The following is a 118,572-nucleotide window of genomic DNA, read 5'->3' as shown; positions in this document are numbered from 1 at the left end:
GCATTTAAAGCTTCTGTGGTTTTTCAAATATTTCATATTTTCTGTTAAATGCCTTCTTGATTTAAAGAGGAAATCTCAGATATCCTCAACGAAACATGCCACAGTTTAATTAGCGCTTCTAATATGTAGAAGACATAATATTTTGTCAATCATCACAGATGAAACACATGCAGAATTAAAGGGATAGTTCGCCTCTTGACGTGAAGCTGTATGACATCCCATATTAGCAATATCGTGCAGACCGCGCAGCTAACACCGTGAAACACCAAAAGTTAAAAGGATGCTGGGAGGGGTTTACAATAAATAATAGGATATAAGATACCAAAAACATGTAAAATACTCTACTCTGGGAATTTAACACGAGACATAATACAAAGAGAGGATGAGTATCTTGTTAAAGTGCTGCTATCGGCCAGTAAAACAAACGATTACAAGATTGTGGTACAAAGTAGACCCATCGACAGAGGAGCAGTGGATGTGCACTGTGGAAGAAATGTTTGTAATGGAGAAAATCACACAAACAGAGACTACAAGAGGCACAATTTGAGGATAAATGTGAAAAATGGACTTATTATAGATAGATAGATATATAGATAAATACTTTATTAATCCCAATTTGGACGAGAAGAGGACACCACCATTTCCACTGTGTATGTACAATGTGCCCTGACACTGTAATTGTTGAAAGAAAAATTAATAAAAAATAACTTTTTTATCAGGCGGCAGCAGGCAGTGATACGAAGGGAGAGAAAATAGGGCCAACAGATTGTGAGGTCTGACTTTTTCCTGGAGAACCATTATGTGAAGCAAATGTATTACTCTGTTGAACGCATATTGTTCTGAGAAGCAAAACGCTTTATTTTTTAAACCCCAGCCAACTAGCCGGACTACCTTCATCAACGCCAAAACGAGGCTGGAACTCTGCTCACAGGACGCAGCAGGGGGTAAGAAGATGTTCAGAAATGATGCTGCTGATATGGGATGTCATACAGCTTCATGTCAAAAGAGGCGAACTGCCCCTTTAATTCACTGGTCGTGTCGTCCTTCTCTGATTGTTTTAAAGATAAAAACTCCCAGAGATTCAGGTGCTTCCAGGCACAGAGAGCAGCAGATTTAAAGCTCCCTTTTCCCATTTCACCACAAGCTTTGGCAGCAAAGACGATAAACTCGTGGAAGCTGAGAACATTCAGTTTGAGACGCCAGAATGTGTTGCCACCTTTAACTCTTAGAACTTCTGCCTGAAGTTCCAGCTGAGTCACTTCTTTGTCTTTCCATCTCAGTTTAAAATCCAGTGATTTCTTCAGCAAGCTTTTTTACAAACTGAAGAACTGGATCGAGGTGGATTATTATTAGGGCTGGGCAACTATTAAAATTAATCTAATTAATCACATGACTTCCCATGATTAACCACGATTAATCGCATTTGTACGCAAAATCCAAAAATGAATCCAAAAGTAGCGTATAGCTTTTAGCATTTAGCTTTATTTTAAATGTGCTGCCATATGAATGAAAGTGCCATAACATTTGTTGTGCAAACACACTTTTAACATCAGCATCTTTCTGTAGTTTTTATGTAGAAGCCTCGCTCCACTGTCTGTTTCCTTGAATGACTTGCTGCTATCAGTTGTGTGTTTTGCCTTTAAGTGATATTTTAGACTGGAACTACTACGCTGAGAAGACAATTCAACTTGGCAGAGTTTACAGATGACTTTGGTTCTGTCGACTCCGCCGTCTGGAAGAACTTTAAAATGAAAATGGCCGAGTAAAAGTTCCGTACCCTTCTCCATGTTTGGTGGATCCGCCGATTACTTTCTTTTCCTGTTCCACAGCAGACAGCAACAGACTTTTACAAAATAAAAGCCTGTGAGCAGCAGACTTTTACAATAATAAAATAAATAATAAAACAGGGGTGGTCCGTGGCGTAGTGGGTTCAGCGGGCCCCAGTTTGAGTCCCATGTCAGAAGGCCCTGTGCTGCATGTTGTTCCCCCTCTCTCTGCCCCCTGCTTCCTGTCTCTCTGAACTTTCCATTAAAGGCACAAAAGCCCCCCTAAAAAAAATCAAATCAAACTTTATTTAGATATATAGCACCTTTCATACTAAAAAGCAGCACAAAGTGCTTTACATAATAAAATCAATAATCAAATCAATTCATGCATAAACTCACACATACCACCACCCCTCAACATGAGCAACATCAATATCAACAACAATCAACATTTAAATCAACATTAAAATCTGGCTGGATAAATATGTGTATAATAAGAATATAATAAAATAATTAAAAAATAAATAATGATATTAATAAATAGATATTTTAAATAATGGATGAATAGATAAAAGTAAACTAAAACAAAACAAATAAAATAATATTTATATTTATATATGTGTGTGTGTGTATATAAAATAATAAATAAATAAATTAAATAAAATTCAGCTGTAAGCTAAACTAAAAAGGTAGGTCTTGAGCCTCTTTTTAAAAACATCAACATTCTCTGCAGCCCTGAGCTTCTCTGGCAGGCTGTTCCACAGATGAGGTCCATAATAGTGGAACGACGTCTCACCATGAGTTTTTGTTCGAACTTTAGGAACAACTAAAAGGCCGGTACCAGAGGACCTCAGGGTCCGCGAGGGCTCATAATTTAAAAGCAGATCAGATAGATAAGAAGGCCCAAGACCATTAAGACATTTATAAACAACTAAAAGAACCTTAAAATCAACCCTGAAACGCACGGGGAGCCAATGCAGCGATTTTAAAACTGATGTAATGTGTTCCCGCCCTCTGGTCTTTGTCAGCACACGTGCAGCTGAGTTCTGTATTAATTGTAGGTAAAGAATACTTTTTTTGGGAAGTCCAGAAAGCAGCGCATTACAATAATCTATTCTACTAGAAATAAAAGTATGCATCAGCACCTCCGAGGTGATAGTCCTCGCTGCATGTTGTTCCCCCTCTCTCTCCCCCATACTTCCTGTCTCTCTGAACTTTTCTATCAATTAAAGGCACAAAAGCCCCCCCAAATAAAAAAAAAACAACATTTTTTGTAAAAAAAATAAAATAAAACCTACATTAATGCACGATAAAATATTTATATATAATAAATATAAATATAATATAAATAAATATATAATAAATAGTGTTTATTAGTAAATATATAATAATAATATATATATATATATATATATATAAATATAAATATATATATATATAAAATATAATATTTATATAAAATATTTATCGCGATAAAATATTTATCGCGCAATAAACAACTAACGAGTTAACTCGCCCAGCCCTAATATTAACACAATTGAATTGTGCTGTATTTAAATTGACTTTAGATGGATTTTGTTGTGTGTTGTTATGGAAAATAGATCTGAACTGAGTGAAACTCACAAAGAGGCCTATTCCATCCAGGAGCTGTACATCTGATCTGAATCTTTCGGAAAGGCGCACAGACTAACACACAATCTCCGCCACAGCTGCAGGGAGGTTTCCTTTAAGTAATCATTTTGTTCGTCGCTTTACACTGGAGGGAGCTGCAAGCTCATTTAACTTTAAAGTGGTGTTTGCAAAGCCACAAGGCAGCACGGGGTTGGATTTGTTTACAGCTTTGAGTCTGCATCCTGCAGGCTTTCATCTTAAGAGGCAGTAATTTAGGAGCTCGGTGTCATGTGGGCCACACACATATCACCCTGCTGTCTGTGTGGGTTTTGTCCTTCTCGGGCGTTAACGGCTGCGGCTCACGATTCACGGGAACAAATAAATTAACTCGGACAGCCACGCGAGCTGTAGATGTATTGTGTTGGCACGGAGGTGAAAAGGGAGCTTAAAGCATCAAAAAGCTACTTTTTCATGTGTTGGTGCAGCTGCAGAAGCTGGAAAAAAGTACGACGTAGCATCAAAGAAATGCTACATATAACTTATATTTCCACCAGCTATAATTAGGTAATCAAACTGTAACACCTCTGCAGCTGGGGACTAAGCTGTGGGCATTTGTTCAGTTTAATGCTTCATCAGTATCCCCGGGGTTTATTTTTTATCTTTGCGGTGTAAAGATCAATGGATTTGTTAACCCCGATTAAATTAATCAAGAGTAATCAGAGAGGCAGTTAGGCTGTTATTTTGCACTGGGATTATACCAAAAGACCAGACACACAAACATATATATTTATATATATATATATATATATAAGGACCCGTGGGACACCATCACAGAAACGAAGGAACACACATGTGCAGCGCTTTTAGTATTGATCCAAACTACCTGAACACCTGTTAGAACGAGTCTCCTGACAGTCTGCTGAGAAGAAATAGCATATTGTCCCCCAAGTTACTTCCCAGTGCGGCACAAGATTGATTTTAAAGTTTGTAAATCCCCTCAAAGACACGTCTCAGAACACCTGGTTATTTTTCATAGATCCCAGGGACTGAGAGTCCTCTTGTCTCATTAACTTTATATTCTTCTTTGAAAATGTTCTCTAATATTCACTCTAATTCATCCAAATATTAAGTTTTACTGCCTTGCTAAGCAGTAATTTGATATAGTTGTTTGCTCTCCTGAGCAGGAACACTTAAAAAGTCAATTATGCTAACCTATTGTTAGCATATTACCACAAAAGGATAGCAAGGTGAAAAAAAAAAACAGCATTTAGGTTTTTTTTTTCATTAATCAGCAATTCGGTGTTTATAAGTTCAATAAATAACACACTATATATAATTTTGTTCAATTTGTAGAACAAATAAAGTGTACAAATAACTACAAGTAGCCTACTTTAAGCTACATGTAGCCCAGCCTTTGTTATGCTAATGGCGTGCTAAATTATGCTAACGGTTAATAGCTTCAGCTCTCTTCTACTGTGTGCCCATTTCTAATTTAATTATCACTACAAACCACTTTACCCTTTTCTTTTTTCCATTGCTAATTGAAAAACTGACATTTAGTTTACACCGTGTTAATCAACAGATTGTGATTGTTGCTGAGGACAGCCGGGGCTCCCAGTCCTGTCTTCAGGAGCCACATATTTAGCTGTTTTTGGTTAAAAAAAAAAAACCTGGTGCATGATGCTGAGCTGCATCTCAAATTAATATTCAGGTTCCCAGCTCTCTGTTGACATATAGCATGAGACCAGGGGTCAGCAGGGGTGGATATTTCATACAGGTGCATCCAATCAAATGTCTGCTATAAAACATCCATTGGTTCTGAAATCTTTCCATACTTACAGTACTTTCCAGACTACCCTCCGAGCTCTGATATTGACTCTGTATTGGCACCTGTGCAGTCATTTAAAGATATAATATCTAACCTATATAGTGCACTTTCATCCCAAAAATCCCTGGTCCTTGACACCATTAAACATAGATGGGAGCAGGACTTAAAGGGATAGTTCACCTCTTTGACATGAAGCTGTATGACATCATTTATGAACATTTTCTTACCTCCTGTGAGCCGAGTTCCAGCCTCGTTTGAAGGTAGTTCCGGCTAGTTGGCTGGGGTTTAAAAAATAAAGCGTTTTGCTTCTCAAAACAATATGCGTTCAAAAGAGTAATACATTAGCATCACAAACTCGTTCATTCAGAAAAAGTCAGACCTCACAATCGCTTGGTGCTATTTTCTCTCCCGTCATATCACCAGTACTTGCGGAAATTTAATTTGTGGTACGTTTACGCGACTTAAATCGAGACTCGTCATACCAGGCAGCGTTTTTCCAACCTTCTATTGTCTAGTTCTGGTGAGCCTGTGTGAATTGTAGTCTAGTACTAAAGTACTTTTACTTAAGTACTTTTTTTAACACTAGTCCTTTTACTTGTATTTGAGTAAAAATTGTTAGTACTTTCTCCACCTCTGCTTCTCAGGCAGTTAATTGCAGTTGAATACATTCACCTGGCACAGCAGGTGTCAATTAGTCCCTCATGAGACAACTGGGATAATAAAAATCAGCAAAAAGCACAGGATATAAAACCACCGCTATTGAAAAAAACATGAAACGGTTATTCTCTAAAGTATGTGGGTTAGTCAATGAGTTTGAACACTTTCCAAACGTTTTCAAAATGCCCAATCGATCGAATTTCCCATTAATATGAACCATGCATTCATCTTTCAGAGATGAGGTTCCAACTGGCAGGGCAGACAAACTGAGGATAATTAGCCTTTTGTGAAGTTTCATGGTGTTTGCACCAGCAGAACATAACCTCTCGCATCATTCATCTGTGACAAATTAGCTCGAGAGACTCAGCAGTCATATTTCATTTGCTGCCTTGGTTCATCGATGTGAATATTTTCCCTTTAAACTTTTTAATTCTGAAACTTTGCAGCCATTAAAGCAGCAGTGATTTGCTTCTTGCCTTTGAGGCTAATACAATTAAAGCAATATATTTCGTTACTGTAGAAATGTGCCAAACAGACCAAGTGTGCTTTTATATTTTCATTCCAACCCATGAAGAAAAGCACAACTCAAACACAAGAAAATAACGCCATTTGGACCTTATTTGTCCTAATGGCCGAATAGCTAGTTACGACTGTTTGTCTGTCACTTAGAGCTGCATAGATACAGTAAATTATGGGCAAAAATGGCCTGAAGCTGATTTCTCTTAAGCTCTAAACTCTGTAAACTTTAGCAACATTTGAAACATTTTCAGGCGAGAAAGTAGTCGTTTAGATCCCCAACGTGTTGAAAACCTGACAAAATACCGGCTGTTTACAATTTTGTTCCCACGAATTTGGCGCTACTAAAGCTAGCCGCAGTGAGCAACGCACTTCCTGTTATTTTCACAAAATAAAATACCCGTTGCCTTTTATCATAGGGAAAGCCATTACCATACAATTGGTGCTTTTGTTTTGAAAACAGGAAGTGAACCTACCCTCGTTGTAGCTAGCTTGAAACTGCCGTTTTGACAGGAAATGGCGATCTGCGACGTCACGTTACGTTTCATCTTGGGTAGTTTGAGTATCAGTAGTAACCTCATGATGCATACCCAACATTTCGGAGAATCTAGTATGCATCTGGGAACTTCTCGCTTACTCAAACTGGTATACTAACTCAAAAAGTTAGTATGAGTAGTAGGAGTAGTATGCGGTTTTGAACACAGCCATGGTGTTCCTGAACTGTCCAAATGCAATAAAACTGACCATGACCAATGTGAACCAATCAGAGCAGGCTGGTTCTTTTGGGAAGGGGAGTCCTAATTTACCTAATTTGGTAAATGGGTGTGATGTGGGGCTTTGGGACAGAAATAAAGCTTCTGTGTGGCTTTAAACTCCAAGATAAGAATGATTAAAATCATGATTTTGATGCCAGTGATCGAGCATACGACCATTCTAATTCTGAGTAATGCATTTATGTAGTGGGTTCACTCTATAATTATATATATATATATATATATACATATATATATATATATATATATATATATATATATATATATATATATATATATATATATATATATATATATATATAATTCTCATTGTACATGCTACCACTTGGGTCAATTATAGCCAGGCACAACCTTTCACAACCTTAATATGCAGACGATTCACAAATTTATCTACCATTGAAGCCAAATAGTAACAGTGCACAATGTTCTTTGCTGATATTAAGCAGTGGTTGGCCCAAAATTTTCTTAATTTGGGGATACTGTTTGGAGACACTGTGACGGCTGGTTTTGCCACCTCATCTTCAAAGCTTAGTTCAACCGTCAGAAATCTGGGGGTGACCTTTGACCTTTGATCTGAGGTCGGACAAACAAATTAACAACGACGTCAGGACTAGTTTTTTCCAGCTGCGTCTCCCGGCCAAAGTTAAAATGTTTTTAAGTCGTCATGACCTTGAGAAAGCCATCCACGCCCTAATAAGTTCAAGGTCAGACTATTTTAATGCCCTTTACGTGGGCGTCTCCCAGTCTTCTCTCAGCCGCCTTCAGCTGGTGCAGAACGCTGCTGCCCGTCTTTAACCAACACCAACAGACGTGTGCACATCACTCCTGTTCTTAACTCCCTCCATCGGCTTCCTGTCCTTTAGAGAACTGATTTTAAACTCATAATGTGTGTTTTTAAAGCTCTTAACGGCCTCGCCCCGTCGTATTTATCTGAGCTTTGAACAGTCCTGGTAGAGCTCTGAGGTCAGCAGATCAGTTTCTGCTGGAAGTGCCCAGGTCAGAATACAAACCCTGGGGTGAGCGAGCCTTTTCCCAAAGCTGCCCCCCGGCTCTGGAATAAGCCCCCCGTCCAGCTGCGTCTTATTTCTGACCTGGGCCTCTTCAGATTCCAGGCTAAAAACCTACTTATTTAGGATGGCTTTTAATACCCAGTAGTATGATGACACTTTTATCTTATTTTATCTTATTTTATGTTCTATTTTATTGCTTTCACTGTTCTTTTATTGTTTTTATTTGTTTTTACTTATTCTTCTCTGTATTTATTCCCTGCTGTAAAGCACTTTGGTACACCGTAAGGATCGTCTGTAAAGGGCTGTAGAAACAAAGTACATTTATTTTTACATTTACATTTATAATGCTCAGTGAACACGACTGCTTCTTCAGTTTGCTGCCCAAGTGAGCAACGCTGTCACGATATAAAGCATTTAGGGAAAATAGGGAGTAATCACAGCTGCAGAAAATTAAAAAATAGGTTTGCGGTGAGATGGCCACAGCCTGGGTAAACAAAAGATTTGCATAATGCACCCAGGAACATCAACACTTTACAAAGAGGGCTGACTTTTGCTGCAAAAACACAATGTAAATGAACATTTTTCTGCATTATTTCACAGTGTTTACTGCATGAAATTAGGTCAGAAGAGATATCTTTGTAGATCGCACATGAAAGACAACCTTCGGATATGCAGAACCGGTGAAACGGAGAGTTGTGTCGGCTCTTTATGGCACCGAGACTACACAGCGTGCAATAAAATGTTGGAAAGTATATTATGTTGTCAGCAGTGGCTTTGGGAATTCTAACAGCTACAGGCGACTGTTTCCCGTACGCAGACTTTAACAATCTTATTGCTGTAGAAGCAGGGAAATCACAGCGGTCAGTCGGAGCTTTGAACCACTGGCAGGTGAAATTAACAATCCTTTCATACTCAAGGCACTATCTAAGTGCCTTGAGATGACATTTGTTGTATTTGGCGCTATATAAATAAAAATGAATTGAATTGAATTGAATTTCATACCAGCGGCACCTGTCAGCCGGTCGCATATCTAAAGGTGGCGAGTAAACGGAAGCTGATGCATTGGAAGCAGGACGAATAAAACCAAGAACAGTCTTAAGTGGTGAATCGGTCATCGGGGCCCAGAGAGGAGAGAAAGCTTAATGCAAGCCATGATTGAAATGTGTGGGAACAGAGCGTCTCTCGGTTTGCTGTGCCTGGGGCTGCATGTCCACAGATCACAGAGAGCGCTCACGCTGACCCCCGATCCACAGCCTGATTGGATGAATCCCACCTTTTCTTATCGTGTGCAACAGTTGGGAGGACAGCAGCCAGATGCATTATGGGAAGAAGGGAGGTAACGCAGCTCTTTGTCCACTCAGGATTGCTTATATAACCACTACACTCCCACAGACCAATAGTTTGGGGGTAAAACATACAGGGTTAGGGTTGGAATTAAGGTACCTGGTTAGGGTTGGCACATCTGACCCTTCACTGGCAGAAGCCCAGGGACTGGCTGCTATCTCACAGTTTTCAAGCATGATTTTTTAACAGGACTAGGGGTTAAACACAGCCGCGGCTATTCAGAGACAACACGGGAAGCCGGGCAGCCTCTCCCATTCTCTGGCGAAATTGCTACATCTTCAATGTTAAATTGACGATAAAACACAAGATATGCCCAATACTGCATTTACTTTCATAACTACAACATGTTGTCCTGTAGCTCAATGAAGTGATTTGTTCTGAAATCGCCGCCGTTCACTGAGGAAATCATGTTATGAAGCCGGCACTAACAGCCAGGCTTCCGAGCCGAGGGCTGCCCGGCTTCAGGAGGGGGCGGGAGAGTCAAGTTTTTTTCTACAATTCTGGGTCATCATTGGCTAAATCGACAAAAACTCATCACTTCCGAGGCTGCCCGGCGTCTCTGGGGGTAGATTAGACGTGGGCGTGTCAATATGAGGGGCTGTGTCGTGATGATTGGAGTTAGTGTTTGTCCATCATGAGCGATTCTGTGGCAGGCGGGGAGAAGCACGCTGGAACTTCAGTCCCAAAGCGGATACCAAAGAGACTGGCTATCTGTGAAAGTGCTGTAATACCTTTAGTTACAAATGAGTCCTTTTTTAAGAATACTTACCACCACCATAAAACTCTAAATATTCATTATGACAGGGAAAAATGCTCCACAGATTCTGATCCAGCCATTTACAGGCCTCAGATTCGATCATACTTGATTTTGGCCTCGCTGTGGGAATTTTCAAAGTCTATACCTTCTTTCTGTGTATTTGCTGGTCATACTTGTCATACTAGACACAGCTATGTTATAACTAATTCTTTTTAACTTTGCTATCTTCTGCTTTGGGATGGCACGAGCCACTACAACCCTGAACGCGTAATATGGGCTTCCCCTGTTTTAAAAGTCAGCAGCCGCCACTGGTTAGACATGTAGACAAAGGCACCTGTTACACCTTTCCTGGTGAGCCTTGCACCATGCACATTTTACACTGTTGCAAACCACTAACACATGACAAAGAGTTCAAGGTTGACTTCAATCTGTAGCGATACACTAATCTCACGATACGATTCGATTCGATACACTTACATCATTTTCTGGAAAAAAAGGGACAGTTTGATTTGACATGAATCGTCGCTGATTGGACCGGTGATCCGACCTTTGAACCGGAAGGACGACACCGCCAGACAGACAGAAACAAACGAACATGTCACAAACGTGAGAGCTGTGCACTTTATACAACATTTTGATCAACTAATTTATCACTGTTTTGTATAATGTGACCCCCTGGCGTTATATTGTATTATATTAATGTTCTATATTTTCACTAATTGTAACGTCTGACTTTTCAATAAAGTTTGCTTTAAAAAAAAAAGAAAAAAATCGATACTCGCGGCTGAAAAATCGATACTTTATCGGGAAACGAAATATCGATATATATCGCAGTTTCGATAAAATTGCTCAGCCCTAGATGTGCTAGAAGTGGGATCCATACAGACCCAAATTTGCATCGTTGAGGAGGTTTAAGGCAGTGGTCAGGACAGCTGACTTGTTTCATTCAATCAACTGAACTGGTTAAAGGGATAGTTCACCAAAATGAGGCCGAGTTCCAGCCTCGTTTTGGTGCTGATGAAGGTAGTCCGGCTAGTTGGCTGGGGTTTAAAAAATAAAGCGTTTTGCTTCTCAAAACAATATGCATTCAAAAGACTAATACATTTGCATCACAAAATCGTTCTCCAGGAAAAAGTCAGACCTCACAATCGCTTGGCCCTATTTTCTCTCCCTAACCCAAAACGAGGCTGGAACTCAGCTCACAGGACGCAGCAGGGGGTAAGAAGATGTTCAGAAATGATGTTACTGATATGGGATGTCATACAGCTTCATGTCAAAAGAGGCGAACTATCCCTTTAAGACCTTCAGTGCAGACAGTTCAGTGGATTGAATGAAACAAGTCGGCTGTGCTGCTGCAGGGTTGGAACAAGAACCTGCAGCCACACCGGCCCTTTAACGGTTCAGCACTACAGTCAGCTCCTCTGAGCAGAAACTGCACGTCCATGAAGAAGTGTCCCCGAGACTTCGGGGCCTTTTTGTTTCCCATCGATTGCCCGTGCTGGAAATATAATCAAAAACGTTACGAATGCAAACAAGCGTTCTATTCATAAACGCGCAGATAACTGCTTTAAATGCGGAGGCAGAAATCCAGCTCATCAAAGCAAACAAAAACAAATGAAGTCGCAGCTCGCTGTGCTCCAGGTGCTTCACCGCTAACTACCCGACGCCCACCTCTGAGCCACTTGTCACTTTTTCACGCCTGTTATCTCCCTGTAATTCCCAAACAAGAGCAATTTGTGCAAGACCGGATAATGGAGAGAGGACTGTGTGAAACGAAGGCGCAGAAAAAAAAACGCTTTGTTTTGGGTTTAATTGCTCCTCTCAGACGTGCACGCCACAGAATTATGCTTCAGCTGCACAGCTAAAATTACCCAGAATAATAATGAACAATAGCAGCAATTACAAACATTTGCACAATCAGAAAGTTTCTGTATCTTCCTGTAAACATCCCAGAATGATCCCACTGACCACCGCATTAATGATCTGTTTATGGCCCACACGCTGAGCTCACTGTTCCCTTTTCCTCATCCATCCGCCGTGCATTGATGCTGAAATGATTACACGGCGTTACACGTGTTGAACACCCAGTTAGCTTGTTATTGCAGGATGTTGCCGGGGTTTCTCGCTGCTCCCTCGTGACCAATTTTCCTCGCACGACCCGGCAAAAAGAAAAAAGTGGCGACTGTTTCCCTCTCAGGTGACGACGAGAAGTTACAAAGCAGCGATTAAGTGTTAAATATTCCCTCCGCCATCATTAATCAAATCAAATCAAATTTATTTGTAACACATTTCATGTACAAACAGTTCAAAGTGCTTTACATAAAATAAAATCATTGCAGCAGGGAGTGGAAGAAGCATTAAAATACATAAAAGAATATAAAGAGAAACAAATAAAATCATTTAAATGAATTTAAAAACAAGCAACAGTCAAGATAAGTTAAAAGATATTTCATGCATAGACACATGAGAATAGAAATGTCTTTAACCTGGATTCAAAAATGTCTCCATTTGGTGAAAGTTTAATCTCCACTGGCAGTTTGTTCCACTTGTTCGCAGCATAACAGCTAAATACTGCTTCTCCATGTTTAGTCTGGACTCTGATTAACACACATCCTCAGCCTGTATTGGGAGTCTTACCCTGCAAATCTTCCATCATCTACATGTACGGCACACTTTTACATTTAGTTTAATCTAAGGTGGGGAAAGAACACGATCATTTAGACACTTTATATCAGGATAAAGCTGTTGGACGTGATCTTGTGTTGATTTAGCTTATTTAAAATCATAGTTTAAATGTGTATCTGCATTAAAATGAACGTTTATTGTGCCGAACAGGGAGTCTTGGCCGTTAATTCAAATATCTAACAGCTCCAACAGAAGAGCAGAAATGCTGCATCCAGAGGACACTTTTTATTTAATCTTTTATTATTATAACTGCAAGGACCCGATTGTATCTGTAAGAGTTGTTCTTTCTTTCTTTCTTTTTCTTTGCAAAAGATGCTCGAAAACTCATGAAATTTTGCGAGCGCCACCTGCCAGTCGACGACACGAAAGAATCTAAACTTTAAATTTTTGGGAGTCGCTCATTGACTCTGTAGCGCCCCCTACGATGCTTAAAAATGGCCCCCGCATTGGGGTTAGTTTTGCGTGGGACGACGACATTCGGTACACTCATTCATCATGCCCAGACGCACAAAAAAGTCTCTTGCCGCCATGGACCCACATCCACAGGAAGGCGGCCATTTTGGATGGAATGTGCGTTTTTGTTTCATTTTTGACCGATTCCAGATTCCAGTTTTCTCTTAGAGCTTCTAAACGGGGAAGCTTTGCCCCCTTTCTTTGTTTTATTTCGGGACTGCTGGAGCTGAAAACAATCACGGCTCCCTTTGTAGACTCTGCTTGGTGAGCTGTGAACGGACCCACGTTGTGCTGATTCTTCTCTTTTTGTGATATCAAAGCAAAGCTCTGCAGCTGGAGGTTTCTCCTGCAGACGGGTGGGACGTGTTTGACATTTATTCATTTTATTACAGCAAATTATTCTGCCACACTTAACCAGGTGCTTTGACCCAGGGCTGGTTTTTTGCCGTGGACAATGTGGGCGACCGCCCAGGGTGCCCTCTATCTATCCCGGGCCACACAACACAAACTGCTGCCAGTCCAAATAAACTGTATTTCATTCCTAAAATGAACATAGACCCATAAACCTTTATGTAATTTACTGGGTTATGTGAAACATTTGAAAAAATCTGTGCAGTCATCTACGTGAATTTGTTTACGTCACGTGACTCGTAACGAAAAGCAAAAGTAATAATGTGGAGTCGTCATGGATCATCATCATGGTGAAAGACCAAAGAAGCCATCAGGTGCCCAGTTTAGAAAGAGAAGAAGAGGAGAAACGGCAGAAGATAAAGGGATGCAGATTTCTATGAGTGACGTGGGCTATAGGCTATCTGTTAGCCTCTTGCTAATATGTTGCTATTAGCCACGACTGTGTTTGATTTTTAGTTTTGCTGAACTAGAATTAGAATTGAGGCATCATGTCATGCAGCTAATTTCACCCAAAGGCAACCTGGTCCAGTTTGTGTTTGCAACCCAACTGTAAGCACTTTTAATTCCAGGTTAAAAACATTTCTCTGAGTTTATATTTTTCTTTTTCCCCTCTTCTTTGATTGATTTTAACTGGGTTTTAATTGTTATTCTATTTTTTTCTCTTTAAATTGCTGCTGTATGCTGTTCTTTTAAATGCCTTGTCTTTATGTAAAGCACATTGAGTTGCCTGTGGTATGAAATGCGCTGTATAAATAAAGATGCCTTGCCTTGCAACACAACAAGTTAATGTTAATGCAGGTTGTAAACGGGGTGAAAACAGCTGCTACAGTCTGAGCTCTGTTGTTATCATAACTGTAAAAATCTTTTTTTTATTACCCATAGAGTAGCCTTTATTTATTTTTTTAGCTTTCTTCGGTTATTTTTAGGATTTTGAGGTCATTTAAGTTTTTGTGATTGATATTTATATTCTGTATTTCATTTATTTATCGTGTTTTTTCGCAGTTATCTTTGTACCTTTTTGTATTTAAGATTATATATGATAAAATAATACAAGTAATATACGTGACGTCCCAGAAACCAGTCAAAATGTTTCATTTTCTCCAGATTTAAACCTGCTGCTGCATCCTCACTGATTACCTGACAGAGTTCACCTGAGCCTGATTACCATCGCCCTGCATATAAACCCGCTCTCCTGTCTCCCGGTGCTGGGTTGCTTTAGTCACGCTTACCTGTCCGGCTGTTTGTTCCAGCACTTTTCTTTGATGTTTTGGTTCATATCAGCCGAGAAATCTAAAAAACCGTCAGAGTTTTTGTCCTTTTGCACCAAAATCAAAGTGGCTGTAATGAAACTAGCTCCCGTTGTCTGATTTAAACACATAAAATTCAGCGTCTCTGACTGAGGAGCAGCGCTGTCTGGGGTCGGTGAACTCTGTCTGATTAAATCAGCCTCGGACGCCGTCTCTGACAGACAGACAAAATCGCACAAAACATGGAAACGAATAAAAGCTGGCGAAGAAAAGACGATAACGGCACCCTGCCTGACATAAATGAATTGTCCAATATAGATCTCCTGGGGAGGAAATGTTTTTGGCAGATGTAGTTTGTCAAATAAAGGCCTATTTCATTTAATCGCCGGCTTCTCCACATATAGATTTTCCCACCATGGTGCGTGTGATTGGATGTTCCAGCATCAGTTGCACTGATGGCAGTAACCGCTGAGCACTCAGACAGAAGCATATACTATCATTACTTTTATTTATAGAGCTGTATTTGCATCATGTTAAACATTTATCTCACCATTTGATCCGTTGTACCAGACTTAGCTTTGAGCTATTTCACATCTGCTGGCAGGTTTCCTTTAAGCACTTATCTGCCCATGTTATCCAAATTAAAACAGGTATCAATAGATATTCTTAATAGTCTTTCAGTTTGTTCTTAAAACAATTAAAACGCGTGTTTTGGAGGCATTTTGCTTCATCTTTAACTTGTTCCCCTGGGACAGCATCCAGAGGTTGTAGTAGATCATGTCTTTGCAAATTAAATGTGAAATCGCAGAAATGACCCTGACTGCTCTGATTCTTGAGGGAAAAAGATGGTCACCACCAGCATCGCTGGCTCCGACATCCAATTGAACGGCGACACTTAATTTTCTATCAAACGTCCCTTCATTCCGACACTTTTTCCTCCTATGGTCGGAATTGTTTTCTTTTTTTTTTAAACATCCCGCCTTTCACAACGCTGAAGTTGGCCTCCGATTCGCGAATTAAAGGGATGGGCAAAAAGGGCCATTTCGCTGCATTTTTTTTGTATTCCGATCACCCTAAACTAGGTCCTGTATGGAAACTACAACAGTTACACTGCTCAAATCTGGATAGAATTATTCTAAAGAGGCTGTAGATCCATTAAAACCTTGTTTGGGATTTGTGAAACCTTTTTCTGATTTGTGAAAATGCAGAATATGGTCATTTTACCGCTTTTTTTTGCATTCTGATCACCCTAAACTAGGTCCTGTATTGAAACTACACCACTGAGACTGCTCAAATCTGGATAGAATTATTCTAAAGAGGCTGTAGATCCATTAAAACCTTGTTTGGGATTTGTGAAACCTTTTTCTGATTTGTGGAAATGCAGATTTAGAAACAATTTCTGCTTCAATCCTTGTAATTTTTCTGACTACTTCCAGAGCCTTTATTGTTGCCTGCATCAGACATCCCATAGTCCAACCATTAATCTGCCCTGTTCTGTATCGGATGCTTTGATGAAATCTGCATCACAATTTTATTGCTGTCATCTCATTAATCTTTCCACTAACATGAGCTATCATTTCTTCTCCTGCTCCCATCATCTTACCTCCCACCTGAGTGCAGACGGGACCTTCTTCTTCCCTTTAATAACACCATCCTAGATGTCTGTAAAACAACTGTGATAACCTGCCATTCTAATAATAAGATCATTTATGCCCATCCCTGGCGAATCCGATGCCAACTTCAGGGTCGTCCGACTTTCCAACAGTTCCTTAAATAGCCTTTTTGTATTTTTTTTTCTTTACCTTAAACATTTTGCACTAATGTGTACACATGTAGGCGCAAATACGCCCTAAAGTTTGGTGCAGTTTGCCCTTGTTTTGCGTCTGAATGAGTAAGTGGGGCTGTTTCCAGTGCATCTCCACATTAAAACACAAACACAGGTTTGGATGTGAATAATAAGTCTGAAACATGTTGGATTCAGCAGAAATACAGAGTCAGTGGCCTGTCACAGCCAGCTGGAGCGGAGCGTCTTCTGCACGCTGGCATCATTATGCAACATTAATAATTACTATTACAGACATCAATGACAGCACTCCAGTTACAGACCTGAACATCACTGACTAATCTCGTTTTAAATGTCTTAAAACATGTAAACTGCATGAACAGAAAGAAGAGACTCACCTGTTGAGTAACGCACATTTCCTTATATGGAAAGCCTCGTCTGGATGGTGGGACGTTTGTGTGTCAGAATTAGTGTTGGGAAGTTCGGCTCTTTATTTAGGATCTTTTGTAGCCTATATTTTACATTAAATCCTGGTTTATGTGTTGAAAAACCCTTTTTGCTTTCAGTGTTTTTATGAGAAACCTTATAATTACCTAATTCTGTGCATTTATTCTGTGACAAAACCACTCTTATATTTGTTTATTTCAATTAAACTTTTTTCAAATCAAATTTATTTGTAACACATTTCATGTACAAAACAGTTCAAAGTGCTTTACATGAAATAAAAGCATAGCAGCAGGGAGTGGAAGAAGCATTAAAATACATAAAAGAATATAAAGAGAAACAAATAAAATAATTTAAATGAATTTAAAAACAAGCAACAGTCCAGATAAGTACAAAGATTTCGTGCAGATTTCATACATAGACACATGAGAACAGAAATGTTTTTAACCTGGATTTAAAAATGTTTACATTTTTATTGGCCAAATGAACAAAAAAACTTCAAACAAATCCACCGAACAGAACCAAAACCAGAACCAAACTCCAGCAAACAGCATTGGTCCTCAGGGCAGGTTCAGGAAGATCAGATGCCTCAGCTCGGATGGGCTGATACGATTTCGCCTCTCCGTGGGTATCTGCCCTGTTTTGGAGAAGATTCTCTCAGAAGGAACTGATGTGGCAACAATAGTCAAATAAAATATTTATCGGCGTTAAATAATTAAGCGTTAACGCGACAATAACGCGTTAACTCGCTCAGCCCTAGTAAAAACTGATGCCAAAGTGGAATAGTTTGACATTTTTTAGAAACCTACTAATTTATGCTATTGCTTGGTGTTAGATAATAAAATAATAACACTCCCATATCTGTAAGATATAAACAGCATGTGAAACAAAGTTAGTTTGGGATAAACGGTGCCAGCAGGAGAGCTTCAGACCTTCAAAGGTCAAAGACTCAGAAGAGCCTGAGCTGCAGACCCGTAAAAACAGACTCAAACGCAGCTTAGCTGTAAATAACATTTGACTTTGTGAAGACTCAAACTATCTCAGTGTTGTGTGTTTACTCTGAAGCACGACCTTTAAACAGTTGCAATGCACGAGCCGACTGAACCCCTGGAAAGCAGCCGCAGAGGGGCCGCCGTGTAAGGCCGACCTGTCGCACCACCTCACATCCGAGGCCTCACGCCGCCCCCCCCACTGTACTTCATGAGATCAGCGGGAGGCTGAGCCGGCATCATGTGATTTAGTCTTCCCATAATAACATTTTCAAGATGTCTGTGTGCCTGGTTAGCTCTACGGACAGAGCTAGCTAAATTTAAATCGCTTGTTTTTGGTTGCTAAAGGAAAGATTCAAACCATTTAACACCCATTGACACATCTTTGACACTAGGAGTGTTATTTTGAGAAATGTCAGAAATGTGCTCTATATAGTCTGTTTTATGTTCCCAATAATTATCCTTGATGAAGAAATTATCCAGGTTCTTAACGCCCAATGTGACATATGTCACATTACAGATCTCTGACAGTGGGGGGGTGGTATTTTGAAAGAAATGTGGTCTATTTAGTCTGTGTAATGACCCCCTTAATTTTCAATTAACTAGAAATGGGTCTGGGTTCTTATGGGTTAAGCCTGAATGCACGTTGTTTGTGATCCGCGTTGACAGCTTTAAAAAGTAGGGGGGGGGGGGTTACGTTCTCTTTGAATTTCCTCCAGTATTTGTGTCCCGCGTCCTCGGACTGATTGGACCTGTGGATGCACGTCATTGAACAACCAGCTCGGTCACACCTGGCGCACGATTGTTTTCTTTAAAGCTTTGGAGACGAGACCAAATGTTGCACCTTGTGCACCTGATGTTTCCGCCTCTCTGCACAACCTCTCTGTGAGTACAGGTGACATTTATGATGTAAGCCAGATGCTCGCGGCCCTCGGGCTCTGAGATGACCTGACAGTGAAGGATCAACCCAGGCCAAAAACTGCCTGTAATTTTCTCCTCTGGATCTTATAGGTTTATTCCATCCTTTAAAGCAAAGTTGCAAGAGTCTTGGACGGCCAACTAATACTTTAACAACCTTTTCATTTCACCATCTGTTGCTTTTCTGTCTTACTTTTCGTCTGGCTTAGGCAGAGGCGCACCTTGTCAACAGGCAAAGCAGGCAACTGCTTGGAGCCCCGAGCCACTAGGGGGCCCCCGAGAGCTGAGGTGCCTTCAATCAAAGATTGTCTAGTTACTTTATAAACTGTCTCAAACAGTGGCGAACGTTCGTGGTCAACATGTTTTCTTTGAACAGTTAAATTTAAATGATTTAGTCAAAGATTGTCTAGTTAACATGCCATTCTATAATTCCATAATTGCATTGTTGACTTCGTCAAACTCACGTCAAGTTCCACTGTAGGCTACGTTCGCGGAGAACTAGCCATACTTATGAAATCGATATCACGAACAGCTTTACTTGTCACAAAGAATTTTTAAATGAACACAATTATTATTGGATGGCGAATATCAAGTGCCAACGTAGACAACCTATCAAGGATCATAGAGCGCTACGCGACTGCATATCAAAAATTCCGATTGGATTCGATGTTGATTGATTGACATTGGCTTTGCCCAGTCAAAATCCAGCCCGGATAACTTCAGTTTATTCAATTTTTATTTCATTTTATTATTAGTCTTTTTTAGTAATTAATTTATTCTTTACATGTATATCTTAAAAATAACAATGTTTTTCATGTTTGGAATAAAAAGAGGTTTTATTTCATACATTTTTCATTGGTGTCAGATGTTTTGGTGACGAACACTGGTCGGTAGGGCCCCCACAGACTCTAGAATCGACACTGGGCTTAGGCACACTGACAATGGGCCTCATGCAAGAACATTTTCTTATTTTTATTCTAAATTTCTCTCACTTTTTTCGTACGAAGGTCTCGTACGAACACGCCACTTCAGATTCAACAAACGCTCTTAACTTCGGAAAAAGTGCCTAAACCACCTGCGTAAATGACGAATGATGAATTTGGCAGGTATTTTTGTTTCTCTTTGTCTCCACCTACAGTTGTGGGATGTAACCCCACCTGAACCCTGCACAGTCATTCAGCAGAATGGTGTGGTGTGGGGCACGAAGTTTTAAGGTCACAAAGTCTTTAGTGTTGCTTTTAAAAAGAATACCTGCGATACAGCAGCTTTCTCTTTGGTTTTTACAGCCTTAACACCATCCAAAAAACGACCTCCGTTTCTGTCTCCAGGTTCATTGTTTACTTTCTGTGAATCCAGATGTTTTGCCAACAAGTCGGGATGGGAATTGTTGAGAATTAATCGATTCCGGTTCCATTATCGATATCGATTCGCTTTCTTGTCGATTCTCATCCAGTTATAAATAGTACAAATGGCTTTGGTTGCAGTAACACTTTAATTTCATATATGCACCATCATTTTATCTATTTTTCACCTCATTTTACTTTTCCCTGCCTCGATGAAAGGGGTAGCCACAGGTAAGCCTTTGACCCTGCCTTTGAGCCTGCCTCTGAACCTGCCTCTGAGCCTGCCTCTGAGCCTACCTCTGAGCCTGCCTCTGAGCCTGCCTTTGAGCCTACCTCTGGGCCTGCCTCTGAAACTGCCTCTGAGCCTCTCTGAGTCTGCCTTTGAGCCTACCTCTGAGCCTGCCTCTGAGCCTGCCTTTGATCCTGCCTTTGAGCCTACCTTCGAGCCTGCCTCTGAGCTTTCCTTTGAGCCTGCCTTTGAGCCTGCCTCTGAGCCTGCCTTTGATCCTGCCTTTGAGCCTACCTTCGAGCCTGCCTCTGAGCTTTCCTTTGAGCCTGCCTTTGAGCCTGCCTTTGAGCCTGCCTCTGAGCCTGCCTTTGATCCTGCTTCTGAGCCTTCCTTTGAGCTTGCCTCTGAGCCTGCCTCTGAGTCTGCCTTTGATCCTGCTTTGGACCTCTCTGAACCTGCCCCTGAGCCTGCCTTTGAGCCTGCCTTTGAGCCTACCTTTGAGCCTGCCTTTGATCCTGCTTTGGACCTCTCTGAACCTGCCTCTGATCCTGCCTTTGATCCTGCTTCTGAGCCTTCCTTTGAGCCTACCTCTGAGTCTGCCTCTGAGCCTGCCTTTGACCCTGCCTCTGAGCCTGCCTTTGACCCTGCCTTTGAGCCTGCCTCTGAACCTGCCTCTGAGCCTACCTCTGGGCCTGCCTCTGAAACTGCCTCTGAGCCTCTCTGAGTCTGCCTTTGAGCCTACCTCTGAGTCTGCCTTTGAGCCTGCCTCTGAACCTGCCTTTGATCCTGCCTTTGAGCCTACCTTCGAGCCTGCCTCTGAGCTTTCCTTTGAGCCTGCCTTTGAGCCTGCCTTTGATCCTGCCTTTGAGCCTGCCTCTGAGCCTGCCTTTGATCCTGCTTCTGAGCCTTCCTTTGAGCCTGCCTCTGAGCCTGCCTTTGATCCTGCCTTTGAGCCAACCTTCGAGCCTGCCTCTGAGCTTTCCTTTGAGCCTGCCTTTGAGCCTGCCTCTGAGCTTTCCTTTGAGCCTGCCTTTGAGCCTGCCTCTGAGCTTTCCTTTGAGCCTGCCTTTGAGCCTGCCTCTGAGCCTGCCTTTGATCCTGCTTCTGAGCCTTCCTTTGAGCTTGCCTCTGAGCCTGCCTCTGAGTCTGCCTTTGATCCTGCTTTGGACCTCTCTGAACCTGCCTCTGAGACTGCCTTTTAGCCTGCCTTTGAGCCTACCTTTGAGCCTGCCTTTGATCCTGCTTTGGACCTCTCTGAACCTGCCTCTGAGCCTGCCTTTTAGCCTGCCTTTGAGCCTACCTTTGAGCCTGCCTTTGATCCTGCTTTGGACCTCTCTGAACCTGCCTCTGATCCTGCTTCTGAGCCTTCCTTTGAGCCTACCTCTGAGTCTGCCTCTGAGCTTGCCTTTGAGCCTGCCTTTGAGCCTGCCTTTGAGCCTGCCTTTGAGCCTGCCTTTGAGCCTGCTTTGGACCTCTCTGAGCCTGCATCACTCTTGCAGTCCTCATCAACTAAATATTAATATCAGATGGAAATTATTCACACAGTATTTTGCTAACTTTATTACCTTCAACAGGACCTGGCAGTTGTGACTATTTAGTATCTCCAAAGTAACCAGTAGCACGTGTCAAATAAATGTCGACTTAGTAATCCCTCAGATTTGGGAGTAAAAGTAACTTAAAATTAAAAACACAATCTTGTTTTCCGTTTTATGCATTTATTAATTCTTTTGAGTGTTTCCTCAGGTCTAACCTCTCAGTAATGAGTCTGCTGGGGAGAGCCGGCGTAGCAAACGGATTTAATTCAGGACAAATGCAGCGATTTCACAAAATGACTTCACTTCATGAGGCGTAATTACTGTCACCCACATCTGGCAGTGTGTGTGTTTGCTGCTCGTTCGTGGGGGGGGTCGTCGGTCTCAAATTGAATTTACAGCCTCTCCGCCTGGCCTTTGGAGTCTGAGTTATTTAAAAATGAAACTGAAATGTCATGTTTCTTGTAATCACTGCAGGATGCTAATTCAGTGAAATAATATTTCCTGTTTATCTATCCGAGATGCTGAAGGTTACGGCTTCTCCTCCGTCAGTATTTACCTTCCGTGAAGAAGATATTAAGGCTATTACGTTGGAAATATCAACTGATATTGATATTTTTCTGGGACTCTCTGAGTGGAGGCTGATCTTTATCTGGAAAAAAGGTGAATTTTTGCTTTGAAAATATGTGTAAAGCTCAGTCTTCTGTGTGTGTATGATATCTTATATGCAGCGTTGTAGCACAAAAGAAACATAAATAGATTATTTATAGATGTGGACTTGAAAGATTCCGATTCTGAGGACCAAGGCTGCAGCTTCTGTGCTGGAGCTGAATATTAATGATCCTCCTTACAGGTTCAGAACAGTAGCTGAGGGGGTTCATCTGGTCAGGATGCCTCCCGGTCGCCTCCCTTTGGAGGTATTTCAGGCACGTCTGAGGACGCCCCGGGGCAGACCCAGAGCTCACTGGAGGGGTTATACATCCCATCTGGCCTGGGAACGCCTCGGGATCCCCCAGGAGGAGCTGGAGAAGGATGTCCGGGTTTCCCTGCTGGACCTGCTGGCTCCACAACCCGACCTCGGATACGAGGACGATGATGGATATTCGCTGATGTGTTCACACGCCGTTGGGTGGAAAATCTCACAAAGTTCAGACTGAATGTTTAATGTGAGTACAGGTCAGCTATATGTGCGTCGGAAAAATCAGTTAATTCAGCGTCGATATGAGGTCATTACGGCTGCATCTGCGCTTAAATTGAAAATCCATGAAAGATCAACAGGTTAAATATTAGAAATACATTTTTGTTCTGATATTTTTTGGACAGACACTACAAGATAGGAGTGGAGTGGAACTGCTGAGCTGTGGTGAACAACCTCTCACATCTAAAGACGATGGGCTTCATGCAACAACCGTTCGTACGCACAGATTTGTTCTTAAGTTGTGCGTAGGAGTGATTTAAGAGAATTTGCGCGTTCACCAATAAATCGCCCGTAAATCTAGAGTGTTTAACGTCATGTCACATTTGCCCCTAAACTGCTCTGCCAGTTAAAACTCCAAACTCAAACTCTGAATGCAGCATTTAATCATCATGAACATCCATCCATCCATTTTCTATACCCACTTAATCTAATTCAGAGTCAAGAGGTCATCACATGGTGCCACATGCAGCCTTGGTTTCTTATTCTGACTATATTACGTGCAACGCTCGATGATTATAGGTCGTAAACTTATAAAGACGATGGGCCTCATGCAAGAACCGTTCGTACGCACAAAGTCGTGCGTACGAGTGATTTAAGAGAATTTGCGCATTCACCAATCTTTTCGTATTTTACGTTTTCTTTCAGGTACGAACAGAATTTACGAGTGATCCAGAGCTGTCGTAGGAGTTTCGTAAAATAGTCCGCTGTTATTCAAATCACGTTTGCTTGACTAATGGATTGTATATTTAATTACTTTGAAGAAAACATAAATAACTATACATTATACCCCATAATGATGCCAACATTATTCTGTTTGACTTAAATTACGCACTAATTGAAGGTTAATTTGACTCTGTAAATAACAAGGTCAATGGGAAGCGTAACCAGCGGCTGACTTGCTACTTTTGGATGCCTTAGGCTCTTGGAAGAGAGCGTGTGTTCCGAGAACTTGTAGATGTCCATGTGGAGACAGACGAATGGCTGACATCGCGATTTAGATTCCCAAGGACTGTGCTGCTAAAAATATGCAGCTTGATGGAGCCACGACTCCAGAGAGAAACGCCGATCAAACCCAATTCCACCTCACGTCCAGGTCTTCACCACCCTTGGATTTTTGGCCACTGGAACCTTTCAGAGGGAGATTGGAGACAGATCGGGAGCGTCCCAGTCCTCTGTGAGTCGTGCGCTCCCCTTGGTCATCAAAACTCTCATCAGTTTATCACCCACGGTACATCACATTCCCATACACCGCTGTCCAACAAGTACAAATTAAGGACTTTCATGCCGTGGCTGGACTGCCAATCATAATGGGAGTTGCAGTCATCGAGCGCATTTTTAAGCCATTTTCATATTAAACCATTTCTTTTTTTATTTCGGTGACATTACGAACTACAGGTGACACTGACTTAACAGCACTCCTAATAACTTCCCATTTCTTCGCTTTAGCAGGTCCCGTAATTCCACTGCTGACTGCTAAAACTGACAGATTTTCCTTTTTGGATCTCTGAGAGCAGAACTTCAGTCTCAGAGCCCCTAAAGTTGTTCTTTTTGCACTTTGATGCCATTCTCATGACTCAACACTCAACACTTCCTGGCACAGGAGGGAGGAAATGTTGCCTTATATGGTATTATTTTGGGCGTGGAGTATGCAAATCTACTATCCTCGTGCACTTAAATACGCACGGGTGGCATTCATCATTTACGCAGGTGGTTTATATACTTTTTCCGAAGTTAAGAGCGTTTGTTGAATCTGACGTGCCGTGTTCGTACTTAAAAAGTGAGAGAAATTTAGAATAAAAATACGAAAATGTTCTTGCATGAGGCCCAATGTCTCTGGTTTTAAGTCCCAGACTAAAAGCTTCACAAAGACTTCATTTTTCTGGGGTTATTTCCCACCGTGCACGTGGAAATAAAGTGCAGTTTCCTTATCATTTCTTCAACCAGAGGCTGTACAGTGAACATCGAGAGACGTTGCTTTTCAAATAAAAAAAGGATATAACAGAATAAACTGAGAATAAAAAACATATCTTCCGGCTTTCAGCTGTCAGCTGTTCATGATTTAAAATCCTCAGATGATGGGAAGCTTGTCAAGTGTTCCTCATTAGTAGCTGTGAATTGTAAAGGAATAAAAAGCCTAAACAGCAGCAGTCATTTTAAATCACACTTTCTCCCGTCAGCATTGGTTGCCATAGATGCCAGAACTGTGTCTGTTTCATCTTCAGTCTTCACTGCTTCTATTTTTGGTCTCCATCTCAGTCCGGCGTGTCAGGCAGCGCAGGAGGGGACTGGCAGTCCATCCTGTCACCGCGGGGAGGGAAACGGAGGCTTGGCTTGTCTAGCCAGAGCCCCGTAGAGACGTTAGCCCCACAGGTACATGCTAATGAAGACGGGGAATCAATATTCCTGTCGTCAGCCGCACATCCACTCAAACACTCACACCTGTTTCTCTGTTTCCTGGAGATTCCTGCATCCCCCCCTTTCTTTTCTCATGAGATAAAAACCTAAAATCGTGCTGTTAATGACACCAAATTCAGCTTTTTCAGGCTCAGTTACTACTGAATTCTCAGATTTTTCATGTTATTGATGCTTTGTGTTTCCCAGCTTGCCTTTTGTGAACCGCCACAGCAACATAGATCTGCACTGATGCCAAGAAACCAATAATTTACAAAGAATAGGTTGACATTTTCATGGTGGTCCTGAGGTACAAAGGCCGATTTCAGAGATCTGAACAGTCTCTGGGATTCGGCTTCTGGGAAAGTCATGCTACCAGTTATTATTATTATGACTGGGCAACAATTCAAATGTTTAATCTAATTAATCACATGATTTCCCTGATTAATCACGATTAATCACATTTATACGCAAAATCCAAAAGTAGTGTATAGCTTTTAGCATTTAGTTTTATTTTAAATGTGCTGGCATATGAAAGTGCCATAACATTTGTTGTGCAAACACACTTTTAACATCAGCAAAATTGAACATTTTTGACTTATTTTAGTTTTTAACATCTTATTTATTCAATATTGCCATTTGTATGCCTAATTTCTATGCTTTTAGTGTCAAACGTTGCGCAATGAGACCATTCTGTACACATTTACTTCCCCTCTTCCCCTTTGTTGAATTCATCACCTTCCATTTCTGTAGCTACATTTAGATATAAAGCTTGAGAACATTTAAATGCAAACCTGAAGTTGAAATCCTAATCTATTGAAATTAGGGCTGGGCAACGATTGAAATGTTTAATCTAATTAATCACATGATTTCCCTGGTAATCACGATTAATCGCATTTATACGCAAAATCCAAAAGTAGTGTATAGCCTTTAGCATTTAGCTTTATTGTAAATGTGCTGCCATATGAATGAAAGTGCCATAACATTTGTTGTGCAAACACACTTTTAACATCAGCATCTTTCTGTAGTTTTTATGTAGAAGCCTCGCTCCACTGTCTGTTTCCTTGAATGACTTGCTGCTATCAGTTGTGTGTTTTGCCTTTAAGTGATATTTTAGACTGGAACTACTACGCTGAGAAGACAATTCAACTTGGCAGAGTTTACAGATGACTTTGGTTCTGTCGACTCCGCCGTCTGGAAGAACTTTAAAATGAAAATGGCCGAGTAAAAGTTCCGTACCCTTCTCCATGTTTGGTGGATCCGCCGATTACTTTCTTTTCCTGTTCCGCAGCAGACAGCAGCAGACTTTTACAAAAATAAAAGCCTGTGAGCAGCAGACTTTTACAAAATAAAAGCCTGTGAGCAACAGGTTCAAGTCCTGTATTGGACGGCTCTGTGCTGCATGTTGTTCCCCCTCTCTCTGCCCCCTGCTTCCTGTCTCTCTGAACTTTCCTATCCATTAAAGGCACAAAAGCCCCCAAAGTTCTTTTACATTTTTTTTAATTAAAAAAAAAACTGCGTTAATGCGCGATAAAATATTTATCGGCGTTAAATAATTAACGAATTAACGCAATAATAACGAGTTAACTCGCCCAGCCCTAATTATTATCATTCATAATTAGCAGGTTATAGCAGCTATTTAAATCACTTGAAAATGGTACTAAATCTGCATTTTTTGCAGGTTGATTTGGCCCTTTACCCATTCTAATTCCGTCTCCTCTTCCCACGTAAATCCCATTTAATGCTCCTAAATTGTCTCTTTCCCGAACTATTCTGCTGTCAGATCCTTCTGCCTCAGCAGCAGATGCGTCTCTCTCCTCTGTGCACAGATTACAGGAGCAGTGGAGCCACAGTCCTTATTATTCTTTTTCATTGAACAAACTGAGCTCCCTCCTTTTCTGCTAACACGACGGTGACAGAACTTAACATCACGCTGTCTGTTTAACCGTTTAACAGGGTTTTATTTATCAAAACAGCCAGCGCCCAGCTCATCGATACTGAGGGGCTCTTTGCTGTTAATTAGCAGGAGTTGGCTAATTGCTGCCACCAGCAGGGCCGAGGACTGCCTGACTCCGTATTTCTGTTTCCATCGCGGCCTCGTGGTGTTACGCTCGGCTGTGAAAGGTGAGAATGAAGAGGCGGATCGTGGCTGCTGGGGCCTGCAACATGAAACTTTAATGCATCGTCTACAGGGCATCGCGGCTCAATCGATCGCCGACGCTGTGATCATGAAAGCCAACAGCGACTACACGAGCTTTAGGACATTTTAGGGAAGCTGCAGCCCCATGAGCAACACAACTGTTGAACTTTTGGTGTTTTTCTCAGCAGTTTTACTGAGTTTTCTGTCTTTTTTTCTTCTTTTGAAGACTTGTCCAGGTTTGATGCTTGCTGCATAATTTTCAATCACACTGGAAAAAATGCCCCTCCAAATATAAGTAAGAAAAACAACAAATAAAAGACGTTTTTGCTTGAAATAAGCAAAAAAAATCTGCCAATGGAACTAGTGAAAATCGGCTTGTCAAGATTTCTTGAAATAAGATGTGAGATTTTTTTCTCATGAATTAGACCAAACAAGACGGTTAATGAGTGACGAGCTCGCTGCTGGTGCAAGACAGAAAAGATCATAAATGTGCTTTTTTTTCCCAACCTTCACACTGGTTTGAGTGCTAATTGCCACGAAGAGCAAAGATATTTGTCTCAGAACTCCCTACTGAACATAGTTCATAATTAAATGGTCTAATAATAACAGGCTACTGTTAGTAATGCAACAGAGAGCATGTCGGTGTGAGAAAATAAACTGCTGCTCATGCAAATTCTCAGATTAAGAGTCAACAAAACTGAGATTATTAGCATAATATAACTTGTAAGACCATGTTGGGAACACTTGTACTCCTGGTGCATTAAACCTGTGACAGTAACCGGTTCATGGGTGCACAGCTGCACTTTATTAGGTGCATCTGCTCGTAAAAGGTTCAGAACTGCCTTCATTCTTCGTGGCACACTTTCAACAAGGTGTTGGAAACATCCCTCAGAGATTTTGGTCCATATCACGCAGTTGTTGATTCAGTTTCTATTATCGAATGTAGCGCTGCGATGGGTGGAACAGCGTCCAAATTGTCCCGTAAAGAAAAGCTTTTTTAAAACTTTTATCAGTATTTTTTCCCCCCGGCCCTGCATGTTTTAACTTAACCTGGACCATGTTTCTGCAGCTGGGGATCAAACCACCAAGGCCTCATCATCAAGGGTCACGTGGCACAGAAAGGATCGGATTATTGGCTAAATTACAATCAGACCGAGCTGAGCAAGGGTAATTCTCCTTGGATATATGGCGGTGAATGAATGGGCTCAGAGGCACAAAGCGTGTCATACCTCGGTATGATAGGTGGCGCTGTACCCATTCCAGCTGTTGCTAATAGAGCCACTTCCTGTTGACCTCTTCACCACCAACAACAACAACAAACTCAGGCATTGGAGAAAGATGGAGAACGCAGAGCCAGATGAAGCTACGTCCCTCTACATTTGGTCTGTGATGAGCTGCTTGTTGCACAAACTCGATGCCCAACGGAGCATTCTCCATCGCGTTGTTTGTTTCTTTCTGACGGCGACAACAGGAATATCGTCTCCTTTGACTTCCGGGTCACGACCCCGGGAAAACATCTGGAGCATGCGCAGAACGCAAAGTCTGATTCACCACGTGCTTCAGCGTCTACAAGCAGGTTTAGAGTGACTTTCAACCCAGTTATCTCGGGGTCTGAATCCGATCCGATCCAGTTCTTAGTCAGATTAAGGTGTCTACATGCACTTAATAACTCAGTCTGATTGTAATTTAGCCAATAATCCGATCCTTTCGGATTTATCTTGGGGTCTTAAGCCTGATTTATGGTCGTCTATGGACTCTCCATCGCTTGCGTGCGTCGGCCAACATTCCCATCTAACCGTCGAGGAGACGGAGACCGCAAGGGTTGTGATTGGTCGGCTAACAACATCATTTCCGGAATCACTTTTCCGGTTTAGCTCCTTCCTCTCAGAACAACAACAACCGCCATTTTTGAAAGAGTTTACTGTGTGCCGGTCAACATTTGGTCAAAATTATTTGCATTTCAACATCAGCAAGCTCCAACTCCAACAACACTCTTTCTCTCTCGGTCGTGGAACGGAGCCGGAAGGTCAACAATCAATCAACCACTTTCACCACAGACGTCTCCAGATTGGGTCGTTTAATGTAGCGACGCCTACTGATCGGGAGGTGAACTGCCTTGCGTATCCGACATCCCGACGGAGAACTTCGAAAGGATTAGTGACCACGGAGTGGGATTGACGGAGAGCGACGGAGAAGCATACCGAGGCCTTTAATCCGATCCAATTTCTTGTCAGATTAAGGTTTATATAATTTAATAACCCAGTCTTATTGTAGTTTAGCCAATAATCCGATCCTTTCAGTGCCATGTGACCCCACTGAGCAGAGATGGGACCAAGTCACACATGAGCAAGTCTCAAGTCTTAGCTTTCAAGTCCCAAGTCATTTTTTCTTAGTCAAGTCAAGTCACCTTATTATTGCAGTTTTACCTGCAGAATCTGATCTTAATAAAGTGAAAACACAAAGATATCAGTAACTGTCAGTAAACATCATTGGCCAATGTGTCCAACCTGTCCACCCCGTATCATATCAAGCTAACGTTAGCTAACTACCGACTAGGCTAACAGGATAATATTAGCTAATTTGACAAGTACTTACTGGTCAGAATGGATCTACAAGTGACGAACAAAGTTGGAAGTTGTCGTCTGGCTGTCTGAGATGTTGATGCCGCATGTCAACTCAAGAACAATTTTGATAACGCTGCATTGATTGTTGTGCATTTCCGCATTTTGTCCAATCGCACGTGTCGGTTTCCAGAGGGTGACGGTAAAGTAACATAAACAAACAACAAGAAGGAGAAGAAGACACGCGACAAGTCTAAGGAGGCGGTCTTATGAACAGGTTAGCTTAGCTTAGCTTTGCAACGTGCTGCGATCACGCTTGGAGGGAAAGGGAAGCCGATATCTCAGTTTGTTGTTGATTTTGGTGGATACCCGCCTTGGTTTAGCTAAGGATAGCGCGCTAATGGCGGCACCTAGAGACACGCAGTTTTGACCCACAAAGAGTTTAAAGTCTCAGCTTTCAAACGAGCCACAACATGTTTCAGTGGCCCTGTCACATAATATGCTGTGACTGTACAAAAAACGTCAAAAAAAATGGTTTAGAATGCTGGGATTCTACGACATAATTCTGTAAACACCGCCGGTATTCAATGTGTTAACGTCCAAGTCCGAGTCGAGTCTCAAGTCTTTTCTTTTTTGTCAAGTCACAAGTCATCAAAACAGCGACTCGAGTCCAAGTCACAGTGACTCGAGTTGCTGTTTTGATGAGTTGTGTGACAGCCGAGAAACAGATGGATGGAGACGGAGCGTGCATTTTATTCTAAGGGAGCACTCTGTTCCTTATTCAAGCAGACAGAAGAAGCATCTAACCGAAGGTACTCGTCTCTGTTTCCCTGCCGCGGGGCACCTGATTTAGGAATAACGGCTCATTAGAATCAGATTCAGCAGACTTTCTGAATCCAGACGGAAACACAAGAAAAAACTAAAAAAGTGAGTTATTTCCCCACATCCACACCCAGGTATTTGTTGTCCTGAATGATGCTCCACATCCACCCGATGAAAGGTCCACCACCACCTCACTTTAATTACGTTGTCATTTTAATATAATCAACGCCTTATTTTATTTATTTGCTAAATATTTTATTTTATTTTATTTTATTTTATTTTATTTCATTTTATTTTATTTTATTTTATTTTATTTTATTTTTTATTTTTTATTTTTTATTTTTTGTCACCCCTTCTGTGTTTTATTTTCTTTATGATCGGGGATAAATAAAGTTTTTTCTGATTCTGATTCTCTTTAGTCCTGTTGGTATTGATTTGCAGCTGATTCGGTTCCTCCAGATTATCAGATTTCTGCGTTGCTGCTCCTTCACACTAATTTGAAATCCACGCTGACCCATAAAAAACACATTTACATGATCCAAACTGAAAAAACTGAGGATGAATCAGTGAAAGAAAGACGGGTTTGTGTTTTCCCTGCACACAGAGCTAAATTACCCCGAGGTCGCTCATTCTAACACAACCCCAGATGTAAAAACAAAACAAAAAAAAAAAGTGTCAAACCTGCTCTTCTCATTTGTTTTCCTCACGCTTTGCTGAGCATTCGGTCCTCACAAGGACAGAAGTGTGAGAAAACACCGTCGCGTGTATCTTCATCATGCCACAAACTAGCCGGGAGCTCCCCTGTGGCTTAGTTAGAGAGCGCGGCGAGCAGAATAAGCAGAAGGGAGGTGTGGCGTGCATGAGAAACCAGGGCAGAGGGTATGAACGGGTAAAAAAAGAAAGCAGATTAAACGTCACACACAGAAGTGGGGAGTACAGGCTCCTTTTTGCTTTGTGAGTAACTTGGAAGGCCGGATATCCCTCACATCAACGGCTTCCTGTCAGACATTTCAAACCTAAAGACGCTTAGCTGTTATTATCCACCCGTGGCGTAAGCGACGGGGTTATTGCCCCACGAATAGAGGCGTGAAATGAAATCTTTCCCTTAGCAGGAACGATCGGATCAAGCCAGATATCAATCCCAGGTGAGCTTATCTGGCGGTGTCACATTTGTCCACCTCTCGTCTGATGATTCATTTGTTTGGAGAGAATTTGATTAAAGGATTGATTCATTCTGGTCGTTTGACGCAAATGTGACATTTTTTTATTGTCACTTTACTTACAGTGTCATTTTAATATAATCGACGCCTTATTTTTTTTTAGTTATTTGCTAAATATTTTATTTCGTTTTTTATTTTTTATTTTTTTATTTATTTCTTTTTTCTTTTTTTTTTATTTGCTAAATATTTTATTTAATTTTTAATTTTTAATTTATTTATTTTTTCATTATTTATTTATTTTTTGTCACCCCCTTCTGTGTTTTATTTTCTTTATGATTCCATTTTCTTGTTTTAATGGACCGCTCTTCGCCCTTCTAATTGCCCTTCGGGGATAAATAAAGTTTTTTCTGATTCTGATTCTGATCTGTTCGTCACATTTAAGAAAGAATCTAAAGTTTGTTTGTCCCCTCGTTGTGATTTGATTTGAAAATGGTCACAAAACATAATCTCGCGACTATATGAAACACTGCAAAACATGAGCCTTCCCAAAGTGGATAAAAGAAGAGTGAGAACGCTTTAAGGCATTCTCACTATTAAGTTCCTGTTTCTCTTTATTATTATTATTCCACCAGTTTTCGGCACCTCACTACTCCTGCATACTTTCAGCTATTTCTACAGTTTTGGGATCAAAACGTTCAGCTCTTTCAGCAGATTCCTGCTATCATGTTTGGTGTTTTTAACTTTTACACTTTTTAAGATATTCAACTTTTATTCAATTTTTCCCGTCATTCAAATGAATGGAAACTGCTTTCAGCTCTTCCAAATCATCTTTCCAACTACTTCTGCATGCTTTCAGCTGGAGACACCATTCAAACTTTAAATGGGTCATAAGACATTCAGCTATTACCAATTATTTCAGCTTTTTCAAATCTTCAGCCAATTTTGAAATATGACAGTTTCAAAAACATGAACATTTTGCTCCTTCTTGATTTTTATGAATGAGCACACAGTTGAGTGCGTGCTGATAAGTTTCAAATTTTTTCAGTTTTTTCAAACAAATTCCTCTAACTTTCATACAGTTTAACTTAGAGAAACAAATTATACCTTAAAATGTAGGAAACATTGTCCTCTTTCAGCCAATGTAACTACTAAAGAGCTCACATTTACAGAATTTCAGCTATGAGCCTTGAACTCAGATCAAAAACTCTCAAATTCTCTGACCAACTCCAATGTTAAGTTTGGTAGTACACAAAAATCACAAAATTCCTTCAACCAATACCTCAGCAACAGTTTTTACTGCTAAAGTTGAACTATTTTCAGCTTTTTTAGCACGGTCAGCTATCCCCATTCAGCTCATAAGCATTCTCACTGTTGTAATAAACACATATTTGAAACGAAAATGGTCATAAAAACCTCATTATTTTTTAGGGATTGGAAAAAGTGTGCAGAGAGCCAGTGGCTCTGAAATGGTGAAACCCAGCAGAGATTATCGGGTCATTCGTTGCACGAACAGGTGCAGGTTTATCTGGTGCGTGCAGGGTTCCCGAAGCCGAAAGGCCAGCTGTGCGAGAGAGGAGCTGAGGGCAGGTCTAAAGGGGGCGCTGAGACAGGCCGGACAGGAAGGCGATGAGAGCTCGAGGCGGAGATAACAAGGCTTCTGGGGAGACGGAACATTTCTATTTCAGAGGCAGGCAACAAACAAAACGCTGAGAAGCAGAGCTGGTAAATAAAGAGACTGGAAGCGGGTCTGCCATCTGTGTAGGTGGCGCTTTGTTTCCACACGTGCGTTCAAACGGCAGTTCATCATCTGAAATTACTTCCTCTGGGAATCCCTGTAAGCTCTGATTGGTTGTGAGAAAACCACACAGAGTGAGATTATCACTTTATTATGGGAAAAATCTAAATCTTACCAAGTATATGTGTCTAATTTCTTATAAAAATAGGGACGAGATGGATATCGGGACTTGTTTAAAGACGATACATCTTGAATATCTTAAGTGAAAAAGTCTTGAAAACATCTCGTTTTGAGTCATATGTGATATGAAACAAGCTTTTTTTTTTTACATTTGAAGAGGTTTTTAAGCTAATTTCAAGATCAGTTTTATCTCAAAAGTCCTAAATATCACATTTTATCTCAAGAAATCTCAACAAGCCGATTTTCACTAGTTCCATTGGCAGATTTTTTTTGCTTATTTTAAGCTAAAACATCTTGTTTGTTTTGTTTTTTTCTAAAAATGATGTAAAGTGAAGGCCAGCAACCTTTTAACCTTCCTCCCCTTGTATTACTAGTGCCATTATGTAATTCCATGCACATTTTCCATCAAACTGGACGGGAAAGCCACGATAGAGATGCATTCCTCAGGTTGAGCACTGGGAGCAAAGCCCACTTATCAGAGAAAATTACAAACTAAACACACATATGTGGGTATGAGGTACTCTGAAGTTTCCGTATCTGATCATAAAAAATAAAGAAAACACCACAAAATGGCAAATTTTTTAGTCTGAAACTCTGAAGTTTCCGTATCTGACCATAAAAAATAAAGAAAACACCTCAAAATGGCAAATTTTTTAGTCTGAAACTCTGAAGTTTCCATATCTGACCATAAAAAAGAAAGAAAACACCTCAAAATGGCAAATTTGTTAGTCTGAAACTCTGAAGTTTCCGTATCTGACCATAAAAAAGAAAGAAAACACCTCAAAATGGCAAATTTTTTAGTCTGAAACTCTGAAGTGACCGTATCTGACCATAAAAAAGAAAGAAAACACCACAAAATGGCAAATTTTTTAGTCTGAAACTCTGAAGTTTCCATATCTGACCATAAAAAATAAAGAAAACACCTCAAAATGGCAAATTTTTTAGTCTGAAACTCTGAAGTTTCCGTATCTGACCATAAAAAAGAAAGAAAACACCACAAAATGGCAAATTTCTTAGTCTGAAACTCTGAAGTGACCGTATCTGACCATAAAAAAGAAAGAAAACACCACAAAATGGCAAATTTTTTAGTCTGAAACTGAAGTTTCCGTATCTGACCTTTAAAAAAAAAAGAAAACACCTCAAAATGGCAAATTTTTTAGTCTGAAACTCTGAAGTGACCGTATCTGACCATGAAAAAGAAAGAAAACACCACAAAATGGCAAATTTTTTAGTCTGAAACTCTGAAGTTTCCATATCTGACCATAAAAAAAAAAGAAAACACCACAAAATGGCAAATTTTTTTAGTCTGAAACTCTGAAGTGACCGTATCTGACCATAAAAAATAAAGAAAACACCACAAAATGGCAAATTTTTTTAGTCTGAAACTCTGAAGTGACCGTATCTGACCATAAAAAATAAAGAAAACACCTCAAAATGGCAAATTTTTTAGTCTGAAACTCTGAAGTGACCGTATCTGACCATAAAAAATAAAGAAAACACCTCAAAATGGCAAATTTTTTAGTCTGAAACTCTGAAGTTTCCGTATCTGACCATAAAAAAAAAGAAAACACCACAAAATGGCAAATTTTTTTAGTCTGAAACTCTGAAGTGACCGTATCTGACCATAAAAAATAAAGAAAACACCACAAAATGGCAAATTTTTTTAGTCTGAAACTCTGAAGTGACCGTATCTGACCATAAAAAATAAAGAAAACACCTCAAAATGGCAAATTTTTTAGTCTGAAACTGAAGTTTCCGTATCTGACCATAAAAAATAAAGAAAACGCCTCAAAATGGCAAATTTTTTAGTCTGAAACTCTGAAGTTTCCGTATCTGACCATAAAAAAGAAAGAAAACACCTCAAAATGGCAAATTTTTTAGTCTGAAACTCTGAAGTGACCGTATCTGACCATAAAAAAGAAAGAAAACACCTCAAAATGGCAAATTTTTTAGTCTGAAACTCTGAAGTGACCGTATCTGACCATAAAAAATAAAGAAAACGCCTCAAAATGGCAAATTTTTTAGTCTGAAACTCTGAAGTGACCGTATCTGACCATAAAAAATAAAGAAAACAGCTCAAAATGGCAAATTTTTTAGTCTGAAACTCTGAAGTGACCGTATCTGACCATAAAAATTAAGAAAACACCTCAAAATGGCAAATTTTTTAGTCTGAAACTCTGAAGTTTCCGTATCTGACCATAAAAAAGAAAGAAAACGCCACAAAATGGCAAATTAAACGCCACAAAATGGTGTCAACTTTCGTCCAAAACCATCAAAAATGACTGGATTTGTGCTGATGGACATTAAACTAATTGTTCTTTCTCATTAAATGTGTCACTGTTATGGCGACGTGTGAAGTAAGGGGACTGTGAAATGCTCCCTAACCAGTACTTACTGGGATTATTCTGGAGCTGCTGGAGTGGCGGTGCCTGCCCTGTGTAGATGAAAGCCTGAGTAGGTGGGATGTTTTTTCTTTCATCAGGTCTCTGGGCAATTAACAGATGAAGATGTGTTCTAGTCTGCCTTTATTACGGTCACATTCTTACAATACTTAAGATAGCTGTTTTCCCTTTTTATTGGAGATGATACAGGATACAGGATCGGTTTTAATGCAAACCAGGGTGTTTTTTTCCTCAACCTAACCATCTTCTTGTCATACCCAAAATAAGCTGTAACGCTGTCTTAATCTATGGAGTTCTTTCCACCTTCAGTAGTTTAAATAAGGTTTCTGCCATGTTTGCACCGTGTTTTCTGCGTTATGATGATTTAATAACGACTTAAAACCCTGAAGCTCAGAGTCACGGTTTGTGCAGCCATGTTGTGATCAATGTTTGAGAATCCAGGTGTGGGTCCGAGGCAGTGGCGTGCCCAAAGAAAAAAAAGGGCACATATAGGATGTCCTCACCACTGAAGAGGGCACTTTAGCACGCGTTTGGCTCCCCAGGGGGCACTTGAGGGCAGTTTAACACGCATTTTGGCTCCCAAGGGGGCACTTGAGGGCAGTTTAACACGCATTTTGGCTCCCAAGGGGGCACTTGAGGGCAGTTTAACACGCATTTTGGCTCGCAAGGGGGCACTTTAGCACGAGTTTGGCTTCCAAGGGGGCCCTTTAGCATGCGTTTTGGCTCCTAAGGGGGCCCTTTAGCACGTGTTTGGCTCCTAAGGGGGCACTTTAGCATGCGTTTTGGCTCCTAAGGGGGCACTTTAGCACGCGTTTTGGCTCCCTAGGGGGCACTTGAGGACACTTTAGCACGTGTTTTGGCTCCCTAGGGGGCACTTGAGGACACTTTAGCACGTGTTTTGGCTCCCTAGGGGGCACTTGAGGGCACTTGAGGACACTTTAGCATGCGTTTTGGCTCAGATGAAACCAGTGGGAGTCTTTCTGAGATCGATTCGATCTTACTTTGGCGAGGGTGAAGTTGGGTTTTGAGGAGGGTTGTTCTGGGAGTGAGCACACGGGTGCGAAGCAGAGGAAGGTGATCCACAGAGAAACGCTGGAGCAGGAGCTGGTGAGCACATCACCACCTCTAAAACACAGAGGAGTCACTAAAAGGTTCAAGGAAAACCCGATTAGCATAGGCAGGATCATACTGCAACCAGAGGCTAGAAGAGCTGATTACCGCGCATGAGATGCTGACAATCCAGCAGAAGCCGGTTGCTCTGGCAGGTCCCTGTAAGCAGCTCAGCCGATGATGCCAGACTGCACCGAAATCCATGCAAGTCTGACTCATTGAGGAGCAAAGATGGGCAGAGCATTCCCAGGTTGTCAACAAATCTGTGAGGAAACCATTAAATCATTTAAAAAAGGGTTAAAATCAATGTTCCTCAAAGAAGGATTGGAAAGGACGTGCATATAAACCATTCAAGGAATCTGTGGGGATTTCAGAGCATTAGAGACACTAAACCGAACACTTATGAGATCTATCCCCCGGACGATGCTGCATGGAAATCCATCATTCACCAAGAACTCATAGAAGCACGCGGGAAGAGGATTACAGAGAGAAACATTTGTCAAACACATACAATACAGTCACAAAAGCCCCGTCTAACTTTCCCGTTCCAACACCGAAGCCTTAAATTAACTTTGTCCAGGGAGGGGCTCGACTTCTCTGGGCTCGCTGCCATCTTAGATGGATCATCACACCGTGGAAATGTGTGTTCAGGTTTGATGCCATTCCAACTTTTTCTGGTTTCTGGGGTCAGATAGGAGACATCTTTAATCTGGTTAAAGAAGACCAATCGTCTTTTCCTAAACATCACGAAGTTTAGGAAAGTTGCCCGGATGTGCCCATTTCTCCAAGGATGCATCTGGGAGTGAATTGTGTGGACTTGGGGTGGCCCTAGTATCCCAGAATGCACCGCTGTCCAGACGAAGGAAAGATGGCAGAGGAGAAAACTAACATTTGATTTAAATTAGGGCTGGACCAGTTAACTCGTTATCATCTGGTTAACTCGTTAATTATTAAACGTCGATAAATATTTTATCGTCCATTAACGCATTTTTTTTTTTTTAATTTAAAAAGAAATTTGACTTTTTTTAAATTTATTTTGGAAAAGTGTCGCTTGGTAAATTATCTCGTTATCTCGAGAAAATCATAAAAAAAAAAAGGCTCCCAAGGGGGCACTTTAGCACGCGTTTGGCTCCCAAGGGGGCACTTTAGCACGCGTTTGGCTCCCAAGGAAGCAGTTTAGCACGCGTTTAGGCTCCCAAGGAGGCACTTTAGCATGCGTTTGGCTCCCAAGGAGGCACTTTAGCACGCGTTTGGCTCCCAAGGGGGCACTTTAGCACGCGTTTAGGCTCCCAAGGGGGCACTTTAGCACGCGTTTGGCTCCCAAGGAGGCACTTTAGCATGCGTTTGGCTCCCAAGGAGGCAGTTTAGCACGCGTTTGGCTCCGAAGGAAGCAGTTTAGCACGCGTTTAGGCTCCCAAGGAGGCACTTTAGCATGCGTTTGGCTCCCAAGGGGGCACTTTAGCACGCGTTTGGCTCCCAAGGAAGCAGTTTAGCACGCGTTTGGCTCCCAAGGAAGCAGTTTAGCACGCGTTTAGGCTCCCAAGGGGGCACTTTAGCACGCGTTTAGGCTCCCAAGGGGGCACTTTAGCACGCGTTTAGGCTCCCAAGGAAGCAGTTTAGCACGCGTTTGGCTCCCAAGGAAGCAGTTTAGAACGCGTTTGGCTCCCAAGGAAGCAGTTTAGCACGCGTTTAGGCTCCCAAGGAGGCAGTTTAGCCTGCGTTTAGGCTCCCAAGGAGGCACTTTAGCACGCATTTAGGCTCCCAAGGAAGCAGTTTAGCACGCGTTTGGCTCCCAAGGAGGCAGTTTAGCATGCGTTTGGCTCCCAAGGGGGCACTTTAGCACGCGTTTGGCTCCCAAGGAGGCACTTTAGCATGCGTTTGGCTCCCAAGGAGGCAGTTTAGCACGCGTTTGGCTCCCAAGGAAGCAGTTTAGCACGCGTTTAGGCTCCCAAGGAGGCACTTTAGCATGCGTTTGGCTCCCAAGGAGGCAGTTTAGCACGTGTTTGGCTCCCAAGGAGGCAGTTTAGCACGCGTTTGGCTCCCAAGGAAGCAGTTTAGCACGCGTTTGGCTCCCAAGGGGGCACTTTAGCACGCGTTTGGCTCCCAAGGAGGCACTTTAGCATGCGTTTGGCTCCCAAGGAGGCAGTTTAGCACGCGTTTGGCTCCAAAGGAAGCAGTTTAGCACGCGTTTAGACTCCCAAGGAGGCACTTTAGCATGCGTTTGGCTCCCAAGGAGGCAGTTTAGCACGCGTTTGGCTCCCAAGGAGGCAGTTTAGCACGCGTTTGGCTCCCAAGGAAGCAGTTTAGCACGCGTTTGGCTCCCAAGGAGGCACTTTAGCACGCGTTTAAGCTCCCAAGGGGGCAGTTTAGCACGTGTTTAGGCTCCCAAGGAGGCACTTTAGCACACGTTTTGGCTCCCAAGGCGGCACTTGAGGGCAGTTTAGCACGCGTTTTGGCTCCCAAAAATTTAAATTTTTTAAATTTATTTTGGAAAAGTGCCGCTCAGTAAATTAACTCATTATCTCGAGAAAACCATCAAAAAAAAAGTGTATACGTACCACGTCCGCTCTGGGCTTCCGTATGGCTGTGCATGTGCAGGGTTTACTTTGTTTTTACATCTCACACCTGTAGGGGGCGCCAAAGAGCGACACTTTTCCCAAATTCTCTCGCCTTGCTTTAAGTTAAAGGTAAAGTAGGTTAAGATTTAGCGGATTTCTTATGTGATTTCGGGGTATTTTGGAGCCAATGCTGCGTATGGAGCTGGTTTTGGGCTTTTACACTGAAGGCAGGCTCATCCTCGTCCATGAAGCGCAGCTGCTGGCTTGACGCATCTCCGTCTACATCTCTCTCCTCTTCCTCTCTTCGCCCTGTCATCTGGTGCCAACACCTCGTTAAACCCGGAGCCGCCGCCAGAAAGGATGAGCTGGCTGTAAAGAGAGGAAACCAGATAAGAAAAAAAGATTAGATTAGAAAGAAAAAAAATCCACGAGGGTATAGTTGTTGTTTTTTTTTACTGATGGAAGACGAACAGAGTGGAGGAAGAGCAACTCGGAGAGAGGATTCACAGTCTGTGCCAGTGCGCGTCGGTCAGAGTGTGCGCCTCGGACTCCCACTCTGAGATGTAAAAAGCATTTAAGGTGGATTTTGGGACGTGGAGGAGCAGGTAGCCTAAAAAAGGTAAGACTTTTAAATCCCAAAAACATGTGTTTCTGAATTCAAAGGTTTGGAGATTCTGTTTTCCATCTGTTGCCAAGACGATGGGGGGAAATCTTTTTTTCATTCACGACTCACTCACTCACTCATTAACTGGTTGTTAACTCGCAAAAAAAAAAAGAAAAGAAAAGGTATTGACACTTGGTTTCATCAGCAGACTCTAGGCGTAGTCTCTCCATCTGGGGACGAGGTGAGCGGGAGAGGATGCAAGAAATCCTAAATGAATGAATGAATGAATGAGAGCTGATGAGGTCCCTGTGAGGTATGATGAATGGGGATGAAAGCTCTGCCTCCCTTTCAGGAGGATGGAGGTGTTTAAAGGAAGGAGGAATCACAGAATCCCGCTTCATACATGTTAAAGATGGAAAAAGTAATTTAGGTGATGCTGCTTTTAAAGAAGAATACCTAAAACTGCCCCCCCGGTGAGTGGATGAGGGGATGAACGTGGATGTGACTGCCATTTTTTTACCCCTTTTTAAGCCAAGAAATTGCACCTGGATGACACATTGACACCACCACCCCCCCACAGAGCGGATAGATAAAGCCCCCCCCACCCGCTGAGCTGACACAGGCACTGTGGGGAGCTCTGCTGTGGGTCAAAGTGGTCCTGCAGTAGAGCCACACTGTGCTTTTATTTTGTATTTTGTAGATTTATCCTTTCATGTGGATGAGCGGTTGCAAAAAAAAATAAAAAATACCCCCCCCCCCCCCACACACACACACACACACAACTTTACACAGCCCTACCCTGACCTTAAGTATGAGAAACAGGGCTGAATAATAAATGAGTCCGACTCCAGCTAAGGGACTCCTGCCTCTCCTGCCTCTGACTTCCGTGGGCATTAATTGAGGACGGCACGGCTGAGGTAATTGTGTGCAGATTTAATCTGGCCCCTTCTTATCTTCATAATGGGGAGCAAAGTTCAGGGGAAACAGCCTCCGAAAATAAAGAAGGCAGCAGCAGAGCTCGCTGCCTGGAGTCTGGAATATAACCAGAGGAGGATTTAGGGGGAAGTTTTTTTGAGTTAAAATGGATTCAGGAGCCGGGGAGACTCGGAGCGAGCGTCGCCCTGCTCGCTGTCTCTGAGCATGAGGGAAGCTAATGGAAGAGGGGGGGGGTAAAGAGAGAGGATGCTGGCATTACCGCTGCAAGATCCAGAGACTAGAGTCTGTGTGTGTGTGTGTGAGGCGTTTCCATGGCAACCTGTCAGGGGTGTGTTTGGTCCCCGGAGATGCTGAGGAACGCAGGGAGAGAAGAAGAGAAAACTATCCCTCATTAAGAGTGTTTGTGTGGAGGAGGGGGGGGGGAGAGGAGGTAATGGAAGAGGGAAAGGTGGGATCGCCTCCACCCTCCATCCTCCACCCTCGTATTGTTCTGTTTTCACCAACTAAGGCAGACGTCCTTTTGTTTTATTTATCTTCATGGTTGGTCGTGGCTAGATTGGATCGGCCCTGCGACCGTAACCTTTGACAACAGGACGTTCCTCTGGCTGATCCCATCTAACGTGAAAAAAGTGACTTTTTGGTGACGTAAACTCTATTAGGCAAGGCATCTTTATTTATACAGCGCATTTCATACTACAGGCAACTCAATGTGCTTTAAAGACGAGGCATTTAAAAGAACAGCATAAAAACAAGCAGTTTAAAGAGAAAGAAAATGGAATAAAAATGTTATTAGAGTAACTGTCATAATTTCTACCTTGTATTTTTAAGATTCAGTAAGAACTAGAGCTTCTTAAGTAAAATTAAACATTTTATTAACGTAATACATGAATTATGGGAGAAGAGTAAGTTTTAGGTTTCCTCATACAATTTAAATGTTTAATAGTTGTATGTCCATAAACCTAGAAATACTACATAAACTTTACTCTGAAAGTGAATCGTTAAAATCTACTAAGTTACTTCATAACAGCAAATACTACAGATATATAAAATTTAGTTAAAATTTTGAGTAAAATGATGTTCCTGCCTATGAAAAACAAGACTTTCCTTAATTTGTTTAAATAAATAGAACTTAAAACTTAGATGTAATTAAGTAAATGTTTCTTAATATCTTCAAAACTGTTACGTTTTATGGTAAGTAACATTTACTTGATATTGCAGTATTAAATATTACTTAAATCATTTGAGTGCAAATACTTACAAAGGGTTTTTTAAGTAAATCTTATGAGTTGTTTCTTCCTTTTTCTTGACATGCCCGTGTTGTGGCCATTTATGTTTCGTAAATCATAAGTTCTATCAATTTAGTTTTCTTTGGGCAGTTAGAATATACTTCAGTTAATTTGGAATCAAAATCTGAAATTCGTTTTTATATTTGAAATTGTTTAGATTATTTTTGGTAACTTTTAGACCCTCCCATTAATTAGACAGATTAAGAACACGGGAGGTTGTGGTTAAATGATTTTTTGACCACTTTTAGAGCTTGTTAAATCAGATTAAGTTAACTTTTGTTTTTCATCCAAATTGTAAGAGATTTTTAGTTATTGTTTTATTCATATTTTTTTTTTGTCAGAAATAAACTACATATATTTTTTTAAACAATCAACTCTGAAGTGCGTGCCAGAACAAAACCACCTGTTGCCACCCACGGCCTTTGTTAGAAAATACACTTTGGAAACTCAAAAGGCCGCGACATGCCCGTGTCGGCGGGAGGTTTCAGCGACTTTCGATGGACTTTACTCTCTTGGTCGTCCTTCGTGGTGTCTTGAAAAATGAACCCTGAGCAAATTCTTGACTTTGAACAGCCCCAAACTTCTATTTGTCTCCTTTTTTTTCTTCTGTTGAGTAACCCAGTGAGTCAACATGCCACACACAAACCAGCCGGTTGCTTCTTGGCACGTTCGTTTCCCTCAGATGGTTGCCAGTAATGTAGAAAAGCAGAGCCAGAGATTGGATTTTATGTGCTAACTGTTAAGACCGGTTTTGCTTCTCCTGGTTTCATTTATTGGCATTTGGTAAAATTGGATTATAAATCCAATTTAATACAAAAAAAGGAAAGAGCAAGAGTACAAACAAAAGCTCATAAGCCGATGGTGTAAAGGGATTATAATAAAGGAACAAATGTCTCGTGTTGCAGCAACAAGTGAGGCCGAAATTATTCCACGTGGCCCTGCTGGGCTGGTGACTCGTAGTCTATCTGTTTAACGACTGAGGCAGGCATAAAGAAGACGGAAGGAAAACACGAAGCGCTGAAGACTAAAAAATAATGATTACAGCTACAAGACGTCCATTATCAGCCATAACATTAAGACCACCCCTCCTTGTTGCTCCAGATGAGCTCTGAGGTTAGCTAAAGATCGTTAGCCTGGACTCCCATCGGATTCAAACTCAATACGATCAATCCGAGTTGCCTTTTTAAAGACTTTAAAGTTACTAAATTCCCTCACTGAGTCCTTTACCTGGGATTTAGTTTGGCTGGCTTCGTTCTTCGACTTGCAGATGTTCAACCGGGGTGAAAAATGGCTGATTTGGTCCCTCAGATCACCTGTTTGGCTGAAGTATTTCATTTTCAGAGGATCTAAGATCATAAAATCTGAAAAGTGCTCAGCCATCCTGATCTCTGCATAGCATTCAATTCAACCCAATGTCTCATAAGTATTGGAACAGGTCCATGTTTCCCCACTGTGTAGCATCCAACATCTGTAAACATCTGTAACTGTGGAGACCAGCTGCTGGACCTTTGGCGGAGCAATGTTGTCCCATTCCTGCCTGATGGAGGATTTAGCTGCTCAGCAGTCCTGAGTCTAAATGTTTTCAGGTGGTGAAACATCTGGACTGCAGGCAGCTCAGTCCAGCAGCCAGACTCAGGATGTGGTTTAACTTTGTCCTGCTGAAATAAGCAAGGCCTTCCCTGAAGAAGGGAGCAGGTGTTGCTCTGACACCTGTTTAAACCTTTCAGCTTTGATGGGGCCTTTCCAGATGTGCAGGTTTCCAGCTCCAGAGGTTCTAAGCTTTGGTCCAGAGAAGTGTTTCTGGGTCATGTTCACATGTGGCTTCTTCTCCGCCTGATGGAGCTCTAACCTGCATCTGTGGATGTTACGCTGAGCTGCGTTCAGACGATGATTCCTGGAAGTGTTCCTGAGCCCAGGCAGGGATTTCCAGGACAGAATCAGGTCTGTTTTTAAGGCAGAGCTGCCTGAGGGCCTGAAGCCTCTGAATCTTTGTTCTGTGGACGATGGAAGATTAAAAGTCTGAAATTGCTCCATAATTTGTAGACACAGATTTTTTGCAGACTGCTGAGCCGCTGCTTAGCTTTACTTCTGAGAGACTCTGCTTCTCTAAGGTGCTCTTTTTACACCCAATCATGCAACTGACCTGTTGCTAATTAACCTAATTAGCTTTAACATGTTTTTCCAGCTGTTGTTTCTGTGGAATTTTTATTTTTAGCTGTGGCGTTTAGTCCTAATCTTGTAAAAAACAATGTTTTTATTAAAGAGGATATAAATCTAAAGTGATTTTATCTTATATTTAAAAGCTCAACCCATACATCTTTACTGTATTTCTGTAAAAAGACTTTTCTATTCACAGTTCAGAAGACACAGAAGAGCAGATTTTGGACATATCTCACATTTGCTCGCATACTTGATTAGTCACAAAATGTCTGGAGACATGAAAATACACTAAAACACGACTTATTTTTATCCCTTACAAACACACTGTTAACCCAGATAATGATAATAATAAAAAAGCACCTTTCTCAACACTCAAGGACACTTTATAACACATTAAAAATGCAATAAATAAAACAACACTAGTTAAAAAGAGGCTAGATGTTGGATATACTAATCTGTAAGGTGAATGATCATAAAAGATTGTAGAAATAATGTGCATTACACCAAATTTATGCTGATTTTGTAGCATTCACATCTATGCAACCACGGTATTGGTGAATTTTAGATTAAATGTGCAATCAGTCACAGTAGCATTTGGATGATTTATCAAATAATAAAGGAGCACTCCATCATATAGGTGTCAAGTGTTATCACACACACCTTACTGTTCTATAATCACCCTTTTATAATAACATTAAAACAGCAGATGGCGGCTCTATTAATGAAAAGGCTCGGCAAATTTACACAGAGAAACTTTAATTGCTTAATAATTACTTCGTGAGTTTAATTTTCCGACAACATGAATTATGGAACGTATGGCTGGAGCCTCCCAAAACCATTCAACCTGTCATTTACATTGTTTCCCAACAATTAAAGATATCATAGTGACATGTATGCGGTTTCTTAAAATTCAGCACCAACGTGGGGAATGTTTGATTGATGTTACTGAAACAAATAGGACTTTGCGCCGCATTATATTCATATCAGGAACATTTCTTGAGAGTTTCATCTTTAATTCATGGTTCTTTCGAGCAGGTTTCTGTGTAGTTTGTAGTAATTGGCCTTCGGGTCATCGGGTCTTCGAGTGGCAAAGGATCCTCATGTTCATCTTGTGTCGCAGCTAACAAGGAAGAACCTCCTCTCAGAACCGAACCGAGCCGAGCAAAACATGTTTATCTGAAAGCATTTTTTCTTCTCTCCTGTCAAATCAAATATAACCAAGTCTGGAGATTTATCCCCTCAGAAATGCTCAAACATGGCTTTTTAGAAACCTAAAACATATCTAAATAGCTGTAAGATTGAAGCCGTTTAATATGTATTTGATTTAAAGTTGGAGAAATGTGTCTTCAGCAAAGTGGAGACCAGAGAAGAGTCCTTTAAAGGGATAGTTCGCCTCTTTTGACATGAAGCGGTATGACATCCCATATCAGCAGCATAATTTCTGAACATCTTCTTACCCCCTGCTGCGTCCTGTGAGCAGAGTTCCAGCCTCGTTTTGGTGTTGATGAAGGTAGTCCGGCTAGTTGGCTGGGGTTTAAAAAATTTGCAAAAGTCAGACCTCACAATCGCTTGGCCCTATTTTCTCTCCCTTCATATCACTGCGTGCTGCCGCCTGCCGACAGCTGCGCCTGTTTGCTGCTCGGTCTGCACAGCAGGCAGTGATACGAAGTGAGAGAAAATAGGGCCAACAGATTGTGAGGTCTGACTTTTTCCTGGAGAACGATTTTGTGATGCAAATGTATTACTCTGTTGAACACATATTGTTTTGAGAAGCAAGACGCTTTATTTTTTAAACCCCAGCCAACTAGCCGGACTACCTTCATCAACACCAAAACGAGGCTGGAACTCTGCTCACAGGACGCAGCAGGGGGTAAGAAGATGTTCATACATGTTGCTGATGTAACAAGGGTTAATTTGGCTTGTGTATAATTCCACAAAATTATTGTATTTAACCTGACAAGACTAGTCAGGTGGAACTTTTGTTTTCTTTTTCTGTTTCTGTACATTCTTTTATGGGGGAGCAACATTTGTGACAAAAGACAGCGGCTGTGTTCGAAACCTACATACTACATACTACATACTCATCGATCAGACAGTATGCAGAGCGTTTACCCACAATGCATTTCGCTCCTGCCCGAGCCGAAATCAGCCGGCCTGAAGCTGATTTCCCTTAAGCTCTAAACTCTGTAAACTTTAGCAACATTTGAAACATTTTCAGGTGAGAAAGTAGTCGTTTAGATCCCCAACGTGTTGAAAACCTGACAAAATACCGGCTATTTACAATTTTGTTCCCACGAATTCGGCGCTACTAAAGCTAGCCGCAGTGAGCAACGCACTTCCGGTTATTTTCACAAAATAAAATACCCGTTGCCTTTTATCATAGGGAAAGCCATTACCATACAATTGGCGCTTTTGTTTTGAAAACAGGAAGTGAACCTACCCTCGTTGTAGCTAGCTTGAAACTGCCGTTTTGACAGGAAATGGCGATCGGCGACGTCACGTTACGTTGCATCTTCGGTAGTTTGAGTATGAGTAGTAACCTCATGATGCATACCCAACATTTCAGAGAATCTAGTATGCATCCGGGAACTTCTCGCTTACTCAAACTCGCATACTAACTCAAAAAGTTAGCAGGAGTAGTAGGAGAAGTATGCGGTTTCGAACACAGCCATGGTCCCGCCTAAACTCTTCCTCTTTTTTCTGATGTTCGGTGAGGAAAAGTTGAGGAAAATAAAGACCTTCGAAAGAGCAGCGGTGTGGTCTCCATTCGTCCTAACCTTAACACAACGCAGAGGTTTCATACCATTGACACTAATATGGGATGTCATACAGCTTCATGTCAAAAGAGGCGAACTATCCCTTTAAGCCCCTCGATAGGAGATGAGACGAGGTGCATCTAAAAAAACAGAACAGAAATCTAACTAAATATCTTAAAAAGATCAAAGATAACTGGCCCAAAGTCTTTTAAATAAAAGAAGAGGTTTTTTCACCCCTTCACAGATGAATAACGATAAATATAACTGCAGAGGAGAATGGGCGTGGGATGAAAATGGCCTCAGACAGGCTCGTTTTATCCCCACAGCTTCACTCTGAGTTCAGGTGTGTCCAAAGTAACGGGACAGTGACGTAGCCCAGCAGCACATCAGTGATGCAGCTCTTACCGGAGATGAATTTTTAGCCTGACAAGGAAGACGAGGCCGGTCTGCGGGGCCCGAGGCGGGAGTGTGATTAGAATTGCAGATGTAGGCGTCAGTCTTAACAAACTCAAGATTCCCCGTGCGTGATTAAAATGTAACAGCGCTGCGTGGGAAAATAGGAGCAGACGTTCAAAGAGCCCTTTTTTTTTTTTTTACTCAGGTAAAAAGTGCCGGAGCCCAAACCGTCTCAGATCTGCCAACACCTATTATTTTCTGCAGGGTTTTGTCATCAAACATTAATGCGTGAACGTGCGGGAGGACGTTGCTGGAAACGAGAGTCACGACTTAAGTGGAGAGAAATGAAAGAAAAGACGAATTAATTTTGTCAGAGCAAAGGAGAATCTGAAGCCTTTTAAACGCATCCTAACAAAGATGAAAGTAATGTTCAGAAGTGTCTCCGCTCACAGCCCTCCCACAGACAAGGATCGATCAGCTTTAAATTAAATGCGCGATCAATCAAACAGCATAATGTCACTTACTGTAGACAACAGTGAGAGGCTAAATCTTTATAAAAGCCTGTGGTATCAGGGTCATTTATCAGAAAATCAATATATTGTATTGGTGTCAACTTACTGTGGACAAACACACACATGAAACAAAGTTTCAACCCTTAAAACTATGTTTTATGGTACCAACAAAAACATTTTTTTAGCCTTGTGAAACGATCACATACACAAATAGATCACAATCTGGTTCTGATTCTGATGTGAAGATAGCAGAAGAATAAGAATTTATGCCTTATTTATTTATTTATTCATGATAAAATGCAACGTAGAAATGCCATGAACTGCATATTAATGTTGTCACCATCGTGTCAGCCACTAGAAAATCCCCAAATATTGTAAAAAAAAAAAAATGACATAGAGATTCTGGATCTCTCTAAAATGGGACATAATACATGTCCACAGTGTATCTGTCATGTTATTTTGGTTACCCACATCTCAAAGCAGCCATGCATGTTATTCATATCATCAGGCCTACTGGGAAGAGAGGAGAGAGAAGACTTTATCTTTGAAAACTCTGGGTATGTTATCCCCTCTGGACCAAATTCAGCCGGGTGTCGGAGATGGGCTTCTTATACAGCCCACTGAGTTCTGTCTCAGCTTTAGAACCTTCTAAAAAGAGGTTTGCTTTCCCATAGGATGGAGTCTTTACGGTAATATCACAGCCCCAGCTTCTGATCCAAGCGGTTGGGCCGGTGCTGCTTTAGACTTTGGAAACTGTTTTTTTTTGGCCAATAAGTGGTTCAAAATGCTGTTAAATGCAAAAAAAATCTCCTCAATTGAAAAGGTGTTTGTTGGGAGTAAATCAATTTAGGAGCAAACCTTAAGTGACTTATTGATAACTAGCAGTTTCTGCCTAATTTCTAAGCTTCAGATGATGCTGCTTTCATGCTTCGATTGTAGTTCATCATTGTTGAATTCCTCTCAATGCATTATGGGTACTCGTGTCTGTACCCAACAGTGGGATAAATCTGAGCTCCAATTGGCCTTTTACATTTGAACCCAAGCATAGAAATAGTGGTGCAGAAAGAAGAGCTCAAACTCAGAATTAAAGTAACATCCCAGTGATTAGCTACATGTCCCTATGACAACAAGCAACTTCTGGAGCTCTTTTAGCTCAGACGTTAGCATGAGTTGACAAAGATATCGAATGAATCGGGGAAAACGAGAGCTCTAAGATGCTTTCTGTGCTTTACCTCGAATTAAAAAAACGAGCTGTGAAGACTTGCTTTACTTCTTTTGTTGCCTCTCAAACATAAACTACAGCCAAAAGCAGCACCAAGTGGCACTGAATCGGTATCTTTAGAGCCTCCTGGTAAAATCTGAACCATTACCGAAACAGTAACTGTCGAGCTAGGACAGTTTACATCATCATTTCACCCAGAATGTCTCCAGCATGAAAAGTAATGATTCGTTTATCACCTGTAAAACACGATTCACTGCGAGGATTATGAAGTAATTGAAATATTTAATGTTTTTGACAATATATTTTAGTGGCAGAAAGTAATGTAGTCAGGGTTCCTTTTAAATAACTGCTGCCGTGCACCGGATAATTTAAGTCTGTGTAAATTCTGCATTTATTTATTTTTTTACCTGCCTGGAGAAATGTATTTCCAAGTTGGTGTGATGACAGACAAAAAAAAAACACCTTTGAGGTGGGAAAGTCAAAATGTTTTTAAGTGTCTGTCACTCACTCTGCTATATATAAACGTGCACAGCTCTCAGCAATGTCAAGAGCACATAATGGCACACATCCCTCCCATTGAGAGATCAGAAAACATAGCAACAGGCAGGTCTCTGGAGGACACACTCCTGTAAGAGACGCCAGTAAAATGGGGAAAGAGGCTTTCAGCACAATGGAGTTCTCGGATTAGAGTCGGTTTCCTCTGGCATTCGTATAAATGCAGAGAAATGTAAAAATATAAAGTTCCAGCTGATTATTCAAAAGCAGGTAGCTTTTTTTTTTTTTAAATGAACACATTCATTAAGATAGTTTACAATTAAACAAAAAGAGGTCTGTCACTGGACTCGCGCACCACTGAACCAAACTCGTACCGTGTCGTTAGTATTTTCACACAAATCTACTGTCTAATGAAACCCAGATAAGTCCTGACATTAACCCTACACGGGTGGTCAAAATTACGCTATCATTTGGCCCCCAAAGGTCCAGTTTACGCATAATTAACCAGATAACAACGTTACAGCACAGCCCTTTTACAGACAGCCGTTCCACTTCCTATTCGCCCCATTATAAAAAAATTGGCTGCAGTTCAGTTGATTTTCTCTGGGGGCGCTGGCGAGCGAGTGCAGAATGACCATTTTCCATAGGGCTGGCGCTAATAACTTAAAAAATGTCCCCGCTAGCGGCTGAAACCTGAAAATAATACTGTGATTTCTGACAGAGGGATGTGGATTTATATCGAAAGTACAATAACCTGGGAGTTATAGCTTTCTGTTTTCTTACAGGTCTGGCATTTGCGAGTCAGTATCTGCTAGCATCTAGCTAACGGAATCTGAAGAACGCACGGCTGATTACGACCGGCTGCTTTACGGCACTCGTCCACTGTGCCAGAGTGCTAACCTGGTGCCGCTAACAACAACCAAAGCTAAACCAGAGGCTAGTCAGAGAGTATGTAAAAGGGCTGTGCTGAAATCTGTAACTATTTGAGCTAACACCTCTCTGCTAGCTCAGCGCTAGGACTGACCATGCCGTAAAGTGATGCCACATGCGTGACGTCACTCGGGATGCAATACTGACAATAAATGTGTATTTTAAACAAATCTAGTGAGTCTAAAAAATCAAACCAAGTGCCGTTTGAAAGGATAATTTATCCTGCCTTTAGGAAAATTAAAATGAAAAAATATAAAAAATTATATCCAAAGCAATGGCTGCATCTAAGGTGGATTTCATAGTACCACCATAGAGTTCGGCGTGCTCTGCACTGCTTCGTTGGTGCCCCTAGAGTGCAGTACCACCCGGAAATAGCCGCCAGTTTTCCCTCTCCTCATAATAGAGACTCTCTGGTTACAGTTACTGGTTTTGTCGCGTTGGCTAGCATTAGCTAGCGTTAGCATTAGCTCATTCGCAAAACTTGCTAGTAAGTAAATTGTCCATGAAATAAACCGTGAAAACTCATTAACAAATTGATTTCATGTCATGCCTCTCTCATATGAATCTGTTTTACTTGTAAACCTGGTTTTATTAGGAAATTTTGTTCATTTTTTCTGTGTATGTGCATCTAAGTGCCTCTGCGCCAGGAACAGATGGCAGCTACAGCAGGTGCAGAGACAAGATTTAGGCCAATAAGTGGTAACTAATACACAGGGCTCTCAAGTCTCACGCAATGAGCGTGAGACACACGCATTTCAACAAGTTCACATGCTCACACGCCACACATGCCATTTCTCACGCTGAGAAATGATCAACTTCGTCGCACAGAAATTCTAATGGCCGATACTATAAACGAGTCAATGGCAGGTTTCTGTGCGCTCGAACAGCTCAGAACTACAGCTCTGGTACAGCTGTCTTGATTTAGCAACCCATCGGCAAATCAGAAAACAGAATTTCTTGTTGCCGGGTGTGAAATAGCTTTCAGCTGCAAGCACGCGTCCCATGAATGCACAGCGGACATAGCCTATTATGCTCTGAATGCGTGCAGAAGTTGTAGACGAGCTGGAGGTGGAAGAGAACCGTCAGGATTATCAGCAGGTCATATCTTCATTTATTTGAATCTTTTATTAGTTACTATAGTTTTCCTACTCCTTGCAAAAGACCAATACCTGCAGATTAAAGTGTTCGTTGGAGTAGTAGACCTAAATATTCAGCACACACCCTTTGACATGAGCAACTTAATGAAAAATGAAAAATATGTAGGAGTGTAATTAGGCTTCCGTGGTTAATTCATCCATGGTGGGACTCAATAAAACCAAGACCAGGAACACTTTGTTTCTGAATGGAACTCTGTCATCCATCATGACTGAAAATGGCTGACATTGAGCCACAGTGCTTTAAATGGGAGCCCCCAATATCAGTCATCAAGCATCAAAATCTGCCACAAACACTTACAACACTCATAAACAAACACACACAGAGAGGGACTGCTCAAGGGGCCCATTTGGGGTTATGTTTGTTTTTCTTAATTTAATTTGTCTGTTTTTTTGTTTGTTAAGACTTTGCATACCTAAAACAATTTATTTTAAAATATAGCAGAATTTAGTGTAAAAGTGAAGATTTGTGATTTTGGTATAAATAAAACAATTTCTTTGTTCTTTAAGTAGCTAGTTTATGGCGATGGGATACTGCAAGGGACCCCCCCCCCCAAAAAAAACTAAAGAAACCCCCCGCGCACACGGCCGGCCCCTGCCCCGACGGAATCTCACTCCAAGCAAACTTGAAAACTTGAGAGCCCTGCTAATACATGTTATAGAGAGCAGGACGCCAGCAAGTCACCCGCACTTGGAAAAATTAGTAATTTAGAAGTTTATTCAGACATATTTGATAAGGTAGTCAGCTATGGTTAGAAATAAACCGTTGCCATATATGAAAACGACGTGATTAATTTACAACCGAATATAACCACAAAGATGATGTTTATCTAGTTCATTTAAAACTTCAACTGTGTCTCCTTTTATCCTCTGAAGAGTGTAATAATTTAAAAGAATTATACTTTCACTTGATTGATTGAAATTAGATGTGAGGAATATTTACATTTAGTGCTTCTTTCAGGTGGCAAAAAACCCTAAACGTTAAAATCTTTTACTGTAACTCAAAAAAAACATCCTTTTGTTTGCTTGATCGTCATATTTTTGACTGTATCCAACATCTACTCTCAATAGAAGTTCCTCTTAATTACAATTTTTGAGCTAATTCACAGAACTTGAAGCAGGAAAGTACTTTTACTATTATTCAAATGTGGTATTACACATTACGTTTATACATCGTGCCCTAAAAGAACATAAACATCTGATGTATGAAAACTGTTGACAGCTTGAGCTTGGAATAGAAACTGATGATGATCCTTTCTCTGGGTTTTGGAGCAGACAGACAGGAGAGATCAGGAATTGAATGTGACATAAGCCAGGAACCAGATTTGATATGTGAATTTCACCTGCCGGGCCTCCCGCCCTCGCCCTCATCTTTTTCAATTCTGGTATTTATTACAACAGTGAGGTGCGTAACCCTCCATCTCCAGGAGTTCTGCCTGCATCTGGGCCATATTCTATCATTAGCTCCTTTGACCTCTTCTCCCGCTGCCTCCCGCCGTCGCTGCTACTGCAGATTTACTTTGGTCACATTTACAGTGAAGCTGATGGGAACATGTATGAGCAGAATAGATCACACGTCGCGCAGGTGGTAGAAAATAAAGCTCAAAAGGTCGTTTGAATCTGAGGCGTAAGGAGACAAAAAAGTGAACGAGACTTTGATGAATTGAATGACAGAACAGAAATGATGCCAAAAGTCAACAGGAAGGCTTTGTGGAATGTCATTTCAGGTCCTCGGAAGGCACAGAGGAAAATAAAATCAACCTGGCGCAGAAAATGAAAGCTTGAGCTTTGCCAAGTGAGTGGGAGCGTGATCCAAACCTAATGTTTTGACTTAAATGCAAAATGTAAAACGAAGTTACATCTCAAACTGTCCTGAATTTGGAGTCTGAAAACTAATTGGAGCGAGCAGCCGCCGCCACCGCCGCTCGGCTGACAGTGAATGTGTTTTCTCATGTGTTTGCACCAGCTATGAAAATAAATAAAACATCAGGGCGATATCTACACAATGGTTGTTATCATGTGATGTGAAACATTTGATTTCCAGCTAAATAAAACCAAGCGCAACTGCACACAATCAGGCTTCCAGGCCGAGCGGAGCTGTAATAAATGACACGGTGTAATAAACGAGCACAAATCAAACCCATTTCCTGACATCCTATGCAGAGTAATAAAAACAACGGCTAATAGCCTGTCCTCGGTAATAGAGGGAACCAGACTGCACGTTTCAGAACAAATGTTGCTCCAATCTCAGATGGTCAATATGATTTGGTCCACGTCTGAAGGCTTTGCTGGAGTGCTCAGACACAAATAACAGGCTGTTTGTTCAGCGGCGGGGAGCCGAGCGGCTCCCAGGGATCACCTGCTACACTGTAGAAACGAGCCCGCCGGTGCCATCGGCTCAGAGAGCCGCCTCATCATTGTAAAGCATTTCAAAGAACATTAAACCCACGGCGAGGCACCGCGTCCACGTGGTTTCCAGTTGTGGGAGCCCGTGGCCTCTCAGCTGTCCTGTGGACGCCAACGCTTCGGCTGATCCTCAGTCTGAGAGCACACTCCTTGCCGTGGGGGACGTTTGGCTGGTTGACGGCCAAAGCTGCAGCTTTGGCGGCTTTCTTGAATGACAGCATCATGCTCTGCTATAGCTGAGTGCACAGCCGTCTCTCTGCTGGTTTTATACCAACAGATATAAAGCTTTATCCTCACTACAGTTACAGCCTACACTGGAAAAAATGCCCCTCCAAAAATAAGTAAGAAAAACAACAAATAAAAGACGTTTTTGCTTGAAATAAGCAAAAAAAAATCTGCCAATGGAACTACTGAAAATTGGATTGTCAAGATTTCTTGAAATAAGATGTGATATTTGGGACTTTTGAGATAAAAGTGATCTTGAAATTAGCTTAAAAACCTCTTCAAATGTCAAAAAAAGCTTGTTTCATATGATATGTGACAATTTGTTTTCAAGACTTTTTCATTTAACAAGATATTCAAGATGTATTGTCTTCAAACAAGTCCCTATATCTGGCTGAAATGGTACCTGTTAGGCAGTTGTGTCTTATATTAAGTGTAATGAGATATTTTTACTAGAAATGAGACAAATATACTTGGTGAGACTTTGATCTTTTCCAGTGTATCACACATTATCTTGAGCAAGTCCCAAGTAATTTTTTCTTGGGAAAGTCAAGTCAAAGTCAAGTCACCTTATTTTTGCAATTTTACCTGCAGAATCTGATCTAAATAAAGTGAAAACACAAAGATAAAAGTAACTGTCAGTAAACATCATTGGCCAATGTGTCCAACCTGTCCACCCCGTATCATATCAAGCTAACGTTAGCTAACTACCGGCTAGGCTAACAGGATAATATTAGCTAATTTGACGAGCACTTACTGGTCAGAATGGATCTTCAAAATGAGGAACAAAGTTGGAAGTTGTCGTCTGGCTGTCTGAGATGTTGATGCCGCATGTCTTGCACTGTGCTGTTCGTCTTTTGCCGTCAAAATGGTGATTACGAAAGCCGAAGCCAACGACTCTCGGTCCCGCTGACATGTTGATGCATATCTGATATGAGTTTATTCTCTCCAATAAACACTAAGGTATGTAGAGAGGGCATGGCTGATTGACAGGGTAGGGATCCAATCATGACGCCATTCTCAGCCTGCGCTCCTACCGGGTAATCCATGTTATTTTTTTAATCAATTTATTGGGGAACGAGCAGTGAAACTGCAAAGGGTATCGTGTGTGGGCGGAGCAAAATGGCTCATATGCGCCCCCTACAATACTTAAAAATGGTCCCCGCATTGGGGTTAGTTTCGCGTGGGACAACAAAATTTGGTACACTCCTTCATCATGCCCAGACGCACAAAAAAGTCTCTTGCCGCCATGGACCCACGTCCAGTGGAAGGCGGCCATTTTGGATGGAATGTGCGTATGTAGAGAGGGCATGGCTGATTGACAGGGTAGGGATCCAATCATGGCGCCATTCTCAGCCTGCGCTCCTACCGGGTAATCCATGTTATTTTATTTAATTAATATATTCATTTTATATTCAAGCTGAAAACATGAACTGAATAACTCTCAAGTCATCGTGTCTCAAGTCAAGTCAAGTGCCGAGTCTTTAACTTCCAAGTCGGAGTCGAGTCTCAAGTCTTTCATTTTTTGTCAAGTCATCAAAACAGTGACTCGAGTCCCCATCTCTGGCATATGGCACTGTCTTTATCACCTCTGGAAATGGATCTCAGAGTTATATATAACTCTGAGATCCATATAACTTGTGATTTTTCATTTAATTACGTAGGGGCTAAATAATTGAGACTAATTTGCACAGGAGTTCTTGCTCCTCCTTATTTTAAACTGAAAACCTGCTCTGGATCTTGTGTTGCAGGAAACAGCAGGGCTACCGATGTAGATCAAAGGTGCCAGACACAGCCACAGATGACTACTCATCAATAATTTTCAGTTTATCTGACTGAGCAGAAAACTTATTTACAGGATAAGACAGGCAAAGTGGAGGATGACAAAGGAGCAGCCGAGGTAATTCCATTTAAATTTCCTTCACCTCCCTTTGTATTGCTGTGGTGGCAGAAATCTCAGCAGCGCACTCCTTCAAGTCTTCAGTGAAACGGTAACCAACTGCAACTAGAGACTGTCATATTTTAATGATATCAGTTTTGCATTTGTATGCTCGGCAGGCTGTTCACGTTAAATGGCTGAAAGAGTGTTATGTGCCCCCACACATTTAGACATTTCTGTAAAAACAGAAGTTAGACAGGTAGCCATCAACATTTTTAATGTTTTTCTGGAAAAGACAAACATCTAAATGCCAACAAAATGATTTTGTTTGGTTGTTTGGACAGAAATGGCCTTTTGGTTTCACCCATACTGCTGAGGGATGTAACACCGCTGTCATGAAAACAAACCTCCATGTGAACTCTACAGCCATACACATTCATTTGTTGTTAGGTTGAAGAGGCCACAAAGACGCCATCAAAAGCCCACAAAAATGTCCGGTGACTGTAAAGGAAAAGAGTGCGGTGTTGGGCTGGAAACCAAAGACGTGAACTAAGCTACTCCTGAGCACTTTCAAGCCCGGCCGGTGTCTTCAAAATGAGTCAGAAAGACGTCATTTTAAGGTTCACAAACTTCTCTTGTGCAGCTTTAAGATGATGTGCAAGACAAATTGTGTAAAAGCATCTACATTCTATAACGTAGAGGGCTTTGAATTAGAATTAATTTAAAATCTTACAGGTTTCAGATCAGCTAAAATGAACCTCACTACAGGAGGGATGAAGTTAAGCTAATTTTATCCAAACTAAACTAAGAATCTGATTAGAATAAATATTCTCTTCATCCTCCAGCTGTGGACTAAGTTAACAAAATCTCCAGCAATGATGCCGCACAGATGTTTGTGAGCACAGAGAAGCAGATGAGAATCCGGTTATGATGCATAATGGCAGTCCTGTATCCGTTAATTCGAGAGAAAAATAAGACGGGTGTCGGCCGTGATCCTCAACTTCCTGTCAATTTGACATCTGTAGCACCAACGTATTGAAAACTTCTCTTAAAAACCTGTCGTATCAAATTTGAGACATGTATTCTGCCCCCTAGTGGATCTATTGGTCATCTGCAGTGAAATGCGGTCCTTAAGGAGCCATTTTCAAAATGGCTGACTCTCGGAAGTGCCTTGCTAACTTTTTGCAGGAACAATTTAGAAAATGTTATTATTGTTACTTCAATGTGAATATTTACTTTGTTGTTTGTTATGGTAAAGGTATCAAATGTGATACAGCAGGTAAATATGGTAATTAAACACAATTTTACATGTATTGTATTTTCAACCTACAATGCAGCTGCTACGGTATTAAGATTCTATTTATTATCATTTATTCAGACAAATTAAAGATTAAAATGTCATCTTTACACATGTTTGCTTTTTTCTAGCATGATTGGACATGTTTGTTTACATGTAACCAAACATTACAGTGATTAATTTGCTCAATTTTTACCAACAAAATTTACCATAATGTGATATTTGTGTGATAGATGTGTCTATCGGGATAGGCTACCGCCCCCCCGCGACCCTAAACTGGATGAAGCATGTATGGAAAACGTATGGATGGATGATATTTGCTGATTCAGAGTTATAAATATATATATTTGTGGGTTTGTTTGCACATACTTTTAGATGTAAAACAAAATAAATAGCACAAAAACATTGCATCTGGGACATATGTGCTTCCTCCGTCGGCTACGACATTAAACTTAAAGCAAACAGTTGTGATATTTTTCAAAAGTTTAAATAAACATTCAAACATACTTGTGAAACAAACTCTGAGCTTTGTAGCCCGAACTCTACTCAGAGATTTAAAGTGACAACATAGCTGGATTTAACCACAAACATACTTGTGCTTTATTGCAACCCGTACAAATTTTGAGTAATCTGGTGTTTATATCTCTTCGGCGAAATGAGCGCATGTGCTGTAATGCTGTAAGACTCCTGCAATCCGCCCGGCAAACAGACTTGAATAAATCAAAGTATTACTCTGTGTAATTTTGGAAGAGTCGCAGAGTGTTTGGTGAAAGATACGCTCTGCAGAACAAATATTCCGGAGCTATCCGAATGTCACACTTCGGAGCGGCTGTTGCAGTTTCCTGATCTAGCCACCCTTTCTTGCTGTGTTTGTCAGCTGCTTTAGGGGTTCATTAGCATGGCAGAGTTGGAAATGTCTCCAGCAGAAGAGGAGAGGACTGTCTCTTATTTCACACTCTGTTAAGAAGAGTGAGAAACTATGAGTATGTGTTACTCTTACTGATATAGTTCTGTTGAAATAACGCCGTAAACCTTCCTTTTAGGTATTCTTCTCAGCTGAATGAAATAAAAAGTCACAAATGAAAAACCGTAAAGAAGAAAGTTGAACGCGAGTCGACACTGAACACATACTCACTGCTCTTCAACACAGCTTGGCTGTATTTGGTGAAACTAGAGTTTTTTTAATTATTCAGTTTAAAGAGAAGTCGCATCTTCAAACACAACAGAAGGAGGTTATAGGCCCCATTTTACGAGGAGGAAAAGAAGAAGTATGGGTTAAAATAATGTTTTATTTACAATAGGGCTGGGCAACAATTAAAATGTTTAATCTAATTAATCACATGATTTCCCTGATTAATCACGATTAATCGCATTTTTACGCAAAATCCAAATTCAAAAGTAGCGTATAGTTTTTAGCATTTAGTTTTATTTTAAATGTGCTGCCATATGAATGAAAGTGCCATAACATTTGTTGTGCAAACACACTTTTAACATCAGCATCTTTCTGTAGTTTTTATGTAGAAGCCTCGCTCCACTGTCTGTTTCCTTGAATGACTTGCTGCTATCAGTTGTGTGTTTTGCCTTTAAGTGATATTTTAGACTGGAACTACTACGCTGAGAAGACAATTCAACTTGGCAGAGTTTACAGATGACTTTGGTTCTGTCGACTCCGCCGTCTGGAAGAACTTTAAAATGAAAATGGCCGAGTAAAAGTTCCGTACCCTTCTCCAGGTTTGGTGGATCCGCCGATTACTTTCTTTTCTGGTTCCGCAGCAGACAGCAACAGACTTTTACAAAATAAAAGCCTGTGAGCAGCAGACTTTTACAAAATAAAAGCCTGTGAGCAACAGAGTTTTACAATAATAAAATAAATAATAAAACAGGGGTGGTCCGTGGCATAGTGGGTTGAGCAGGCGCCCCATGTACAGAGGCTGTAGTCTATAGACTGTACCCAAAATTTGTTCTTTTTTTTAATTAAAATAAATAAATAAATAAAACCTGCGTATATGCGCGATAAAATATTTATCGGCGTTAAATAATTAACGAGTTAACGCGATAATAACGAGTTAACAGCCCTAATTTACAATAAAAGGAATGCAGACAACAAACAACTGTCTATATGTTTAATAAAGCATCCCCAACACGTTTTTTTCCACTTTATCTTTTGCACAATGGGGACTTCTGATACTTTCCATAGACTAGCAACAAAAACCATCAAAGATGGTGAGTCTTCAGTGTAGAAACAGAGTTCCTCTCTGGAAAAAATCTAAGTCTTACCAAGTATATCTGTCTCATTTCTAGTCAAAATATCTCATTACACATAATATAAGACACAACTGCCTAACAAGTACTATTTCAGCCAGATATAGGGACTTGTTTGAAGACAATACATCTGGAATATCTTGTTAAATGAAAAAGTCTTGAAAACAAATATTTTTGAGTCGGATTTCATATGAAACAAGCTTTTTTTGACATTTGAAGAGGTTTTTAAGCTAATTTCAAGATCACTTTTATCTCAAAAGTCCTAACTATCACATCTTATTTTAAGAAATCTTGACAAGCCAATTTTCACTAGTTCCATTGGCAGATTTATTTGCTTATTTCAAGCAAAAACGTCTTTTATTTGTTGTTTTTCTACTTATTTTTGGAGGGGCATTTTTTCCAGTGCTGTGGCTGAAACTGTGTCACAGTAAGACAGGGTCAGCCCGGCATAGAGCCCATTAGGACCCGGGTCGGTGTCCCTTGGCAGCACATGCTACAAGATGGGATGACAACTCGGTGACAAGTCGTCATCTGCAGCCACTACACAAACTGTCCATATGCTGCATGTTCGTGCTCTCTGTTGTCTCGCTGAGGGTCTTGCAGGTCATCTTCATCCACCGATGTTCGAGCTGCCTCGCGAGGTGAAGAATACCCATCTGCAATCACCGGTGTCCCACACTGACTGTCCTCCGTTGGCAGCGCTGCTTATTAATCTCTGTGGACCTCTCCTGACAGCCTTGACAAGTGCAACACTGCCTTTGGTGTAGTGGTCCTTAACTGGGATCTGGTGGATTCCTGGAGGGCAGAATGTCAAGCGTCACACCTTGGAAGTGTGTGGCTTCATCTGGGAGGTCGCCTCCGTCTTCATGTTCCGTGTCAGCTAATGAAGTCTGTAAAAATATAGAAAAACAAACTACATGTTTTTAAGATGCAGCGATGTATGTGTTTACCGGAAAGAAGGCTCAGTGCAGAAAGGTAATACTGGTCTGTCTGTGTCCTCCTGCTGCAGCTTTACTGCCCCGTCCACACTGCTTCTTCCTCCTCCACATCCTCCTCCGTACACCTCTTGGCTCTGAATGGAGGCTTTTCAAAGCTTTAAACCGTCAAACATGGGCTCAAATACTGCTTTTATATCAGCCCTTTGGTCATTCTAAACTGAAGTAAATTGAATTTGTAAAGACGAAAAAAGAGATTTAAATTAAAATTTATAGCTGGAATTGAACATTTTTGACTTATTTTAGTTTTTAACATCTTATTTATTCAATATTGCCATTTGTATGCCTAATTTCTATGCTTTTAGTGTCAAACGTTGCGCAATGAGACCATTCTGTACACATTTACTTCCCCTTTTCCCCTTTGTTGAATTCATCACCTTCCATTTCTGTAGCTACATTTAGATATAAAGCTTGAGAACATTTAAATGCAGACCTGAAGTTGAAATCCTAATCTATTGAAATTAGGGCTGGGCAACGATTGAAATGTTTAATCTAATTAATCACATGATTTCCCTGATTAATCACGATTAATCTCATTTGTACGCAAAATCCAAAAATGAATTCAAAAGTAGTGTATAGCTTTTAGCATTTAGCTTTATTTTAAATGTGCTGCCATATGAATGAAAGTGCCATAACATTTGTTGTGCAAACACACTTTTAACATCAGCATCTTTCTGTAGTTTTTATGTAGAAGCCTCGCTCCACTGTCTGTTTCCTTGAATGACTTGCTGCTATCAGTTGTGTGTTTTGCCTTAAAGTGATATTTTAGACTGGAACTACTACGCTGAGAAGACAATTCAACTTGGCAGTGTTTACAGATGACTTTGGTTCTGTCGACTCCGCCGTCTGGAAGAACTTTAACATGAAAATGGCCGAGTAAAAGTTCCGTACCCTTCTCCATGTTTGGTGGATCCGCTGATTACTTTCTTTTCCTGTTCCACAGCAGACAGCAGCAGACTTTTACAAAATAAAAGCCTGTGAGCAACAGACTTTTACAAAATAAAAGCCTGTGAGCAACAGACTTTTACAGAATAATAAAATAAATTAAAAAAATTCCAAAAAAACTGCGTTAATGCGCGATAAAATATTTATCGGCGTTAAATAATTAGTGAGTTAACGCAATAATAACGAGTAAACCGCTAAATTTAGAGCTGGAATTGAACATTTTTTACTTATTTTAGTTTTTAACGTGCCATATTTAGCATAATATATCTTATTTATTCAATCTTGCCATTTATATGCCTAATTTCTATGCTTTTTGTGTCCCACGTTGTGCAATAAGACCTTCCTGTACACATTTAATTAAACACCTTACATTTCTGTAGCTACATTTAGATATAAAGCTTGAGAACATTTAAACGCAGACCTGAAGTTGAAATCCTAATCTATTAAAACCCATTCTAAAATACAGATGAGCAACACGGTCGTATAAAATACAACAGTACAAAGGTAGAAATGACTTATAAGTGCTCATAGCTTTTAATCCGAGCTCTCGGTAATAAGAAACAAGGCGGTGAAACATTGTTTATTATCATTTTTATTATTAATATCATTAAGAACGGCGTTTATTTACTGATACACGTCATTTGATTTAGTTTTACCACAATTACGGCACGCTGACCATGCTAACTAATTATTGGATAGGTGAAAACACCACACTTTTATAGCTGTAGTTGGCAGAAAAGCCCTCTTTGCAGTCATTGTTTTCCCCACTTGGTTCTGTCTGATCCACCCTCTTAACTTGGATTATTTTGTGGGTTATAGTACCTCTCTGAGGGGACTCGGTTTGTTCAGTTACCCGCTTTTGGTTTCATTAGACACTGATTTGCTGGAGTATTTTTACCCGTGAAGAATTCCGCTTCTGCACTCACGAGTTCATCAAGTCTCAGTTTTCACCAGAGAACCGTGAGATTCCTCCCTGAGACATTCGCAGTTTTTACAGTCTCTCATCAATCTGTTGTTGAGCATCTTCAGTTACACGGCACTGTAATTTTCCTCTTTGTCAGTCTCCCGCTGCCTCGTCTATTGTAAGTAAGGCTTGTGTTCATTTCCCAGAATGCCTTTTGATGTTTCCAAGAGACAGAAACCGGTCATAAAAGCCTTCAGCTACAACTATAATACTAAATCACAGGATATTTAATTTCCTTTCACAGAAAGTTGGCATCGTGTACTTTCCTTAAAATAGTTTGTGGTGTACTTCATTCTTCACGTTGGGTTCTGATGGTGTAAAACCAAATATTAATTGCCTTAATCCATTAAGAAATCTGCATATTGACCACATGTTGAAAGGGCTTGTCGCAAATTAAAAAGGCAATTTGTTGCTGATGGCACTCTGAAAAGTAAGAACTCTGCTTCTGTGAACTTCTGAGAGGTCCAAATGTTTCCGGCCACTTGTCTGTGATAATGGGTCGTTAATGCGGGTTGAACTAGCAGGGTGCGCCGTGGCTGCCAAGACATGTGCTAAAAGGCACTCTGCGTGTCCGAGTCGCCGGGCTTTGCAAAGCTGCTCGTCTACTTTTACAACGATCAATGTTCTTTTTTTTTTTTACTGTACAGATTCATTTATTAAGTGCAAGAATATTCTGGAGCTGTGGTAAAATACGCAATTAAATGTAAATATATTATATTTTATAATAATATTATATAATATATACTATTATAATATTATCATTTTTGTTAATATTATAATTTTTGTAAATATTATAATATTATAAATTTTGTAAATATTATAATTTTATAATTTTTGTTAATATTATCATTTTTATAATGTTTTTTTTATCTTGTTTCACTCAAGCATAAAACAGATTGAAACAGTAAATGTATCTTCTATGTAGCTTATTGTTAGCTTTGATATAAGCTGTAATGTTGTTATTTTTTCATTTGTAAGTCCCCGTGGATAAAAGCGTAAAAAGCTAAATGCATAAACATAAACAAACATCTTTCATAATGAAACAAATAACAGAAATCTCTTCTTTTTTTAACATTTTAAACATGTTTTTCTCATTTTAACATTTCCATCTTTGCTTACCATCTTGTAATTTTAGACGTTTTTAACATCTTTTTAAACATTCAACATGTTCACGTCTTTCAAAAAAAAATAATTAAAATGTGTCTCGTCGATATCTAAACATCTGTTCTTATCCTCACATTCTCTAAAAGATTTTTTTAAATCACGAACATCTTTTCAAACATTTTAAACATGTTTATCTGTTCCTAAAAAAAATTTGGGCGCACTTTTGGACAGTCTCACTCAGTGGGGTCACATGGCACTGAAAGGATCTGATTATTGGCTAAATTACAATCAGACTGAGTTATTAAGTGCATGTAGACACCTTAATCTGACTAAGAATCGGATCGGATGGGATTCAGACCCCGAGATAACTGGGTTGAAAGTCCCTCTAAACCTGCTTGTAGACGCTGAAGCACGTGGTGAATCAGACTTTGCGTTCTGTGCTCCAGATGTTTTCCCGGGGTGGTGACCCGGAAGTCAAAGGAGACGATATTCCTGTTGTTGTTGCCGTCAGAAAGAAACAAACAACGCGATGGAGAATGCTCCGTTGGGCATCGAGTTTGTGCAACAAGCAGCTCATCACAGAGCAAATGTAGAGGGACGTAGCTTCATCTGGCTCTGCGTTCTCCATCTTTCTCCAATGCCTGAGTTTGTTGTTGTTGGTGGTGGTGAAGAGGTCAACAGGAAGTGGCTCTATTAGCAACAGCTGGAATGGGTACAGCGCCACCTATCATACCGGGGTATGACACGCTTTGTGCCTCTGATCCCATTCATTCACCGCCATATATCCAAGGAGAATTACCCTTGCTCAGCTCATTCTTATTGTAATTTAGCCAATAATCCGATCGTTTAGTGCCATGTGACCCCACTGAGTGTGGCGCCGGAGTTTGCATGGTCTCACACACTGTGGCCGCGGAACATCTTCAGGACCAATCCACGGAAATCCAAACTGTAAATAATCACTGTCATACTTCCTCCGTTTTCTTGTTGCAGACTCACTCTTTACTCTTACCACGCGTACCACAAATCGATCCGAGCTCCTAGCGAGCTAAGATGGTTTCCGTTTCTGTCGCGCCTCCCCAGAAGTGCTCTGGCGCCCCCCCCCCACTTTGAAAACCACTGGTCTAAACAGCTACGTGCTTCACACCAGTCTTAATCTCGTCAGCTTTTTTTAATTTAGTCTTAGTCTAAGTCACAACGTCGAAAATCAATTTTAGTCTTTGTCAACTTTTAGTCATTTTAGTAATTTAGCTACCGGCTACGTTACTTGACATGGGAAGCGCGAGGCTCTGTGGGACGGGCGCCGTGCAGGGACAAACAGGGCAACAGCGCGCAATCTTCTATGAAGTTCAAGAAACACTTATATTAACAATTACAAATTAATTATAAACAATTACATTTTTTAATGTCCATTCATCCATGGCTTGTAAATTTCGTCTTGTCTTAGTCTCGTTAACGCAAAATAATTTTTTATTTTCGTCATATTTTTATTTTCTGGAAGCAATTTTGTGCGTCATTGTCACGGGAAAAAGGGGCGTTAACGAATAATTTTCGTCATCGTCCTGGTTGACGAACACTGCTTCACACATATCCATACATCGATACGCAACGTGGGGTTCAGTGTCTTACCCAAGGACGCTTCGACAAGTGACCCGAGGAAGCCGGAGTCGAACCAACAACTTTCCAATTGGTGACAGCGCCGAAAACGGTGTTTAAACCCTTTGAAATCTTAATTTATATGTAAGTAATTCGGTTAATATCCACTAAAATGAGAGAGCCGTTACCCTTACTGGGCGATGCTCTCTGTGATGCTTCTTATTGATCCGAACACACATTACTCCCTCTTACCCAACTGTGTCAGATTTGGGGTTTCATTTGGAAATCAAATCTGTGTTGTCTGGAGCATCTGCCCCCATTTACCTTTTTCCTCAGTGTTTCGCTGATTGGAAATAAATGAGGCGCTAATGAATGCGCGCCACCTTTCGTCCTGTCAGAGACATGGAGGGCCCTTTGTCCGCTGTGTCTTTGTATAGATTAATTTTTTTTTTTCTGGTACGATTTGTAAGATTCATAATGCTGCGGCAGCTTTGAGTCCTGCCCAGGGACGGAAACGCTTCCCTTTTCCATAAAGAAGTCGTGCTAAATGGGTTTTCTGTGCTTCTTTCTCAACTGGACGGTCTAATGCTCGCTCCCTTCATGTTGCCATTCTGCGGCGGCAGAGATATTTCTGCTGTAATCACAAGGCTTTCAAGTGGATTTAATTTCATGTGGGCCGCGCATGTTTCTTTATATTCGTGCGTGCATGTGAGCTTGAGTTACGGTGGGATTTTGGCACATTTTTGCAAACACTTAAGTGCTCCAAATCCCTTCCCAAAAGAGTTCACATTCTGCGTTTTACGCTTTCAGGGTAGACAGATGTGTGGCAGGTGAGCAAAGCAGGTAAAATCCTGTGAAAGCATCGACTAAACTCACACACACACGCACTAATTTTACATTTAAATATGTGTATTCCAGCGCAAATTAATCACAAGAGAGAGGAGCTGCCGTCTCAGTCACAGGGAGCCTCGGGCTTCTGTCACCACTGAGGTTAGAAATCCACAAACACTGTACTGCAGTCGGCTTTCATTGTGGGCATGGTTTGTTCTTTAGAAAAAAGAGAAAAATGGCACTTTGGGGAAATTAAGTCGACTTTGATTGTTACTGCTGGCCAGTATTAACTGCAGCGATTCTAAGGAACCAGATCTCACGAGGAATCCTTGTATTCTCAAACGTTTTTTGTGATGATGGGAAAATCAGACACAATTTTGACTTTGTAATGCAGTATTTCAGTCATTTATCAAGCAAAAAAAGTCAAAGAATATCTTTAGATTTTGATTTTATTCTGCTGAGCAAAATAAAAATGTATCCAGCTGAATTTGACTCTTTTCCAACATAGAAATAAAGGGGAAGAAAGACATTTCTGCCGACTCCTGTTTTTATTAATATTTCTTCAGTGGACGCCACCATTAAACGAGCGTAGAATATCATGAAAACTTAGATGAAAAAAGATTTTTAACATTGGAATCATGTAACAACTCATTAGTTATGGCTTTATACATATGGAAATTGATGTCTGCATATTTCATATGTATGTCTTGTACCACTCTAAACCATGAATGTGAATAATGTAAAGAAATCCGCTTTGCATTCAGTAATGTATCAAAGAACTTCAAACGCATTGCCTTACTTTTAATATTGTAAGCTAATAACCGAACATCCGAATAACTAAAGAAATTGAAAATACTCATTTGTGATGAGCAGCCTTGAAGCAGTTTCGGTGTGGCACAAAGAAAAGTGGATGTTGCATTTGTCACAAAAGACGTGTGTTTTTCCTGTGCAGTATGATCTCTTGGTGGCCTCTATCTTCTTGTCACAACTTGGCTTGTGGTCAACCGTATTATACGGTCCTGCAGGGAGAGGCCTTATATCCTGAACTTGTTTCATTTCCTGAATCCAACCTGCAAGTTCGGATAGCTCTCCATTTCAAGGAAGTCTACGAATTTATACTCGAAGGGAACACTGTGTAAAAAAAATTTAAAAAATCAAGTTACCGTAAAATTCCGGACTATAATATAATATATAATGTAATATAATTTATAATATATAATATAATATAATTTGGCTCTATATGAATAAATTGGATTATTTTATGAATAATTATGATTACAATTAATTGAATTCCAATTGGCTTGAATTGGACTTTATTATCTAAGTGCCTTGAGATGACATTTGTTGTATTTGGCGCTATATAAATAAAAATGAATTGAATTGAATAATATACGTATTATTCTTTTTTTTTTCATGCCGCCAAAAAACATTTTGCCTCGTAACATTAGACCAATAAAATTAACGAATAGTTCACAGTGGTCCAATGAAATTGTACGATAATTCAAACACACTTACACAAGTAAATTATTGTAAATGGGTCATTTTTACTCACCCTCAGCATGGAAAACAAACGAAGAAATGCATATGATGCAGCTTTTAAATTCAGTGCGATCAATACCTTTTCCTGATAGGCTACTGTCTTTTTTTTTTTTTACCATCGGTGTTACAGTTACTGTTTGGGAAAAACACTGAAAATCAAGTCTTGATGTAAAGAGAATTTTCTTTAAATTTGTACATCTGGATTGTGTCAAGAATATTCAAAGCTTTTAAAGAAACACAAGAGAATCTGTGTTGGAAACCCAGCTTTTAGGGACCATCTCATCCAGAAGCAGCAACTCTGGACATGATGTGTCTTTCTTCACATCTTCGTGAGATTTTAATCCAGCTCTCGATGGGTAAAGGAGTTTAAAGTTGGTCACCTGTTGGAGCAGCTAACTCAGCTTAATAAAACCCCAAATCCAGTTGAGTTGAAGAGGAGACGTCTGAGATGCAGAGTAGGAACAAAAAGAGAAAAAAGAAGAAGAAGAAAGTTGATGATCTGGTTTGGCTGTGGAGCTGTTCTGTGTTCTGAGTTGTAGGTTGGGCTGAGCGGGCTTCATAGAACACCGGGGCGGAGTCTGGTTGCTGCCTGCTGCCACAGCTGTCCTTCATCTACAGTCATCAAGACTCCTTCTTAAAGTGATACTCCGGAGTAGATTCAACCTGGGGTCATTTGAACCGTGACATCCAGCCAAGTAGCCCACCCGCAGTTTTTCCGATATTGGCTGAACATCAGCTGAGTTACTGAGTTATCCCGAATAGCTTAGTACAAGGGTTAATGGACCCTGGCAGTATCTCCAAAATTACCACACTAAAATCACATGCCATGACACCAAACTTCTACAGTAGTACAAATATGGTCTGTACTCACAAAACGATGCATTTGGAAGTTTGTACATAGTCCAGGAGTTTATTATTATCAACACAAGCCTGATAGCTTCTCTGCTGCTAAAGCTGCATCGACGTCACTTCAGGGAGCTGGGAGCTTCAAAGTAAGATGAGGGTTGATCTACTACTGTCGACAACAAAAGTATATGCTATATTCTACACGTTTTTTTATGAATTTTTATGTTGTAGAGTTGTGAAATTATTTTATCAATGGAGAAATTGAGCAGCCCTGCTTTGTTGTCTACAGTAGTAGATCAACCCTCATCTTACTTTGAAGCTCCCAGATCAAGGAAGTGACGTAGACGCAGCTTTAGCAGCAGAGAAGCTATCAGGCTTGTGTTGATGATAATAATAAACTCCTGGACTATTTTCAAACTTCCAAATGCATCGTTTGGTGAGTACAGACCATATTTGTACTACTGTAGAAGTTTGGTGTCATGGCATGTGATTTTAGTGTGGTAATTTTGGAGATACTGCCAGGGTCCATTAACCCTTGTACGAAGCTATTCGGGATAACTCAGTAACTCAGCTGATGTTCAGTCAATATCGAAAAAACTGCGGGTGGGCTACTTGGCTGGATGTCACGGTTCAAATGACCCCAGGGTGAATCTACTCCGGAGTATCGCTTTAAGGAGCAGCAGGAGCACCAGTGTTCGCCAGATCGTGAAACCATTTTCAGTGGTAATCAGGCCTAGAAACTTTTCCTCGAGTCTTGTGTAACGATAGTTGTTCTTAACACCTTTTTTCACTTCCCAGAGTGTGATTCCTGCGCCCAGTTCTCTGACCCATGACACCAGTACCCACCTGGATTCATCTCTCTGTTCCCTGCTTGGATCCATTACCTCTCCAGCCTCCATTCCCTCAGAGTAACTCACTCACCTGGTTCTTCCTGCCTGCTCGCCCTCCTACAACACCGGACTCATCTCCCCAGCCAGCCGATCTCAGTTCACCCCCTCCTGTGGATGTTTTTTCCCCGCTCGGACTGCAAGATCTCTTAACACCCCAATTTTGGATTTTTCTGGATCTAACTTACCTGAACTCATTCTTCCCTTATCTCTCCATACAGTATCCAGCCAAGGTTTATTCTTCCCCAGCATTTTTCCAGCCGTTCTCCCAGTTCTCATTAAATAAACCTGTGTTGCCCACAAGAGTTTGGACCTGAACTCAGAACTCAAAAGAACATCTCTGAATAGACCTGGTGGAGTCTGAAGAAAAACCCAAGTGGAACGGATCTGAATCCTTTTTTTTTTAACTGAATCCATTTCAGGATGACTGAGAGACATAATAAAATAAAAGAAGTGGAAATCTTTAACCGTAAAAGTCACACTTTACTTCCTCTTCCAGAGTATGTGAGCTCACCTGGCTGCTGGTACTGCTGACCCAGTCATGCTAACATTGTTCAGCTCGGGGGGCCACACTGGCAAAAAGGACTCTTTCCCTTTCAGTCCAAAGTCACCTTGCCAGGCCGTCACACCGACTTGAATCCGTTTGGAGTTGCAGTGAATCGTCGAGAGTGGAGATTGCTAATCCGTCGGAGCGATTTGGTGACAGGCGAAAGTGTTAATCCTCCCATGTTATTCAGTGCCTAATCCCTCGCAAAAGCTCTGATGTAAAAAGCAATAACGCTAACTAAACGTCTCTCCAGGAAAATTATTAGAGGGTCCACACTTGCAGTGCACACTGATGTCAACACAGACAATATTTACTCCCATCTCTGTGCATTTTGTTTTGAATAATATTTGATTCTCAACCAGGCATAATTTTGTTTTTTTCTCACTAGAGATATTGCTTCAGTTTTCATATGATAATAGATATGAGTAAGCATACGATTCAGAGATCATACATATGTGATTAGCTCAATTCTCAATTTTTTTTTTCCCCCCCATTTGCATTCATAAAGTCTATGATTGTTGCTCGTTTGAAGCCTTGATGCTAAATAACGTGATAATAGAAGTCGGGTTGTTTCTTTCCCGAACAGTCTAAACACAAACTGATCTGAAGCCAGGGAGAAAACGTCTCCGCTTTGGCACTAAACGTCTGGATGAGTTCAAACATCTGTCTGCTAAACTGGCTGCTCTGGATATCCACCCCCGAATTCCTGCTTTAATCAGATTCTTGTTATTGGTATTTGCTAACAGCCTAAATTACTTCCTGGATATGTTGGGCTGAATGCACAGAAAATTCCAGTTTCCCGTGGAATTGAATTAGTTTGAGTTGTCAGACAAAAAAAGATGGCAAAAGAGCAGATTTTTGTGATTGCTAATCATTAATTGGAAATGAGAAAATTAGAAATTAGAGCAAGTATTGATAATACAAATAGAATGAGTGCCATGCTGTGCTTTAAGGCACCTTATGTAAATGCAGATGTTGATTTCCATTAGCTGAAGTCGTTCATTTCTAACAAGATTTAATGGAAATTGGTTATGCAGACATTATCTTTGAGCCCACCAGTTAGTTGTAAGCTTCATTTAAAGAGAAAAACAATTATTAGCACTCTGACGCAACTACAGAATTGTCAACTGTGAGTCTCTCTTTCACAAAGATTAATCATCTTTTCTGACTGGATGAAAAGGCTGAATCTGGGAGTAAATTAGCTAAAGAGATCTGACATTTAAAGAGAATAAAAATACGTCCTCGTGATGTGTTGGTAGATATGGACAAAGGGAGAATAATTTGAGCTACTTTTCTTATTTCACCTGTTGAATGAAAAGAGCCAACTTATGTGCATTAGCATAGCTTAGCATAAACAGCTAGCTTATCTCTGTTCGAAAACCAAGCAGCACCTTTAAAGTTCACAAAAGAAGTTGGATTTTGTTTATTTGATTTGTCCAAAAACTAAAAAAAAAAAGTAAAAACCATCAATTTGTTGTTTTCTAAAGGTTAAGTGTGAGTTTATTTCTTTAACAGAAGTTAATTGCTGGTGCCTCAGTGGCCATGTTAGCTTCTCTGTCACAGCCTGGCACACTTCCACAGTCATTATCTAAAATAAAACATCAAATAATCTCCCTCGATTCATAAATAAAAATCCATTATCATAATAATTTAAGTGCTTTATGATATGATGGCTGCTCTGCTGGATTTTAGCCTTTATGCTAAGCTAACCTTTACCCATCGAGAGCTGGATTTTTTTTTAATAGACTGACATGAGTTTGTTTTGATGTTTCAAACATTTAGCAAATAATCCAATAATTTAAACAAATGTGACATCATTAATTGGCTCTTGGGCTCATGTTTTGATCTAGAAATCTGAATTTTTGCCAAAAACAAGACAACAAGAACAGAACAGAACAAATAATTGTTAAAACAAGCAATTTGACCTATGAAATTGTTAGTTAAATGTTTACTGTGGTCACAAATCAACCACGTTGTTGAGTCATTTTCTCACAGACTGCTATGTACACTAATTAGATATGATTAGAGTTTAAGCCACTCTTGAGTTTCCTTAATTAGAGACTTGATACTCATACTTCTCTTTTCAATAAAACTGGCTCTAGTGCTGTTTCAGGGCTGATGCGAGAACCAGTTCTAAGTTGGTTTTAGCTTAGAAATGGTTTGGTTTATTTTATATTGGTTGGTCTCCATAATCCCACCCCCAGCCCCCTAATATAAGTGTTTCTTTTGCTCTGGACCAGTTAATGTTAGCGTAACACCAGTTTTTCTATGCTGGAGCCGGCGTTTTGGTGGCCAAAACAAAAAGAACTGGTTCTCAGTTATTCATCACTCATTAGTTTTCATATGCCACTATGAAGCCTCGAGTTTGGCATTTGGCAGGTCACCATGTTTGTCTTTTCGGAGCCAGAAGAGACTATATTTGGACTAGAAGCTGAAGTGTGATGCATGTAACCTGATTGGACGAATGTGCACATCTTTGAGGCCTTTAATTTTAGGAAGATCCCCAAAACATTGATCATAAAAAGCTAGTAACTCAACTGTGACCTTTTGGAAACATTTATTGACTAAGTATTTCATAAGAGAAACACTAAAAGGAACTTTTCTCAGTGGCTGTGCATAAGGAAAAGGGGTAGCTGTTATTCTTAGTCCATTTTATTAACAACAAAGAGTAGCTTTAGTTGTTAAGTTTCACTTCTTGAATTAAAAAAAGATCATTCAGGAGGTTTCTTGCTGTTTTCAAATTAGAGCACCTTCCATAGCTCTAATTTCCTCTGAAGTCCTGAGAAGCATCTGTTGAATCTTAAGATCCAGCATGGGCCTGAATCAATATTTAGGATCAATATGGGCACCATATAATTGCAACAGACTCCTATTAGGACAGTACAAATGCCTCCCATGAGTTTTGTGGCAAACATAAAGACTAATGACGATATAACATCCTCTGGCTCCTTTCCCCCACATTTATTTCGGGAGAAAAGGATTAGACGTAAGTTAACACCTGACCTTTTTAAAATAGTGGCATTTCCGTGTCGTGATTCGGCGTCAAGTTTTGAAGGTAGTCGCAGCACTTTCCTCTCGTCTGGGAGGCATTTTGGGTGAAGACGTCTCCACTCAGTGGCAGTCCTGGCTTCTTGTGCGCCCTGGGCGAACACCCCCCTCCCCCTCTGCTACAATAATAGTAATAAATAATAAGATAAATAGCACAAATTCTTCTTCACACAAACTGTATACAATGTTCTGTCCAACTGTTTGGTTATTGCTGATGATGGCAAGGCACAATAGTTAACACCTAATTACTTAAGCATAACACACTCCAAATTATTCATAAAGCTATATCACGAAGTATAGGGGCATTCTTCTTATAATTTATAATTAAAATTTCTATAGTTTTTATGTAAACAGCTAGCTCACGGTGGAACTAATGAAATAAAGCCAATAGTTTTTGGCCACAGACTGCCTTTATCAGGGCTTCAAAATTAAATTAATGTATATAAGTATCCAAATCAAATCAAATTTATTTGTATAGCACATTTCATCTACAAACAATTCAAAGTGCTTTACATAAAATAAAAGCATTGCAGCAGGGAGTGTAAGAAGCATTAAAATACATAAGAATATAAAGAGAAATAAAATCATTTAAATGAATTTTTTTTTAAAGTAGTAGCCTAACATAGCTAATGTTGCTACTAACTATTAGCAACAGGCTAATTCACATTAGGCCATGGCTATCTGTTTCATTGCACGCATAATACTCAGAGACCTTTATCTTTTGTCCTTTTCTGTTCTTCTTCTCTCCTTTCTTTCCTGAACCGGGCACCTGACGGCTCTTTAGACCTTTTATTTTTCATCCTTCACTTGACTTGAGAATCAGCTCTGTGGCGGGAAACCCTCTGACCCACAATGCGCCGTACGGTTTTAGCTAGCTACATATTGTTGGAACTAGAAAAACCCAAAACAGTCGACTTTGTATATTCAGCTATAAAAAAATAAGAGATACTTTTATTTTTTTTCCTTACCCGCCCTTTCACAGCTTGAACCCTGGGCGATTGCTCATATATAAGCAGTAGCATAACATAGCTAATGTTGCTACTAATTATTAGCAACAGGCTAATTCATGTTAGTCTATGGCTATCTGCTCCATTGCATGCATAATACTCAGAGACCTTTATCTTTTGTCCTTTTCTGTTCTTCTTCTCTCCTTTCTTTCCTGAACCGGGCACCTGACGGCTCTTTAGACCTTTTATTTTTCATCCTTCGATGACTTGAGAATCAACTCTGTGGCGGGAAACCCTCTGACCCACAATGCGCCGTACGGTTTTAGCTAGCTACATATTGTTGGAACTAGAAAAACCCAAAACAGTCGACTTTGTATATTCAGCTATAAAAAAATAAGAGATACTTTTATTTTTTTTCCTTACCCGCCCTTTCACAGATTGCGCCCTGGGCAAATGCTCACTTCGCCCATAGCAAAAACGCCCCCGTCTCCACCTGAGTGGAATCTGCACTGCATGTGTGCTGTAAAGATGATTTTTAACATGGTTGTTAGGCTTTCACACAAGCTTAGCTGAAGATAATCCTGCCCCAGCTGCAGTAAGCCTCGGATGGCAACAATACAAACTGCAGAAAGCCGAACTGAATAATAAACCACTTTTGATGCATATTACAGAGAGTTTATGTGCTGGAGACGCTGGTGTAACATGTTCAAATAAATCTCATTTTGGTGAATGAGGACGTGGACTATGAATCAGCGCTGGTATACATATACCATAAAAAATGGATGAGGTTTTCCTACCGTGACTAAAATTAGACAGAAACTGAATATGGTGTGTGTCCTTCAAGTAACACTGATCTATAAGCAACAACACACGGGGAGCAAAGGTGTGAAAAACCTGCTTCTCCACCTCACACTCGCAGAAGTGTGTAGGCGGACATGACATGTCATAGAAAATCATGTTATTCCTTTTGTCGGGAACCTAAGTCGTCGGCGAAAAGAGGCAGCGTCATCTTTCCGAGCAGTGTGATGACTGTGCCTGTCCTTCGGTGACTGAGGTGGAACATAAAGAGGCATTAGGACTGATTAAAAGAGCAGTAGGAATACAGATTGACACTTAACAGAGGCTACAGTTTTTAAGCATCCACACAGTAATTTCAACTGGAACGAATTGGGAAGCAGCTGATGGATTACCTGCTTTATGAGCAGATTAGTTAATGAGGAAGGACCTTGATGAACCTTGATTTTCATCCTTTAGTTTCCCCGAAAAATAGATTTGTTAATGACTCACAATTAAAAGAGCAAGCTTAATGGGTTATTGATTTATTGTTCAAAGCTCTTTTACATTTGTATTGATAACATTATACAATAGGAGGGAAGAAATAACTCCAAATCTCAAAACCAGAAAATACAATTTACTGTTTTTTTGTCATTATGACATAATCTGTTATATAATTATTGCCACGGCTTATTGCATCATGATGTAATCTTAAGACGTGTTTACATAGATAGATAGATATTGCAATAGATAAGTTTTATTCTGCACAATTAGTTTCAACGCAGGCAGTAAACTCTGGAGATGAAGCCCATCTGTGCCTCTAATGCCATTTTTACACATTTTAATGAGGAACCATCACTGCAGCTCACTGCCACCAAAGGCTTGTCTCTTTTGTCTAATTTTTTGCTCACTCGTTTCATCTCCTCTGTCGTTTTGCCTCTGACCCAGAAATTCGTCTAAGGAAGGTATTGTTAAGGATGTCTCATTTCCTAAAATTCATGCGAAGGCCAAAGGAGGTTCGCTGCAGGAGCAATAGGTGTCGGTCAAATGCAGCGTAATGAGTCGACCCATTTCCAAATCCCTTCTGATGAGCATCGCATTCAGCAATGTGCAGGATGGGGAAGAGGTAATTTCGTAATGATAATTGCTTCCTTAAGTCAAGCAGCAAATACTTCATCTGTTTATAATACTGTTCACTGGACAGGCTGCTTAAAATAAAGGAAATTAAGAGGATAACCACCTTACCTCACCTGCTGCGACAAAACAATCATGCAGTTGGGTTACGTGTCTTAATGTTGATTCGAGCGTCTTACTTCCCCTAAAAGGGTGAAGATTATACTCTCAGAGCAGCGTTGAATTAGGAAGTCGGAGTATCTTTTTTTTTATTTGATTAATCAATGGCTGTGTTCGAAACCGCATACTTCTCCTACTACTCCTACTAACTTTTTGAGTTAGTATGCGAGTTTGAGTAAGCGAGAAGTTCCCGGATGCATACTAGATTCTCTGAAATGTTGGGTATGCATCATGAGGTTACTACTCATACTCAAACTACCCAAGATGCAACGTAACGTGACGTCGCCGATCGTCATTTCCTGTCAAAACGGCAGTTTCAAGCTAGCTACAACGAGGGTAGGTTCACTTCCTGTTTTCAAAACAAAAGCACCAATTGTATGGTAATGGCTTTCCCTATGATAAAAGGCAACGGGTATTTTATTTTGTGAAAATAACAGGAAGTGCGTTAGCTCACTGCGGCTAGCTTTAGTAGCGCCGAATTCGTGGGAACAAAATTGTAAACAGCCGGTATTTTGTCAGGTTTTCAACACGTTGGGGATCTAAACGACTACTTTCTCACCTGAAAATGTTTCAAATATTGCAAAAGTTTACTGAATCTGGGAGTGAATTAGCTAAAGAGATCTGACATTTAAAGAGAATAAAAATACGTCCTCGTGATGTGTTGGTAGATATGGACAGAGGGAGAATAATTTGAGCTACTTTTCTTATTTCACCTGTTGAATGAAAAGAGCCAACTTATGTGCATTAGCATAGCTTAGCATAAACAGCTAGCTTATCTCTGTTCGAAAACCAAGCAGCACCTTTAAAGTTCACAAAAAAAGTTGGATTTTGTTTATTTGATTTGTCCAAAAACTAAAAAAAACTAAAAACCATCAATTTGTTGTTTTCTAAAGGTTAAGTGCGAGTTTATTTCTTTAACAGAAGTTAATTGCTGGAGCCTCAGTGGCCATGTTAGCTTCTCTGTCACAGCCTGGCACACTTCCACAGTCATTATCTAAAATAAAACATCAAATAATCTCCCCTCAATTCATAAATAAAAATCCATTATCATAATAATTTAAGTGCTTTATGATATGATGGCTGCTCTGGTGGATTTTAGCCTTTATGCTAAGCTAACCTTTACCCATCGAGAGCTGGATTTTTTTTTAATAGACTGACATGAGTTTGTTTTGATGTTTCAAACATTTAGCAAATAATCCAATAATTTAAGCAACTGTGACATCATTAATTGGCTCTTGGGCTCATGTTTTGATCTAGAAATCTGAATCTGGGTTTTCAACACGTTGGGGATCTAAACGACTACTTTCTCGCCTGAAAATGTTTCAAATATTACAAAAGTTTACAGAGTTTAGAGCTTAAGTGAAAGCAGATTCAGGCCGGCTGATTTCGGCTCGGGTAGGAGCGAAATGCATTGTGGGTAAACGCTCTGCATACTGTCTGATCGATGAGTATGTAGTATGCGGTTTCGAACACAGCCATGCATAATGAGGTTACTACTCATCCTCAAACTACCCAAGATGCAACGTAACGTGACGTCGCAGATCGTCATTTCCTGTCAAAACATCAGTTTCAAGCTAGCTACAACGAGGGTAGGTTCACTTCCTGTTTTCTGTGAAAATAACCGGAAGTGCGTTGCTCACTGCGGCTAGCTTTAGTAGCGCCAAATTCGTGGGAACAAAATTGTAAACAGACGGTATTTTGTCAGGTTTTCAACACGTTGGGGATCTAAACGACTACTTTCTCACCTGAAAATGTTTCAAATGATGCTAAAGTTTACAGAGTTTAGAGCTTAAGTGAAATCAGCTTCAGGCCGGCTGATCTCGGCGAAATGCATTGTGGGTAAACGCTCTGCATACTGTCTGATCGATGAGTATGCAGTATGGAAGTATGTAGTATGTAGTATGCGGTTTTGAACACAGCCAAAGTGTTTATTTCTCAAACAATCATCGTGAGCTCTCATTACGAGCAGTAGTTTGTTGCTGGCAGGAAGGACCTCCGGCATCTCTCTGTGAAAAAGGCCTGAAACTGATCAGACTTCTTTGTGAAGAGGCTGGTCAGTGTTGTTGTTTGTGTGCAGCTTTCTTCTTTTTTTACAATCGTCTCCAGGGGCTCCAGGTCAGCCTTCTTTATAACATTTACAACATTTTGGTAGCTTCCTCGAGGAGTAGAGTCTGTTATGTCCCTTCTTGTAGACTCCATTTCCAGTCCAGTGTGCTGCCCAGGTAAACCCCCCCAGGTATCTAGCCCATAACCACCTCTTATTCTATGATGGAGACGGTGTTTGGCTCACTCCCGGTCCTCCTAAAAATCCACAGTCATCTCTTTTTTTCTCGTTTTGTTTGTGCTTTAGAACCACTGAGTCATCTGAGTATTTCTGGAGACGGCAGGACTCTGAGCTGATACATACAGTTGATGCATTAATAATGTTAGAAGAAGGGCCTTTATCTAAAAAAAATAAATAAATAAATAAAAAAAATACTGCTCCTTCTATGCTTTTGGTCCAACAAAAAAGGGAAGAGACTAGCTTAAAAACAAACACAAACTCAATCAATCGGTGCGATTAGAAAGCCCACCTGTCCAATCTTTCCTTTCGCAGGTATGGAGGCTGTCGCCCAACAGACGGGCTGTAGGAGTCCTGCATCTTTAGCCAAGTGGCTGAGAGAAATGAGTTGGATCTAACAGGCTCACATCTCCATTCTGGGGTTTATTTTCATGTTTCTTGCCTGTCACCAGGACAGTCAATGATAACTAGCTCATTCGGAGGTCAGTATAAATTAGGGCTGGGCAACGATTAAAATGTTTAATCTAATTAATCACATGATTAATCACGATTAATCGCATTTGTACGCAAAATCCAAAAATGAATCCAAAAGTAGTGTATAGCCTTTAGCATTTAGCTTTATTTTAAATGTGCTGCCATATGAATGAAAGTGCCATAACATTTGTTGTGCAAACACACTTTTAACATCAGCATCTTTCTGTAGTTTTTATGTAGAAGCCTCGCTCCACTGTCTGTTTCCTTGAATGACTTGCTGCTATCAGTTGTGTGTTTTGCCTTTAAGTGATATTTTAGACTGGAACTACTACGCTGAGAAGACAATTCAACTTGGCAGTGTTTACAGATGACTTTGGTTCTGTCGACTCCGCCGTCTGGAAGAACTTTAAAATGAAAATGGCCGAGTAAAAGTTCCGTACCCTTCTCCATGTTTGGTGGATCCGCCGATTACTTTCTTTTCCGGTTCCACAGCAGACAGCAACAGACTTTTACAAAATAAAAGCCTGTCAGCTAAAGACTTTTACAAAATAAAAGCCTATAAAACGGGTGGTTTGTGGCGTAGTGGGTTGAGCAGGCGCCCCATGTACAGAGGCTATAGTCCTCGCTGCAGCTGGCCCCGGTTCGAGTCTCGCATCGGACGGCCCTGTGCTGCGTGTCGTTCCCCCTCTCTCTGCCCCCTGCTTCCTGTCTCTCTGAACTTTTCATTAAAGGCACAAAAGCCTCAAAAAATGTATTAATGTATTGATGTGCGATAAAATATTTATCGGCGTGAAATAACTAACGAGTTAACAGGATAATAACGACTTAACTCGCCCAGCCCTAGTATAAATGCTTGTAGTGTTAGTTATATCTGAACCGGGGGGGGTGGTGGTATTTTTTCTTGAAAAGAAGAAGATTGAGGAAAAACATTGGAGTTTTTTTCTCTGTGGCTGTGGCAGATGGTTCTTATGCATCGAGTTATGTCCTCTGTTCCCTCGAAAGGCCAAATCAGTGATGGATTTAAAATGATACTGAGCAGCTGAGGCCTTAATTAATTAACACGTTTCAGAGTTTCAAGACGCAAAACGATGCCTTGACATGTAATTAAAAGAAATCAGCATTTGTTTACTTGTTTATTTGTTTGGCCGCTTGCTGAAAAAACAAAACATCGCTGTATGAGGACCTTTTTCAATGATGTTTGTCGATGCTCGAACATGTTTATCAGCTAAAAGCTTTGTCTTTTTATGCCAGCACAACAAATTAGGCCGAATTTGACTAGATTTTATACTAACTCACCCATATGTTTCATGCGTTGCCTGAAAGATTTCTTTGCGAAGATCGTAATGAATCAAACACCCTTTATGTACTTCCTGTCTCTGTGTGTCTTTAACCTTGTACCGCTGCAGCCTTCAACTTAATCTGCTGGCATTTTATTCAGACTTGTGCTGTCTGAAAAATAACACAGAAATGTCACAAGGTCTGATCCAGAAAGACACAGTAATAAGTTTAGCAGAGAGCTGCCTGTACACCTTTACACAGAGTAACTTATCCAAACGGGAAACAACATGTACAATTCATATGTCTGTAACAAGAAACCAATCTTAAAGGGCTTTAAAATGCTTTCTTCATCACTTATAAGACACATTGAATATGTAGATTGTAACAAAATATGTAGATTTTGTTACTGAAAAACATAACATAGTATTTTTTTATTTTTTTATATATTTTTTTAACCCCTTGTCCTGTCCAGCATGACAACGATAATGATAACATAGTATTTTAAATGAACATTTCTCTGTCTACATTGATAAATACCATGATTATGTTGCACAAAGATTTTTGAAGAAAACTAACAGAAAAATTTAAAAAATATGTAAAAATCCAGATATATAAAGACCTCTAACAAAGGACAATAAGATTTTTCAGTCATTTTTACATTTACATATTCATTTAATTCTATCTTTATCATTATAATTTTAAAAGACATCTTTAATAATAACGAAATATGAATTGCAACATGAATAAAATAAGCAAATGTGAATAGCAACTGGAGAAATTACATTCAACAATTAAATGTTTGTAAATAAGATTGTATATTTCTAAAAATATTCGGATAAGTAAATTGACAAAAGTTCTAAAAATTCATGAATAAATCTGAAGTAACGAATAAATGTGGAAAATAAACAAGCATTTGTTTTTCTACTTATCTCTATTGCAGAAATAAATGTGGAAATGACTATTCTTTCTTTTCTATTTGCTTTGTTTGTATTACTTCACATTTATTGTCTTTTCTATTTTCTTTAAATTATTTGATTTTTGGTTTGGTTTTTTTGTTTCAGCGCCACTGACATTCCGTAGCTATTCTGACTGAACAATATGACATCTCCAGTATTGTCACGGTGACTTTTCTGGTTCTGTTCTGACTCTTCCACCAGTTTTTGGTTAATTTTTGCATGTTTTTTTTTCTTTGGACAGCTCGGCTAACCACGTGTACAGGTTCACGCATTGATTATTTTATCATTTTTCTTATGTTGCATCTGCTTTGGCTCAAGATCTAAATCCTCATCATCAATAACAGAAAGGAAGAACATAATGGGAGGGAGTAAAAGGCAGATTTGCGCCTGAGTTTTTAACTGTCTTGGCTGCTCGGTCATTTTCTTCCATCCACATTGGAGCTTATTTACGCTTTGTTGCCTTACTTTTGATGAAATGCTGTTTTTTTTTGTCTTCCTATGACATTATTTCTGCCAGTTTGTGAGGGTTTGAATCTAAAAATTTAGATTTTTTAGTGTTAGAAACGAGACATGTGTCACCAATAGCACATCCAGCTGGTGGAGGAACACAATGTTCATGTTATTTATGTCCACAGCACGGAGGCTATGCTGCAAAGCGCGTCAGTATTTGTGCTCTTTGATTCAGTCGTGAGGCTGAAGGCTAGCAGCACTATGACATCCCTCCTGCTGTCCATCAGCCTGAGCAGCCACTGACTAAGTATTAGCTGGACCCTTGTTTTTTTTTCTCCCAGAGATTGCTGGGTGAAAGCAAACATCCCTGGAGAGTCTGCAGCCCAGCAGGCGTACAACAAGCCGCACGGTGGTATACGCTGGATACGCTGGTGATGGTTCAACAAGCCATCTTTTCAGAGGAAATGTGATCAGTGGAGCAGAAAGGAGCTGTTTAATTGGCAGAGTATGAATGCACAGGCCCTAATTAGCCGGGAAGAACAAGGCTCAGCTTCCGAATCCCAACAGCATCATGAAAACTCCGCTGACATTTTGCACGTTGCAGGGTGGTCAGTGCAGAGAGCCGCCATTCCCCGAATAGAAAATGCATTTTGGCTTGTTGGTATTTGTGGTGAATACACAAAGAATTATCATTAAAACAGAGCTCTGGCTCAGGAGTGCTGTGCTTTCTCTGCAGCCTTTCGTCTAATTGTGCAGTTTTGAGAGTAAAATAAATTCTCCATGAACAGAAAACGCATCCTTCAGGTTTTGATTATTCAGCGTATCACAGCAGTTAATCAATGCGTTAACATGAAAACGTAATGATCGTTTGCTCGCTCATTTCAAAAGGGTAAATCTGTTAATAAGCGCGTCCTTTCAGGCGGCTTATCATGCGTAGTACGTTACATGTTTGCACTGAGACTCCAGCCACCAACACAACAACTCTCTCATGTGAAATAATTCCATTATTCATGCCACCTTCATATCCTAAACCGGGGCAGAACAGTTGGGAAAACAATAAGATGGATTTATGGCGTGCACTGCTCATGTCTCCAGTGATCCAAAGTGACAAATCTAAGCACAGAAATGAGCAAACAGGTGTAGAATATGTCTTTAACTCCTTTGCAGAGAGGTTGAAGAGGGAGGAAACGATGGCTTCTTCACAAGCTGACAGGAAAATTACTTCAACGCTTCACATTTGGAAGCCCATCGAGGATTTATTGCGCAGATTATTGTGCACCTTTACCAAAAATGACCATTTGCCTTTAATGTTGGATACCTGCCTCCGTACCCACGCAGTATGGGGTAGCAGCATGAGCTCAAAGTTGCAGAAAAGAGCTCAAAACATTGATCTACCTCACATCTAAGGGCAAACAGACACATGCCTCGTCAATAAATTTCATTACCAATTCAGACTTACTTTTAAAGCCGTCAATAACTCAAAAATGCGTGGCCTCGGTCCAATTAAGACCTCCTCAGCCAAATACCCGTTTGCTTCGCGTCTGTCAAAAGCCCCAAACGTGGTAAGCCGTACGATAATGAACAGGGGTTTTTTTAACGCTCATCTTCACAGATTCGAATCAGCACGAGATCACCGCCTTAATATCGCTGAGATCTGGTGGAGGAGTTCTAATCGGTTTTTCAAGCCTTTACCCTGCTGAGATCACATTAGAAATCAGGTTTTTTTTTTTTTATCCTGAGAGCGTCGTGCATTTCTGCTCCATCTTCCACTCTCTAACGTTTCCCTCTCACTCTCTCCCAGTGACTCATGCATCACCCTACAGCTCCTTCTCTGCAGTCAGATTTTCTACAGTTGTACTGTGATTTTAATCCAATTCAGAGACAAATTCAAAACGCTCCAGCCTGTGGGCTGCCCTTCTCGATGACCCCAACCCCCCCTACCACCACCACCACCAGCATTTACCCAGAATTCAGTGAGATCTTGAATGTTTTCCATCTTGCCAGCGACACTATTAGCTGAGAGTGTTTCTAAAAATACAGTTAAGCTGAAAGAGAGCTCTGGATGTGCCCTGCCGAGGCCAGTTTGGGGTGATGGCAGATGAGCCTCGGCTCTGATGAGGCCACTCAAAGTGTAGAGCCGAATGCCAGTCACTGACGGATTAAGTGCTCTCTTTGTGCATTATGAGATGATAACGTCTTAATTTATCATCCAATAACCTTAAACTTTTCCTCCTCTGAGAGTCCTTACGGTGGATGACTCATTGCGGTGACTTCTGCTTTACATTTAAATGGAGCTGTTGTTTTACAGAAAAGGTTCAGAAACATCGGGAGTAGGGCAGTCGATTACAGAAGATATCGATGCCTTTTATTTACGTGAATGGGAAAGAAAGGCGGCCTTTAGTGGTGGCAGAGTTCAAAGTGATGGTGTTCGGAGACTCGAGCAGAGGTTGGAGGGCGCCACCGGGGATCCCTGCACTGGGAGGACTCGGAACGACCCAGGAAAGCCGACCCGGACGCTTTTAGGAGGGAGGATGGAGAGCGAAAGCAGTGGAACTTACCCTGGGGGAAGCATCCCAGCCAGCATGTCCATGTGGGGCCCATAAGGTTTAAATTTGGGCTGCAGAAAAAGGGTCCCAAGTGGGTTTCAAAGTGCAACTTGAAGGGTTAGGGTTACCCTAAGCCTTAAATTATTCCAAAGGCAATACAGATAAACACATCACACAAAGTAAAAGAATGTTCACATTCAAATTGGCTAAATGCAAAGTCCAACTAAAACCACACAGCAACTTGAAACCCATATGGGCAAACACAGGTGGGGCCACAGTGGAAACTACGGACAAACCCACTTGGGACCCTTATCTGCATCCCAAATTTAAACCTTATGGGCCCCACATGGACATGCTGGCTGGGATCCCACCCACAGCAGTCCTCCACCGTCAATGCAGCCGGTAACGGAGGGGGAGGAGTCGCCTCCAAGAGAACCAAAAGGGAACGGCAGACGAGGGTCGGCCTGGAAAGAAGGCTGCAGTTCCCTTAAGTTGTCCAGACGTGGTTCTGTGAAAGATTTGGAACAAAAAGATCATCCTCAGTGAGGCCAACGGTACCGCGGAACGATGGCCGTGACCTGGAGCCTGACTAGGGATGCACCGATACGATACCGATACTTGGATCCGAGTACCGATGCCGATACTTCTACCACAAACAAAATGCAATGAATTGGAAGACAGGTTTCGGTCTGACCAGCCTAACCACGCTGTTCCTGATTAGCTCGACGTCTCCCCGAGCCGCTAATCTAAAAAAAATACAACAAAAATGACAAGCCACCCTCTGATCTTCATGCAATAAATTGGTATCAGTTAACTTTAACGAGTAAGAATATATTAGAATAGTATCGGCCCGATACCTGATACCAGTATCGGTGCATCCCTAATCAGGAGTCAACTCTGGAGTAGAGATGGACATTTGGTGTCTCTAATTGTTCAATATTAAATATCTATCCGTCTCAACCATAGAGACATTTCAGTTGTGCAGAATTTGGTGCTGAAGTGGTGTCATATGATATTCCTGGTATTAAGCACCATCTATACAGCACTATCGGGCTCATTTGGTCTGTAGTCTTGATGGTATTGTCCAATCAGTGGTTCCTACAAATTCGGTGTCCAATGAGATTGCTTCCTTAGAATCTCACATTGGTGTGCGGCGCCTGATCAGGCCACAAGAACTGACCAATTAGAGCAGAGTGGAATGTTTCTTCAAAGGAATTGGCCTTTTATTTCTAAATATTTATAAGCAATTGGTCCCTTTGCGAGGCGTTTCAAGTGCGCTATAAGGGTTACATTTAATTAAAAGGTCATGATTAACCCTTTAAATAAGTCCATTAAACAATCTGTAAATCTGAGCTATAAATCATTTGTAACTTATTACAACTTTTATAAGAATTTTACATAAAAATCAGCCTTTAGCAGTTGTTAGAACAGGTGTGTGTTGAATATTACTAAATATAAAATTAGTGTCTTATAAAACAATGTAAAACATGTTGTATCACAAACCATCATTTTTTCCAAACCCTTACCGAGTAGTTTTTTATTCCCAAACCTAAGGAAGTAGCTTTAGTTCCAACACATAAATAATAATCATCAAATAGTGCCTAAACGTAAATACTTTTTCATTCCTAAATCTAACCCAGTAGTTTTAGAGCCTACAGGTTGGAACGATTTCTGCTCATAATTCCGTTTTTACATATATTATGATGCGTAACCATGGCAACGGAAAGGTCGTTAACACGTTGGAGCAGCTGATTGAGCTTTCCGAAGCCCAAGTAATGCCCTAAGTGAGATCCCAAATAGCGATGAATTAAAAGAGACATCTAGGAGCCAGAGCAGGAATAAAATGGAGAAAAAGGAGGAGGAAGTTAAAACCATTTCTTCCCTTGATCATCAAGATGGACTGAGAGAGTTCACCTGAGTTACCTGCTGACGCTGTGTGTGACATCATCAGCTAAGCTGTTGCTAAGCTACAGAAACAACACCCCAACCCACTGATGGGAGATCTCTGAATATTTCTACCACACCTCCCTCTCTGCTACACTTCAACTTTCTCCACTTTTTCTAGTTTATCTCTATTTTATTTTGTTATCTATCTGTAACAAAAGCTGATCTTTGATAATAATCAATACTGCAGCCATTTCATTTCCCTTCTGGGATCAATTAAGAATTATTCAATTGAATTTAAATTGATTGAATTGTAGTTGTATTGTATTGTAATTGTATTGTATATATATATATATATATATATATATATATATATATAAAAAGATATATATATATATATTTATATTTATTACAAAGATAACCAGAATGAGTTTGATGAAAGTTGAAAGTGAGATGGTCGAGGCTGGTATTGACCTGAAGCTTCCTGATTGGGTGTTTTAGGACTCACACTATTGCAACAACTATGGTTGTAACGGGCTTTGTGTTTCGTTTTGCAGAAGAGTTATATTTCCATTATTCTGACGTGAACAAAAACAATCTATACGATCATTTAGACTGGAGGACTTATTGAAAATTTCCCTCTCACTCCTCCGCCTTTCACTTCTTCCACCACCTGCCACAGTTAGAAAGCCTGGAAAAACAAGAACACTAGCTGGTTAAGCTCTGAACGAAGCAGGAGCTGCAGACGGTACCAGTGTTTCAACATCACTTTAATTAAATTGCCCAACAGTTTCAGGAAACGCTCGCAGAGGTTTGGGGATTTACTATCCTTCTCTTGGAGAATTATTTGTCAGTGTTTAAAATGCTCCTGTAAACATATACTGGAAGGATCCCACTCTGGTGAATGATAGCAGAGCCGTTATCAGTAATCCATTCAGCCAGTCTCTGGAGTTAGAAACATCTCCTCAGGGCACGTAAGTGAAAGTGCAAAGAAAGGCACCAAGCAGGAGGACATTGGACTCTGCGTCAGTTATGGATTGGGACATCAAACAGACTGCTGCTCTTCAGGAGGATCAAAGCTACTTCATTTTTCAAGTTTATGCATTCGTACACGTGTTGAAATAGAATTTAAACCCAAGGACACGATTAAACTCTTTGGGGAGGGCTCTCTATTAACTAGGGCTGGGCAATGACTAAAAGTTTTAATCTAATTAATCACATGATTTCCCCGATTAATCACGATTAATCGCATTTGTACGTAAAATCCAAAAATGAATCCAAAAGTAGTGTATAGCTTTTAGCATTTGGCTTTATTTTAAATGTGCTGCCATATGAATGAAAGTGCCATAACATTTGTTGTGCTAACACACTTTTAACATCAGCATCTTTCTGTAGTTTTTATGTAGAAGCCTCGCTCCACTGTCTGTTTCCTTGAATGACTTGCTGCTATCAGTTGTGTGTTTTGCCTTTAAGTGATATTTTAGACTGGAACTACTACGCTGAGAAGACAATTCAACTTGGCAGTGTTTACAGATGACTTTGGTTCTGTCGACTCCGCCGTCTGGAAGAACTTTAACATGAAAATGGCCGAGTAAAAGTTCCGTACCTTTCTCCATGTTTGGTGGATCCGCCGATTACTTTCTTTTCCTGTTCCGCAGCAGACAGCAACAGACTTTTACAAAATAAAAGCCTGTGAGCAACAGACTTTTACAAAATAAAAGCCTATGAAACAGGTGGTTTGTGGCCCTGGTTCGAGTCTTGCATCGGACGGCCCTGTGCTGCATGTTGTTCCCCCTCTCTCTGCCCCCTGCTTCCTGTCTCTCTGAACTTTCCATTAAAGGCACAAAAGCCCCCCCCAAAATTTTTTTTTTTTAAATGAAAAAAATCAAAAATCAAATAAAATGCGTTAATGCGCGATAAAATAATTATCAACGTTAAATAATCAATAATACGCACGATAATAACTCGCCACAGTAAATTGCGAATCTGGTCAACGTAATGTGATTTTTGGGCTTTGGAGAAAGGTGCTTCAGACCTAAGACAGCGGTACTTTTATCATGTGCTTTTCTGATATGAGCAAGAACAGCTCACAGCAACTCTGGGCTAACTCTCTGAGCCTTAGAAACAACTATCTGACACATCAGCAGACCTGTGCCGCGCTGCAGCAACAGACCACTGGACAGTAATTATTAAACGGAGAGGCAGGGAGGCAGGGAGGCTGACGGCTGAAGGCAGACTGATAAATACACAAAGACAGAGGCTGGCAAGTGGATGGATAATAAGGTAGAGAGACACGGATAGTTACCAGGGAATCAGATGGATGGGCAACAAGACAGGTCGACAAATGGCAAAGCTGTCAGGATGACAGCTCGGAAACACCTTAAACTCGGCTCCGCTACACCAATAAAACTGCAATTTCTAACAAAACGTTGAATTTAAACGCAGGAGAACCAAATGAATGGGGGGAGAAAACTGAATCCAATAACTCTATTCTTTCTTTTCTTTTCTTTTCCATTAATTTGATTGGCACACCACACGGAGCGGATGAGAGTAAGGGTTTGTAGTTGCTGTGGCAACGGCCTGCTCTTTGTTAAAGGCTACATTCCTGGCGTCTGATGTGTCTGCGCCGCGATCGATAAGAAACCCCCCAGCTCTGCGGGGACTGATGAACGGACCCGGGCTTTGGCCAGGCCGGGCGGGAGTTGGATGGAAGATGTGCGAACGGGAGGACGGAGAGATAAAAGAGCGATAGAAAGAGAGATTTGGAGATGCGAGCAGTGCAGCTGATGAGCCGGGCGGAGGGGTTAGAGCTGTGGGAAAGGGAAAGAGTGAGCGGCTGCTTCTGCCTCATCTCTGCTGTTCACCGAATGTCACTCACCCCACTATCAAAGTAAGGTATGTGTCTGCTTACCTTGGCAGGGTTTGCTCTCCTTTTTGTATTTCTTTTCCTTTAAGATGTGCGTTCATATTTCCGGTGCAGATGTTTCTCATGCTTCGCTCGCTTCGGCAGAGATATAGCCACGAGCAGAATGCAGATTCCACGGGTAATGAGGCAATTATGGTCGGGCTCTTTGTCTAAAGCGCCATCTGTCAGTTCAACAACCTGTGGCTGCTGGAAGGTGTTCATACGCTGAAGTCTGTGCTGTGGACGGGCTCAGCTGTCAGAGACTGAAACGTTGTACTGTTGGAGACCTCGTTACCTCATCATTGTTGCTTTTTTTTCCTTTGCAAAGTCCCTTGTTCATTTCATTTTCATTTTTTCTCATTTTATTGTTTAGCACCGACTGTATGAACATGAGACAAAGCTTGTACAGAGTTCCTGTCCTAGCAATTGACAAACAAAAATAGTGCTACATGTAGGCTGTTTTACAATCATGCAGACATTACATGTATAACATCCTAAAAAAGAAGGAACAAACACTGTTCATGCAGATAATACAAATAAAAAGAAAGAAAGAAATAACAGCAATTGTGAAAAAGCTGTTTTAGCAGCCAATTGATACCACAAAACAAAGTATTGGGCACTAGGAAAGAGGATAAAATAGTATTAATAACAATATTATTAATAATAATAATAATAATAATAATAATAATAATCATAATAGTCATAATAAATAATAATAATAATAAATAGTAATAATAATAATAAAAATAATAATACAATTAGAAATAGATCATTTTAAATGAACTGACCTTAATTGGGAAAAATTAAATAATATGTAAACTGACAAAGGGCACAACTATGACTGGGGGAGTTAACTTGTTATTATCGCGTTAACTTGTTAATTATTTAACGCCGATAAATATTTTATCGTGCATTAACGGTTTTTTTAATTTTTAACAAAAAAATTTGGGGGGGCTTTTGTGCCTTTAATGGATAGGAAAGTTCAGAGAGACAGGAAGCAGGGGGCAGAGAGAGGGGGAACAACATGCAGCACAGGGCCAGCTGCAGCGAGGACTATAGCCTCTGTACATGGGGCGCCTACTCAACCCACTACGCCACAGACCACCCCTGTTTTATTATTTATTTTATTATTGTAAAAGTCTGTTGCTCACAGGCTTTTATTTTGTAAAAGTCTGTTGCTGACAGGCTTTTATTTTGTAAAAGTCTGTTGCTCACAGGCTTTTATTTTGTAAAAGTCTGTTGCTGACAGGCTTTTATTTTGTAAAAGTCTGTTGCTGACAGGCTTTTATTCTGTAAAAGTCTGCTGCTGTCTGCTGTGGAACAGGAAAAGAAAGTAATCGGCGGATCCACCAAACATGGAGAAGGGTACGGAACTTTTACTCGGCCATTTTCATTTTAAAGTTCTTCCAGACGGCGGAGTCGACAGAACCAAAGTCATCTGTAAACACTGCCAAGTTGAATTGTCTTCTCAGCGTAGTAGTTCCAGTCTAAAATATCACTTAAAGGCAAAACACACAACTGATAGCAGCAAGTCATTCAAGGAAACAGACAGTGGAGCGAGGCTTCTACATAAAAACTACAGAAAGATGCTGATGTTAAAAGTGTGTTTGCACAACAAATGTTATGGCACTTTCATTCATATGGCAGCACATTTAAAATAAAACTAAATGCTAAAAGCTATAAACTACTTTTGGATTCATTTTTGGATTTTGCGTACAAATGAGATTAATCATGATTAATCAGGGAAATCACGTGATTAATTAGATTAAACATTTTAATCGTTGCCCAGCCCTAGGCACAACATAACAGGGTGGTGGATGAAGATTATTGCGCTGCCTTGTATCATATGAATGAACATCAGATACAGGGAGTTCATGGTTCATAAAGATATATTTACGGACAAAGAGACAGGTTTGGTATATATGTTAACCTGCTCTATTGTTAACGGAAATAATGGAGCGGAGGGTGCCAGCCTATCGTTCAGGGCCGGGATTTAGACCCGTTTCTTTCTAAAGATATTAAGGAAATATTAAAAAGAGAAAAAACAGCAATTAGAAACCCAGTTTGTACAGATCACACAAGCTAATTCCCCCTCGTATTCACACGTGAAGTGCAGTTATACTGCCAAGAAAAGCCGAAAATGCTCTTTTTCATGTTGTTTTTAAGACAAAAGCTAAATAGATCGGCTGTAAATAAAGAGATTATCTCTAATCCACGTTGTTAAAGGTCATTTCTCAGCAACGAAAATGGAAACTTGTTTGCAGAAAGTTAAACAATGAGACGTTTCCCTGTGTGGATTATGTATATTTATTTGCAACATGTTTGCTGGCAGTTAACTGTAAACGTCTGTAAACTCCGAATGTTCGATTAAAGAAGCAAACACGAGCTGTCATTTTATTTCCAATTTAATTCGTCTTTTAGTTTGAGCTCTTGCCACATTTTTCCGTCACTCCCCCCATAACAACTCGCGCCCTCGTTTATCCGTGATGCAGAACTCTCACACGTCGCACCAACATACCCACATGGGGCATTTCGCCTCGCTGCTATCCAACCGGAGGTCATTTCTCGCCACCGGGCTGAAACATCTTCCATCCTCGTAAAACATCTCCACTTAGCCTGCAACCTTTTGTTCTAACACACTGATGAACATTCACATTTTTTCCGCGGCCGATGTTTCTTTTTCCTGCCATGTCTCACCCCGCTGTGAGTTTAATTCCATTATTTCCACTTTGCCGGGGAAAGAGACAGCTCATTAAAAGGAGAAAAGACCTGGCAGCTCGAGTAGTCATGAAGAGCCAGAGGTTTGGAACGTAAGAGGGTGCAGACAGCTGGAGTTAAGAGTGTTTTAACTCATTTCTGTGGTGACATGGCGGGTTGGCAGGACTCAGAGGATGTAAAAAGCAAAACTTGGTTTTATTATACAAACAAAAGTTAAACAAAAGGCGCCGCTGAGCTGGATGATAAAAACTTAAACTGTGGGACAAAAAAACGTGACTAAGGAAAAACAAAACAAGGAACATTACTTGGAATGACATGAATAACTCTTAACTTTGAGTGAAGATGTAGCGTGGCATGAAGGGTGAAAATCCGGTAAGGATATCACACAATGGCTGTGTTCGAAACCACATACTGCATACTGATCGATCAGACAGTATGCAGAGCGTTTACCCACAATGCATTTCGCTCCTGCCCGAGCCGAAATCAGCTGGCCTGAAGCTGATTTCCCTTAAGCTCTAAACTCTGTAAACTTTAGCAACATTTGAAACATTTTCAGGTGAGAAAGTAGTCGTTTAGATCCCCAACGTGTTGAAAACCTGACAAAATACCGGCTGTTTACCATTTTGTTCCCACGAATTCGGCGCTACTAAAGCTAGCCGCAGTGAGCTAACGCACTTCCGGTTATTTTCACAAAATAAAATACCCGTTGCCTTTTATCATAGGGAAAGCCATTACCATACAATTGGTGCTTTTGTTTTGAGAACAGGAAGTGAACCTACCCTCGTTGTAGCTAGCTTGAAACTGCCGTTTTGACAGGAAATGACGATCGGCAACGTCACGTTACGTTGCATCTTGGGTAGTTTGAGTATGAGTAGTAACCTCATGATGCATACCCAACATTTCGGAGAATCTAGTATGCATCCGGGAACTTCTCGCTTACTCAAACTCGCATACTAACTCAAAAAGTTAGTAGGAGAAGTATGCGGTTTCGAACACAGCCTGTGACAGGGGAGCCTGGAAACTAAACAGGGAACTGGGAGTGATTGGTGACAGTGTGCCGCTGGGGACAATGACAAACAGGATACGTGAGTGACAACTAATGAGCTGGTATGTGAAGTGAGGGGAAAAGCAAATGGCAAAACATGAACTCAAAAACCAAAACATAACCTAAAACATGATAAAACTAAGACTAAAAACATGGGCGTGACCATTTCTCGTGTGTCTGCTGTGTCTTTCAGGGCTTGTTCGTGATGCTGCGCTGTATGGGAAAGAAGCTGTGCCATGACAGAGGGCAACTTGGGTAAAGGAGACATGCGACACGCAGCCCTGGAGCCCTGCCACCTCTTCCTGGGCGGGGCCTTGCTGCTTCTGCTGGTCAGCTCGGCTCTGAGCTGCCCCGCCCGATGCGAGTGCTCTGCCCAAAGCAAGTCGGTCAGCTGCCACCGCAAGCGCCTGCCCAGCATCCCCGAAGGCATCCCCATCGAGACCCGCGTCCTGGACCTCAGCAAGAACAAGCTGCGCATCATCACCCCCGACAACTTCTCCGCCTTCCAGCAGCTGGAGGACCTGGACCTCAGCGACAACCTGATCAGCGCGGTGGACCCCGGCTCCTTCCGCTCGCAGCTCGCCCTGCGCTCGCTCGACTTCCGCAGCAACCTGCTGCGGATGGTTTCTCCCGGCGTGCTGTCGGGCCTGACCAACCTGACCCGCCTCGATCTGAGCCACAACCGTATGGTGATTCTCCTGGATCACGCCTTCCAGGACCTGCGCAGGCTGACCTCCCTGCAGGTGGGCGACAATGAGCTGGTTTTCGTCTCTCAGCGCGCCTTCACGGGATTACTCGGACTCCAGAGTCTGACCCTGGAGCGCTCCAATCTCACGGAGGTCCCTACCGACGCCTTGGCACACCTGCACAGTCTCGTTGAACTGCACATGCGCTACCTGAGCATCAGCTTCCTCAAGCCTTTCTCCTTTAAGAAACTATCTCGTCTCCGCCACCTGGAGATGGATTTCTGGCCCTGGCTGGACGCGCTGCCTCGCTCCTCCCTGCACGGCCTCAACCTCACCACGCTGTTCGTAACCAACACCAATCTGTCTGCCTTCCCCGGCGAGGCGCTGCGCAGTCTGCCCTACCTCACGCACCTCAACCTGTCCTACTGCCACATCCGGCACATCCACCGAGGAGAGCTGGGCCAGCTCCCCCACCTACTGGAGCTCCGCCTCCAAGGGGCTCAGCTCGCCTCCATCGAGCCGTTCGCCTTCACGGGCCTTAAATCTCTGCAGCTGCTCGACGTGTCGCAGAACCGCCTGGACTCTCTGGAGCGGGGGGTGTTCTCCTCGCCGGACGCCCTGCGGAGGCTGTGCCTGGGGGGGAACCCGTTGGTGTGCGACTGCAGGCTGCTGTGGCTCCTCAGCAGCCACAAGCCGCCCCGTCTGCAGCTCCTGGACGTGCAGCCGGAGTGCAGCGCGCCCGAGCACCTCTCGGGGAAAGCCCTCCGCGACCTCAAGGAGCCGCTGGTGTCCAGGTACATGACCTGCACCAAGCCGCGGATCGGACCCAACGCGACGCAGCTGCTGATGGCCGACGAGGGTCAGCCGGCTCGCCTGAGCTGCACGGCGGAGGGCGCCCCCCGGCCCTCCGTGGTCTGGATTACGCCTCACAGACGCTACGTCACCACCAAAAGCAGCGGCAGGGTGGAGGTGCAACCGGACGGCACGCTGAAGATCAAGGCGGCGGAGCTGCACGACAGCGGGGTGTATTTGTGCATCGCCAGCAACCCCGCTGGAAACGCCAGCCTGTCGGCGTCTTTGGCGGTGAAGAGCCTGGCCGTCGGGGACAGATCTCACCACAGCAACAGGAGCTCGAACTACATGACGGACTCCAACAGCACCTGGGGCAACGGGACGGTGCTGTACAACATGACCGTCCCCATCGACCTAAAGACCATCATCATATCCACAGCGATGGGCTGCCTGTCCTTCCTCGGCGTGGTCATCTTCTGCTTCCTGCTCCTGTTCGCCTGGAGCCGGGGGAAAGGACGCCACAGGAGCAACTTCGACATCGAGTACGTCCCCCGTAAATCCAACGGGGGGGCGGCGGCGGACGTGAACGAAACGAGCGGCCCGCGGCGGGTCAACATGAAAATGATTTGAACGCCAAAGCGGCTGAAAAATCAACCGTTTTTCTTCTTTTTTTTTTAAATGACAAAGTGGATTTGTGACCAAACGAAAGTGATGTACTACTATAGTGGGTGTCGGTATGACGGTGATCTCGTGACAAAGTGGACGTGTGAATATAAAAAAAGTGGACGTGTTTATATGGCATAATGTTCTCATACAGTACACTGAGTATAAAACTATAACCAACATATCAATATGGGAGTGATATAGTGTCGCACTAGGCATGTGATTCAGTGGTGATGTGATGAGTAATGGTGTTGTCGACTCACCGTGACATCGAGGTGAAGCAGGGAGCCGCTGGGAGTGACGTCACGACTCAACCGTCTATACTCCCCATCTGAGCTGCAGTACGAAAGGTGTGCGTCGTGTGTGTGTGTGTGTGCGAGGGCGCGTCCGTGTGTTTCTTTGTGCATGTGCACGCATTTGCCTTTCTCGTGGGACGGAACCATAGACCTTTTTCACCACTTCCGCATTTTTTGACCGGAAATACGTAGAAATACGGAGACGACGAGTAAATCAATTTCGTTATTAAGAAGGGGAGCACGTATGTCTGTAGCCTGCACTGTTAGCCGCTTAATACCCGGGGCTGTTCCCAGTCTTTTCCCTTGGAACAACTTCACATCTCATCCGAAAAGAGAGTTTGTTTTTCGAGGTAATTTTTTTTGTTTTTCGTGGTAATTTTTTCTCCCTCTGTTTTTGGCCGGAAATACGTAGAAATACGTAGAAATACGTAGAAATACGTAGACGACGGGTAAATCGACTTCCGGTTTCTATTGAGAATGGTGGAAACAAGAAACAAAAGTTTGTGTAGTGTACCGGGCTGTTCTTCCTCTGCCCAAAAAACAACCGTACCTCTCTTTTCATTCTTTCCCGGTCGACGGCGATCTTAGACGAAGGTGGATTCAGGCGATTCGGTGGGAGGAGGAGCCGAATTTCGTTATTAAGAAGGGGAGCATTTTGATCGCCCTAAACTAGGTCCTGTATGGAAATTACAATAGTTACACTGCTCAAATCTGGATGGAATTATTCTAGAGAGGGTACAGAGTCTTTAAAACACATTTTATGATTTGTTAAAACTTTATTTGGTCATTTAAAATTAAAAAAGGTGAAGTCATCTTGCTGTAAAAGTGGGGGTGTCGAAACACCCCCATCCCCCACGGGTGCGACGCCCATGGGAGCACATGTGTCTGTAGCCTGCACTTCACGTCAGAGGATTACATCTCGGGCTGCAGTGTTAGCCGCTTAATACCCGGGGCTGTTCCCAGTCTTTTCCCTTGGAACAACTTCACATCTCATCCGAAAAGAGAGTCTGTTTATTACGGAAGCGTATTGCATTCACTTAAAAAAAAAAAAAACTCAGAATTTTCTTTCTAATTTATTTTTCGGTTTATTTTTTGGGGTAATTTTTTCTGTTTTTCTGTCTAATTTATGGCCGTCTTGAACACTTTGAAACATTGCTACGTCTATAAGATCTGAACGGGCTTTCCTTCTGAACAGCCGCAAAGTCTTCAGGTGCGTGCGTAAAGTCGACAAAGTAATAGTTATTCCATCTACATGACTTAAAGACAGGACTATCTCCCAGTGTCTTAAACCCAGGTCAAAGTAAAACTTGATTAAACTAAACAAACCAGTCATGTTTGCTTCCATTAAATCGAGCCCTCCTAAAGGAAGGTTGATTGTTGCTTTCTAAACTAAAAAAAAAAATTACCCCGAAAAACAGAAAAAAAATAGCCAGAAAAAAAGATAAAAATTACCCCGAAAAACAAACCAAAAAATAAATTAGACAGAAAAACAGAAAAAAGTTTTTAAAAATTTTTTTTATTAAGTGAATGCAATACGCTTCCGTAATTTATGAAAGGTCCAACAAGCGGTTGTCTGTGCTGTCTGTGACGGGCCAGAACAACGATACAGCGACGAAGGAGGCGAAACTCGACCACGATTATGCGACGCCGCCCCCCACCAGGTAATCATCTCCATAAAACAAAATACCAAAATGTTTACTTTTCTTTTCCTATCTGTTACATGATGTTAAGTGAGGGGAATAACGGCGCTACTTTTTTCAGTAACGCTGTTACCGTTATAAAATGCAGCATTACTTGCTGTCATTTCACTGGAGACAAAGTAATTTGACATATTAAAGTATTTTATTATTATTTATTTTAATAATACATTTATTTATTTTATTTTTATTATTTTTATAATTTTATTTTTGTTATTATTTTTATTTAGTATAGTATTTTATTATTATTTATTTTAATAAGACATTTATTTATTTTATTTTATTATTTTTATAATTTTATTTTTGTTATTATTTTTATTTAGTATAGTATTTTATTATTATTTATTTTAATAAGACATTTATTTATTTTATTTTATTATTTTTATAATTTTATTTTTGTTATTATTTTTATTTAGTATAGTATTTTATTATTATTTATTTTAATAAGACATTTATTTATTTTATTTTATTATTTTTATAATTTTATTTTTGTTATTATTTTTATTTAGTATAGTATTTTATTATTATAAAAGTAACCCAATAGTTACTTTTCCTGGTAATGAGTTGCATTTGCTATATAGTAATTCAGTTACTAATGATTTGTCATTGTAGCTTACAGTTAACCCAATATCACTCTACTTAACTTGACAATTGTGGAAAAATTCCTCGTGGAAAAATTCGTACCCTTTTTTCAACTTGTTGCCGTTTGTGCTGCTGTGTTCCTCCACACTTTTTTTGACATCTGAAAACGAAAATTTGGGTAGAAGCTGTAAGTTTGCTCGAGTACAACCTCCCGGTATCCATTTTGTTTTTCGATGTGTTTCCAAGTCACCCGTCGTCTACGTATTTTTCCGGTTAGTGTGAAAAAGGTCCATTAAAAAGCGAACGATCGGGTCCTTTCTGTTGGTGTTTTTGGTGACGTCACTGCTGATTAAAACAGAGGATTATCTGTGTCCGTATGCAAAGCTGCAACTAATCTACTCTACGGAAATGCTGCATAGATTTTAAAGTAGTTAATTGAATGACTTTTAACGTTTTTTTTATAAAAACCGAGGCCACTTTTCAGCAGAACAACATGTTTTTTCCCCCTCGCAGACACTCTGAAAAGGCTTCCAGCCCATGTTAAACCCATTTTATAACATAATAAATCACGGGCAGATTTTCCTGCCAGACAAATCCCTCGATATGATATAAAAGAGTCGGTGGCCAGACACAGCGGCAAAGATTTACTGGCTGGCGTCTCCTTTGGACGCTCCGCAGATTTATGTGTTGAATTCCCCTCCTTTCTCATTTTTCTTTGATCACACCACTTAAAGTTAAAAAAACAAAAAAGACCAGAGGGGTTCTGAGTATTTTGTAGTGGATTCTTGTGTTATTTTGATTCCTTTCTTCTTTTTTTTTAAAAGTTTTGTTCGGTTTCCGTTGACGATGTTTTTAAATGTTAAAGAAAAAAAAAACAGTAAAACAATTAAAGGGCGACTCTTTGTAACGCAGGGACGTGGGTGTTAAGTTGTGTGATCCTGTTGTGATATAAAAAAAAAAAATGTTCACGGTTGTTTAGTTGTTTTCATATGACAAATTTATGGGTATATTTTCAAAAAGGAAATAAATCTCAATCATACCCCTAAAACTGGACTTCCTGCAGCTGATTTCATCGTATGATGCACCTACAAGTGGAAGAAGATGATTACAGGAACACAAATGTGAGGCTTGGATGTAAAAACACTAGGGCTGGGCAACGATTAAAATGTTTAATCTAATTAATCACATGATTTCCCTGATTAATCACGATTAATCGCATTTGTACGCAAAATCCAAAAATGAATCCAAAAGTAGTGTATAGCTTTTAGCATTTAGCTTTATTTTAAATGTGCTGCCATATGAATGAAAGTGCCATAACATTTGTTGTGCAAACACACTTTTAACATCAGCATCTTTCTGTAGTTTTTATGTAGAAGCCTCGCTCCACTGTCTGTTTCCTTGAATGACTTGCTGCTATCAGTTGTGTGTTTTGCCTTTAAGTGATATTTTAGACTGGAACTACTACGCTGAGAAGACAATTCAACTTGGCAGTGTTTACAGATGACTTTGGTTCTGTCGACTCCGCCGTCTGGAAGAACTTTAAAATGAAAATGGCCGAGTAAAAGTTCCGTACCCTTCTCCATGTTTGGTGGATCCGCCGATTACTTTCTTTTCCGGTTCCACAGCAGACAGCAGCAGACTTTTACAGAATAAAAGCCTGTGAGCAACAGACTTTTACTAAATAAAGCCTATTAAACAGGTGGTTTGTGGCCCCGGTTCGAGTCCCACATCGGACGGCCCTGAGCTGCATGTTGTTCCCCCTCTCTCTTCCCCCTGGTTCCTGTCTCTCTGAACCTTCCTATCCATTAAATACACAAAAGCCTCAAAAAATTATATTAAAAAAATGTAAAAACTGCATTAATGACAAACCATTAACATAAAATATTTATCGGCGTTAAATAACTAACGAGTTAATGCGATAATAACGAGTTAATTCGCCCAGCCCTAAAGAACACACATCCAATTGATTTGTATCGGCGGTATAAGATTTAATCAGAACCTGTTGGCAGAGATCAAAATTACATTTTTGTGTCTAAGAGTTTATAAATGCAGAAAATGGAGAAAATATTCCACATGACAGATCCTCTATAAATTAAATCATTTGATATTTGACAGTTAAAAGGCCCAGTTTCATCATCCCTTCAGTCGCTGAGAAACTAATGATGATGTAGTGAATTTATTAACGTGTATCAGAAGGTTTTTCCACATAAATGAAGTGATCTGCGGTTTGCTGACCTAATAAACACGCAAACAAGCACTCCTGATTGGAAAAAAAGGCTTTATATGCACAGTTAATGGCTTTTAATGATCATTAAACATGTTAGAAACATGTTACAATAGTGATTAACCACGTGCTGCATTACATTATTATTATTTGGTCACTTTAAGAGGGGGAAAAAGTGTGTTGTGACCCATGTTATTGCAGGTTGTTTTAGCTGTATACTTAATTAATTACACTCATGTGTGAGGAGCATTGAATGTTCAAGACCAAGTCCAATAATTAGCTCAGCTGCAGAAGGAATCAAGAAAAAGGAATAACTCTTTAATCTTTGAATTAATTGAGTCAGAGTTTAGATTTCCCCTGGAGTGCATTCAGCCTAATATATATATAGCAACAGTGTTGGACCTGTCAACGTGCCACAGGCAGCAACATGTCAACTTACTGCTAATTATCAGGACTGTTCCAGATGCAGGGTGGTCTTTAAGTATTGTGAAACTCTCAGAAATCACACGTCCCACCCGTGGGACTGTCTTTATGGCAGCTCCACGGTGGGTGGGGACATTATTTACACTTCTTAGACCCTGATCCTGATGTGCAAACATGTGGATAACATTTATTCTGAGATATAATCCAGTTGAGACAGATTTTTTTGGTCTCATTTTGAATCAAGTAATTAAGTAAAGTCTGACCACGAGTCCTTTAACCCTAATCCCTGATAGGGGACATTTTTGTCCACTTGGGGTGAACTTTCTCCTCTAATTTCACACTGGAAATAGTGATACTCATCATATTTGGTCCAGTTGTGCATTTTTTACGATTTTTACGAATTTCAAACACACATCATTTACAATGCAATTTTTCATTGTGTAGAAAAAAAACTCCTTAATTTCTGAAAAGGGATATTTTTGTCCCCTTTTAAAACGACCTAAAAACATCATATGTTAATATTTTTTTCCACTTTTTTTCATAAATCTTTTCTTCCACTTCAGTTCTGATCATAACTACCAAAATTTCAATTATTTTCACAAAAATTAACCCTTTAGATGCCAATTTGAACTTTTTAGCCCAAATTTTAAGCCTTTAGGTGCCAGTATTTTCAAAATATGAAATGCAAAGTGTAATTATTGAGTAGGGATAATTATGGTCTGGGATATGTCAATGATTAGCAACAACATTGATTTTTAGGGATCTTTAATTTTTTTGTTATGCCTCATTTAAAAAAAAAAATTCCTTAATTTCTGAAAAGGGACATTTTTGTCCCCTTTTAAAACAACCTAAAAACATCATATATTAATATTTTTTCCCTCTTTTTTCATAAATCTTTTATTCCACAACTACCAATTTTTCAATTATTTTAAAAATATTAACCCTTTAGATGCCAATTTGAACTTTTTAGCCCAAATTTTAAGCCTTTAGGTGCCAGTATAAGACAGGTCTTTAACTAATTAAGTAAGTTATTTTGCAGCTGTGATGATGAATTGTTTCTCTGTTGTTGTTGTCAGGGTGGTCAGCAGATGTGGTGGTCGCTGCTGCCATGGATCAACCATCATTAGTTCAAGTCTTCAGCACATTTCTACAATGTCCAAAGCCTTAAATTTGATCAAATACAGTTCATTGTTGCAGATAAATGTGTCTCTGCCGCTCCAAAAAAGAAAAACGTCGATAAAATACATCTTCAGGGAAGTGATCGATGCACATTATTGGTCAATATTTACCGAAAATTGCGTCGTAAATGTCAAAGTTACCGTTTTTGTGCTCCGTCCCGCTAAGACCCGTTCAAACTGACTGACAGCGCTGTGATGTTTGGAACTATTGAGGCTTACATGAACCACGTGACATCAAAGCGTGTCGCAACTCTGTATTTACTCTATGACTCAATATTAAATAGGGCTGGGCGAATTAACTCGTTATTATCGCGTTAAATCGTTAATTATTTAACGCCGATAAATATTTTATCGTGCATTAACGCATGTTTTATTATTTATTTTATTTTGTAAAAGTTTGTTGCTCACAGGCTTTTATTTTGTAAAAGTCTGTTGCTGTCTGCTGTGGAACAGGAAAAGAAAGTAATCGTGGGATCCACCAAACATGGAGAAGGGTACGGAACTTTTACTCGGCCATTTTCATTTTAAAGTTCTTCCAGACGGCGGAGTCGACAGAACCAAAGTCATCTGTAAACACTGCCAAGTTGAATTGTCTTCTCAGCATAGTAGTTCCAGTCTAAAATATCACTTAAAGGCAAAACACACAACTGATAGCAGCAAGTCATTCAAGGAAACAGACAGTGGAGCGAGGCTTCTACATAAAAACTACAGAAAGATGCTGATGTTAAAAGTGTGTTTGCACAACAAATGTTATGGCACTTTCATTCATATGGCAGCACATTTAAAATAAAACTAAATGCTAAAAGCTATACGCTACTTTTGGATTCATTTTTGGATTTTGCATTTAAATGCGATTCATCGTGATTAATCAGGGAAATCATGTGATTAATTAGATTAAACATTTTAATCGTTGCCCAGCCCTAATATTAAACTTTATCCAATCAGCTTTCACTGTTCAGCTTCTTGACCAAATATGGTCACTTCTGGATCTAAAAAGACAAAGACAGTGTTGGTAAAACGTTGAACTCAATACTTTAAAACTGTCACCGTGACTTTATGCTCATTATTTTTCATGTGCAACAGTCAAAGGGCCTCGTTGTTCATTTTTAGCCTCCATTTCACAGCAGAAAATTAGGATAAATTCATCCAAATCAAAATGAAAATAAACAGAATTCCCCTGTAACCGTTGGACTATGGTGTATTGCAAATGAGAAAACAGTTTGTTCCCAAAGTTTGATTGTTTTGTAGTTAATTTATTTGCATATTTGAGTAAATTTTTGGGCATAAATTTAGAGCAGAACAGCTTCTCATCCTGGAGCAGCGGTGCATACTAAAGCAAGCTTAGCGCCACTCATTAATCACAAGACTTAAGCTCCCCAGGAAATATGAGCTGGGACTGTTTTTGGGGGAAGAATTATGTGTTTTTTACATTTAATATTTTTCATGGTTCAAAATCAGCCTGGATAAATGGGGATCACGCGGGTTGCGTGGGGACAACTGATGAAGCGAGAGGACGAAAGAAGAAGAAGATTGCTTAAGCATGTTTTTTTTTATCCTGCTTGTGCTCATAAAATAATCTTCCTGTGGACCAGAGGTTACTTGCTTATCTTTGATTTGCAGTTATGATGCTGCGCTAACAGGAAACTGTTGAAGTAGCCAAAGCAGAAAGTCAAAGTCAAATTTATTTGTAGCACATTTCATGTCCAAAACAGTTCAAAGTGCTTTACATAAAATAAAAGCATTGCAACAGGGAGTGGAAGAAGCATTAAAATACATAAAAGAACACAAAGAGAAACAAATAAAGTAATTACAATTAATTTAAAAACAAGGAACAGTCCATATAAGTTCAAAGATATCGTGCAGATTTCATGCATAGACACATGAGAACAGAAATGTCTTTAACCTGGATTTAAAAATGTCTCCATTTGGTGAAAGTTTAATCTCCACTGGCAGTTTGTTCCACTTGTTTGCAGCATAACAGCTAAATGCTGCTTCTCCATATACTATTTTTATGAAATATATAAAATATATTTTGTACATGGCGCTAGCCGGACTAGCCTGAGAGAAAATAGCGCCAAGCGATTGTGAGGTCTGACTTTTTCCTGGAGAACGATTTTGTGATGCAAATGTATTACTCTGTTGAACGCATATTGTTTTGAGAAGCAAAACGCTTTATTTTTTAAACCCCAGCCAACTAGCCGGACTACCTTCATCAACACCAAAACGAGGCTGGAACTCTGCTCACAGGACGCAGCAGGGGGTAAGAAGATGTTCAGAAATGATGTTGCTGATATGGGATGTTACACAGCTTCATGTCAGAAGAGGCGAACTATCCCTTTAAAGCTCAGGGAACATCAAGGCTGCTTCTGAGAGGAAAGTGGCTCCAGTAGGGGTTTTATTATTCACACTTTTCCTTTAACTAACTCCTAATATTTCTCTTTATTTGAGGATCTCTGAGTCAGCCTTTAACAATCTGCACCCGTTAAAGAGTTTAACAGGAGTGTAATTTATACGGGCATATGAAATATCTGCCTGCTCAGTGGGCCGTCGGACGTTATTAGCTCTGTTTTATGACTCTTATTACAGCTCGGCCCATTGTTTGCTGCAGTAAACAACAAAGTCGCAGCAGCTCGAAATGAATGCAAACACCGATGTGTGTTTGGTGTTCAGGGAGGTGAACCCGCTTCCTCAATGAATAAAGTCGCACGTTCATGAAGGATCTTTGTGAAGAAGGTGCCACCGGCTGCATCAAAGAGCGCCAATCAAAGCGAAGCCGAGTCTGGGAACCGCGGGGTGACTTCAGGCTGTTTGTTGAAGAAGCTTTGGCGCGCCTGAAGTCCAGATTTCCAGAGAATGATCTTTTTTTTTTTAAACATATTTTTATATAACATTGACATTTAAACATGAACATGATATCCCCATCCGGCAATAATAATAATAAAAATAAATAAATAAAATAGAATAAAAAATAAATAGAAATAAATAAATAAACAGATAAACCTAGAATAATACAAACAAAATGATACTAATGTAGATAAATAATAATTAATAAAACAAAATTACATTCCAATAGGGTCAAATCAAATCAAATCAAATTTATTTGTAGCACATTTCATGTAAAAAACAGTTCAAAGTGCTTTACATAAAATAAAAGCATTGCAGCAGGGAGTGCAAGAAGCATTAAAAATACATAAAAGAATATAAAGAGAAACAAATAAAATCATTTAAATGAATTTAAAATCAGGCAACAGTCTAGATGAGTTAAAAGATATTTCATGCATAGACACATGAGAACAGAAATGTCGTTAACCTGGATTTAAAAATGTCTCCATTTGGTGAAAGTTTAATCTCCACTGGCAGTTTGTTCCACTTGTTTGCAGCATAACAGCTAAATGCTGCTTCTCCATGTTTAGTCTGGACTCTGGACTGGACCAGCTGACCTGAGTCCTTGGATCTAAGAGCTCTGCTGGCTTTATATTCTCTGAACAGATCACAGATTGTAAACCATCAGCAGGCTTTTAAAATCTATTCTGTGACTGACTGGAAGCCAGAGTAAAGATTTTAAAGCTGCTGTGATGTGTTCAGATCTCTTAGTCCGGGTTAAAACTCCAGCAGCAGCGTTCTGGATGAGCTGCAGATGTTTAATGCTCTTTTTGGGAAGTCCAGTTAGAAGAGCATTACAGTAATCGAGTCTACTGGAGATGAATGCATGGATGAGTTTCTCCTGGTCTGTTTGGGAGAGGAAACCTTTAATTCTGTTGATGTTTCTGAGATGGTAAAAAGCTGCCTTGGTGACAGCTTTGATGTGGCTGCTGAAAGTCAGATCTGAGTCTATCAACACTCCGAGGTTACGAACTTGGTCAGTGATTGTAAGGGCCCGAGTCTCAAGATATTTACCAACGCTGACCCTCTTCTCTTTGCTACCAAACAGAATGATCTCAGTTTTGTCTTCCTTTAATTGTAGAAAATTCTCTCTCATCCAGGTGTTTACTTCCTCCAGACACTGACACAGTACGTCTGCTGGGCTGCAGTCGTCCGGTGACAGAGACACATAAAGTTGTGTATCGTCTGCATAACTGTGATAATTGATGTTAAAATTCTGCAATATCTGACCCAAAGGGAGCATATACAAGTTAAACAGAAGAGGTCCAAGAATTGACCCCTGGGGGACTCCACAAGTCATGGCCACTCGCTCAGATTCATAGCTGCCAATAGTAACAAAATAACTCCGGCCTTCTAAGTAGGGTCACAGCAGTGCACAAATTGCAGAACTTGTACAGTTAATCACAGTTCAAGGTTGTTTCCAGGAGTTTCTAGAAAGTCCGTATAAGAGAATGAGTCATCTTAAAGTGGAACCTTCCACCTTTCGGCCTCTTTTATGAGTCTTCCTCTCAGCCAAAAGACATAAAATGGCAGCAGCTGATGCTGAAAATAAGAAAAACGTCTGGCTTTTAATCCACCAGCTCCTGATTTTATGAGCCGTGTTTGATGTATTTTTAGTTCTGAGAGCAAACATTCACACCACAGACTTTCGTTCTCCCAGATTCGGCTCTGATACGCGGCTCACAGCAGCAGGAATCGATGTGAAGTATTGGAGTCTGCTGCAGCCCCCCGGTTCACCGGTGATGCGCAGACTAAAATGAAAGGTCAGCCGCTAATGGAGGTGGCCGGCAGAGACGGCAGGTTGGGGCGACGCCCAGAGGGAAAGTGTAATCTTATAGCCTGCTCGGTTTGCACTGGTGCTACAGAAGCTGCTCTGTGCAGCTGAACTGATTCCCATTAACACGTCCGCCTTCTTAGCATCTCCGCTGCTCTTCTAATCACTTCCAGTGGCGTTTCTAGCTTCAAATTTCTGGTGGGGCAATTTTGTATGACGTCATGTCACCCTCACAAAAATAGAGGTAGCTGATTATTATAAGCTATAGACCTAGCCTATATACGGTACTAGTAAGCATACGCTACAGGCTGCATTTTGAGTGTCGGCAGACAGCAGAAATCCTGTTTCAAATACTATTTTTAAATAACTTAATTGCATGCTTTATTAAGCTTGTGGCACACGTCTGGCATACAACAACTAGCGATAACATAATGTCAGACGGATCCCCGTATGTAGTGGATGAAACTTTTACTGCTGGTGAAATTACTCTTTTTATTTTTCTTCCACACTGTGACAATATATTCAATAAACTGGCAAAACACCACTGTAAGCACTATAGTCTCATATGGGTCCATAAAACTACACAATTTCAACTTTGTACACGAGCATCCGCCCGTAACAAGAGGTGGTATGACAAGACGTTCACGTTCCCACAGTAACATATAAACAAATTCGATACCTTTATCAAAATAAAAGTCTAAGACGGAAGGTGGCATAACGCCTCTATACATTTGATTTTTCAAACAATGAATTGGGCACAAATTAGCCTTTACAAAACTCCTTCCATTGGGCTTTTTACACATAAAATGTTCGCTTATATACAGACAGACATTATTTCAGGCTGCAAAACACAGGGCCTAGTTAGTTATAGTTCGTCCATAAAAGTCTCTTGCATTTTGTTACGCATCCATCAGCTTCAAAAACAAAAAGCACCGTCCAAAACATGTCCAAAGCAACACATCAACTCAGAAGTACATTCGCCAATCCGGTTTACACTGTAGAAATAGAAAAAAAAGAAAAGCCTATGTCATAATATTCGCATACAACGAATTTCGTTGTATGCGAATATCATATTCGTTGAATATAAATTAACACTGAAAAATGCATTTAAAAATGCCTGGGTTCACTGAATCAGCTGACTCGTAGTGACCACGCAGGCCAAGTTCGCACTTGCCACACAGTTTTAAGCACGTTATCAGCCTCGACAAAACATACCTATTCTCCTCCGTCTTTTTATTCTGCTCTGCGATGTTGCGCTGATAAGCACCATCTAGCTGGGCCATGACATTTACCTTCCCCAACAGTCCCAATTTCATGGCGCAAAGAAGATGCGTTTTGCTGCTTTCATGTTTCACCGTTCTCTCGGCCAGGTGCTTCAGGTCTTTGAAACCATCCGATGTCCAAACAGAGTCCCCTGTACCATTTCCGAAAAGAAGGCATGGGAAACAGAATAGTGCATGTTTTGAGGCGCTAGCAGTTAGCCACGTCTTTCTGTTGAACCACTCCGTCTTGAAAGTTCGAGTTGTTTTATCACCAGGCTGAAGCAGGACCAAGTTGTCTGGTCTGTGTGCCCCCAAACGTTTAATTTCTAATTTCTCCCCCATGGACAATGTACTAAATTGCACCCTCAACAAGTAGTCTACATTATTCATTTTAAAACACTTCCAAACGAGTAATGGCTAGCAGTAATGTCACAGTCTATCTCTCTATCTGATTATGAGCTGTGTGTTTTTTTGTTCTTGGTCACGTGATTAGGGTACAGGTAGGTTTCGCGGTTCTGGTTCTGGTGTTGCTGGGCAGAATTCAAGGGGCGCAAATAGAAGTGCCCCATCTCCCAATGTTAATTATGGGATGTATCACCACATTCACATGTTGTTTCCATGGCAACAGTCTTAAACTCACCAGAAGGGGAGGGACTATCGGAGAGCAGCGTCTCACGGAGCAAACACACAGAAACGAACACACACGTCACTCCAAAACAGAAATACAATGGTTGTGATTCACATTTATTCGTCCCTGCACCTCAGCACCGTCTAGATGTGGGTGGGGCAGTGCCCCATGTGCCCTTAATGTAGAAACGCCACTGATCACTTCAGAGATTATTAGGGGCCGAGCAGTTCTTCTATATTATTCTTATTCTTTGCAAAAGGTGCTCGAAAACTCATGAAATTTTGCGAGCGCCACCTGCCAGTCGACGACACGAAAGAATCTAAACTTTATATTTTTGGGAGTGGCTCATTGACTCTGTAGCGCCCCCTACGATGCTTAAAAATTGTCCCCTTAATAGAATTAGTTTTGCGTGGGACGACGAAATTCGGTATACTCATTCATCATGCCCAGACGCACAAAAAAGTCTCATGCCGCCATGGTCCCACGTCCACAGGAAGGCGGCCATTTTGGATGGAAAGTGCGTTTTGGTGCCATTTTTGGCCGATTCCACGCCCTGCATATGATCGAACTCGTCCTACAGATTTAATGCTACAGACTTCAAACTTGGCCAGGTTACTCTTAAGACATGGGGGGAAAAATTCATCAAGAAACTTTTTCAAACCTCAAAGGGCGTGGCCGTGGCAATGCCTCAAAGTTCGATGACTCGCCATCACTCGCCACAAAAAATTAAGCTGTTTATAACTCCCACATACATTATCCAATCTGTCCCAAACTTCATACGGTGAATGCTGGACCCAGCCTGAACACGCACATATAATCATAGTGACATCTTCCTATAGCGCCACCTGCTGGTGGTTTGGAAACATCTTGTTTTTTTCCACATCTCGTATTTGAACGAACTCCTCAGACAGAGAGGACAGCCTTCAAACCAACAGGTATTCTGACCAAAGCCTGTCCCGTACAGCTCAGTAGGACCTCAGAAAAAAGGGTTCAACAGTGTCAAAAAGGGCAGAAATATGACAACTTCAAGCCAAACTACTGGTTTTCATGTTGTTGCACCAACTGATTCAGTCTCATCACCTCTCAGGTGAAGCAAAAAAGGAATAAATCCCGAGTTTCATGCACTTCATGTCTCATAGAATAAGTCATCGCCCTGCACTTTGTCGGGTTTTATTGTCATCATTACATCAACCTTTTGCACCTGAGCCAAGCAGCTCAATTTGTCTCTTTTTTCCCCAGAATACACTCAGTTTTTTTAAGTAAAAGAAGAAGAAAACTAAAAACCGTGCTCGATGCTGGAGAGCAGCACGCTTCCCTCTGATTGTCGATGACGGCGAAGCTTCGCTCGCCGCCGTTTAACCCCGAGTCGAGCACCTCTCCCCTCTGTGGAACTGCCCCATTAAAACAAAGCTTGTGGCGAGTGTCAGCGAGGGGCGCCGTGTGAAAGATGAGCGCAATAACGGAGAAGGAGCTCATCGCGTTGCATCAGCAGTTGGGCCTCGGGGGGTCGTGCATCGCAGTGATGCTTCGTCCAAAGCTCTGAGGAGGAGATAAAAGATCCGGCGTGACGTCACTTTACAGACTTCTGTGTTATGTTTGTGTAGAGAATCATTTCTGGGCGATTGGAGGCAGAATGATTTGTCCTCGGGTCTGTGGAGAGTCTCTGATACATGTGAGACGTCCTCTGGGCCTCACTTCCAAAGCCGTGTGAACACTGGCCCGGCGGGCAGCCACACTGGAAAAAATCAAAGTCTTACCAAGTATATTTGTCTCATTTCTAGTCAAAATATCTCATTACACTTAATATAAGACACAACTGCCTAACAAGCACACTCTCAGAAATAAGGGTACAGTACGAGTCCTTTTTTGTCCCCTGAGGTACAATCTATACTAATGTACCCCCTAGGGTTAATTATTGGACCTAAAGGTACCTATATGTACCTTTTTGAGGGTCCAAAAGGTACATATATGTACTCAAGTGGTAAAAAGGTACATATATGTACCTTATTGAGGGTCCAAAAGGTACATATATGTACTCAAGTGGTAAAAGGTACATATATGTACCTTATTGAGGGTCCAAAAGGTACATATATGTACTCAAGTGGTAAAAAGGTACATATATGTACCTTATTGAGGGTCCAAAAGGTACCTATATGTACTCAAGTGGTAAAAGGTACATATATGTACCTTATTGAGGGTCCAAAAGGTACATATATGTACTCAAGTGGTAAAAGGTACATATATGTACCTTATTGAGGGTCCAAAAGGTACATATATGTACCTTATTGAGGGTCCAAAAGGTACCTATATGTACTCAAGTGGTAAAAGGTACATATATGTACCTTATTGAGGGTCCAAAAGGTACATATATGTACTCAAGTGGTAAAAGGTACATATATGTACCTTATTGAGGGTCCAAAAGGTACATATATGTACTCAAGTGGTAAAAGGTACATATATGTACCTTATTGAGGGTCCAAAAGGTACATATATGTACTCAAGTGGTAAAAGTTACATATATGTACCTTATTGAGGGTCCAAAAGGTACATGTACTCAAGTGGTAAAAGGTACATATATGTACCTTATTGAGGGTCCAAAAGGTACATATATGTACTCAAGTGGTAAAAGGTACATATATGTACCTTATTGAGGGTCCAAAAGGTACATATATGTACTCAAGTGGTAAAAAGGTACATATATGTACCTTATTGAGGGTCCAAAAGGTACCTATATGTACTCAAGTGGTAAAAGGTACATATATGTACCTTATTGAGGGTCCAAAAGGTACATATATGTACTCAAGTGGTAAAAGGTACATATATGTACCTTATTGAGGGTCCAAAAGGTACATATATGTACCTTATTGAGGGTCCAAAAGGTACCTATATGTACTCAAGTGGTAAAAGGTACATATATGTACCTTATTGAGGGTCCAAAAGGTACATATATGTACTCAAGTGGTAAAAGGTACATATATGTACCTTATTGAGGGTCCAAAAGGTACATATATGTACTCAAGTGGTAAAAGGTACATATATGTACCTTATTGAGGGTCCAAAAGGTACATATATGTACTCAAGTGGTAAAAGTTACATATATGTACCTTATTGAGGGTCCAAAAGGTACATGTACTCAAGTGGTAAAAGGTACATATATGTACCTTATTGAGGGTCCAAAAGGTATATGTATGTACTCAAGTGGTAAAAGGTACATATATGTACCTTTTTGAGGGTCCAAAATGTACATATATATACCTTTTTTTTCTACATGCAGGGGTACAATAGACAGTCTGTGTTAGGCTACTTCAGTATAAGATTACAAAACTATACCTTCAGAGGGTACTGCCCCAGTGACAAGCCATCGTACGCCTAAAGGTACATTCTGTACTTTATTTTCTGAGAGTGTACTATTTCAGCCAGATATAGGGACTTGTTTTAATACAATACATCTGGAATATCTTGTTTAATGAAAAAGTCTTTGAGTTTTGAGTCGCATATCATATGAAACAAGCTTTTTTTTTTACATTTGAAGAGGTTTTTAAGCTAATTTCAAGATCACTTTTATCTCAAAAGTCCCAAAAATCACATCTTATTTCAAGAAATCTTAACAAGCCGATTTTCACTGGTTCCATTGGCAGATTTTTTTTGCTTATTTCAAGCAAAAACGTCTTTTATTTGTTGTTTTTCTTACTTATTTTTGGAGGGGCATTTTTTTTCCAGTGTAAGTGTTGGAGCTGGCTCGCTAAAGGACGGAGAAAAACACGTCGGCGTAATAATTCGTTTTTTTCCCATTGTTTCGCAGCAAGTAAGACGAATGATTATAAATGATTCACTTGGAAGTTATGACTCCCCCGTCCCATTTTTCTACCGCAGACACTAAATCACAGAGGAAGAGAAAGCAAAGCTAGGTGCTGATTAATTCAAACATTAATTCTCCTTACAACAAGCCTCCCGGTCAGCTTTAAATAGGCCCATTGTTCAACAGAAACTCCTTCTCACGATTGGCTTTCCGAGGCAGCGTGCTTGTCAGTGAGTCACCGGTTAATTGGTGCGTTCTGGGGGGCTGCCGGTGGCGGTTAGTTTCATCACAGCCCTATCTAACAACCTTGCCACTCTCTATTAAGCCCCATTGTACCGGCTTTTTGGCTGCAGTTCCACCAGAATTCCACTGGGGGCGTCGGTGGAGACCAGAATGAATTGGGCCCAATGGAGCTAGATGCTACAAATGGTCAGTTTCACCTAAGTCTCCTCAAGAGCGCTCAGATTTGAATGTAGTTTCTGAGAGCTCAACATGGGTTTCAAGTCAAAAATCTACTGAACGAGTACATATATCCCTTTGATTTCTTACAGGTTGGCTTCTTGTTGTCCACAACGCGCTAGCATTGTGCTAATGACAGCTGTTTGACCGGCGAAAGAATGAATTACGACCAGAGGCACCGCTTGACGGCTCACTCCATACCAAGCGACAACAGAATTAAGATGGACTTTTTCCGCTTGTGTTACCTCTGCTCTTCCAAACCTTTTCCGCAGTTACGGTCACTTTCATTTGACTTTGCTTAAAGCGGCATCTCCGGTCGTAAGCTATGTATGACGTCATATACACTTAAAATCCTTTTTTTAAGCAAATGAGTGGCTCTAAAAATCTAAAACTCAGCCATGGGTATTTTCTAAACATCCTCTTTCTAATACAACATTCGAATTACTAGAGAAAAAATTATATCTTGAGATAAGGGCACGCTAGGGCGGATAGCTCCATAGGACTCCATTCATTCTGGTCTCCAAAAATTGAGCGCCCCACGTGGAAAGAGGGTGGAACTGCAACCAAAATCGCCTCGTTGGAAACCGGAAATGCACCGTGAGTTGCGAATCTGGTAGTAAGAGAATCTGTGGTTTCATACCAATCACTTGTGTAACAGGTCTGTTTAGACGTTGGAAGTGACCCACATGTGGGACATGAACCGTCCCAGGTGCAGCACAGACTCTGGTTGCATGTCCGCTTGAATGGGAGTACATTGTGATTGCACTGCAAATTATTTGGTTCTTACCAAGAAAAAAAACCTTACATTTAGAAGTGCTAGATATTTTTTTCTTGTTTTAAGAATTAATTTCTTATTTTAAGTCTTCAACTTAACAGTATTATCTTACATCAAGCAAAATTTTACTTTTTTTTTTGTCTCAAACAGGCAGGGAATCATAAAATGAGACAATTAACACTTAAAATAAGATGTATTACGTTTCTCCTCCAAAGTGTCATCAAAATAAATCTTGTTTTAAGATTCAATAACAAACTCAACATGCTTGATTCAAGAGTCACACAGAAAATATCTGAAAACACACTTTATTCCTTGGATTTTAAGCATATGACAAATGTTTGTTCACAAAACTGCCTTTGTTAAATCTAGAAACAAGACTCCTACAATCTTAATTTAAGAAATCTTGCCAAGTCAAACTATCTTGCTGCATGGACAGATTTTTTTTCACTTGTTTTGAGTACCTTTTCCCTTAGTTTTAGTGTTTTTTATCTTGTTTGAAGACCCCTATTTTTTGCAGTGTGGCTGTACGTCGGACAGTTGTGATTGGCTGTAGTAGCCATAGTAACCGTAACTAGGCGCTGTGCGTCAGAGAGTTTTTTTTCTCGGTCTTTCGGTGATCGGCAGCAGCTACGGAAAGCTTTTACGAAGAAATTAAATATTTCCTACAAAATAGTGACCACCACTAGCCCCAAACCTTTAAAATCTAGTTTGTTTTGTTTATTTGTTTAATATCTCTATTTTATTTATTTTAATGTATTTTAGTTTAACTTATTTTATTGCACTGTGTTTTTAGTATCTATTGATTTTAACTGCTTGGAACGGTAGCATTATCTGAGTCACTTTTACCTTTAATGCAGCTTTTATCCTCTACAGCACTTTGGTCAACCTCGGTTGTTTTTTAAATGTGCTCCATAAATAAAGTTTGAGTTGAGTTTAATCATTTTGGCCTTTGGTTCACTCTGAAGAGAAGCTTCATTTTCAGTTTTGTGTATTGTTTGTGTGCTGAGCAGCAATAACCTCTTTGACTATATGCGTGTGGACTCCTGCACATAAATGTACATAAAACTTGTAAAAATTGTTCTGTTGGATATGTGTGTATATACATACACTACATATATATATATATATATATATATATATATATATATATATATATATATATATATACATACAGTCTAGGTAAATAAGACAAATATACCACACTGAAAAATTAGCTTAAAGAAATGGCATCTATCTGTCTATGTATCTGTCGTGAAAGTCAACGCAACAAAGTTTGTCTGAGCCAATCTCAACTTTGTTTTGTTTTGTTTTGATCAAAGATTTTTAACAAAATGTACAGAAACATGTGGCATGTACACACAAAGGTAAATCGGGTTGTACATGTTCAAGGCACACATAAGGTTATAAGATGAAAGAAAAAACGAGCCAATCACAACTGTCCGACGTACAGCCAATCGCAATGTAAGGCAAGGCAAGTTTATTTATACAGCACAATTCAACTACAAGGCGATTCAAAGTGCTTTACAAATACATTAAAACAGTAGAAATAAAATAAAAAATTAATTAAAAAAAATTTTAAATTTAAAAAAAAATTAAATTAAAAAAAAATTACAAAAAAAAATGTACTCCCAAAATTTAAAAAAATGTTTTACTCCCATTCAAGCGTACAGCCATATTGTGTGACGTGTTCAGCAGACGACGGACCCCGAGCCGATCTGGTACCAACACCGGCAGTCAAAGTGATGAGGCAGGAGTCGGCGCCTTCATCGATTGAAGAGGTCACGGCAATGCTTAGAGGGTCAGAAGAGCTAATTAGACCGAATGAGTGACAGGGGGCCTGAGGGGGTAAATGCAATTACTAAGTGACTGAAAGGTGTGGAAATAAATCCGTGATGCTGCTGGGCAAAAGTCTTAAGCCACCTTTTTATTCCTTTTTACATAGCAACAACAGAAAACAGTTTCAATGATTCACTGAAACATGTTCAAACATGGATGTAAACCCAGAATCTGAGGTTAAAAACAGAATTAGTTCAGTTCTGAGCAGCTTTAAAGTGAATATCTGCTCTGAGCTCCTTTCTCCTCCAACACAGTTGGATTTAGATCTTTTAGTTTTTTACTGAATCGGCTTCCAAAACGACTATATTTTTGGCAAAATGGGAAAAGAAATGAATTCGTAAACCACCATCACCCCTGCTAAAAGTCTGTGAGATACATTCAGATTGAACTGTGATATCTGATTTAATAATATTATCACTTAATAAAGAATAATTCAACTTTTTGTGAAATACGTTCATCCACTTTATACAAAAAATGTGAAATTAGATGATAGATTCTGGATATTTGTTCTAAATCTTTTGATTGATGGTGATTATAAAGTCAGAAAATATATAAAACATACAAAAACTAACCAAATAATTTGGTGCCCTAATTATAAAAAATTCTTAACAAAAATTTTTTTGAGCCATCCCTCATTTCTTTGTATGTTGTAAGAAAATCAAAAACAGTTTAAATGATTCACTGAAACGTGTTCAAACATGAACATAAACCCAGAATCTGAGTCAGAAGCAGAGTTAGTTCAGTTCTGAGCAGCTTTAAAGTGAATATCTGCAGATGTTTCCATGGTAACAGCTGCAGAGATTCACTGAAACATGTTTCAACATGAACATAAACCCAGAATCTGAGGCAGAACCAGAGTTAGTTCAGTTCTGAGCAGCTTTAAAGTGAATATCTGCAGATGTTTCCATGGTAACAGCTGCAGAGATTCACTGAAACATGTTCCAACATGAACATAAACCCAGAATCTGAGGCAGAACCAGAGTTAGTTCAGTTCTGAGCAGCTTTAAAGTGAATATCTGCAGATGTTTCCATGGTAACAGCTGCAGAGATTCACTGAAACATGTTCCAACATGAACATAAACCCAGAATCTGAGGCAGAACCAGAGTTAGTTCAGTTCTGAGCAGCTTTAAAGTGAATATCTGCAGATGTTTCCATGGTAACAGCTGCAGAGATTCACTGAAACATGTTCCAACATGAACATAAACCCAGAATCAGAGGCAGAACCAGAGTTAGTTCAGTTCTGAGCAGCTTTAAAGTGAATATCTGCAGATGTTTCCATGGTAACAGCTGCAGAGATTCACTGAAACCTGTTCCAACATGAACATAAACCCAGAATCTGAGGCAGAACCAGAGTTAGTTCAGCTCTGAGCAGCTTTAAAGTGAATATCTGCTCTGAGCTGCTTTCTCCTCCAGCTCAGCCTGAACCCTCTCAGACGAGCTTTCTGTCCTTTCTTTAAGGAGTCTTCAGGAATAGTTCTCCAGGCTTCTTGAAGGACATCCCAAAGCTCTTCTTTGGATGTGGGCTGCCTTTTGTTGCGTTCTCTGCCAACATGATCCCACACTGCTTCAGTAATGTTGAGCTCCGGGCTCTGGGGAGGATTCATCCCTCCATCAGACCTGCTGCCACTGATTTTCAGCCCACTTCTTGTGTCCTTTCAACCGAGTCTCACAGCAAAACGTGTAACAGCCACGTTGCAGTGGCGGCTGCTGACTTTTAAAACAGGGGAAGCCCATATTACGCTTGGCTAAAAGCATGTCAACCACATTTGGTGTTGCTAACTGCTTAGCTGCGAGCATAGCCGCCATTGTGACAAAACTACTAGCTAACACGACAAACAAAAGCACAACAGGAATATGATTGACAAAACTTCTAAACAACAAGGATGTGTTTCTTATGTACAGTGTAATATTTACAAAAGTGTATGTGTGTGAGGATGGAAATGGAAACCATGGGAAATGAGTGAAACTCCGACAGCACTTTCACAGACAACCAGTCTCTTTGGTATCCGCTTTGGGACTGAAGTTCCAGCGTGCTTCTCCCCGGCTGCCACAGAATCTCTCATGATGGACAAACACTGACTCCAATCATCACCACACAGCCCCTCATACTGACACGCCCACGTCTAATCTACCCCCAGAGACGCCGGGCAGCCTCGGAAGTGATGAGTTTTTGTCGATTTAGCCAGTGATGACCTAGAATTGTAGGAAAAAACTTGACTCTCCCGCCCCCTCCTGAAGCCGGGCAGCCCTCGGCTCGGAAGCCCGGCTGTTAGTGGCGGCTTCATAACATGATTTCCTCAGTGAACGGCGGCGATTTCAGAACAAATCACTTCATTGAGCTACAGGACAACACGTTGTAGTTATGAAAGTAAATGCAGTATTGGGCATATCTTGTGTTTTATCGTCAATTTAACATTGAAGATGTAGCAATTTCGCCAGAGAATGGGAGAGGCTGTCCGGCTTCCCGTGTTGTCTCTGAATAGCCGCGGCTGCAACGTTGGTCCACAAGTGAAAACGTGGTATTGTCGCCTCCAAAATTGTGACAATACCACGTTTTCACTTGGCGCGATAAAATATAAACGAGTTAACTCGCCCAGCCCAAGAAAAAACACATTCCTGGGCTGAAAATGAGTGAAAAATCGGAAAAAAATGCAAAGAAAAACCTTCAGAAAGCTGGAGAACTGTTGATCACTC

At 40.6% G+C, this 118,572-nt stretch overlaps 1 protein-coding gene across 4 annotated transcripts; it reads left to right on the top strand.

Moving 5' to 3' along the window:
* Window positions 1-40,861: 40,861 nt before the first annotated feature.
* lingo2b (leucine rich repeat and Ig domain containing 2b) lies at window positions 40,862-98,217 on the top strand. Of its 4 annotated transcripts, XM_075448483.1 has the most exons (3): window positions 40,862-41,172; window positions 57,384-57,532; window positions 94,114-98,217. In XM_075448483.1, the coding sequence occupies exon 3, from the start codon at window positions 94,157-94,159 to the stop codon at window positions 96,026-96,028; it is 1,872 nt and encodes a 623-aa protein (XP_075304598.1). In that variant the 5' UTR covers window positions 40,862-41,172; window positions 57,384-57,532; window positions 94,114-94,156; the 3' UTR covers window positions 96,029-98,217. The 4 variants fall into 4 exon arrangements, with proteins under 4 accessions (XP_075304598.1, XP_075304599.1, XP_075304601.1 ...); XM_075448484.1 differs by lacking the exon at window positions 57,384-57,532; XM_075448486.1 differs by lacking the exons at window positions 40,862-41,172; window positions 57,384-57,532 and adding an exon at window positions 89,832-90,142.
* Window positions 98,218-118,572: the final 20,355 nt, after the last annotated feature.

This window comes from Odontesthes bonariensis, chromosome 17 (assembly GCF_027942865.1).
Source record: "Odontesthes bonariensis isolate fOdoBon6 chromosome 17, fOdoBon6.hap1, whole genome shotgun sequence".
NCBI classification, from domain to species: Eukaryota; Metazoa; Chordata; class Actinopteri; order Atheriniformes; family Atherinopsidae; genus Odontesthes; species Odontesthes bonariensis.
The sequence above is the reverse complement of the archived record's forward strand: the minus strand, read 5'-3'. Positions and strand labels throughout refer to the sequence as shown.

What these genes read in the sequence shown, in the direction of transcription:
- lingo2b (XM_075448484.1), top strand. Translation starts at nt 94,157, where the DNA reads ATGACAGAGGGCAACTTGGGTAAAGGAGACATGCGACACGCAGCCCTG.